The sequence below is a fragment of the Pongo pygmaeus genome, chromosome 7 (assembly GCF_028885625.2).
Source record: "Pongo pygmaeus isolate AG05252 chromosome 7, NHGRI_mPonPyg2-v2.0_pri, whole genome shotgun sequence".
Taxonomy (NCBI): Eukaryota; Metazoa; Chordata; class Mammalia; order Primates; family Hominidae; genus Pongo; species Pongo pygmaeus.
The window spans coordinates 112746776-112890954 of record NC_072380.2 but is presented as its reverse complement, the minus strand read 5'-3'; the positions used below and the strand labels follow the sequence as shown (position 1 = coordinate 112890954).

The 144179-nt window shown below is 42.1% G+C and overlaps 1 long non-coding RNA gene across 1 annotated transcript; it reads right to left on the bottom strand.

Moving 5' to 3' along the window:
* Nucleotides 1-70304: 70304 nt before the first annotated feature.
* LOC129042613 (uncharacterized) lies at nt 70305-120687 on the bottom strand. Its single transcript, XR_008504162.2, has 2 exons — nt 120508-120687; nt 70305-70793 (listed from the first exon to the last, which is right to left on the bottom strand). It is a non-coding gene; the product is annotated as an uncharacterized LOC129042613 (long non-coding RNA).
* Nucleotides 120688-144179: the final 23492 nt, after the last annotated feature.

The following is a 144179-nucleotide window of genomic DNA, read 5'->3' as shown; positions in this document are numbered from 1 at the left end:
GTTAGTGTATTTTATGTGTGGCGCAAGACAATTTTTCTTCCAATGTGGCTCAGGGAAGCCTAAAGATTGAACACCGCTTCCCTAGGCCTTCACATTCACTCACCATTCACTGACTCACCCAGCGCAACTTCCAATCCTGCAAGCTCCATTCATGGTAAGTGCCCTATGCAGGTGTACCATTTTTTATCTTTCATACCATATTTTTACCATACCTTTTTCATGTTTTGATACACAAATACTTACCATTGTGTTACATCTGCCTGCAGTATTGAGCACAGTAACACGCTGTACAGGTTTGCAGCCTAAGAGCAACAGGCTATACCGTATAGCCTAGGTGTGTAGTAGGCTATGCAATCATTTAGGTTGATGTAAGTACACTCTATGATGGTTGCACAATAACAAAACCATCTAATGATACATTTCTCAGAATGTATCCATGTCAGTAAGTGACACATCTATATAATAGTCAGTTCATAAATGTTTGTTTAATAAAGGGATGTTATAAATTTGTCTTTTTGTTTGTTTTTGTATCATGTCCAACTCCTTCAATCTGTTGCTTAGTAGAATGTATCTTTATGCTTATATAGGATTTCTTTCCTTGGTAGCAACATTTTTGATGACAGAGTATCTTTTCAAACTGTGTGTGGTACCATGCATCTTTGTTGATAAAATGAGCATTGTATACATTCAGCTACTTTGCTGAATATTAAACTGGCTAGTCATAATAAGATTCAGTTACAGAATATGCTCTTAATATCATATCAAATAAAATATTAAAGGAATTGGAGAGAAAAAGATCCAATTAAACTAAAATTAGATACTCTCAATAACCTAGAGTGACCAATTCTCTGTAGTATCTGAAAAAACATACTCAACCAACAAATACTCTTTTCAACTTTCAAAGAAGAAAGGGAGATGCTGAACAATTAATCTTGTGTCTTACCATGTGACTCAGATTTTAGAAGTGATGTGATGGAGTGAGAGTAGGACTGCCACTGGAAATCCCCCAAAATGGGTACTTGTGTGTGGTCCAGCCCATTCTGAAACTCTGTGGTGTGGCGTAGACCGGTTACTAGGCAACCCTGATGATGGGACCACGACTCTCTGCTTCAATAAAGCTGTGCTCCAGCCCAAGTAAACAACCCTGCTCTACACAGGCAAAGGGCTGTCAGCACAATATTTTCACTCCTCCCCGAAAACCTATCATTTCCAGCCTTGGAGGGTACACAGTGCCCTTTTGCTAAGAGGAATCGTCTCCTGAAAATAAGAGGAGACGTATTTCAAAGCTAGGACACCACAGACCAGACCACATGACACTCAGGACCAAATATTCAGAAAACAGGATCACCATTTTGTGCTTGAGCAGTTGTTTTTCCCTTGGGCTGAGTGTGGAATACTGAAAGCAGGTGTCCACGTTTTCATATGCACTTCCCACACTGCAATTCTGTTTGCTGGTGGCATTGGCTTGTTGGGTTATTTCTGTTAACCAAGGGAACTCTTTACATTGACTTCACCTAACTAGGATGTTCTGCTCAAATAACCTTGTTTTAACTTAGAGCTGCCCCCAGGGCTTAAAATCCCAATCCTGTGGCATAGCCTTCTTAGGGGAAGACAGAAGTGAAGAGGGTATCATCAGAGCCATTTCATGCCTTCCTCTGCCAATATTCTAAGAGATAGATTTTATTTTATTTATTATTAGTATTTTTTGGAGAGTCTCTCTTTGCCACCCAGGCTGGAGTGCAGTGGTGCCATCTCAGCTCACTGCAACCTCCGCCTCCTGGGTTCAAGCGATTTTCCTGCCTCAGCTTCCTGAGTAACCGGGACTACAGGCACCCACCACTATACCCACCTAATTTTTGTATTTTTAGTAGAGACGGGGTTTCGCCATGTTGGCCAGGCTGGTCTAGAATCCCTGACCTCAGGTGATCCATCCAAGTTGGCCTCCAAAACTGTTGGGATTACAGGTGTGAGCCACCGCCGCCCGGCAGAGATAGATTTTAGGTGGAGCACTCCTTGAGACAGTGAGCTGTTAAATTGTTGGAGTTCCCTTAAGCTGTTTTTGAGTGATTCCCTAAGAAACCAGGAGAATTGGCTGAGAAGATGAAAATCTTTCTTCATCTTCCATCACACACACATATTCTCTACCTTTGACTCTGAACTTTAAAAAAAAAAAAAGCCTTCATGCAGCCAACTCTGTATTTTTTTAAAATAAATTTTTAAATAAAAGAAGACTAATTTTTGTTGCTCAGATTGTGTGAGGGTTCTCTTGGTTTTCTGAAGTAGGTCGGTAAACACCTGTCACAGTGTTATGTGGTGTTGTTAAAATATGTCCACAAATTCTTTGACATGCTTTCCTTCAAAAAGTAGAACCTAATTCCTTCCTTCTTGAGTGTGGCTGGATTTACCGACTCATTGCAAATGAAGAGAATGTGGCAGAAATGTGAAGTTAAGTCATAAAAATGCTAACTCCTGCCTGGTCACTCTTATATTGCATGTTTTGGTGGAAGCCAACTGCCAGGCAGTAGGGACATGTAGCAGCCCTCGGGAGAGGCCCAGGTGTTGAAGGGCTGCACCTCACACCAAGAGTTAACATCTACTTGTCAGTCCTGTGAGTGAACTCTCTTAGAAGTGAATCCTCCACCCCGATCAAGAATTCAGGTGATTGTAATCCCAGCCAACATCTTTTGTTTCATTTCACTTTTTCTTTTCTTACTGCAGCCTTAACCTCCTAGGCTCAAGCAATTCTCCAACCTCAGCCTCCCAAGGAGCTGAGACTACAGTTACATGCCACCACGTCCAGCTAATTTTTTTTTAATGTTAAACAAATTTTTTTATATATTTATTTTTGTTATTCTATTTTATTTTAAATTCAGACAATACATACGAAGGTTTTTTACATGGATATATTATGTAATGGTGAGGTTTGGGCTTCTAGTGAACCCATCATCCAAATAGTAAACATTATACCTAATAGGTAAGTTTTTAACCCTCACGTTCCTCCCACTCTGCCCCTTTTATGAAGTCCCCAGTGTCTATTATTTACATTTTTGGAAATATGTTCATGTGTTTAGCCATTAATAAATCTATTGTTTAGCTCTCACTTATAAGTGAGAACATGAGGTATTTGACTTTCTGTTTCTGAGTTCATTCACTTACGATAATGACCTCCAGCTCCATCCATATTGCTGCAAAGGACATGATTGCATTCTTTTTCTTTTTATGGCTGCATAGCATTTCATGATGTATATATACCACATTCTCTGTATCCAATCATCAATGGATAGACACTTAGGTTGATTCCTTGACTATGCTATTGTAATAATGCTGCAATAAGCATACAAGTGCAGGTGTCTTTTTGATAAAATGATTTCTTTTCCTTTGGTTAGACACCCAGTAGTGAAATTGCTGTCTCCCTACATTGCCCAGGCTGGTCTCAAACTCCTGGGCTCAAGCAATCCTTCCATCTTGGCTTCCCAAAATGTTAGGATTATGGGCATGAGCCACTGCACCCAGCCCCAGCCAACATCTTGACTGTAACTTCATAAGAGACCCTGAACCAAACTCACCCAATCCAACTACTCCCATACTCCTGACCCATAAAAATTGTGAGAGATATTGTTTTAAACCACTAAGTTTTGGGATAATTCATTACACAGCAATAGATAAACACTGGCACTCTACCCTCCTGTGCCATAACCAGTTGTTATGGAACTCTTATCTCCTGAACCTGAACATGGCTTTGTAATCCTTCACACATTGCATTAGGCAGCCACCACCATCAGAGATGAAACCCATTTGCCAGCACAGATCTGGGGGACCAACTAGAAAAGTTGAACATTTAAGCAAACATTTTAGAAAGTGTCCCTTTACTCTTAATTGTAAATGAAGACTAAATTTAGCAACCTTTCCATTATAATGTAGATGCCATTTACAATTGTGCACAAGTAAAATTGTGACCTGTGAAGACTGATTCTTTTGCTTGACTCTGGTCTATTTCCCATGGCCTTTTTAAGTTACTCCACCAAATGCAAGTATCATCCACCACGTTCAAGGATTTGATCAAAGTGGATTCATGTGTGTAATCCAGTTCCCCAGGCCACAGTAGTACACAGGTAAAAAATAAGGTCATATTAAAAGTATAGCTGGGGAATGATGTCAGCAAATGGTGGAGTGGGTAGCTCCAAGCTCTCATCTCCCTACACACACACACACACACACACACACACACACACACACACACACACAAAAGCAGAAATTGTCGGAACCAACTTTGTCAGAACTCTGGAAAATAGCCAAAGGTTTACAGCAACCATATGAATGCTGAATCGAGAAAAAGCAACTTGAAAATGGTAGGAAAGCTTTGTGGCACTTTTTCCTGTCCTTGCCCACCTCCTCCCCAGCATGACAGCAGTCCTGAAGAGGTAGCAGCCTGTGTTTCCAGAGAGGAACTCTGGTCTCAGGTTCCAGAAGAAGCAGAGCAGATCTCACTCACAAATTATCCCATGTGTCTGTTATAACCTGTTTGGGGACCATGTGAAAGACTGACACAGATGCTTGTATTGGTTTCACCTAACTTAGGCCAGAAAAGTGGTGGCCATCACTCAAAAACACAGCAAGGTGAACTGACCATTCACAGAAACCTGGGGAAAGAGCTTATGGTACAGATATTCAACAGTCTGTCTAAGGCCCAGGAAGAAAGGCTGGGGCAAATTCTTTGTAAAATAGGACATTTAAAGGCGCCTGGGTGTATGGGGGAATCTAGAAAACCATGCACATTCTCAGGGCAAGATCTATGCTCAGAAAAGATGTGGGAAGACTCTAAACTCTTGCCTCTAGCTGATAAAGCTGAAGGAGTTTGTTATCACTCCCCAGCCCTAAAGATTGCTAACGGGAGTCCTCCAAGTTGAAATAAGAGGACACGAGGCTGTTGCCGTAATGAAGCCATCATGAGGAAATAGAGATCTCTGGTCACAGTAAATTCATGGGCCAATATAAAAGCCAGTATTTCTGTATTTTAAAGATTGCTAAAGGGAGTCCTCCAGGTTGAAATAAGAGGACTCTAGGCTGTTGCCATAATGAAGCCATTATGAGGAAATAAACATCTCTGGTCATGGTAAATACATGGGCTAGTATAAAAGCCAGTATTTTTGTATTTTTGGTCTGTAACTGCATTTTTAATTTCCTACATGATTTAGAAGACAAATGCATAAAATAATTATAAATCTATGGTATTAGAAATACTATATATAAAGAAATGTCATTTCTAACAACAATGACATACAAGGAGGGGAAGGAGCCATGTGGGGGCAGAGGTTTTACACCCTGTTGAAGGTAAATTAGTATCAACTCAAATTAGATTATTATAAATTTAGGATGCTAAACGCAATCCCCAAGGTAAATACAAAGAAAATATTTAGAGAATATAGACAAAAGGAAATCAAAATCTTTCACTATGCAAAAAAATCAATTAGTCACAAAAGAAGGCAATAATAGAGGGAAAATCTAATATCCTCTTATGATAAGAAAAAACTCTTAGAAAACGAGGAACAGAGGGGAACTTTCTCAATATAATAAAGGGTATTAATTAAAAAAAAAACACAGATAACATTGGACTTAATGGTGAAAGACTAAAAGCTCTCTCGCTAAGATCAGAACCAAGACAAGGATGCCTACTTTCATTGCTGCTATTCAACATTGTACTGGAAGCTCTAGCTACCAGATTGAAAAGAAATTAAAGGCATACAAATTGTAAGGAAGATGTAAAACGATCTCTATTTGTAGATGCCATGATCCTATATATAGAAAATCCCAAAGAATCCACAAGAAATCTACTAGAGCTAATAAAGCCAGCAAAGTTGCGGCACAAGATCAACACACAAAAAAGTTAGACTCTTACCTTATACATACCATTTACAAAAATTAACTCAAAATGGATCAAAGACCTAAACTTAAGAGCTAAAACTATAAAACTTTTAGGAGAAAACACTGGGGAAAACCTTCATGACATTGGATTTGGCAGTGGTTTTGTGGATGAGACACCAAAAACAGGCAACAAAAGAAAAAATAGATAAATTGGGCTTCATCTAAATTAAGAACTTCTGTGCTGCAAAGGACGCTGTTGAGAAAATCAAAAGAGCCTACAGAGGGGAGAAAATATCCACATGTCATATATCTGATAAGAAATTAGTATACAGAATAAATAAAGAACTCCTACAATGCAACAACTGAAAAAAAATTTTTAAATGGAAAAAAGATTAAATAGACACTTTTCCAAAGAAGATACATAAATGGCCAATAAACACATGAAAAGATGCTCAACATCAGTAGTCATTAAGGAAATACAAATCAAAACCCCAACAAGATACCACTTCATATGTACTAGGATGGTTAGAATTTTTTAAAAATAGAAAATAACAAGTGTTGGCAAGAATATGGAGAAGCTGGAACATTCATACATTGCTAGTGGGAATGTAAAATGGTGCAGCCAGTGTGGAAAACAGTTTAGTGGTTCCTCAAAAAGTTACACATAGAATTACCATATGATTCAACAACTTCATTCCTCAGTATATGCCAAAAGGAACTGAAAGGAAGGACTCAAAAAACAGATACGTGTATGCGAATATTCATTGTAGCATTATTCACATTAGCCAAAAAATAGAAACAACACCAGTGTCCATAAATGGATGAACATAATGGATATCCATAAACAAAATGCGCTGTATACATACAATGGAATATTATTCAGCTGTATAAAAGAGTGAAGTCCTAATACATACTACAACATGGATGACCTTGAATACATTGTGCTAATGAAATAAAACACAAAAGAACAAATATTATATGATTCCACTTATATGAAGCATCCAAAATAGGTAAATTCTCAGCAGCAGAAAGTAGATTTAAGGTCACCAGGAGCTAGAGGAAGGGAGAATGGGGAGTTATTCTTTGATGGTTACAGAGATTCTGTTTGGAGTGATGAAAAAGTTTTGGAAATAAAACAGTGATGGTTGTACAACATTGTCAATGTAATTAATGCCAATGAATTGCACATTGAAAAAAATGGTTAAAATGGCAAGTCTTATCAATATTTTACCACAATTAAAAAAAAAAAGTATAGGTGAGATAATGGAAGGGGATCTCTTACTTTTCCTGGGGCACTTTCTTCCTTGTCAACTCACTCCACTCTCTTTTCTTTCCTTTCTTTTTCCCTCCCCTCCCCTCCCCTCCCTTTCTTTCCTTTCCTATGATATCGGGGTCAGGCTAAAGTGCATTGTCTCAATCAGTGCTCACTGCAGCCTCAAACTCCTGGGCTCAAACAATCCTCCTGCTTCAGCCAGGCCTCCACCACTATGACTGGCTAATCTTTTTTATTTTTCATACTGTGTTGCCAGGCTGGTCTCCAACTCCTGGCCTCAAACCATCTTCCTGCCTCCCAAAGTGCTGGGATTATAGGCTGGTCCTTGTCAGCATTTTAAAAGACATCTTGTTAACTCAGACATTATTAAGGCCATTAAGGAAAACCCAATAGAGGAAACTAAGACAGGTTCACTTGTTTACCCACCAGCCAACAGAGCAGGCCCTCAGAAGAATCCACCCCTCTCTGGCCCAGGCCCCCTCAGAAGACCCCACCCCTCCCTGGCCCAGACCCCAGGCTTTCTCTGCCTCAGGTGACCATGAAGTTACACTCTGACTTCTCCAAAAAGATTTTCCTAAATAGATCTGACAACCCTAGAGAGATGTCCCAGGTGTGCTTTGGAAATTCCCTTGGGTACCACGTGGCTGCTGTATTTTCTCCCTACAATAAAAGCTGCCTTGCAGGTTACTGCACTGAGACATCTGAGTTTCTGGTTCCCATACTCCAGACTCCAATAGACACCTCCAGGGATCAGAGAAGAGATACACCCTCTGTCCCCTGACATGTATACTGTGTTAAAAGGTCACAAGCTGGACTGCCTAAAGTCCTGAAAGTATAGAAGAGCTTTTAAGAAATGGCTTTTCAGCTTTGTTACTCCTCCCCTAGAGCTCAGGCAGGAGTCCATGTGAAGAGGGGGTACAGTGAGGAATTAGGGGGACAAATACAGGGCTGTGCTCAGAGGTATTAATACCTGTGCCCTTCAGCTTTTATCCACTGCCCTCCATCAAACTTGGAAACTTTAATTATCTTCCTTTAGCACAAATTCTCTCCTAGAAGGAACCTCAGACCATTGTGCAAATACAGACATGGAAGGCTAGCTTCTCCAGTTCCCCAGACTTGCTTAGACATGCCTGCATCCGGGGGGTGTCCTGCTCATTAATAGTTAAGGTTCGTGTTGGCTTGCTGTGTGCCAGAAATCAAAGCTTTAGATGCACTAATCTCCTTTCTTTTTTCCTTAACTTAAAAAAAAATGTTTTATTGATTTAGTGAGTACAATTGCAGTTGTGCCACATAAACATACTGTGCAGTGGCAAAGTATGGGCTTTGAGTGTATCCGTCATCCCAATAGTATACATTGTACCCAATAGGTAGTATTTCATTCTTCCCCCGCCCCCACCTTCCCTCCTTTCCTTTTTTTAAATTAAAAAAATCAGATGATATTTATGATACCTATATGTTTTAGAAAATTTGTAATATACCAAAAATTACATATGGGTCATTAAAACTTGCCCTCAACTTTGCTTATTATTTCATGTCATCCTCACCACAATCCAGTGAGGGAAGTTTAATTGCTTCTATCGTGCAGTCGAGGGAAGCTCAAAGAGAAGTGAAGGGCCGTGTCTGAGATCACATCTAGGAAACGTATTTGTGTGAGGAAAGCCGAGCTCCTCCCCAGTGGCCACACTGCCTCCTCAAGCTGAGGCTCCAACTACAGAAGCTGGTACAGAGCCTCCTATATGCTCAGAGGCCTCCTTCACAATATTCTATACCCAGCCCCTGCTGCACTGATGATCTCCCCAAAGAAGGAAAGAGACCCAACTGCTGCCAGCCACAGAATCAACTTGGGCAACATGACTTCCTAATCTTAACAATGAGGGTTGAACTAGTCCAAAGACCATTAGAGATAACAGGCCTGAGGAAATACCTGGCACTAATACATTCACAGAAATGAATAAATGGATGTCACTCCCACATCAAACATTCCATCCCTGTCCTGCCTGTTAGTGTTTGAACAGCAGTTATGCCTGGACCACTAATATCAGAGTCAAACTGAAATGGGAAGCCTCTCATACACAGAGTCAGACACCCTGAAAATTACAGGGAACGCACCACCAGGGCTACAGTTAAGGTAGGAGTGTTAGCCCCAAGAAAAGACATTATTTTACTTTTCTTAAATTCTGCAATGGTTCTTGTTTTTGCTATTTTGATGTCTGTCTTACCAAAGTCAATCTTAGGCTTTTTCCAACCCTGCTATACTCAAGGGGCTTGGGAGTTCTCTGCATTGCAGGCATAAAAACTTTCCCAGAAGTCCCTGAGTTATCTTTGGGATAAATTCCTTCCCCCCAACACATTTCAAATCTTCTCTAGGAGGTCCTTAGTAATTGCGTGAACAGCCTGCAAAAGGAGTGCTGTTTCTTCTGTTAGGGGGACATCCTGGCTTTGGGCATATCTGGCCAAGGACGTTGTAAGTTCTCTAAATTGTGTCTTTCTTCCACAACCCTCAGAGCCAACTGCAAGCATTAGAGAAGGAGATATTTCTCCACTTAAAACTCGCCCCCAAAAGCTGACTTGCCTTCTGTGGTTCACAGTGTCTCCAGGAGAGAAAAAATTCAGCCCTCACAGCTTCAGCTTGAGCACACACCCAGCCCACTATTTCCGTAACAATGCAGCCAACCTCTGACTAATCCTCAACTTACGAATGATTCACACATACAAATGAGCTCTGAGCATCCCCACCGCCTCCACCACCACCGAAGTTCTCCCGAACAAGTCCCTGCCACTGCCAGAGCCACTAGCTCCCTATCCCTTGTCTCACGTCCTCCTCCCCACCCTTCTCAAGGCTCAGAGGCTCACTGACGCCGAAAGGCAGTAAAGTTTTCAGAACCAGGGCCTTGGAATCAGGCAGGCCATGCATCGTGTCTGAATTCCTTCACTTATTGGCTACATGGTGCCAGACAAGTTCATTAATTTCTCTAACCCTTGTTTTTCTCATCTGTAAAATGGGAAGACAACCATACTAATCCCTTGGGGGATTGTGAGGATTGAATAACATAAGACATATAAAGCATGTAGCATATAGAAAGTGCCTTATGAGAAGTAGCTATTATTCTCATCCAAAGACATTATTAATGCTCAAAGACTCAGCTCCACTAGGAGGTAATGGTAGTCCCAGCCCACCATGGGCAGCCCCAGACTTGTACCCAGTGATCTGCTCCTGCTGTCTCATACCCAATCCCTTTGCTCACTCTCTCAAGCAAGTTCCCAGAACATGCCATCTTCCTTCCTGCCTTCATACCCTTCTTCCCTTTATTTTATTTTATTTTATTTTATTTTATTTTATTTTTTTGAGATGGAGTCTCGCTCTGTCACTCAAGCTGGAGTGCAGTGGTGCAATCTCAGCTCACTGCAACCTCTGCCTCCTGGGTTCAAGTGATTCTCTTGCCTCAGCCTCCCAGGTAGCTGGGATTACAGGTTGTTAGAAATACCAAAATTGTTAGAAATAGATAATCGGTGCAATTTTGGTATTTCTAACACAGGTGCCCACCACCATGCCTGGCTAATTTTTGTATTTTTAGTAGAGACGGGGTTTCACCATGTTGGCCAGGCTGGTCTCCAACTCCTGACCTCAGGTGACCCGCCCACCTCAGCCTCCCAAAGTGCTGGGATTACAGGCATGAGCCACCATGCCTGGCCCCTTCTTCCCTTTTGTCTGGCTAAATTATCATCCTTTAGGTCTCAGCTCAGATGTCATTCCTCAGGGAAGCCTTGCAGAGCCCTCTTCCCACCAGACCTAATTAGATTCCCCCTTACTGTTGTTAAATGCTGTCCGTCTTTGAAGGGCCATCTACAATTTTAGTTGTACCATTATAAATTTAACCATTGTTACATGTCTGTTCCCCTTCAGACTATAACTTCCATGAGTGTAGGGACTGTATTAACCATGATATCCTTATCACCTAGGAATTGGCTTGGCACATGGTGTGAATAAATGAGTGAAAGAGAGAGAAGAAGGAAGGGAGGAAGGAAAGAAGGAAGGAAGGAGTAGGGAGGGAGAGAAGAAAAGAGGAAAGGAAGGGAGGAAGAGAGGAAGGGAGGAAGAGAGGAAGGGAGGAAGGAAGGAAGGAAGGAAGGAAGGAAGGAAGGAAGGAAGGAAGGAAGGAAGGAAGGAAGTTAGTTAGTTCTTGGGTACATATGAACCATCCAAATCATACTATTCTATTTAGACCCCTGCCATGCTGGCTCAGCTCAGAGTTCTAGGTTTCTGTATCAACTTGCCTACATGGCTTTGAGTCTGTTCCTGGATCTCAGCCAGCTTTGTGGAGCCCAACACCATACCAAGCTCTTCCAGACCTTTCCTTAGAGGATTAATTGCTGCTTCCAAACCCACTAGACAGTGCCTGAGATCTTACTGGGCAAAACAAAACTTTTTTGATTTGTGCCCCAGACACCTGCCTGCCTTCGTTTATTTCCTCCCACCTGGATTCTAACTATTGTGCCCAATCCCACGGATTAGCCGCCTGGCCTTGGTGGTTGCCAAGATGTCAAGGAAGTTCTGTGCTCTGAAGATGTTAGACTCACCCCAGACCCCAGCTAGTGAAGCCTTAGGTCTCCCCTCCACTGCCATGTGACTGAAGCCCAGTAGGCCTCACTCCCTTGGTTCTGGACACCTGGGAATGCAGAGCTCAGGATCACCACTAGCACTAGCACCACTAGCACTAGCACCACTGAGAGTCTAGGAGCCTAACTCAGTGTAGCCCCTCAGGATCCATCCCACCAATTTCTCATGGAATATTGTAGAAATGTGATGACTTTTTAAAATAACCCATTTGAGGCTGGGAGCGGTGGCTCACGCCTGTAATCCCAGCACTTTGGGAGGCCAAGGCAGGCAGATCACCTGAGGTCAGGAGTTCAAGACCAGCCTGGCCAACATGGTGAAACCCTGTCTCTACTAAAAATACAGAAAATTAGCTGTGTGTGGTGGCGGGCACCTGTAGTTCCAGCTACTCAGGAGGCTAACACAGGAGAATCGCTTGAACCCAGGAGGCGGAGGTTGCAGTGAGCCGAGATCGTGCCATTGCACTCCAGCCTGGGTGACAAGAGCAAAACTCAGTCTCAAAAAAAAAAAAAAAAAAAAAAAGAAAAGAAAAGAAAAGAAAAGAAAAAAAATAAATAAAGAAAGAAAACCCATTTGAAAAATATCAATTTTTCGTGAAGTTTCTTACTTGCTTCAGACCTACTTACCACAACTATGTTAAACTAATCAACACACCACCACCCTCAGCCTCACCTCCACCCTCAACACACACGTACTTCAGTCTCACTCCGCCTCTGCTAATCACCACGTACAACTTTGTTTCTGTGGGAAAATGCATGCCCAGATTCAATCAACCAATCTAAATGACAGTCTTTGGAGCCTCAATCCTCAGTAAATGCAGGGTGGGCTGCCTGGCTGTCCACTAGGCCATAGCCTTTCTAAAGTTAGGAAGGAAAGAATTTGAAGGAGGGATGTAGTTCAAGTTCCACTTTAAAGTAATGAGACTGGTTTAGGTATGTGCTTGGGGAAATCCATCACTCATCAGGTGGCCTTCCTTTCTGTTTCCCAGCTTTTACCTCCAAGTCTTTGTTCACACAGATTCTCCTGAATGGGATGCCTGCTCTCTCGACCTCCACTTGGTTAGATTTGGCCCATCCTTCTCAACCTGTCCTTGTAGGTTCCTGAGACTTCTCCAGGCTGCGCCTACCTGCCCTCTTATGAACTCTTTGGGGACTTAGCACGTGGCATGTCCTGCTTGCTCTAGAATTGCCTCATTTCTGTTTCCCCAATCATATTATAAGCTCCTTGAGGGCAATGGCTGTGTCTGATGCATCTCCACAGGGGTGAGCTCACATCGGTTCTCATAAATCTTTGATCTTATGACATTGGAACTGAAGTCCTGGACATCTCCCATTCTCTCCCCACCCCCAGCTCTGTATCATCACTGGGACCAGCCCGACCACTCTGGTGTCCTATATGTCAACACAAGGAGTGGTTGTTTCTATCCACCAAAGGTTTCTGCTTAGATGGGGAACCACATGCTTTCTAGGAAGGAAGAGAATCTTCTCATTCAGCAAACTCAGCTGTTGGGTCCTGTGGGGTGATGGGTAGAGAGGAGAATCAGAGAAACTAAGAGAAGGCAGAGTTACTCTCTGCAAGAGAAGCCAAAGGAGATAACCCGCTAAAAGAATCTTATACAGCGGAAGAGGCTGGAAAGAAGAGGGAGTTAGAAGGAGAGCCTGTGTGGCTACAAGTTCATAAAGAGAGAAGAGGAGGACAGGGAAGCTGAGAACAAGGGGGAGTGATGGAGCAGACATTGTCAGGGCGTGAGACTTTAGGGTAAAAACACATGTTTAAAGACAAGTTTAAAGAAGATCTGGGCGTGGTGGCTCACAATTGTAATCTCAACACTTTGGAAGGCTGAGGTGGGAGGATTGCTTGAGCCCAGGAGTTCAAGACCAGCCTGGGCAAGATCTCAAAACTCTGTCTTTCTTTAAAAAAAAAAAAAAAAGCCTTGTGTGTGTGATGTAGTATATGAACCTACATTGTTCCTTGATGTTTTCTGAATCAGCTGCATGGAGTTTTCAGTTCTTTGTTTCAATAAGGCCACAGGTGCAGTAGTTCTCATGGTGGGTGTGGAGTGAGTGTGCACAGCCCCCAAGGAAGCCCGGCTCAGGTATAAATGGGTAATGTGTACATTTGTTTGTTTAGAAGGTGCCAGAGTCCTTCTTTATTGGTGTAAAGATTAGATAAGGAAAATACAATTTATGAAAATGAAAAAAAGTTACCCTGAGTCCTACCAGGTTAACACTATTTTTCCCTATTTTTTCAAATCCTGATTGAACCTTTGAGGAAGGTATTCTTTATTTGGTTGGTTGGTTGGTTGATTGGGTATTTGGCACAGGGTCTTAGTCCATTGCCCAGGCTGGAGTGCAGTGGCATGATCATGGCTTACTGCAGCCTTGACCTCCCAACGCTCAGGAGACCCTCCCACCTCAGCCTCCCAAGTAGGTGGAACTATAGGCATATGCCACAACACCCATTCAATGTTTGTATTTTTTGTAAAGATGGGGTTTTGTCATGTTGCCTAGGCTCGTCTCGAACTCCTGGGCCCAAGGAATCCTCCAGCCTCAGCCTCCCAAAGTGCTGGGATTACAGGCATAAGCCACTGCGTCCAGCTGAAGGTGTTCTTCAGCTGGGACCTGGAGAACTTCTGAGACATGAGAGAATCCTGGTCTTTGACGACCTATGTTGTACCTATGGACAGTCTACTGCTGCTTACTTGTGGCTCAACTAAGACCAAAAAAAAAAAAAAAAAAAAAAAAATCCAGCAGTTCAGAAGAATGCTTTCCTGTCCCTTCTGGGGATGATCAAGGGGTCAGGGAGCCCTCTGCCTTCGTGGGAGAGTGTTCTTCCAGCAGCCACACCCTGCAAGCTACATAGCATGCTCATACTTATAATTTAGTTCAAGAAACTGGAGCTCCAAGCCAAGAGCAACAGCTTGTGATTTGTGGGTGTTAAATGCGCCAGAAAGTGGTCAGCATGTAGGCGACAGATGGGAGGGGAAGGTATTCCTTAGCTGTGGTGGAGGAAGAAGGCTGAGCGCCTTTTCCATTTTGGAACACGTGGCTTTTCTCTGCTGAGGATGGCTGGCCACCCTGGGGTGGCCTTGACCAGGAAAGTCTGAGTCTGCAGCCTCTGAGCCTGAAGGTCAGGCGTGGTTACTTTAAAAATAAACTCTTGTGACTATAACCCTGGCTCAGCGCGTGCAGTTGTGGCCTTGGACTGAAGACACTGGCCACAGCTATGATTTGCATTCACCAAAAATAGTCATTTCAGCATCTGAGAGTGAAATGGGGAAGGAAGAGCCAAGTTCAGTTTCTTCCTCTTCTGCTGCTGCTTTTCTCCATGGGATTAAGCAGATCAACTCAGTCGGCACTCTTCCCTCTTGCTTCAGTCACCCTGCTCAGGATTAGACACCTTCCTTCAACAAAGGCGTGCCGAGGACCATTTATGCTCCAGGCACTGGGGATTTAACAGTGAACACAACAGACATGGGTCCTGCCCTCCAGGTCCTTAAGGTCTTACTGGGCATGTGTTCATTATGTGGCTGCCATAACTAACTACCACAAACTGGGTGGCTTCAAACACCAGAAATTCTTTTTCTCACTGTGTTGGAGGCCAGAAGTCTGAAGTTGGGTGTTAGCAGGGCCATGCTCCCCATGAAGGCTCTGGGTGGGGGGTCCTCCCTGGCCTTGCTGCTGCTGGCGGCTGCTGTCAACCTTGGCCTTCCTTGGCTTATCGATGCCTCATCCCAGTCTTTGCCTCTGTCTTCACATGGCTTCTGCCCTGTGTGTCTAGGTTTCTGTGTCCAGATCTTTCTTTTCTTCTCCTTTTTCTTCTTTTTTTTTTTTTGAGGCAGTGTCTCTTTCTGTCACCCAGGTTGGAGTACAGTGGAGTGATCTTTGCTCACTGCAACCTCTGCCTCCTGGGTCAAGCGATTCTCCTGCCTCAGCCTCCCAGGTAGCTGGGATTATAGGTGCCAGCTACCTCGCCTGGCTAATTTTTGAATTTTTTAGTAGAGACGGGGTTTCACCATGTTGGCCAGGCTGATCTCAAACTCCTGGCCTCAAGTGATCCACCTGCCTCAGCCTCCCAAAGTGCTGGGATTATAGGTGTGAGCCACTGCCACCTGTCCAGATCTTTCTCTTCTTCTGAGTACACCAGTCATATTGGATTTAGGGCCCACCCTAATTCAGTATGATCTCATCTTAACTATTACATCTGCAAAGACTTCATTTCCTAAAAAGGTCCCATTCTGAGGTTCCAGGTGAATATGAGTTTGAGGGGGAGGGAGGGACACTGTTCAACATGGTACAGGGTGTCAAATGGGAAATAAACAAATACATAGATATGGGGCAGGATTATATGGCAAGTATTAATATTAAGCAGGTGGCTGGATGTGGTGGCTCATGCCTATAATCCCAGTACTTTGGGAGGCCAAGGCGGGCAGATCACTTGAGGTCAGGAGTTTGAGATCAGCCTGGCCAACATAGTGAAACCTCATCTCTACTAAAAATACAAAAATTAGCCAGGCATGGTGGTACACGCCTGTAATCCCAGCTACTAGGGAGGCTGAGGCAGGAGAATTGCTTGGACCCAGGAGGCTAAGGTTGCAGTAAGCCAAGATTGCACCACTGCACTCCAGCCCAGGTGACAAAGCAAGACTCCCTCTCAAAAAAAAAAAAAAAAAAAAAATTAACCAGGTTGTTTTCTGTACATTTTGTTTCTGTCTTCCTTTTCACTGGTACACCAAGTCGACATACACCAATTGGAAGCAGACTCCCCTCAGTGTCGCAGGAAAATTCTGGAATGCATGCAGCCTGCAGAGACTGTTTTCCTCTCTCAGAGACAAGAGAAGAGCAGCCAGGCCTGAAGACAGGAGAGAGTGGGAAGACAGTGTGGCAACAAGAACAGGGGAGGCAGGGGAGGAGGAAGGCGTGCCTCCAGTGGGAGGCACCGGGGAAGGGAGTGGATAGGCTGTCCTTGAGTGTGAGCCCCTCCTCCTACCCCGCAGACACAGCATGTACACAGCTCTCCACCTCGTCATGTGTCCCAGGCACTTGTAAGTCCCTCTGAACCGAGGGCGGGGGATTTGAGCACCTCTGGAGATGGGTTATAGGGTTACAGGCGGAACTGGACAGAACCAACTGGACCGTCCCTCTGAGCTAAAGCCTCATGAACGCCCCTTCCCCTACTGTGCTCTATAATGTCAGGTGGTGACGAACAGAATGGGGCACTACACAGAGTTAGAGGGGGTGACTTTCGACTTAGGGCCAGGAAGGAGCTCTCTGAGGAGGTGACTGGCCAGATGCGACCTACAGGATGGGAGGATGTTTACAGGAAGGCGGGCAGGGAGGGAGGACTTTTCAAGCAGAGGTGGCACCCTGTGTGCAGGTCTTGAGTGGGGAAAGAACGTCTCAGTCTCTGAGCTGGGACAGATAGAGGCACCACATGGGCTGAAGAGGGAGGCGGGGCCAGAGGCTCCCGGCGGGCCACCATCAGGAATCTGGAGGCAAAATCAACAGGACTCAGTGATGATGAAAATCCATTCACTGTAAACATGTTGGAAATTCATACCAGCAATAAGAGGGCAAAAAGAGGAACATTTCCACAAAACAATGAACTGTAAATGTGTCTCCCTGACCGTATGTATCCTACAACAGAGTGTTTCCCAGCTGATGGGGTTTTATTTAAGTTGTTCCTGACACACCCTGTTATGAACAGCACTGAGAAGAACAACCTTGGTTTTGTGTATATCCTTTTATTATTTCTACAAGACAAATGCGCAGAAAAGCAAAAGAGGTTTAATGTTTTCAACGGCTTTTGCTCATTGTTGCCACATTGCCCTTCAAAATGGTTGGACCAAACTAAAAATAGAGCTGCCATCCAGCCATCCTACTGCTGGGTATATCCCCAAAAGAAAGGAAATCAGTATACTGAAGAGGTATCTGCACTCTCAGGTTTTTTGCAGCACTATTTACAATAGCCAAGACTTGGAAGCAACCTAAGTGCCCATCAGCAGATGAATGGATAAAGAAAATGTGGTGCATACACACAATGAAGTACTATTTAGCTGTAAAAAAAGAATAAGATCCTGTCATTTGCAACAACATGAATGGAACTGAAGGCTATTATATTAAGTGAAATAAGCCAAGCACAGAAAGACAAACATCACACGTGCTCACTTATCTGTGGGACCTAAACGTCAAAATAATTGAACTCATGGCAATAGAGAGTAGAAGGATAGTCACCAGAGCCTGGGAAGGACAGTGGAGGTTGTTGGGGAGGGAGAAGTGGGGATGGTTAACGGGTGCAAAATAAAATAGAAAAAAATTAATAAGACCCAGTATTTGATAGCACAACAGGGTGACTATGGTCAGCAATAATTTGATGGTACATTTAAAAATAACTAAAAGAGGACTGGGCATGGTGGCTCACGCCTGTAATCCCAGCACTTTGGGAGGCCGAGGTGGGTGGATCACGAGGTCAGGAGATTGAGACCATCCTGGCTAACACGATGAAACCCCATCTCTACTAGAAATACAAAAAAAAATTAGCCAGGCATGGTGGCAGGGGCCTGTAGTCCCAGCTACTCGGGAGGCTGAGGCAGGAGAATGACGTGAACCTGGGAGGCAGTGAGCCGAGATTGCGCCAGCCTGGGTGACAGAGCAAGACTCCGTCTCAAAAAAACAAACAAACAAACAAATGAAAAACTAAAAGAGTATAATTGGATTGTTTATAACACAAAAGATGAATCTTGAGGTGATGGATACCCTAATTTCCATGATACGATGATTACATATTTCATGACTCTATCAAAATATCTCATGTACCCCATAAATATATATACCTACTGTGTACCCACAAAATTAAAAACTTAAAAAAAATGGTTGGGCCTATTTATGAAGCTATAGGTGTGGTTTGACCAAGAGGAGCACTCAGACAGGGGAGGCTCCCCTCCCCGCTGCAGCCACTACCCCAGGGGCTGGGCAATCCGTGGGTGGGGGTGAGGGGCGGGTTTGGGAAAGACTCAAGTGCACATGTCTGAATGAGGAGATTTCAGGCACTGGAATGTTCCCAAAAGGGGTTATTCTCCTGAGTGCCACGAGTGACGTCAGAAGCAGAGCTGCCCCTCTTAGGGAGGTCAGGGTTCCCAGCTGAGTGGCACTTCTATTATTCCAGCGGGGTGGGTGTTGGTTGTGGTGATGCAGCTAAGACATGCCGGCTGGAATCAGATGTCCAGGGTCAGAGAGACCTACCTTGCTTTAACATGCCACTCTTATGCCACCATTCAGTCTCTTAGCCTCAACTGCCTCTTATTTCAGCCTCTTCCAGGGTGCTGGTGACCAGTACTGAGTGGGGGCCAACCCTGCTGCACCTAGATGCAATCTAACAGCACCTCCCCTTAGCTTCGGAGGCACAGTCAGGGAGGGACCCAGAACCTGCTTGATGCTCGGCAGGTGCAACCTGGAACCTGGAGGAAACACATGCCTAAAGGTTTCCCCTTTCTCACCCCATTGTCTACCCCCAGGCAATGAGCAGTTGGATGCGGCATCTTTGTAACTCTCTCTCTTTCCCTGCTTTGCTCCCCATTTCTCCTGCTCACTGGATCACACTCCCCAATAGAGGACTTGACTTCACACTTTTTTGTTAGGTTCTGCTTTGGGCTAAGACCCAGGCTAAGACAGCCACTTCTAGTTGTGTGACTTTAGGAAAATGCCTAATTTCTCTAAACCTAAATTTTCTCATCTCCAAAGTGGTGACGCACAGGAGCTATCACTGTGGTAAGCAGAATAATGGCCCCCTAAAGATGTTCACATTCTAATCCCTGGAACTTGTAAATATGTTAGGTACCACTACGAAGGGAAATTAAAATTGCATATGGAATTAAGGATGTTAATCTGATCTGAAAATAGAATGATTAATCTGAATAATCCAGGTGGGCCCAATGTAACCAAAGAGTCCTTAAGAGTGGAAGCAGGAGGCAGGCAGAGATGCAATGTTGCTGGCTTGGAAGATGGAGGAGGACACTGTGAACCAGCCTCTAGAAGCTGTAAAGGGCACAAAAATGGATTCTCCCCTAGAGAGCCTTCAGCCCTGCTGACACCCTAATTTTAGCCCAGTAAGACCTGTGTCAGGCTTCTAGCATTCAGAACTATAGTAACGTATTTGTGTTATTTTAAGCATTGTAATTGTTATAGCAGCAAATAGAGAACAAATATACTTACCTCATGGGCTACTGTGACAATCTGATGAGATAATATCTGTAAAGTACTTAGCTCAAGCCCTGGCACATAGAAGATGGGTGGTGATTGCTGTTGCTGTTTGGTAGTAAATAACCCGAGAGTGCCTGGCTGACTTCTTAGTGCAGCCACCTGAGTCCCACCCCTGGCGATTCAGGAGCCTGGACAAGGGAAGGAAAACTGTAGCCTATAGGACTTACACTTGGCCCTGACACACAGCCAGGTGTGACCCTGGAGCCACATCTTGGGGCCCCAAATTATAACCTGTGGCCACCGGCACCATCCCATCCTCTGGCCTCTTGGTACCACTGTCCTTGCCCCATCTCAGGCTGCCCCAGCCACCTGAAAAGCATGCCAGGACCTGAAATAGCAGCCATACTCGTTGGTCTGCAAAATGCTTTTTTCTGCCAATTTGATATTTTTGTCACTGTGAATCCTCATGTTCTGCATTTAAAATATGAAGACACTTATTCAGGTATAATCAATGCACCAGGCAGGCTATGTTCTCCAGGTGGGGGCCCTGGACAGCATCAGCAGCATCCTCCGGAACTTATTAGAAATGTTCCCACTCCCGCCAATCCCAGACCTATTGAATCCAAAACTCTAAGGGTGGGGCCCAGCCATCTGCTTTTTAACAAAGCCTCCAGGTGCACAGTCAAATTTGAGAACCACTGCGCCACTACACAGGGCATTGGACCAGATGTCAAATGCAGGTGGCTTGGCACCTCTCACCAGGGCTTAAGTTTACAATCCTGTCTATTCTTACCACCCTCTGGGGTCAGTCACACAGGATATAAGGCTTATTAATTAATTCAGCAAATATTGAGTGCCTACTGTATGCCAGACACTGAAACAAAAAGTGGGTAACAAGCCAGTTAGGGGCCTGACCTCATAGAGCTAACAGAAAAGAAGACAGACATTCAATAAATCATTGCCTACTAATACCTTACAAGATATGCTTTACAGGGTTTTAAAAATCAGTGCTTCTCAGTGCTTAATTTGCATACAAATCCCCTGGGATCTTGTTTGAATGCAGGCTCTGATTCAGTAGGTCTGCAGCAGGCCTGAGAGTCTAGTATGTCTTTTGAATAAGCTCTCAAATGAGGCTGCTGGCCTGAGGGCCACACTTTGAGTAGCAAAGCTTTAAACCTCTTGAGGTAATTTCATACCTGTTATCCTATTCTAGCCTACAATTTCTTTGATGGGAAAAAGTGACAGGAATCGTTATTACTTTTCTTTCCTCTAGAAAAACCAGGAGAGAGTCAGGAACGGTTATCCTCCTCTCAGGTGAGAAAACCAGGTCCTGGCACTCCGAGTGTCACATCGAGGCTGGGTCCTGGGACCCCAGGAGCTCAGTGCCCTGGGACCCCAGGAGCTCAGCGCACATTGCCTGCATTACCAGGAGGTTCAGGCAGCCGAGACAAAGGACAGAGGTGGCTCCCTGATTAACTTCTGCATTCGAGTTTTATCACAGAGCCACAGAGCTCTCTCCCTGAGCCATCCCTGATGTTGGGGAGACAACTGCTTGGTTCTCCCTCTGGTCCAGGACTTTGATAAGAAAATAGATGTGGATTTGCAATGCCTGTGAGTCAAGTGAGTTCTTTGGGCTGAATGATAAAAAAGGCACATTCCCCACCTCGCTGAAGGGAAGAAAATCCCATAGGATGATGGCAGCCCCTGTCATTTCCCCCAACCCCATAAAAATAAAGGCTTCCCAGTCCCCTACAATGAAGGGAAAATAGGAAGCAGGCTTTTCTTGGCTTGTTTCCAGCCAGGGCAGCTGGAATCTATTGGACACATTCAAACTGTCACTCTCCCTGAGATAGGCTGGCTGGGTAAACACTTCCATTTCATTTAAGGAGGCTACTTCCCCTCTTGAACCTCCCACCTCACCCAGGGCCACCCTTCTGCTCTCACACCCCAGCTACGTTTCTTGTCTACACTAAGCTCTCAGGGTTTGTGAAGTGGATTTGTATGATTTCAAGAATTCGTTTGGAGGCTCCACTCCACATCAGCAAACATATTAAAAAGCATCCAGGGCTGGATGCAGTGGTTCATACCTTGTAATCCCAGCACTTTGGGTTGAGGCTGGAGGATTGCTTGAGGCCAGGAATTTGAGACCAGCCTGGGCAACATAGCCAGACCCCATCTCTTAAAAAAATTCTTCTTAAAAAAAACACTAGCTGGGCATGGTGGTATGAGCCTGTAGTTTCAGTTACTCGGGAGCCTGAGGTGAGAGGCTGAGGCAGGAGGATCATCTGAGCCCAGGAGTTAGAGGCCGCAGTGAGCTATGATTGTGTCACTGCACTCTAGCCTGTGAAACAGAGTGAGACCCTGTCTCAAAAAAAAACCCAACCAATCAACCAACAAACAAAAAAAACCCACACATCTTATGTGTTAAGTATTTGGCCAATGTGAGCAAGTTTTATTTGCTAGCATTTTGACTGTAAAAAAAATGATGCTTTTATAATTCTACTTTTAAAATAATTCGCCTACCAGGAATACATTCGATCTGTGATTGGCTGTGCTTTCTCAACCATCAGTATGCAAGCCAGAAAATCTTTTCAAAGAAAGAAAAGCAAGCCTTATTGTTTTTAAGCATAATGAAGTTTTATGAATTCCCAATTTATTCACGAGATCAGCATGTAATTTTTGTAGGCATTTAATCCAACCTTTAATTTCAGTTTTGCAGTTCTTTTTCTACTTTGGAGTTCCTTACTATTTTTTAGAGGAGGGGGTCTTAAGCATCTTGGTTAGGCCCTTGATGGTACTTAATAGCTAAAATGGCCTTGAGTCAGGAAGGGTGCAGCAGGTGAGGATCTAGGCAATGGTAGATGCCACTCGCCGGGGGAAACCACTCCCCAGCTCTAAGAGTCTTCTCTGCACTTTGCTTTTTTCTTGCATTTTCTTACCTCCAGGGATCCAGTTTCAGCCAAGAATTTGGTTGCCATGGTGACGGAGAAAACTAGGCAGAATCGTCAGGTTCCGGGCTTTGCTCAAATGGACTAAATTTTAATTAGAGAAAGCATGGTGAGCAGCAGGCAAGGAGGGTGGACTTCCTGCATGCCGTGATCTGGATTGAAAAAGGCCACAGAGAGAGAGGGTATGGCAAGAAGGTAGCAGGGTGAAGGGTCTGGGGGCCCAGGCAGCTACGTGAAGGTTACATACAGAGAGGGTAGTCCTGTAGGCCTGGGGTCAGAGATGGCCTTTCAGATCTGGCTCTCCTGCTCCTCATCGTGTGATCCTGAGCAATAACTTGACATCTCTGTGCCTTCCTTCCATTCGTATAACAGGATAATCACAATAACGCCTGCCTCCTACAGCTGCTGTAAGGATTACATGAGCTACTGTGTTTAGCATAGTAGTTGGCTCATATTCAATGATTCAATATTATTGTATTCATATATGTATGTATTGATTTATGTTTATTGAATTCAATCAAAATAATAACTATTATTATTGAAAGCAAACTTCACAGGTCCAAAGAAAGTATTCGATTCACTCTCAGTGTCTCTGCCCTCATAGAGTATGACGAGACTTCAGTCCTAAGGGAAAGGAAAATACTTTCTGTCCAGTGCCTCCAGTGTGTGTTAGGACCCTTAGACACCCATCTTTCTTATCTGTTCAAATGTACAGCCAATAGACCACAACGGCAGAAAGAGTATTTCCTCTGAGAAAAGTTAAAGATGAAAATATCAGTCTGCATTTGTAAGCCACTCAAGAAACATCACCAGCTGAATCTGCTGAATGTAGCAAAGGTAGTGAGCAGTGGTTAAAACAAATGTATGGGGTCGGTGATTCTCAAACTGCAATCCCCCCAGAGTCCTCCACTGGATGCTCAAATCCATCTGGGAGAGGGGAGGAAGGGAAGAAGGATTCAAGAGTGGTGTTATGGGCCAGGCTTGGGGGTGAGCAGCATTACTTCCATCCTCACTCCGTTGGCCAGCCGCAGGCACATACCACCTCTGAGTTTAAGGGACTGAGAAACTGGTCAACTGCATAGCCAGGAGGAAAACCAGGCAGCCGCTGCCACACGGGTGATTTTAATGCACAGCTAAGTTCAAATACTCTTCTCCTGGAGTAAAAGGGAAAGATAATTGAGGTTTCAACAGCTGAAGAAAGAGACAGAAGGAAGCAAACAAAATAACATCTTGCAGTGGAAGAGAAGCTTATATGGTTTACAGAGCACTATCACATACACCCATGTAAATGTTTCAGATAAAGTATCACAGGCTCCAACTTGCCTTCAAAGTCTTTCTACAGCACCCTGGCCAGACTTCCCCTTCCCCACCCAGCACATTCTAGTCTACTACATGCCTGCTTATCTCAATTAGACTGCAGGCAAGGCTTCAACTTATTCATCCTTGAATCCCAAGTGCCTGGCAAGGTGCTTGGCACAGAGTAGTGAGAGCTGGTTGAATTTGGTCTGGGAGATTAATGGAAAAGAAGAAAATAAGCAGAGAAGACCCCCGGTGGTTAAGAGCCCTGTTTTGCCACTTAGTACCTTGGTGACCTTGGACAGGTGACTTTAGCCTTTCAGTGTCTTGGTTTCCTTGTTTGTAAATAGGGTCTATGATTGCATCGACCTCAGATGGTTATTGCGAGGGTTAAATGAGCTAAGAGATCCAAATATGCTTAGAAGAGCATCTGACTCACAGTAAGTCCCTGGTAAGTGTTGTTGCTATTTTTGTTAGTAAGATGATAAGAAGTCCTACCACTGAAAGGATGTGCGGGTAGAAATGAGCAATTGCAACTAGAAGAGCCTGTGTGCCCACAATCAGGGGTGAGGAGGAGTGTCATGGAGCAGGTGAGTTTCCCCACACACCATGGCCAAGAGACGTCAAAGCAAGTAAACATCAGAGGGTGACATTTGACTTTTTGCAGAGCAAATGGAACAATCACTGTGCTAGCCTTGTACAGGCTGGGGCAGGAAATGGGTTAGCCAGAGTGAACAGTTTACAAAGGTGAAAAGGAGTCCATGTGCCAAGCCAAGGCTGAGGTTTTGAAGGGAGAATAAAGATGTATGTGTTGGTGGGGGTGGGGGAGTGTGATTTGGTGGGGAGGAAGGAGGGTAGAAGAGAAAAGAAATTTCTTGGGGCTTCTGAGATCCACCTGATAATATTTGACACTGTCTTCAGGCAACAGGTAATTGCTTTATTGCATTAAAATTTCCAAAATTCAAAAGATGTATTGCAGCAGCTGCCTGATAAGATTTCAAAGATTCAGAGGAGACAAAGATGTATTAGAGAAATATCCTAAAGCCCTGCACGATAAGACTGAGTGGCAAATAATGCAATAGATGTGAGCTCAGTTATTCAAGGTTTACGTTGATTTCTCCTGAAAATGAAACACCACCTCTTATGACATCAAGATTAGGTGTCTAATTTGTGGATAACCTAGACCCCACTGGCTCTTTCTCCACTTATTAGCCCTTCTCAGATGAAAAACATTATGAGATGCCACTTATGCACACCTGATAGAAGTGAAGAAAACCATTTTAGCCTGCCCTTCAGAAGAGCCTGGGTGATGGGTGGGCTGTGGCTCAAAGGAATTCAAGGATCCTTTCTGTTGTTAAGACCCTAGGGTTCTGATCCTGCCCTCTATATGGTGGTGTTTCTGTTGTCCCACCATCAGGAAAACAGGCAAAAGGTGCTTTCTCAGCTTCCTTTGAGACTAAATCTGAACCCTTTGTGAGGTATGTGATGAATTGGGAGAACAGCCCATAATTAAAGAACGTTTCACCAATTCCTCCTGCCTCCTGGTCAACACCTGTAATTCTGTAGTCAGATAATCAACCTTGTTGTTGAGGCTTTGACTGCCATTACAGTGCAAAATCCTGAAGATGTCTTCGGGTGTTTGCCTCTTAAGATTGAAAGTCATTTTAGAAATCTAGGATGTGAGGGCCGGGTGCGGTGGCTCATGCCTGTAATCCCAGCACTTTGGGAGGCTGAGGCAGGCAGACCACTTGAGGTCAGGTGTTCAAGACCAGCCTGGCCAACATGGTGAAACCCCATCTCTACAGAAAATATAAAAATAAAATAAAAATTAGCTAGGAATGGTGGCATGTGCCTGTAGTCCCAGCTACTTGGGAGGCTGAGGAAGGAGAATCACTTGAATCCGGGAGGAAGAGGTTGCAGTGAGCCGAGATCCCACCACTGCACTGCAGCCCAGGCGACAGAGTGAGAGTCCATCTCAGAAAAAAAAAAAAAAAAAAATCTAGGATTTGAGGGCAGCTAAGAACATAGGGGGGCAGGGGTGAGGTAGGTACCTGGAAGGGAGTGAAAGAGAGGCCAGGGTTGCCCAAGTCCAACCTCATGCCTCTGCTCTGCTTAAACTCCTTCTGCAGCTCTCTACTGCCCTGAGAATGACATCCCCACTGTTCACCATGGCCTTAAATCCCCTGCAAATTCCACCTCATCCTCTGCCACTTCCCATCACTGCTCTGAAGATGCCCTGATCTTGTTTCAGTCCCTTGGACATACCCAGCTCTTCTCTATCTTTGCATGTGTCATACCCTTCCTGCTGCTCATCCCAGAACTGACTCTTCATGTATTTACTCTTATTTTGAGAGAAGGGGGCATTTCCACCACCAGAAGGGAACTTGCTATCTTGGTAGCCATTGTCCCCTGACACCTGGCACATCTACTATACAGAGTCACCATTCAAGTGGATGTTGAATGAGTACACTTGTTTCACAGTTTGGTTGGGCAAGCCCCAAAGCTTGGTTCCCGGTAGGATCAGGCTTTATGAGTGGGCTGAGTTTCTATAAAAGTCTCCCTACCAGTTTCCAATCTTGGTGAAACTATCTTTGTGGGCACAAATGAGAAAACTTGCCATCGTATCACCAGTTACCCAGCTGTGGACCATGTGGGCCGGGTCCACAGAAAAGCCTTATCCTACTTTCACTTTTTATTTCCTGCAGTCATGGGGACAGTGGGGCACCACCTTTTCAGAAACTCTAAGAAAGAGTGTTCATGAAAGTGGCCAGAGAGTTTTACAATTTTGCCATTAGGAATGATTAAATATCCATGACTAATGCCTCTGTGATTAAATTGTATTGGGAGTTCCAAAGTTTGCTTTTTGTGCATTAAGAGTAAAATGAGAAGAAAGCAACTGAACTTCTCATTTAGAAAATATTTCTTCTCTCCTTGGCCAGGTGCAGCAGCTCATGCCTGTAATCCCAGCTCTTCGAAAGGCCAGGCGGTGGGCACTTGACGCCAGGAGTTCAAGAGTAGCCTGGCCAACATGGTGAAAACCCATCTCTACTAAAAATACAAAAATTAGCCAGACATGGTGGCACACACCTGTAGTCCCAACTACTCGGGAGGCTGAGGAAGGAGAATTGCTTGAACCTGGGAGGTGGAGGTTGCAGTGAGCAAATATCACGCCACTGCACTCCAGCCTGGACAATAGAGCGAGACTCTATCTCAAAAAAAAAAAAAACATTTCTTCTCTCCTGGACCCAGAAGCACCTTCCAGACATGAATCCAGGAAGTAGGAATGAGAGTTGCCACTGCAGGGTAGAAAATGCAAGTAAACCTTACGTGAGATGTAACACCCAGGCAGGGTGAGCCTCAGGAAACGGAAACGCTCCAATGGCACGGCTCATCTGGACTGGGCCGCTCTGAGTGCCAGAATTTGTATAACGTTTTAGATTTGCATAGATATAGGAATATACAAGAAGGAGAATATATAAGAGGATTTAGCAGTGGTTATTTCTGAGAAACATGGAGTACATGTAGTTTTGGGTTTTTTTCTTAGCTGGATTTTTTTAAGTTTCTAAAATGAACATGATTTACTTTTGGAATTTTTTAAAAAGCATTGAATATTTAAAATTTTTTAAATAATAGGCACTCATTAAGCAAAAAAATTACAAAACAGTGAAGTTACAAAGGAGGAAAAAAACTGTTCAAATCTACTATTTATGTTTGGGTTTTTAAAAATTGTGTTTTTTTTAAAAATAAACTGGTTTGTCTTGTTTAGCATAGCTATAATGATACTGTATATAAAATATTTTTGCTTGCATTCTTCAACTTATTTCATTATAAGTACTTTCCATGTTATTACTTAGTCTTTACAGCACTATTTTAACTTGCAAATAATATTCTGTTGAAATATCACAGTTCGACTTTTACTTCTGTCCTCAACAGGAGACATATATGTTCTTTCCAATGTTTCATGGTTACAAGCTGCCCTTAGCATGTCACGCCATAGAGTTTGGATTCTATTCTTAAGGCAATGGGAAGTCACTGACAGATGCTAAGCAGCCAAGTAATGTCATTGAGTTTTCATTTAAGAAAGTTCTTCTGGGCTTTCTGAGAAGATAAGTTGGCTAGGGTAAGGCTGAAGGTAGGCAGAACAAGAAAGCTGAGACTGATGCTGAAACTTCCCAGACCTCTCATCTCACAGAAATTGATACTCACAGTGCCAGTCTTGCCTTCACTTTATACCAGATTGTAAAAGTTTGAGCATTATGAGAATTTTGGGCTCCAACTTCTTCATTTTACAGTGAAATAAAGCTGAGAGCGTTTAAGTGACTTCTCTAAGGTCACATAAAGATTTAGTGGAGCCTAGAACATAAGGCTTCTGATTTTAGTCTCATGTCCTTCACCACAGCAGGCTGCATCATCATGAAATAATATGAATTAAATGTCATTGGTATACTCAGCACTGTGTTAAGGTGAAGAGAGGTTTATAAGTGTGTAGAAGACAGGGATCCTTTATGATAGTAGAGGTGGTGATAGTGATGATGATGATGATGATAATATTAGTGATGGTGGTGGTGGTGGCGGTGGTAATGGTGGTGGTAATGGTGGTGATGGTGGTAATGGTAGTGGTGATGGTGGTAATGGTGGTGGTGGTGGTGGTAATGGTAGTGGTGGTGGTGGTAATGGTGGTGGTGGTGGTGGTAGTGAGGTGGTGGTGGTGGTAGTGATGGTGGTGGTGGTAATTGGTGGTGGTTAATGATGATGGTGATGGTAGTGGTGATGGTGGTAGTAATTGATGGTGGTAGTGGTGGTAGTGATAGTGTTGCTGGTGGTGGTAGTGATGGTGGTAGTGGTAATTGATGGTGATGGTGGTAATGATGGTGGCAGTGGTGGTGGTGGTGGTGGTGATGGTGGTAATGGTGGTAATGGTGGTGATGGTGGTGGTGGTAGTGGTGGTGGTGGTGGTGGTGGTGATGGTGGTGGTGGTGGTGGTGGTAATGATGGTGGTGGTAATGGTGGTGGTGGTGATGGTGGTGGTGGTGGTGGTGGTGGTAGTGGTGGTGGTGGTAATGATGGTGGTGGTGATGGTGGTGGTGGTGGTGGTGATGGTGGTGGTAGTGGTGGTAGTGGTGGTGGTAGTGGTGGTGGTGGTAATGATGGTGGTGGTGATGGTGGTAATGATGGTGGTGATGGTGGTGGTGGTGGTGGTGGTAATGGTCGTGGTGGTGGTGGTGATAGTGGTGGTGATGGTGGTAGTGGTGGTGGTGGTGGTGGTGGTGGTGGTGATGGTGGTGATGGTGGTGGTGGTGGTGGTGGTAATGATGGTGGTGGTAATGGTGGTGGTGGTGGTGGTGGTGGTAGTGGTGGTGGTGGTAATGATGGTGGTGGTGATGGTGGTAATGGTGGTGGTAGTGGTGGTAATGGTGGTGGTGGTGGTGATGGTGGTGGTAGTGGTGGTGGTGGTAATGATGGTGGTGGTGATGGTGGTAATGGTGGTGGTAGTGGTGGTGATGGTGGTGGTGGTGGTGGTGATGGTGGTGGTGGTGGTGGTAGTGGTGGTGGTGGTGGTAATGATGGTGGTGGTGATGGTGGTGGTGGTGGTGGTAGTGGTGGTAATGATGGTGGTGGTGATGGTGGTGGTGGTGGTGGTAGTGGTGGTGGTGGTGGTGGTGGTGATGGTAATGGTGGTGGTGGTGGTGGTGGTGGTGGTGGTGATGGTAATGGTGGTGGTGATGTGGTAATGGTGGTGGTGGTGGTGGTGATGGTAATGGTGGTGGTGATGTGGTGATGGTGGTGGTAATGGTGGTGGTGATGGTGGTGATGGTGGTGGTGGTATTGGTGATGGTGGTAATGATGGTGGTGGTGATGGTGGTGATGGTGGTGGTGGTAATGACAGTGATGGTGAAGATAGTGGTGGTAATTGGTGGTGGTGATAGTGGTGGTGATTCTTTACAAAGGACAAAGTACTTCCACAGCTATGATCTAATTTGATCTTCAAAATAACTCGAATAATAGTGGCCAGGATTTCTTGCCGTGCTAGGCATCCTGTGAGATGTTTTGTTTATTTGATACCATAGCCCTATAAGATTGGTATGATTGTTCTTCCCATTTTACAAATGAGGAAACTATGGCTCAGAGAGGTGAATGACTCACCCAAATAAACAAAGAAGCTGTAATTAGGACCCATTTTATCTAAGTATGTGAATTTTACTGACTTGTTTTTTCCAGGAATAACAATGCAGACAATACTTTCCTCTGATGGGTAATTTAATCAAACTATTTAAGGGCATGGCTGAATAACAAGGGAGGCGGGCTGGCTGGCCTGGCCAGGTGCCCATGCACCTGGGTTATTGGGAATAGGCTGGCCACTCCTTCCAAAGATGCCCCTCCTGAAGGACATGTAATACAAGGAAGGGCATTCCACACAGCAGCATTCTTCATGTGTAACAGCGGCCTGTGAAACAGGGCTAAATGCTAAGGAGCTAAAAAGCAGGAAAAAACCACTGGGCTGCTTTGCCATGTGAACCTCATTATTAAGAATGCTACCTCAGGGCTGGGCACGGTGGCTCACGCCTAAAATCCCAGCACTTTAGGAGGCGGAGACAGGTGGATCATTTGAGATCAGGAGTTTGAGATCAGCCTGACCAACATGGTGAAACCTCATCTCTACTAAAAATACAAAAATTAGCCAGACATGGTGGCACGCACCTGTAGTCCCAGCTACTTGGGAGGCTGAGGCAGGAGAATTGCTTGAACCTGGGAGGTGGAGGTTGCAGTGAGCAAAGATCACACCACTGCACTCTAGCCTGGACAATAGAGCGAGACTCTGTCTCAAAAAAAAAAAAAAAAAAAAAAGGCACAATATGTGATGGGCATGTGAGTTGCTAGAAGACAGAACTGTTTTTCTTTTTCTTTTTGTCTTTTTTTTTTGAGACAAAGTGTTGCTTTTGTTGTCCAGGCTGGAGTGCAATGGCATGATCCTGGCTCACTGCAACCTCTGCCTCCCAGGTTCAAGCGATTCTCCTGTCTCAGCTTCCCAAGTAGCTGGGATTACAGGCATGCACCACCATGCCTGGCTAATTTTTTGTATTTTTAGTAGAGACGGGGTTTCTCCATGTTGGTCAGGCTGGTCTCGAACTCCCGACCTCAGGTGATCCGCTCACCTCGGCCTCCCAAAGTGCTGGGATTATAGGAGTGAGCCAGCGCGCCTAGCCGAAACTGTTTTTCAATCTTGAAATCCTCTAAAAATTGATCACTTCTTACAGGTTCCTATCAGCCTAAATGTAAACATTTGTTGCTATAGGCAACAGAGTTTGTGAGTGAACAAAACTGCCCAGGGCAAATGTGCTTCTGGAAACATGATAGCAAACAATTATTATTGGGTCATTTCAATATGGACTTATTTGGAACAGCTGTACTTGGTTCAGGCACATAAATGTAGCCCACAATTAATTAACTATCATGATTGATTTACTGGGGAAAATGCAGAACACCAGGAAAGTAAATGTCACATTTGTTTTTATTTTCTGCCCTAAACAAATCATAAGTACCATAAGTTTAGTAGTCTGACACAACTGTGCCAGGGATATTCATCCTCCTATAATGAATGAGATGGAGGGAAAAATGTGATGATTGCCAAAAGCACTGACCAGGGAAACAAAGTAGTTTCTTCATTAAAACACACACACACACAGACACACAATCTAGGCCGGGCGTGGTGGCTCACGCCTATAATCTTAGCACTTTGGGAGGCTGAGGCAGGTGGATCACCTGAGGTCAGGAGCACGAGACCAGCCTGGCCAACATGGTAAAGCCCTCACTCTACTAACAATACAAAAAATTAGCCGGGTGTGATGGCAGACGCCTGTAATCTCAGCTACTTGGGAGGCTGAGGCAGAAGAATCACTTGAACCCGGGAGGCGGAGGTTGCAGTGAGCTGAGATTCCGCCACTGCACTCCAGCCTGGGCAGCAAGAGCAAAACTCCATCTCAAAAAACAAACAAACAAATAAACAAAAAAACACTAATCCTTATTCAATGAAGGAGAAAACCAAAGACCACCGAAAGCACCTGTCTGTATTTCAATTTGATCATGTTACAAACTGGGCTTTCTCAGTGTCATTGGTTTTGCTCACCATGTGGCAATGGGTTTTCTGCTCCTCATCCTCCCCCAGATATCAGCACAGTTCACTTTCTCCTCCTTCAGGCCTTCACTCAGACATCACCTTTTCCTCAGTGCCCTCCCTAGTTCTCTATCTAAAACCACGCACTCCCCTCCCTCCACACTGCCTATGCATCTTTCCTGCTTTTTAGCTCCTTAGCACTTATTACTATTTCAATACTCTATGTTTTAAATATTTATTTGTGATTGCTGTCTCACCCACTAAAATGTAAGCTCTGTGAGAGCAGGGATCTTTGTCCTTTTTGTTTTCCCCTGTTTTTCCAAAGAGCACAGTGCCTGACACACAGTAGGCTCTAAATATATATTTGTTGAACAGGTGAATGAATGAATGAATGAATGAAACAATCAATCAATTTCTTCAATAAAGTTATTGAGAACCTACTAAGAGGTGACACATAGTAGGCTCTAAATACCGATTTGTTGAACAGGTGAATAAATGGGTTGATCAATCAATCAATCCATCAATCAATCAAATTCTTCAATAAAATTATTGAGAACCTAGTAGGAGGTGTGGCTAAGGAGTGATGGAGAAAATATCATTTATTGAGCCTCTTAATAGCATTTATTCAGCCTCTATGATCTATCTTAGACATGGAAAGCTAGGTGATTTTTATGTCTAATACAGAAACCCCAAAATGCTATTTTAAAATATGGCTGCAAGTTGTCACCTTTGCTCTAGGGGATGGGGACAGAATTCATCCTAGAGATAAAACTGCTCTACTGTGTAAGAAAATATTTCATGGCACTTGGCTGTGAAAAATGAGGGGAAGGTGGACTGAGGTTGTTCTTCATAAGTAAAGTAAAATCGACAATGATTTCCTTGGGCAGTATTTTTGGTTGTTTTTGTGAAGGCATTGTCGGCTTGTCCCTAACAAATGTAAAATACAGAAATTCTGGTTTGAGCTGAGCTGGTGAAGAATTCTAGGCTTGAGCATGAAAGCAGATTTGAGAAGGAACTTGGTTCTTAGGGAAGAGACCCCACAATCATGGAGGCCAACTGGTAGCCAAAAAGAGAGACTGTCAGTGAGGGGCTCATTCTAGTGGGGGATGATGACAGACCTTCAGTGATGTTTAAGATCTAATTTTCAGTTGCCCAAGCAATGTGCTCCACCCCTCAGCAAATTGGTTACACAAAACTACTGAGTGAGCACCAACTGTATAGCTGTACTAGGTGTTAAAATATTAAAATATTTCATACTGGTTGGTAGATGGCCGCTGTCCTGAGGCTTTCTCTCCCAGTTATCCCCTAGGACACTGTTACCTTGCGTACCCCAGCCCACCCCAAGCCCCCTTAGCCACCCCGTGATCCGTAACCCTAAAGGGTTATGCCTGACACCACAAGGATCCTTTAGGATGGATTGGCCATACTCTGGGCCACAGCAGTTGTTAAATATTCTGACTGTCATGGCTCATGCCTGTAATCCCAGCACTTTGGGAGGCCAAGGTGGGCAGATTGCTTGATGCCAGGAGTTCAAGACCAGCCTGGGCAACATGGCAAAAGCCTGTCTCTACTAAAAATACAGAAAACAATTAGCTGGGCGTGGTGGCATGTGCCTGTAGTCCCAGCTACTCAGGAGGCTGAGGTGGGAGGATGGCTTGAGCCTGTGGGGGTGAAGGCTGCAGTGAGCCAAGATCATACCACTGCACTCTACCTGGACATTGGAGTTAGACCCTATTTCAGAAAAAAAAAAAAATTCTGACTCAGCCCTGCCTCCACACACATACCAGCCTGGTTTTGTAGGTGAAGTAGAGAATATAGGGGAAGACTGTGTCCACAACCAGGTAGAAGCAGAGCAGAAAGAGGCAATAGTATGAGAAACTGGAGGGCCAGCTACAGCGGAAAGGGGGAAGGTGTCGTGGGGTGGGAGGTAAGGGGTAAGTGACAGGCAACATCCAGGACACGCAGGCACTTGGCAAATACCTTCAGTACTATCTGGACAGCCCTAGTATCCTGCAGTCACACAGAGCAAGGATTCAAGCTATCACTATCTAGTGTTAAAGAAAATGAGCTTGCAGAAGGCTAGGAACTCAGGGACACTGAGATTACATATCAGATGGAGAGAAATACAACATAGCCCTTCCCAACAAGGAACTGCTGATTCTGATATATTCCATTTTATATCAAAGGATAGTTGGTGTCAGCGAAGAACGGGCTGAAAGAAAACAGCATCATTCCCCATGTATGTAATCAGATGTTTAACTGTGCAGGGGGTTGGCAGGGCTGTGGCTGGTGCCCTCATGCCAGCTCCAAATCTGACACATTCCACATTGTGAGCGCCCCAGGAAGGAACGCAGGGCCCCTGCTGTGTTTATTAGACTCTCTGCTCAGCCCCAGCACTCTTTTCTCTTAATATCAGGAAAATTAAAGAGAAACTATGCAGCAGAAGTCAAAGCAATCATCTTCAAAAGACCCAAGCCAACACTTTTGGGGAGGTGGGGACTTGCATTTTCATAGGCCCCTTCATTCCAGTTCTCTCTTCTCCTTTTGTCCTTCCACGTTCAATCTCTGCTTTTCCTCTCACACCTGCACCTTTTCCTTAATGATAAGGATCACACCCCACTCGCCAGCAACATGGCCAGCCCCGTGCCAGGCACTGAGGTGACACTCTGCCTGGGACTTGCTGAAAGCAGACCAACAGCTCCCCTCTCACTGTAGAAAAGCCAGCTTGTGCCCAGGAAGCCAGAGAATGAAAATGGCAATTCACCATGATAACTAGGACTCAAGACAGAGCTATCAGAAAGCCTGGGAGGAAAGAGCCAGTGGTCCCTTCATCCTCCTCCTGTAGGGTGGTGAACACTTCAGAGAAACACTTCATTTGAGACCAAGGAGGTATGTCTGCCATGCTTAGCAATATTCATTCAGGATCTTCTAGAGCAAAATGTTTTCTCTGCTGCCCCTTTGACCTTCTCGCCTACAACTCTCCCATGCTCCACTCCGGTCACACGGACTTCCTTGCTGTTCCAGGGATTTGCCAAGCATGACCCTTCCGCAGAGCTCTGTACCTCCTGTTCTGTGTGTCTGGAACACTCTAGATGTCTCTGCAGCACCTTCCCTCCCTTCCCTCAGGTCCTTGCTCAAATATCACCTTCTCAGAGATCCTCCATGACGACGCTACCAAAAATCACATATACCTCCAGTCACTCTCTCCACCCTTACCCGGCCTTATTTTCCTTTCCAGCACTTTCCCCACCAGACATATCTGATGTTTGTTTATTTTCTGTCTCTTCCATTAGTATGTAAAGTCTCAATATCAGGCGCATGTCTGTTTTGTTTGCTGCAGAGACCTCAGTTCTCAGAAAAGAACTTGGTGCAAAGCAGATGCTCAATAAATAATATTGAATAAATGACCAAATGCACCACCAACTATTTGCACCACCAAATACTGTTTTATTATTAATTTTTCTCCAAAAAATCTTAAGAAATACTTATGACATCACTGAAAGCCAGTCTAAGCTTCTGAAAAGCAGAAACTAACTGATGTAGCCTCACTAACTTGTTATAATCCCAGCCATGGGAGCCTTTTAGTTGACCTTGTTAGCTTCATTCCAGGTAGAAGTGTAATTTACATTAGCCTCTCCAGCCCCCTACAACCCAGGGCACAGATGTGCCCTGGCTGGGAATCGCTGCTTCACGCCTTCGATAAGATCACTTCTTCCCACTAACAGAGTGTCTACCCCCATGCACTGTGTGTATACACTTCTCTACACCCCCATCCAGATGCCCAGGCACTGCACAAGCACTAGACTCAAGAATATCCCATTTGATCACTCAATATCAAACAAATATTTTCCCCGCATCTACAAGATGTTGGTAATACAGCAATAAACAACAGAGCTGTGGAGCTTACGTTGTAGAAACTAAACAATTAAATGTTAACTTGAATTAAAACTGACCTAGAAATGTGGAATATTCAAAGACATAATCTATGTTAAAATTTTTTATTTTCATAGTTCTAGAAATGGATAGTGGTGATGGCTTCACTATATTCTGAATGTACTTAATGCTACTAAATTGTACACAAAAATGCTTAAAATGATAAATTTTATGTTATGTGTGTTTAACCACACACAAAATTTTTTCCATTGTCTTTCCTGGGATATGCTTTAAACATGTGTTTTGTGGTTCAGCAATCTGCACCTTTTCACTTACATTTCTTTGGTTAGGTAGAAAAGGCGTTTATACAAAGGGTATTAGGTGGCTCACAGAATTATCAGGAAGACGAGATACAGGCTTGAGGCTGTGTTTTGAGAAATAACATTCACAGAACTGCTCTATCCACCAGGCACTGGATGCTACGGTTCACAGTGTCGCTACTTAAACCAGGATCTTACTTTACTGCAACTGCTGCTGCCCTCAACACCAGTAGTAGCGCTTCTGAACCAGGAATTTGACTTTTCAGCCACTGTCACTACAAAACATCCCCTCCACCATCTTCACCAGAAAATGGATTCTGTATGGCACTGGCATTCTTACATTGTCCACTTGCAAAGAGAAGTCTCAAGTCTCACATAAGCATCATGTCTGGTGGGTGGAGCCCAGATCACCTGCCAGGGCATTAGCTGCAAGGGAGCCTAGGAACATGTTTTCAGATGAGCTCATAAGGCAGGACTTTCTCCAAATAGTGGAAGGCTTTTCAACAGGTGCTGTGCAGCCAGGAAACATGACATGTGTCCCCTACAGATACCCTCTTATTTTGCTCTTTTCTTTTTTCCCTCCTAACCACATTTTTACTTCTCCAAAGCTTCACTTACACTCTACTTCCTCAGACTCCTATAGAACAGCAGCTAGAATAGTTTGGAACCTCCCCCAAATTTCTCTGTGTACAGATGCACAGTGGGGTGTCAGGCTCTCTGTGGGCCGGAAGAGAATCAGAACACAGAGCAGTTTCTCTGCAAGCCAAACTCCCCTGATGCTTAATCCCTAGATAAAATTTAGACACTTGAGGATGGACCATAGGATGGAGTAGACAGACAGAGGCGGAGTGAGCCAGATAACAATTCTTACCCTGGAAAAATATTGCCAGCCTAGCAGATACTCATGAAGTCCTTTCAATTTATTTTATTTTATTTTATTTTTTGAGACGGAGTCTTGCTCTGTCGCCCAGGCTGGAGTGCAGTGGCACAATCTTGGCTCACTGCAACCTCTGCCTCCCGGGTTCAAGTGACTCTCTTGTCTCAGCCTCCCAAGTAGCTGAGACTACAGGCACGCGCCACTGTGCCTGGCTAATTTTTGTACTTTTTAGTGGAGATGGGGTTTCACCATGTTGGCCAGGCTGGTCTCGAACTCCTGACCAGCATGATCCGCCCACCTCGGCCTCCCAAAGTGCTGGGATTACAGGTGTGAGCCACTGCGCCTGGCCAAAATCCTTTCAATTGATGTTAATTCATTGATTCAACATTTCACAGATGTTTATCAAGGACCTACATTGTTCAATGGGCCAGGCCCTGTTACAGGTGCTGGGGATTCAGTCATTGATAAAATAGATGAAATTCACTGCCTTCATATACAGTCTAGTACATGAGGAGAAGTACTACTCAACCAACTTACCAACCAATTTACTGATGGAATGACCCATAGACAATCCAGTGTGGTGGTTCCTGGCCTTCTTTCTACTGGTAGATGCATGACAAATGACATAGTACCTCCAAAGGGGTGACAGTATAGTAGCACTAGTTACATGCCAGGCACTATGCTAAATGCTCTCCACACATGAACCCACTCGGTCCTCACCACAACTCTCTGAGGTAGGTTCTCTTACCATTCCCATCTACAGATGAGGAAACTGAGGTAAAGAAGGTAAAGTTGCTTGCCCAAGGCCACACAGCTAGTGACCAGCTGAGCCAGGAGTAAAACCCAGTCAGTGTGGCTTCAGTGTTCAGCTCTGCTACAGCACAGCTGGCAAATGTGGGGGATTATTGCGTCATTCCCTGAGAGTCAGCTATAACTAACTAATTTTCCCTACTACTCAGAAAGCAACTTTAAACCCACGCTAATTCAATTATCTTGTTAAATACATAAATCTATGGAAAATGTTTACTCTTTTTGATCAGTAAAGAACTTGCTGCAACATACATTACATTGATCATGACAGGCTGGTTGGAGACTGATTTAAGGAAACTCAGGCAGGATGATTATTTCTGATCAGCTAGTGTTATTCAGTTCCAGGTGGGTTTGGGGCACCTCTGGAATGAATCTGATTGCCAAATAAAAATAGCTATTAGGCCAGGGGTGGTGGCTCACGCCTGTAATACCAGCACTTTGGGAGGCCAAGGTGGGCGGATTGCCTGAGGTCAGGAATTCGAGACCAGTCTGGCCAACATGGTGAAACCCCGTCTCTACTAAAAGTACAAAAAAATTAGCCAGGCTTGGTGGATGCGCCTGTAATCCCAGCTACTCAGGATGCTGAGGCAGGGGAATTGCTTGAACCAGTGAGGTTGAGGTTGAGGTTGCAGTGAGCCAAGATTGCCTGGGTGACAGAGAAAGACGTTGTCTTAAAAAATAAAATAAAATAAAAAGCTATTATTTATTTAGGGCTTATGATGTGCTGGACAATAATCTAAGCTCTTTAAACATATTAACTCTCCTGTCTGCTTCAAGGGCCCTTTTCCCAGCACAGAGCCCAGCCCAAACCCATGCCATCTGAGAGTGTCCTCAAGAGATCCAAGACAGTCCAGGCAAGAAAGTTGTGTTTACCCCAGTTTCTTGAAGGACCTGTCAGTCCAGCCCGGTCCTGCCTTGGCATTGAAGAAGCCAGTGCCAAGGTACACAGTTTCAGGGACCTCTTGGTGAGCTGAGATGGCCTCCAAGAAGGAGACAATGTCATCACCTCTCCCTGAAGCAATTTGCCCTTCCCGTCTCCACCTAGGAGGGCACTCTCTGATTCATTTAATGCTAGGCTGCTTCTGAACAGTGATCTGCTGTTCAGAACTGCTCCATCCTCTGTGACAAATCAAAGAACACAACATCTTAGAGACAAAGCCGACAGGCATACCTTATTCTGACTTGACAGCTTTCATGTCTGTGTCAGCCTGCCTTATTCTATTTAGGAATCATCACATCTCCAGCTTTACTTCTAAATAATACAGTAAACATCCAGCCATGATTCAAGCCAGATATTTGCTGCTGCCCAAACTGCACCTTACCCAGGTTCTCCTGTGGTCCCTGAGTCATTATCCACGCAACAAGCCAGGTGCCAGCTCCACCTAGCAAGGCCTCCCTCCCCTGGCTTCTTGCCAAGGTTGCTCTTAGACTGGATTAATTAGCCCCCTCCACCCCAGCCCCTACCCTCTGCTCTGCCACCCACTCAAGCAGGCTGGAATTGAGAGAGTTCAAGAGCTGTGAAAAATGAGCAAGCCTTGGAAAACAGGAAAAATGCAAACTGGAAGCCCTTCACGCCAATTTTAGGGCAGCCCCTGTTAGGAGAGCAATAAAGAAATAGCAATTTATGCAATTCGGAAGCAAATGGCCCTTTCATCTGGAGTGGCTGTTTAATGAAAAGCACACTCTGCTGCAGAGGGGGAGTGGGCTTCAGCTATAAGTGCACGCCTTCCTGCAGCAGAGGAAAGGCTGCCTTGCTGAGCGGCCGCTCGCTGCTGCTCCTAAAGCAGTTGGAGGCGGGGTGACTGAGCAGAGAATCGCCTGGTGGATGCGAAATTTCATTTTAGGCTATTGTGTCTTGTGAATGTTCTCTTCCAGGGGGTCTAACCTGCGCTCAGGTACAGGAGGCAGGCACCAGTCATGCTGGACTGTGTGACGGAGAAAGAAGGGCAGTAAGAGACAGCAATAGCAGCAGCACTCCATCTCTGGAATAGTCTCCAGGGCTAAAATTGGAGATTTGTTGTCATCAGAAAAACACCACCTTTATCAGTCTAACCACATGAGCCAACTCCTCCTCTCTGCCACAGCATGAGGTAGATGGTTTGGAACCAGCTAGGCCACTCCTGTCCAAGTGTGGTTCGGTGACTGCGTGGGCATTGAGATTACCTGGAGTTTAGTAGAGATGCAGACTGTGAGGTCCCACCACCCAGGAGCTACTGAATCCAAATCTGCATTGGCCCACCATGCCCTGGTGATTCTCCTGCACTCATTCCCTGAGTGGAACTGTTCTAGGCCTTCCTTTTGGTTGTGAGGAGAGAGATGAGGGGGAGGAGATGAGCCCTGAAGGCACAGGCTCTTTCTTGGGTGAGCTTGTGAGTAGACACAGGGAAAGTGGCCTGTGAGTAACATGGCAGCTCTTCCTGCTTGTGGGAAACTTTCAGCACTGAGTCACCATCATTGTCTCCCTGCTAAATTCTACAGCCCCTCCTGTCTCCTGCCAGGTGAGAAACACCAGGGGGCAATGACCTCAGCCCTTTACGTATGCAGAACTGTTTATTTCCTTTTGCCTGTAGGAAATCATGTCCATCAAGTATTCCTGGAGCTTCTGACTGCATCAAAGTGAGAGGGGCTCAGCCCCTTGGGAGGAGCTCTGCCGGTTCAAGACCTTCACCCTCACCCTCTTGTCTGGCCCAGGCCTTATTCTCAGCTATCTGGGGCTAGCAGGCAGGTTGGCCTTCACCACTGAGGTCCCTGGTAAACTTCTACAGATAAACCCCATTTAATTTTTTTTCGTGTTGCCTGCCCCTCCCCTGCCACCGCAAGATGCCAGGAGCAAAGAAAGGTTATATTACAAAATTTATTTGAAAGAAAACCTCCTAAGCATTTTCTTAACCTTGCAAATATTTCAAGAATGTCTGTGTTGTCAAGAGTGTGAAGAATGTCTCCTTGGACATCCGTCAGCATCACTGAAAAAAGAAACCAATCGCTGATGTGGGGAGTGTGAAAAACAGTGTATGAAGGAAAAGCAGGGCTTTTCTTTTTGTAATAAGCAACGCTGGCATGCACATGTTTTCTCATGTTACATTAGAACACGATCTGGCCTCCGTCCCTTCTGCCTCCATCTGCCCTTCTCTTTTTGCTTCAAGAAGGCCTTCAAGATAGGAATGTTCATTTATTTGAGCAAAGATGTGTCAAAATTTGGTTTTAAAAAATTGCTGATGAGAAAGCTACGTGAACTTGATCTTTGAGCCAGCTAATTACTCACAAGCTAGGGCCATTTTCAAGTATTAACAGAGTTTGACAAAACATCAAGTATGATATTGAGGACCTTATTATGTTTGTGCTGTATTCCCAAGCCCAGCACAGTTCCTGCCACATTGTAGGCACTTGGAAAGTGTCTGTGGCTGAAGCAGTGAAGGAATCAGAAGAACAGAGGGCCAGAGAGCAGGCAGTGCATCTCAGAGTGCCTCACCGCTTTCCTCCACAGGGTCATGTCAAGCACCCAGAGACCCTGAATATTTACATATAAATTGAGGATGAAAACGGAACAATAAAGATTTGGGGGAGAGTGAACCCTAACAATCCTCAGGCCTCCTGGTCTGTAGGACCCTACCATAAGTATCTTTTCCTATTGCTTGGGGACCCTGTCTTAGGCTGAATTCTGTTAATAGCAGAACTGGAGACAGGGATTCTCATGCAAGTGATTTATCAAAGAGTGCTCCCAGAACAATGGGAGTGAGGACAGCAGGATAAGGTAGGGGAAAACTAGCAAGGATAATGCTCAGGGAGTGAAACTACACCACCAGGTTGGCCCCACCTTGAGACAGGTGCCCATCAGTCTCAGTCATTGAGTCACATCCTTTCACAGGATGTGAAAGGAGCAGGGTGAGGAGAGAGGTTAGAAGTGAAGTTATATCAGAGTTGTATCAGCCCTAAAGGGGATTGGGCAGTGCTCCAGAAGCATCTACCACATTCCCGAGGTTTACTTCAAGATGCAATTGGGCCTGCTTGTCAAGCCTTTGCAATAAACATGTAGGTTGATTTTTGTGGATGCATATAATTTAGGAGACATTTTAACAACCCTCCATCTTGACCCCACCTTCCTTACTCTATTTACATGCTACATAGTTCATCCATCTTTATGTTAATTAACAGCTTATTTATTATCTCTGTTTCCATACACTAGAATGGGAGCTCCAAGAGGGCAGGCATTTGTCATGCTTTTGACTGATGTATCCCGAGGATAGTGCCTGACATGTAGAAAGTACTGGGTAAATATTTGTTGAATGATATTCTGACAAACATATTCTGCCTGGTTGTGGTTTAGGGATTTTTGTAATGATTCTTTGGGTCCAAGCAATCAACTTCTGACCTGCATGAATAAGCAGGGAATGCTAACATACTGGAAGAAGGATTAGAGAGCCCTGTGATTCTCAGATTTTAGCACATTTAAGAATCACCTGGCCGGGTGCAGTGGCTCACGCCTGTAATCCCAGCTCTCAGGGAGGCAGAGGCAGGAGAATAGCTTGAGCCCAGGAGTTTGAGACCTGCCTGGGCAATATAGCGAGACCCCGTTCTCCACAAAAAAGAAGAAAAAAAAAGACAAAAAAAAAAAGTGTAAGAATCACGTGGGGATCGTGTTAAAAATGTGATTCTTGGTTCCCCAGCCCAGAAATTCTGATTCAGTAGTTCTGATGGAGCCCAAGAATATGTATTTTACAAAAGCATAACTATCAATTTTGATGTGGGTGACCTGAGCACACATTTTGAAAAACACTGGTAGAGTCTGAGACAGTGGATCAGTTATAAATAGCTACCCTGGCCCACCCAGCTGATCAGCCACAGAGCTGGGGCTAGACCTGGCTCTTCCCAGTTCAGTGCAGCATGTTTTCCACTCACAGTCTTTCTTAAGATATGTTTATAAGCTTTGCACATATGTTGGTTACCATGGGAACATAAAAGCCTGCTAAAATCCTACAACTGTAGTTGGGCTTTGAGGCATAGGTTGATAGCTATCTTTAGCAAAATTTGGCATCACAGTTTATTATGGCTTGTATTGCCCCTATTTTCCTGTAGATTCTTTTAAAATTGTAAATGTGCTTTTGTGGTGTGCCGATGTCATAATCGTTTGTCAGGAGGGAATCCGGTGTGAGCCAGGAACTGGGGCAAAGATGCACGAATTGATTTGGGGGGTGTACTAAAAAGACATGCGGAAGTTGTACGGAAAACTTTGGAATGAAGTGGTGTGATTTAATGCATGGTGAGGAGATTTGGGGCAGGAATACATTCGCTGATTAGGAGTCAGTAAGCTAAAAAAAAAAAAAAAAAAAAAAAAGCCGTGAGGAGGAATTTCTCTGGGCCTAAATGAATGAATGAATGAGGGTTGGCTTAAAGATATTGCAATGAAGCAAATTTCATTCACCATAAATCTTCTGGTTGAGAGCACTGACCATCCTTAAAAGGTGTGTGCTGGGGGTGGGGGTTAGATCCCAAAGAAGGTGTTCAGTGGACAAAGGTGGTTGATAAGCTGTCTCCTAAGAACAAATCCTTAAAGTAAGCACTGTATTACTTGTGCATGACACTTAGTGTGCCAGGCCCGGCTTTAAGTTTTATATATCATCTCATTTGACTTCATAAAAATACTCTAAGGTAATAATTATTTTTTAAGTTTGAGATTGGGTCTCACTGTGTCACCCAGGCTGGAGGAATGTAGTTGTGCAATCACAGCTCACTGCAGCCTCCAACTCCCAGGCTCATGTGAACCTCCTGCCTCAGCCTCCTGAGTAGTACAGTAGATACTATTATCTTCATTTTACAGATGAGGAACCACAGAAGTTCCATCAGTTGTCTAAATTCATACAATATTTGAGCTAGGATTTGATCCAGGCAATCTGGGCCCAGAACCTTTGCTTTTAACCAACCACTACTCTCCAGTGCATCTGAAATGTAACAGATGGGACTTTGTCTTCTGGAGCATTGACAGTAGGGTTGAAGAACGATTTAATAAAGAGAGCTGGGACAAAACTGAATGTCTTCGCATGTTGGTAGGGGGAGGGCATCAGGAAGGGGAGAAACAGCACTGAAAATGGTCTTGGAAGATGCATTTCAAATCATTTCTCTGGAGTTACATGACCTAGATTCTCTCTTCCTTGCCTCTTCGACCTACACAGAAAGTGTACCATATTCATTATTGCATTTGTCAAGTGGATTCTTTTCTGGGGGAGGAGCTCAAAGAGGAGGAAGAGGGGACAGTTGACATCAGTTCCACAGAGGACAGGAGGCACTGGGTTGAAGAACACAGGGAGTCTCTCTTGACCATTGTCTTGAGTTGTGTGCCCTGACCCAGGATTCAGTAAATGAGGGGCCCAAGGAGAGAAGAGCAGTAGGACTGGGGAGGAACGTGGTCTAGATCCTAAATGCTTCCAGGCTGTGGCTGGGAAGCTGTAGGAGAAACCCCGTTGCCTTGGCAATAGAGGCTGCCCAGAGGAAAAGAGAGCCTGAGACACTGGCCTGAGGGAGGAAACCACCGGAGGCTGGAAACAAAAACCAGAGCTGGTGGCAAAAGTTTGCACTAACCCTCAAACCAGAGAACTTTCTTTTCATATATGTGCCATCAGAGAGAGGCCCTGTGAGTGGGGATTTTTCTGGAATCCATCTTAAATGCAAAGAAGCTAGAGGTGGAAGGGAAAGAGAACGTCTTGAAAGAGAAGTTGGTTTCACTCAGAGTGGTGTGTAGCTCCTCCCTGATCCTACATCCTCTGTCCCTCTTTTCCTCCTCCTTCTCCTCTTTCTCCTCTTCTTTCTCTAGTTCTGCTACTTCCTGTCTTCCTCCTCTGTGGTCAGCTAAGGTGTGATGAAAGCAAATGAGATAGAAATATACAGAAAGGTTTGTAGACTTAACCCTTCACCCAGGAAGTGTATTTACACTCTAAATAAAGTGCAGCTTGTTAGCCCTACAGAATTTCTAATGATGAATTTCAAACAGGTGACTGTGGGTGTACAGGGCTGGAGGAAGCCAGGCAGTGGTAGTGGATATTTGTGAATGAGACACCTACTGTTGTTCCTTTCTTATGCAGGAAACCCTATGCAACACACACACACACACACACACCCCATCCTCTTCACATGCACACCTGCACTACAGTTGGGTCATACTTTGGGGAAGGCTGCCCAAAGACTCTGCAGTCTGGAGGAGGAGGAGAGTTAGCCAGGTGAAGTGGCGCTCCAGGAATAATGCCTTGGACCTGGTAAAGCTAGTGGGGAAGGAGCCACAGTTGCCGAAGCAGTAACATGAGCATCTCATCAAGTAACCCTATAGGATCCCTCTTATATAAGCCTTTTCTAAGTACCAGTACTTTAGTGTGGTCTGATACCAGTATTCAATGTACCAGCATCAGTATATCCTTGGAAGACTGGCTCAATGTAGCCAACGCCCTCCACCTCCCAGCCACTCTCTCCCAGAGCCTATCAATGTTCAAAGTCTCATGTGACTGTGGCCTCTTTGGTACCCACAGGCTAGCAAGGTCTGGGGATATTTGAGTTACAGAGCAAAAATAGAAAAATATGTTTTTGCCTTATTATATGCAATTCAAAGCATGTCCCCTGATCTTTTTCAGTCCATGTATCTCTAATGAGTGACACAAACACAGCTTGGTGAGTAGTCCCCTCCCTGTCCCTCAGCCCTCACATGTGTATTCACAGATATGACCCCCTCTGCCCCGGGAGCCTCATAGCCTGGCCTGCCCCATTCCATGTATCATCATTACAGTTCATTACTTACAACCATCTACGATTTCATGGTGAGTAGGCAACAGAGATCCATACAACGGCTGTATTTTGGGTACAAATAGTATGGTTGATTTTTTTTTTCCAAGTTCTCAGTTTATTTTTGAAGAGTGAGATAGATTTTCCCACACAGAATGACACTGAGGTTTTGGAAAGGTTTCTGGTCTGGGAAATCCATGACTGTGATAAAAGGGTTTATCAAAGCTGGTTGTTTCCAAAGCAGGCATCACACACTGGTGTGAACAGTGCTGACGTGGGTCCTAGGAGGGTTAGGCTCGGAGGGCAGGTGAAACCACCTGATGCCAGACAAGAGCCAGAGATACTCAGGAATCAGGGCTGTGGCTGGCGACGCTCAGAAGAGACTCCAAGATAGGAATCAAGCAAGGGGCCACCCCCAGGTTCCCAGGAACTCCCTCAGAGGATGACACAGGGTTGTGACAAGAAAGGCAAGAGTGGGAGGTTGGCACATCCTGCCAAAGAGCTCCAGCTGCTCCAGCCCCACAAACGTGCTTTGCCTTGCCCTTTGATTACCGACCTGCCAGCCCTCACGTGGCTCTGCACTGAGACCTCTGGGCTCTGTAGATGCCTGGTTTCTGTTACTTTATTTCTCACATTCTAAAGAAGTGTGACCTCTTCTGCAGAAGTTAGGGGCTCAAGTCTATGGTTCATGGGAAATTGCTCAGACAGAAAGCCTGAGCTGATATTTGATGAGTGCAAATGAGTCTGACAGTGCCGATTGTTCAACATTTTGACTATCATCCCCGTGACCCTTGAATCACATTCAGCCCAGAGAGAAGCTCATACTGTGAGAGGCCAGATAAGGGACCAGTCACACACATATGGCACCCTCTAAATTCTTTCCAGGACCACTCTGCTTATGGCTGGTATCATCATCACCTGCATTATTTCTATTGTTATTTTCTCTCTCTCTCTCTCTGTCTCCCGCTTCCTTGACTACACTATTGAATACAAAGTAAATTAAGTGTGCTTTTATGTGTCTTGATCTTTGTCTTCCTCTGCATGTCTAGGTCTGGGCCTCCTGCTCATTCTTGGCTCAGCTCAGGCCCCTCACCCACCCTAGTCCTCAGCACTGTCAACATGAATGTGTGACACCCTGTTTTGGAAACAATGCTGGAAGCAACCTCCTCAGGCTTTGTGGTTCTGCAGCATCTGGGCCCAGCCAAGGACTCTCCCATTCACCCAAACAACAGATGCTCTTGTGAACACTGTGTTGCCATCCATCACTAATACATTTTGGTTACAAGAAGGGTTGCTGATTTAGCAAATAAAAATACAGGACACCCTGTTAAATTTCAATTTCAGATGAGTAATGAATAAAATTTTACTGTATGTCCCATGCAATATTTGGAACATACATATAACAAAAATTAGTTATTGTTTCTTTGAATTTCAAATTTGACTGGGTGTCCTGTGTTTTATCTGGTAAACCTAGTGACAAGTCATACAACAATAACAATAAGGAACTAGAACTTAACTGATGTAGACACCTGAGATATCTAAAGGCTGGACTGGCTGCAGCACACCTGACACTGGGGCCTAAATTATGTCACGAAGAACAGGAAATCCTCTTTCTCTACCTTCTAGGTCAGCCTCCGTGAGTTGGCTCCATTCTTAGATAAAGTTCTGTCCTTGTGGTGGCAAGATAGTTGCAGTTTTCCAGTCTCCTGTTCTAAGATTCTGAGATGGTAAAAAATGAAAAGTTGTTTGTCCAAAGGCTCCCACAAAACTTTTAAGATTCATTCCAGGCCAGGGGTGCAAGGGCTCACACCTGTAATCCCAGCACTTTGGGAGGCCAAGGCAAGAGAATCACCTGAGGCCAGGAGTTCAAGACCAGCCTGAGTAACATAGGGAGACCTCCCCACCCCCAGCCCCTGTCTCTACAAAATATTTTTAAAAATAAATTAGCCAGGTGTGGAGGTGCACACCCATGGTCCCAGCTACTTGGGAGGCTAAGGTGGGAGGATTGCTGGAGCTGAGAGATCAAGGCTGCAGTGAACTGAGATCGTGCCACTGCACTCTAGCCTGGGCGACAGAGTGAGACCCTGTTTCAAAAAAATGAAAGGATTCACTCCAGTTAGATCAGCTTAGGTCACCTTTCCACCACTTGGGTTTGGGTTCCACAAACCCAAGCTTTGTGGCCAAGGAAATGAAATCCACTGATTGGCTTAGGCTGTTGCCAGAGAATGGGAAAGGGACGCTTGGGAGGCCAACAATACCTATTCACTACTCACACCAAATTAGTATATGGGTGGGCAATGCTCTTTGGCTTCTACAGCAGCTTACCAAGCCCCAGAGAGAGGAAATGTAGAGGTCAGCATAAGGCAGTGTGGGAGGCAAGTCTGCCCCTTTCAAACAGTCCAGAATGTGCCATTAAATTGCTGTCCTGGATACTTCTCACAAAGTGCCTCGTTTGTAGCAATACGTGAGATTGTTTATGAGTGTGGCTGAATCTCAGAAGTGCAACTTCATTATCAGAAACACTACTGATAGGAAAGGTTTTCAGGATGTTGAATGACCCAGGCACATATGATCTGCTAGATGGCTTTTCTGTGTATCTGTTTGCAAGGGTGATTGGCTTAGAATATTGTGAATGTTTAATCTGAATTTATTTACATCTTAAGGAATTGCCTCAGCTTTGGTAAGTATTTATTAATAATACTATTTAAAGAATTGCTTCTTTTAAAATCAAGTATGGAAAACTAGGGATTGCTACAATCCTACAAAGATTCTATGAGCAGAACTAAATGGGGAAATGAACCATTAATCAGTGGCCTAATTAATATTTTTCTTTATATGAAAAAAAGTTGAAAGGCTAAAGTCCTAAGAAATAAGATAGAAGCTTCTTTCTCTCTCATGTAAAAGAAGTCTGGAGGGAGGTAGCCCAGAGCTGATGGAGTGTCTTCACAGTCATCGGGAACCCAGCCTTCTAACTGCCCTTTCATTCTTGGCATATTTTACCTCATGGTCCATGATAGCTGCTTGAGCTCCAGCCATCATATCTGCATTATAGCCAACAGGAAGGAAGAATAGGTCAAAGAGCATGCTCATGCCCTTCAAGGACATTTTCTTAAATTTATACATAACATATTATATTTCATTGGCCAGAACGTAATCACATGGCCACATATATCAGCAAAAAAGCAGGGGAAAGTAATTTTTATTACAGGTGGCCTTTTGCCCAGTTGAAAACTGGGAGTTCTATCAGTAAGAAAGAAAGAATGGATATTAGGTGCAAGTAGGAATCTTGGAGCCACGGACAACCGGAAAACTTTTAATAATATAATGACAGTGAAATATTGGAATATTTTTATTTTTAATTTAATTTAATTTAATTTATTTTTTTCATTATACTTTAAGTTCTAGGGTACATGTGGACAACATGCAGGTTTGTTACATATGTAGACATGTGCCATGTTGGTGTGCTGCACCCATTAACTCGTCATTTACATTAGGTATATCTCCTAATGCTATCTCTCCCCCTTCTACCCACCCCACAACAGGCCCTGGTGTGTGATGTCCCCCTTCCTGTGTCCATGTGTTCTCATTGTTCTGTTCCCACCTATGAGTGAGAACATGCAGTGTTTGGTTTTTTATCCTTGCGATAGCTTGCTGAGAATGATGGTTTCCAGCTTCATCCATGTCCCTACAAAGGACATAAACTCATCATTTTTTATGGCTGCATAGTATTCCATAGTGTATATGTGCCACATTTTCTTAATCCAGTCATCATTGTTGGACACTTGGGTTGGTTCCAGGTCTTTGCTATTGTGAATAGTGCCACAATAAACATACGTGTGCATGTGTCTTTATAGCAGCATGATTTATAATCCTTTGGGTATATACCCAGTAATGGGATGACTGGGTCAAATGGTATTTCTAATTCTAGATCCCTGAGGAATCGCCACACTGTCTTCCACAATGGTTGAACTAGTTTACAGTCCCACAAACAGTGTAAAAGTGTTCCTATTTCTCCACATCCTCTCCAGCACCTGTTGTTTCCTGACTTTTTAATGATTGCCATTCTAACTGGTGTGAGATGGTATCTCATTGTGGTTTTGATTTGCATTTCTCTGATGGCCAGTGATGATGAGCATTTTTTCATGTGTCTGTTGGCTGCATAAATGTCTTCTTTTGAGAAGTGTCTGTTCATATCCTTCACCCACTTTTTGATGGGGTTGTTTGTTTTTTTCTTGTAAATTTGTTTGATTTCTTTGTAGATTCTGGATATTATCCCTTTGCCAGATGAGTAGATTGCAAAAATTTTCTCCCATTCTGTAGGTTGCCTGTTCACCCTGATGGTAGTTTCTTTTGCTGTGCAGAAGCTCTTTAGTTTAGTTAGATCCCACTTGTCAATTTTGGCTTTTGTTGCCATTGCTTTTGGTGTTTTAGACATGAAGATCTTGCCAATGCCTATGTCCTGAATGGTATTGCCTAGGTTTTCTTCTAGGGTTTTTATGGTTTTAGGTCTAACATTTAAGTCTTTAATCCATCTTGAATTAATTTTTGTATAAGGTGTAAGGAAGGGATACAGTTTCAGCTTTCTACATATGGCTAGCCAATTTTCCCAGCACCATTTATTAAATAGGGAATCCTTTCCCCATTCCCCATTGCTTGTTTTTGTCAGGTTTGTCAAAGATCAGATAGTTGTAGATGTGTGGTATTATTTCTGAGGGCTCTGTTCTGTTCCATTGGTCTATATCTCTGTTTTGGTACCAGTACCATGCTGTTTTGGTTACTATAGCCTTGTAGTATAGTTTGAAGTCAGGTAGCATGATGCCTCCAGCTTTGTTCTTTTGGCTTAGGATTGACTTGGCAATACAGGCTCTTTTTTGGTTCCATATGAACTTTAAAGTAGTTTTTTTCCAATTCTGTGAAGAAAGTCATTGGAAGCTTGATGGGGATGGCATTGAATCTATAAATTACCTTGGGCAGTATGGCCATTTTCATGATATTGATTCTTCCTATCCATGAGCATGGAATGTTCTTCCATTTGTTTGTATCCTCTTTTAATTTCACTGAGCAGTGGTTTGTAGTTCTCCTTGAAGAGGTCCTTCACATCCCTTGTAAGTTGGATTCCTAGGTATTTTATTCTCTTTGAAGCAATTGTGAATGGGAGTTCACTCATGATTTGGCTCTCTGTTTGTCTGTTATTGGTGTATAAGAATGTCTGTGATTTTTGCACATTGATTTTGTATCCTGAGACTTTGCTGAAGTTGCTTATCAGCTTAAGGAGATTTTGGGCTGAGACGATGGGGTTTTCTAGATATACAATCATGTCATCTGCAAAGAGGGACAATTTGACTTCCTCTTTTCCTAATTGAATACCCTTTCTTTCTTTCTCCTGCCTGATTGCCCTGGCCAGAACTTCCAGCACTATGTTGAATAGGAGTGGTGAGAGAGGGCATCCCTGTCTTGTGCCAGTTTTCAAAGGGAATGCTTCCAGTTTTTGCCCATTCAGTATGATATTGGCTGTGGGTTTGTCATAAATAGCTCTTATTATTTTGAGATATGTCCCATCAATACCTAATTTATTGAGAGTTTTTAGCATGAAGGGCTGCTGAATTTTGTCAAAGGCCTTTTCTGCATCTATTGAGATAATCATGTGGTTTTTGTTGTTGGTTCTGTTTATATGCTGGATTACATTTATTGATTTGCATATGTTGAACCAGCCTTGCATCCCAGGGATGAAGGCCACTTGATCATGGTGGATGAGCTTTTTGATGTGCTGCTGGATTCGGTTTGCCAGTATTTTATTGAGGATTGTTGCATCGATGTTCATCAGGGATATTGGTCTAAAATTCTCTTTTTTTGTTGTGTCTCTGCCAGGCTTTGGTATCAGGATGATGGTGGCCTCATAAAATGAGTTAAGGAGGATTCCCTCTTTTTCTATTGATTGGAATAGTTTCAGAAGGAATGGTACCAGCTCCTCCTTGTACCTCTGGTAGAATTCAGCTGTGAATCCGTCTGGTCCTGGACTTTTTTTGGTTGGTAAGCTATTAATTATTGCCTCAATTTCAGAGCCTGTTATTGGTCTATTCAGAGATTCAACTTCTTCCTGGTTTAGTCTTGGGAGATTGTATGTGTTGAGGAATTTATCAATTTCTTCTAGATTTTCTAGTTTATTTGCATAGAGGTGTTTATAGTATTCTCTGATGGTAGTTTGTATTTCTGTGGGATCGGTGGTGATATCCCCTTTATCATTTTTTATTGCGTCTATTTGAGTCTTCTCTCTTTTCTTCTTTGTTAGTCTTGCTAACAGTCTGTCAATTTTGTTGATCTTTTCAAAAAACCAGCTCCTGGATTCATTGATTTTTTTGAAGGGTTTTTTGTGTCTCTATCTCCTTCAGTTCTGCTCTGATCTTAGTTATTTCTTGCCTTCTGCTAGCTTTTGAAGGTGCTTGCTCTTGCTTCTCTAGTTCTTTTAATTGTGATGTTAGGGTGTCAATTTTAGATCTTTCCTGCTTTCTCTTGTAGGCATTTAGTGCTATAAATTTCCCTCTACACACTGCTTTAAATATGTCCCAGAGATTCTGGTATGTTGTGTCTTTGTTCTCATTGGTTTCAAAGAACATCTTTATTTCTGCCTTCATTTCGTTATGCACCCAGTAGTCATTCAGGAGCAGGTTGTTCAGTTTCCACGTAGTTGAGCAGATTTGAGTGAGTTTCTTAATCCTGAGTTCTAGTTTGATTGCACTGTGGTCTGAGAGACAGTTTGTTATAATTTCTGTTCTTTTACATTTGCTGAGGAGTGCTTTACTTCCAAGTATGTGGTCAATTTTGGCGTAAGTGTGGTGTGGTGCTGAGAAGAATGTATATTCTGTTGATTTGGGGTGGAGAGTTCTGTAGATGTCTATTAGGTCGGCTTGGTCCAGAGCTGAGTTCAATTCCTGGATATCCTTGTTAACTTTCTGTCTCGTTGATCTGTCTAATGTTGACAGTAGGGTGTTAAAGTCTCCCATTATTATTGTGTGGGAGTCTAAGTCTCTTTGTAGGTCTCTAAGAACTTGCTTTATGAATCTGGGTACTCCTGTATTGGGTGCATATATATTTAAGATAGCTCTTCTTGTTGAATTGATCCCTTTATCATTATGTAATGGCTTTCTTTGTCTCTTTTGATCTTTGTTGGTTTAAAGTCTGTTTTATCAGAGACTAGGATTGCAACCCCTGCCTTTTTTTTGTTTTCCATTTGCTTGGTAGATCTTCCTCCATCCCTTTATTTTGAGTCTATGTGTGTCTCTGCACATGAGATGGGTTTCCTGAATACAGCACACTGATGGGTCTTTACTCTTTATCCAATTTGCCAGTCTGTATCTTTTAATTGGAGCATTTAGCCCATTTACATTTAAGGTTAATATTGCTATGTGTGAATTTGATCCTGTCATTATGATGTTAGCTGGTTATTTTGCTCATTAGTTGATGCAGATTCTTCCTAGCCTCAATGGTCTTTACAATTTGGCATGTTTTTGCAGTGGCTGGTACCGGTTGTTCCTTTCCATGTTTAGTGCTTCCTTCAGGAGCTCTTGTAGGGCAGGCCTGGTGGTGACAAAATCTCTCAGCATTTGCTTGTCTGTAAAGGATTTTATTTCTCCTTCACTTATGAAGCTTAGTTTGGCTGGATATGAAATTCTGGGTTGAAAATGCTTTTCTTTAAGAATGTTGAATATTGACCCCCACTCTCTTCTGGCTCGTAGAGTTTCTGCCAAGAGATCAGCTGTTAGTCTGATGGGCTTCCCTTTGTGGGTAACCCGACCTTTCTCTCTGGCTGCCCTTAACATTTTTTCCTTCATTTCAACTTTGGTGAATCTGACAATTATGTGTCTTGGAGTCACTCTTCTCGAGGAGTATCTTTGTGGTGTTCTCTGTATTTCCTGAATTTGAATGTTTGGCCTGCCCTTCTAGGTTGGGGAAGTTCTCCTGGATAATATCCTGCAGAGTGTTTTCCAACTTGGTTCCATTCTCCCCATCACTTTCAGGTCCACCAATCAGACGTAGATTTGGTCTTTTCACATAGTCCCATATTTCTTGGAGGCTATGTTCGTTTCTTTTTATTCTTTTTTATCTAAACTTCTCTTCTTGCTTCATTTCATTCATTTGATCTTCCATCACTGATACCCTTTCTTCCAGTTGATCGAATCAGCTACTGAAGCTTGTGTGTTCGTCACGTAGTTCTCATGCCATGGTTTTCAGCTCCATCAGGTCCTTTAAGGACTTCTCTGCATTGGTTATTCTAGTTAGCCATTTGTCTAATCTTTTTTCAAGGTTTTAAAATTCTTTGCTTTGGGTTCAAACTTCCTTCTTTAGCTCGGAGAAGTTTGATTATCTGAAGCCTTCTTCTCTCAACTCTTCAAAGTCATTCTCCGTCCAGTTTTATTCCATTGCTGGTGAGGAGCTGCGTTTCTTTGGAGGAGGAGAGATGCTCTGATTTTTAGAATTTTCAGTTTTTCTTCTCTGTTTTTTCCCCGTCTTTGTGGTTTTATCTGCCTTTGGTCTTTGATGATGGTGATGTACAGAAGGTGTTTTGATGTGGATGTCCTTTCTGTTTGTTAGTTTTCCTTCTAACAGTCAGGACCCTCAGCTGTAGGTCTGTTGGAGTTTGCTGGAGGTCCACTCCAGACCCTGTTTTCCTGGGTATCAGCAGCAGAGGCTGCAGAAAAGCAAATATTGGTGAACAGCAAATGTTGCTGCCTGATCGTTCCTCTGTAAGTTTTGTTTCAGAGGGGTACCCGGCCGTGTGAGGTGTCAGTCTGCCCCTACTGGGTGGTGCCTCCCAGTTAGGCTACTCGGGGGTCAGGGACCCACTTGAGGAGGCAGTCTGTCTGTTCTCAGATCTCAAGCTCTGTGCTGGGAGAACCACTACTCTCTTCCAAGCTGTCAGACAGCGACGTTTAAGTCTGCAGAGGTTTCTGCTGCCTTTTGTTCGGCTATGCCCTGCCCCCAGAGGTGGAATCTACAGAGGCAGGAAGGCCTCCTTGAGCTGTGGTGGGCTCCACCTAATTCGAGCTTCCCGGCTGCTTTGTTTACCTACTCAAGCCTCAGCAATGGCGGGTGCCCCTCCCCCACCCTTGCTGCTGCGTTGCAGTTCCATCTCAGACTGCTGTGCTAGCAATCAGCGTGGCTCTGTGGGCATAGGACCCGCCGAGCCAGGCGTGGGATATAATCTCCTGGTGTGCCGTTTGCTAAGACCATCGGAAAAGCACGGTATTAGGGTAGGAGTGACCTGATTTTCCAGGTGCCATTTGTCTCCCCTTCCCTTGGCTAGGAAACGGAATTCCCTGACCCCTTGTGCTTCCTGGGTGAGGCGATGCCTTGCCCTGCTTCGGCTCATGCTCGGTGAACTGCATGCACTGTCCTGCACCCACTGTCCGACAATCCCCAGTGAGGTGAACCCAGTACCTCAGTTGGAAATGCAGAAATCACCCATCTTCTGCATCGCTCACGCTGGGAGCTGTAGACTGGAGCTGTTCCTATTTGGCCATCTTGGAACCTATAGGAATGTTTTTATAAGTGGGATTTTAAAACAAAACTGAACAAAGATACCAGACATGAGCAAATAAACATTAAACCCTGGGCTGGGCTCCGTGGCTCATGCCTGTAATCCCAGCACTTTGGGAGGCCGGGGCAGGAGGATCGCTTGAGCCCAGGAGTTCAAGACCAGTTTGGGCAACATAATGAGGCCTCATCTCTACTGGAAAAAAAAAAAAATTAGCTGGGCATGCTGGTGCACGTCTATAGTCCTAGCTACCCAAGAGGCTGAGGTAAAAGGATTGCTTCAGCCCAGAAGTTCAAGACTGCTGTGAGCAGTGATCGCACCACTGTGCTCCAGCTGGGCAACAGAGTAAGACCCTGTCTCAAAAAACAAAACAAAATATTAAACCCTGAACAATCTGTAATATTCTAAATTTTTTTCCCACATGTTAAATGTATCATTTTACATAGATTTAATCAATGTATACTTGGTTTTTCAGTGGTTGTAATTAAATGTTACTTCCAATAAACATTGCCATATTTGGTCATAATTCACATATTTGTAGTTTTTAATATCCACTTGATATTCTACCACATTAGCATAGTTTTAAAGCATGGAAGGGGAGAGAGACGATGCAAGAGTGGCATAATGTTCATAATGGTTGAAGTTGCTTGATGAATACAGAGGATTTATTATTCTGTTGTCTCTACTATGCATGTTTGAATATGTCTCTCATAAAAATTTTTATATGTATATCATCATTTCCTTAGAGATAGGTAAATGTTTAAAGAGGAGGACCAACTGCTGAGTTTTCTTTTTATAGTCGGAATACCTGGAGGGTGGAGAGAAGATGGAGAAGAACTCTCTTGAGGCTTCTTCCATCTCCCCTCTAAGCAAAACAGATTTCATTCAGAAGACTGATCTCAATCTAAGAAAGCAAATTACAAGACTTCTTTGTTCAAGAATAGCAATGCTGTGTTGTGCTTTAAAAGGGTTGGTTTCAGCAGAGAACTTCAATCGTTCATAAAGTTTTCCTTGTTAGAAAAAATCTGTAGGCCAGGCATAGTGGCTCACACTTGTAATCCTAGCACTCTGGGAGGCTGAGGAGGGTGGATTACTTGAGTTCAGGAGTTCAAGACCAGCCTGAGCAACATGGTAAAATCCTGTTTCTTCAAAAAATTAGCTGAGCATGCTGGCATGCACCTGTAGTTCCAGCTACTTACCAGGCTGAGGCAGGAGGATCGCTTGAGCCCGGGAGGTTGAGGCTGCAGTGAGCCGAGAGACAGGGAGAAAGAAGGAAGGAAGGGAGGGAGGGAGGGAGGAAGGAAGGAAGGAAGGAAAGAAGGGGATCTGTAGAGGTGTTGTACATGATTCCTTTTCCATCTCCCACCCCATTCTCCCCAGTCCCCAATATTTATTGAAAACCTGTTCTGAGCTGTTCAGAGATGCAGAGATGAGTAAGACACTGTCACTAACCTCAAGCAGTTTGTATTCTGCAAGGAGAAAAAGACATGGAAAAAGATAGTTGTGAAATAATGTGGTCAGTATACTGACAGGGCTATACACCGCATATCACGACTATACAACGCACATTCATGTAACAGGATGGGTACAAAGTATGAACCCAGGAAGATAAAGCCCAGAAAAACATGATTTCTTTTGAAAATGTTGCCTTCATTGAAAGAAACTTAATACTGAGTGGCATTATAGTTAGATGAAGGCCAACTATGACACTAACATAAACTGCAAAGAAGTTTTAAAAATGAATGGAATTTGCAAATGTTAATATATTCCACAAATTTTAAATGGTAATATGACTTTACCACAAATTCCTCAGTTGCAGTCAGAAAAAATGTGATATTTAATGAGGAAAGTCCTTTAAATAAGCCAGTGAAAGATAAGTTATTATGTAACATGATGCACAGGTTAGTGGAAAATATCTTTTTAAGCCGATGTGACTTATTTAAGTTGTTAAGTAAGTCTTTTCAGATACAGCAATTAGCGCTTTGCTGGAACAGGAAATATTTGTGGATAAATGAATGAACAAGCAAAACGAGTGAGAACACTTGGGCTCTAGACTTGGCTCTACCACAGAGTGCCTAGGTAGGTCAGTTAACCTCCCTGGGATTTTATTTCTTAACCAGTGAAATTAAGGGCAGGATTTATTGGGGGTTTCAAACTTTATTTAGCCACATCACCCTTTGTTCAAATGAGTTATTACTTGGAGTCTCGACAGATAGGATGGAGCTAAGTGGAGGTACCCGTGTGTGTGTGTGTGTGTGTGTGTGTGTGTGTGTGTGTTGTGTCAGGGGTGCATTCTTTTTGCTTTGTTTGTTTAATACAGGGTTCCACTCTGTTACCCAGGCTGGAGTGCAGTGGCATGATCTCAGCTCACCGCAACCTCCGCCTCTGGGGTTCAAGCAATTCTTCTGCCTCAGCCTCCCAAGTAACTGGGATTACAGGCACATGCTGCCATGCCTGGCTAACTTTTGTATTTTCTGTAGAGACAGGGTTTTGCCATGTTGCCCAGGCTGGTCTCAAACTCCTGGACTCAAGTGATCTACCCACCTCAGCCTCCCAAAGTGCTGGGATTACAGGCATGAGCCACTGCACCCGGCCAGGGGCGCACTCTTGGTTCATTCTCATGTTCCCCTCCTCTGGTTATCCCAGAGTCACCTCCTCCAAAGAACCAAGTCTGACAGTTAGTGGTCTAGAGGATCTCTGAGGTCATTTCCAGCTCTGACATTGGATGATGCTGTTCTTGGAAGCCATTTAGCTGTAGAATACTAGCTCAGGAAATATCAAAGAAAACTTAGTCCCATCTGTGGAGAGAGATTGTGGAAAAAGGGGGAGGTTTTGAATTGCTCAAACTTGGTGCATATCTGAAGCCAGGAACAAAAGATGGAGTAGATTTTTATTCTGATCCACTTTTAGACTAGGTTCCTAAAATGGAGAGAATTTAAAGGAGCTTACACCCAGAGTCAGGCCTCCCAGAAGAATCCAAGGGGCAGTATCACCAGGCACAGAAAGTTGGCTTTTCTTGGCCTTTTCTGTTTAATGCTTTCAGCCAAAACATCATGGAAGAGAACTCCAGGCTTATGAAAGTCATGCCTGTTAATACATAGCCTGGCCTACTGATAACAGATGTGGTTATAATAGGAGCTGAATGAACAAAAACACATTTCCCCAACATTAAACCTCAAGTACATTTTCCATCATTTGTAACAGACAGAAATGCTGGCTCAGGGCAGATTTTCTTTGCTCATTTGTGGAAATTGCTGTGAGCACTTGTTGGGAAAGGAAGATCTGAAGTCTCCTTTGGCCGGTGTCTGAAGGAGACGGCAGGACAGAAGCAAATTCCTCTCCTTTTCTTGTAGGAACTGCTTTTGGGCTATTGCTAAAAAAGGCTTTTTGTTGATACAAACCCTCCCTGAGATAACACTAAGTACACATTTCTCAGAGAAAGGCTCCAGAAAGCTGAGCATTGCTGAGCTAAACCGTAACAGTCTTATGACTTATGCCTTGGCCAAAACCACCTCCATATTGCCCAGCCATGAACTTCATCTGTCAAGCTCTTGTGTTAGTGCAAAACCACATACCATCTGGAAACAGTCTTGAAGAATTCATGCAATAAGAGATGGAGCCCCCAAACTTCACCTTCCTAAAGCCAAGCCACCCACAATTGGTCACTTTAGCAGCCCTTACAGCTTTCCTGGGAAGGGCATTGAGAAATGACCAGGTGAGACTTGATAATAATCAGCCTGATTCTCAGGCTGCTTTGAGCTTCTGGCTTCCAATCTTACACTTAATAAACTAGACCAACTACTTCTTTGTACAAATTTATTTCTGTAGACTGTGGGGAGAAACCATTGTCAACAGTGTGCATTTTATAGACACAAGTTCCAAACCACATAACATTTAATTTTTCTCAACACAGCCCTGAGTGCTAAAAGACTAAATCTGTCTCTCAGAAGAGCATTTGCAGCCTTCATTTGAGCGTCTGGCAGGAAGGAATCTGATTTTCCAGTGGATCAGTATTAGCTAAAATGTTTGTCATTATATATTCCCTGGAGTTCTCTATGCTTTGCTGGGTCAGCTCCTGCCCTTCTGATAGTAGCTTGAAATCATTGTCAGGGAGCTTGAGTTACACCATAAATGTGAAGTCACCCAGGAAAGCTCTTGTTTAGACTGGAATTAAAGCCCTTGACTGCATGCTTAAGCTTTCCCTTCTCTTTGTCCAAGTGCCCAAGGATCAAGCTCCCCAGCTAATACTGTAGCATATCTGTATTATGTCTGCTGCAGATGAGCTTCAGTTACCCAGAGCAGCATCCTTGAAATATTGTGTCATCTGACTGCAAGGCAATGTCGACAGTATAATCCATATTTCATTTTAATATGTATGCAAACACTGAAAGGAAATTCCTTAACTGATAACAGTATCTGTCTCAGGATGGTAAAAATCTGGATGATTTCTTTTTCTTCCTAATACTATATTTTCCAAAATTTTGCAATGAACAGCTATTGCTCTTACAGTAGGGAAACAAAGAATGTGTGTGTGTGTGTGTGTGTGTGTGTGTGTGTGTGTATGTGTGTGTGGTTATCATGCCATAATCAATATAGAGTTCGTACTCTAGAGATCTCAGGCTCCAAAACCTAGACTCTTCACTGAACATTCTGGAAGAGGTTCTTAGCCTCCATATTCCTGTTATACAGAAAATTTGATCAACCTCCTACTTCACTTCAATTGTGGAGGCAACTTAGGAAACACTGGCAAAATTTTCAAGTGCTCAAATGTCCTCACTACTTGATGGAAACAGCTGATGGGAGCCCAAATTAATAACTTAATTTTTTTAATTTTATTTTTATAAATGTTTATGTTTAGTTGGTTACAAACTATGCTTAGTATCAAAAGGATGACCATTGCTAACACTTTGGTCTATTTCTCTTCTTCCACTGAGTCAACGTCAAAAGTTGCCACCCTGGGCATCCATTGCAGGGTGGGAAGAGGAAAGACCCAGGACTGTGACTCTGGAACCCTGGGCCCAGAAGATTTATTTTCCAGTTGTCTGGGCAGGACCTTCAATGATGCTGTTTCTCAGTGCATCCGCAGGGAGAGGAATGGGGCTGCATGATTTTGTTCTCCAGCCTTATTCTTTTAACTCAAAGGAAAAATTTATTTGTATAAGCTCTCCAAATAACTCTGATAATGTGCCTAGATTCTGGTTGTCCAAAGATCAATAAGATGGTTTTGAGACAAAATACAACAAATAATAAAAATACAACAGCGGAGTACTTCGATAGACACAAGCTGAGGACTACAGCAAAGAGTGCAGCAGAGGGAAACCCTGGGGACAGGATTCCCTCTCGGATTCCTCCAGCTGTTCAGTTGAGTGCTGACTCCTGGAAGCAGCTGGCTCAGGCCTGGAAACTAGTTCTGCCATTATTTTCCATAGGCAGTAAAAGAATTACCAAAGTTTTCTGAGTCACAGGGGACTGACCCCGCCTTCCTCATAGGGTTCTTGAGAGAATGACTTGAGATAAGGTCAGCATGCCCTTAGCCAAGCTTGGGAGGCACAGTGAGCACTCCCGAGATTCTGGGGAACAAACCCCGGGCTCCCCTTCCTGCAGGTTTGTCCCATCAGCTTCCTCCACAGAGCCTGAACCAGCACCAGCTCCACTCTGCAGGAAAGAGGATGTGGAAATGAAGAGGGAGGCTCTGATGACTCAACACAGCCACCCAAACAGGTTAGGTGAAGGATACAGTGGACATGTCTCAGAATTCTGAACTGCTTTTCCAACCGTGCTCAGTCTGGGTGGGAGAAAGAGGCTGGGGCAGAGGGGAATACAGTTTTGAACCATCCATAGCCTCTTGTAGTTCAGAAAGGGACATTCTGCCTGGCTTTTGCCTCTGTTGTAAACTTAGCAAAAGCAGGGAATTCACTGAGTACTGGCATGGGTGTTATTAACGCCAGTTTAACCCTTTGGTGAATCAGCATTATTCCATCTGGACTCCAAACGTAACATACTTGCAGGTGGAATAAGGTGGGCTACAGGACTGACACGTGGTGTGCGTGCCTCACACAGTGTCTCATGGATCCACACAACTAACCTGTGAGGCTTGTAGGTACAAACTCATCATTCTGAGTGCACAGAAGAGGACACTGCAATTGCTGATGTGAAAAAACTTGCTCCAACTCACACAGTCAGCAAAGTCTGAAAAGCAGTTGAACCTTTATCTAACCACCACCAAAGGCTACATGTGCAGCACTTACACAGTAGTTTGAATGACCTGGAGTAGTGCCAAGAATCAGGAAATCCTTTAAAGGGCGGCTAAAGGACACAGCATTGACTTTACAAACTAAAGTGAGAATATTTTATTCATAGGCAATCTCCCTGGGACTTGCTCAGGGGATTTTCTCCCCCCTACATGAAGCAGAGAAATAGTGAGTTTCCTCCAAGATGTAAGCAAATCTCATTGACTCCCAGTAGTGCTTCCTGAAAACTATAGTTCAGTTCAGACACGCCTATTGGACAACTTTGACCTATTTGGTCATTGGTCCTCCTACCTCAGTCTCCCCAACACATCACCGCACCTTGCCATCAGGGTTTAGGATCTTATTGAGAGAAGATAATCTTTGAGCTCCAGCTTTAAGGATAACAGGAAAGAAAAGTTTCTCTTGCTTCTCAGCTCTAGAAATGAAGAAATAGGTTTGTTAAGTCCAAGTAGAAGAAAGACCAAGTCTAGCTAAAATTACATTTGAATAGAGAATCCCTTTGTGAGTGAAGTCAACAACTATTTACTGGGAAAAAGTTCTTTGAAAAGAATCCACAAACATGATTCAAAAGTAAAAATATATTCTTTTATTTTCTATTCCTAAAATGATTTATGACAATTCACTTTTGGCATGAGATCAGCAACACATGAAGGATATTTTAAACTTTGGATCTGATGCTTACCTTATCTGTAGAGCCCTGTGTGTTGCTCTACATAAAAGCAAATGCTCACTCACGCTTACTGACCAATGCATTGGAATCAATTTGGGACACTATCATGAGGAGTTCTGCTGGATCCTGCAAGTGCTTTTTTTTTTTTTTTTTTTTTTTTTGAGACAGTCTCACTCTGTTGCCAGGCTGGAGTGCAGTGGTGCAAACTCGGCTCACTGCAACCTCTTCCGCCAGGATTCAAGCAATTCTCCTGCCTCAGCCTCCCGAGTAGCTGGGACAACAGGTGCACACCACCACACCTGGCAAATTTTTGTATTTTTAGTAGAGACGAAGTATCGCTATGTTGGCCAGGCTGGTCTCAAACTCCTGACCTCAGGTGATCTGTCCTGCCTCGGCCTCCCAAAGTGCTGGGATTACAGGCGTGAGCCACCGCGCCTGGCTGCAAGTGCTTTTTAATGCATTTTAAAGAAATGGAGAAATTCCCACTGATATCCATTAGGGCATTTCAGAGAAGATGGATTTTGGCACTTTAGTAAATCCGGTCCCATCATGATGGTGCAGAGTAAATCATACTGCAATACAACAAAGAGCCTACAAGGAGGTTGGGCAAACAATCACAGAGGCACAGCCCTGGAAACCAAACCAAGACTGGGGAGCTAAAAGATTTCAAGAAGCAGTGATGGAGCATCCCTGCTCTCATAATGCCCTTATAAGAGTATAAATAGGGAGAAAAAAAATTCAAAGCCAAAGACTCATGGGTTAAGATTTAATAACATAGGCACCTAGCAAAGGAACTTTGTTAGACTCAAAATTGGCATTAATCGGAATTTTTCATTAGAGTTACTTTCTTTTATATACAATATTTGAAATGCTTAGCTATTACCAGCTGTTATGTGGACTGTGGGTTATTATTTTATACCATTAAATTTCAGACTGTGGAATTATTTTCACAATAAAATTTTAGGAGTTTATTGTTGCTGATAACAATTCAGCCCTGCCAAATTTTGATATGTCTTGCTTCAGAACCACCCTCACCTGCCCAGCAGATTTCTTTATTAGGATAATTTGCTATAATGACATTTTATGCAGGAGGAAGTTTTTTCATAAGACATAATTTTGGAAACAGAGGCAGGGATACTCCAATGTGCTATCTTTTGAGTTCCTAAACCCATTCCTGGTTTAACTCCACTGGATTCTAATGGTTATTAAGTAACCTTGGAACAAGCACCAGCGTCTTCCTTTGCACTTCATAAATCACAGACACAAATGCCACGTTCCAAAAACAAAAATTATGATAGAGTGGCATGCACAGAAAAATGAAATTACAGAGAACCAGAAGATGATGTGGTGGAGCAGATCTTACTGAAACCCTTCTTCCTAAGCAGGGGTGAAGGTCAGGAAAGGGAGGTCCACTTATTACTATAATAATGGTATTCTTGGCCGGGTGCTGTGGCTCACGGCTGTAATCTCAGCACTTTGGGAAGTCGAGGTGGACAGATCTCTTGAGCCCAGGAGTTCAAGACGAGCCTGGGCAACATGGTGAAACCCCATCTCTTCAAAAACTACAAAAATTAGCCAGGCGCGGCAGCATATGCCTTTGGTCCCAGCTACTCAGGAGGCTGAGGTAGGAGGATTGCTTGAGCCTGGGAAGTCAAGGTTGCAGTGAGCCAAGATTGCAACACTGCACTCCAGCTTGGGTGCCAGAGTAAGACCTTGTCTCAATAATAATAATAATAATAATAATAATAACATGGTATTCTTTGTCCATAATAATGTCTCCATTGCTGATGAGTCTGAATGGAGCCATGCACATGCTACCATATCTTTTGCAACTAAGGGATATGTTTTGTGAGACGGCTGCCTGGAACAGGGATGGAGGCAGAGAGGAGCAGGGAAAAAGGCAGAGTCTGGAGCTCCGGAACAGGAAAACAAGAGGTATATGTCATCTTGACCTTGGCCATCTGACTTTGCCAGATACACGCCGACCAGAATAACCACTAGTCCTGGTGCCCCTGCTGTTGCAATATGCTGTGACATGTTGTTGGGTTTATAGAACATGTGAGAGAAAAGTCATTCTCCCTGAGCAAGCATCTGCCTTTTGTTTCTTGAAGGGGCCTGAAAATTTGCATTATTTGCATTTTGTAGTCACTGGGGCACAGATGAACGTTAGAAAGAAAACATGTATTAGAAGAATACAAGTACAAATGATTAGGAACACAAAGTCTTGGGCCAGTTGGCATGGATTCAAATCCTGACTTCCACTGAAGCCCACATGACCTTGAGCATACTTCTTTAACCCTTTTGTGGCTTAGTTTCCTCATCTGTACAATGGGGATCATAACCTTACCTTCCTTACTGAGTTCTCATGAGAATTAAATAAATTGATATATGTGAAGGGCTAAGTCTATAGGTAGCACTATGTGTGAGTTGTTATTTATTGAGTACCTAATGTGCCAGATCCCATGTAAGGTGCTTTCATATAAAGTTTTGGTTAATCTTTATAATATAATAGCAAACTTAGGAGGCGGCAATATTATTTCCATTTTACAGACAAAGACATTGAGGCTCAGAAAGGTTAAGAAAATTGCTCAGGTGTATGGAAATAAGTGGTCCAACTGCAAGGTATCAAATCCAGGTGTGTCTGCTCCAGCATGACAGCAAACACCACTGGTGTCCCAAGCTCTCAATGGCTGCCATTTTATAAACACTTGCATTGTGGTTTAGACTATTACATTTCTAATCAATTTTATTATGAGAAAATTATTCCTCTTCTCCATCATCATTTGTCTAAAGCATTTGAAATTAACAAACACCATTAGATCAATGCATTTGACACCTGAAGTTGAGTCACTCTGGACTTCAGGGGAAAGTCCTGCATGTCATGGGCTCTGGTGCTATTGGAGGGAAAGAGAACAATTGCTCCTTCCTTCCTTCCTTCCTTCTTTCTCCCTTCACCAGACAGGAAGGACCAGCAAACGTACAGCTGCCTCTCAGCAGAGTGATGAGGCCCTGAGCAGCCTTCTTTCCTGAGCCAGAGGAGCATCTGGGAGATCAATTACCAGGCGGTGTTTTTCACACAGGCTCTCCTTTGGGGGCGCCACAGCACTCAGGAACTGGGAACAAGTCTTTCCTCCCTGCCAGCACTTGAGACAGGAAGAAGGCCTTCCTTCAGGTTGCCGGACTCAGCTTCCTGCTCACACAACAGAGTGAAGGAAGAACAGGCGTCGGAAAAACATTAATTAGGAAAAGAAAAAAAAACAAACAAGAACTAGTGTGGAAATAGCACAATGATGTAAAGTTTTAGTTCATAAGAATGTAGTCCTGGCTGACACTGATCATTTTTTCATCCACCAAATGTTGGCCAAGTCCTTCAGAAGCTTTGCCCAATGGGGTGGGAGGGTTATTGCTGGAGCCTAGAAGGGTGATACCTAGAAGACCCATCAGACAGGACACTATGACACCACCATCAGAAACAGGTCTGTGAGGGCTTGGTCTCTGAAGGGTACCTGGGTTTGGCATGGCCAGAGAAGCAACATGGCTCACTGGGTGATATTGACCTCATAGGTCCCTATGCCCTATAGATGTTAACTAAAGCATTGCTTTAACACACCTGAACGGGTATTTAAGATGGAAATAATGAACAGGCAAATTAATACTGTTGAAGAAATGCTCCTAAACAGTTTCTTCTATTTTGTCTTTTGTTCCTTATGCTCTAGGTGACAGATCTAAGAACCCATTGGCAATCCAAGGTTAAGGGATTTTATGCCTATGTTTTCTTCAAAGACTTATAATTTTAGATTATACATTTAGGGGTTTGATTCATTTTCTTTAGTTAAGTTTTGTATATGGTATAAGGTAGGAGTCCAACCTCACTCTTTTGCATGTGGTTATCCAGTTGTCCCAGGGATATTGGTAGAAAAGACCATTTTTCTCCCATTGAATTGTCATGGCACCCTTGTCAAAAATCAATTGACTGTGAATGTCAGAGTTTATTTCTAGACTCTCGGGTCTATTCCAATGATCTGTGCATCTGTTCTTAGGCCAATACCACACTATCATGAGTACTATAGTTTTGTAGTAAGTTATGAAATAGGAAAGTAGGAATCCTCCAACCCTGTTCTTTTCCAAGATCATATTGGCCATTCTGGGTCCCTTGAATTATCGTGTGAATTTTAGGATCAGCTTGTTCATATCTGCAAAAAGGCAGCTAGGATTTAGATAGGGATTACATTGAACCTGTAGATCAATTTGGCAATATAGAAAAAATATTTTTAGGTTAGTGAAGAAATAAGGTTAGCACCTCCCAAACTCTGGCACTTGAAGTCAGAGTAACTTTGGGACTCTTTGAATCTGACTCTCACATCTACTAGAGAAAAATAAAGCCTACCCCAGAGGTGACCAAATAAATGACACAATCTACATGAAAGCATTGTGAAAACTATATTGTGAAAATCAGAGGTGTTGTTGAATCTATTTTTGTAGGAAGTCATTAATTCATTCTTTCAATTGAATTTTTATGGAATTTAGATGCTGTGCTTATAAACTGATACACTTATAAGTGACTTAGAATTCACACATTAAAACAAATATTTATTGTCCCTTTCAAGCTGGTCATCTTGCAAAATTATATATTTATTCTAACAATGCTACATTTGCTTGAAATATTTTCAAGTTATTTTTTCACATTTCTTCTCTTTAAATTTAATAATTAACTGAATTGAACACACATATTTCAAAATTAATAAAAGCATAAAAGTTACATTCATAAGGATCAAACTTGTATACTAAAATGTGTCTGTGTTTACATACTTGTTTGGGAAACAAGAAACTGATGAAAAATAAAAATAATGGTATTATTCTTGCCATAGTAATACAAATGCTTTCCTGATCTAACCAAGCTCATTGAATTAAAGTTATTGTAATTTTATGTTAGCCATTCATACTTAAATTGAAGATTGCATTATAAAATGCATCACATTACTTTGAAGATCCTCAGTAATGGCAAATTATTGCAAATTGTTTTTGAAAGTAAACTTGATTTCTTGGAATGATCAGAAGTCATTTAGAGCCAAGTCGGATGGCTCAGTGAAGGCAGTGATCAGCCTGAGTAATGTGTTTCTTGAGACTGCAGTGTTATTACTAAGTAATAGTTAATTTTTTCTTTAATTAAACTGTCACTTATGTGTTTTAATTAGTTAACTTATTTAGTAGAGATAGGGTCTCGCTATGTTTCCTGGGCTGGTCTTGAACTCCCAGCCTCAAATGATCCTTTTGCCTCTGCCTCCCAAAGTGCTGGGGTTATAGGTGTGAGTCACTGCACTCAGCCATGAATTTATGTGTTCAAATAATAGCAGTCCTACAAAGATGTGCCTGGCCCAGGCAGTGATGTACTTGTCATCTGATAAACTGAGAAAAAAATGAGGTTCTCCCACCAGGTCTCTCCCTCAACACCTGGGGATTACAATTCAAGATGAGATTTGGGTGGGAACACAAAGCCTAACCATATCATTTGGCATATTGATTACTTCGAGCTGAAAGCACTTGAGAAACAGTAGTTGCAGAAAAGGCTACAGACTTGCCCTTTCCTATAGGTAGCTAGCCATAAAAACTCCTTTGTGAAAGATGCTTTCCCTGTACCAGGACAAAAAAAACAACCCTTAGCACCAGAGACTGGGAATTGACACTGAGATGGATCTGTAGAAATAAACTTACTAAAATAGCTATCTTCCAATATTTTATACTCCCCCCTAAAACATATCTCCTAACAATTCCCCATGATTCACTGCCCTTTCTCATTTCTTCACAAATGTATCAATTTTTTGTTTTTATCTAAAAGGCATAAAAGCTTTCTGTTTTGTCCATTTCTTCAGGTCTTCAGCGTCTTGTGAGAGCCCTCATATACATGTAAAAATTAATGAAATGTGTATGCTTTTCTCCTGTTAATCTGTCTTGGATCAATTTAATTCTTAGACCCAGCCAAAGATCAAGGAGGCGAAGGAGAATTTATCCCTTTCCCCCACAATAGCTACCAGTAAGAACCAATCATTGTGAATACCCAAAGTGGCTTCAGTCAGTTCAGCACACCTGCCAATGCTAGTAGATGGGAGAGGAGTCAGATTTCACTTGATTTTGAAAATTAAAAGAACATGACATTTCTTTCTCGCAGGACCAAGGATCAAATGCGTGACTGTTACACCTTTATTCTGTCAATACTGCCAGTGCCCACATGTGGAAGTCCTCTTTTTCAATCATTGTTGGAGAAAAGGCAGTCTTTTTAATAGTCACACCTGGCATGTTACAGCTGCGCCTTGTTGGAATCATGTATCTATAATCTCAGCAAAAGATGCTGAGAGCACCTGCCTAGAAGTGGGGAGAGAAGTCTCAGATTTTCTTCGATGTTTCAGGCGGTTCTCCATGCTTTACCATGAGATACTCACTTATCCCTTCATTTCTATTCAGTTAACACACATGAAGCACCTACTATGGGCCACTTCTCTATTAGGCCTTGTAAGGATTAGAGATGTGAATTAAATGTAAATCTTCAAACCACTGACTTCATAATCGGTGAGAAAGAAAGAAAGATGTGCAAACATCCTATAGTAAAAACCAGAATATGACCATTTAAAAGTGAGATGAACATCATGCTAGGGGACGTGTGGCTGCAGGGATGATTAGGCTTTGGAGAGAAGGTTTAAGTGAGCCTTGAAGAGAGAATGGAGGAGGATGCTCCATGTGTAAGGAAAGCCCTAGAAGTAGGCAAACCCTAGCGTGTACAGAGAAGAGTGGTAGAAGGACACAGCAGAAGGTAAGACCAGAAAGTGGGCTTGGGACCATCTCAACTACAGTTTGTAACTGGCTCCAAGGAATCCTGCCACACGGTCTGTGGGGGAGTGAAACTCAACCCTCCCTCAGCTCATCAGCCATGCTCCAACCACCCAGAGAAAGGGGCATCTTTTCAAATTTACACAGAGACACAATAGGGGCTAGTGGAGCCTTATTTTTTTTGAGACAAGATCTCGTTCTGTAGCCCAGACTGGAGTGCAGTGGCATGATCATGGCTCACTGCAGCCTTGACCTGTGGGGCTTAAGTGATCCTCCCACCTCAGCCTCCCAAGTAGCTGGGACTATAGGTGCATGCCTCCACACCTGGCTAATTTTAAAAAAATTTTTGTAGAGCCGGGGTTTCACTATGTTGCCCAGGCTGGTCTTGAACTCCTGGCCTCAAGCAATTCTCCAAACTCAGCCTCCCAAAGTGTTGGAATTACAGGTGTGAGCCCCCACACTCGCCCTGGAGCCTCATTCTTGATGGTCCTTAATAGCATGCCAAGGAGTCTGGGCTTTGTTGTGTAGGCGACGGGAAGCCCTTGAGGATTGTTGTGGAGGTTAGAAGAGTCTTTAAAAAATAATGTGAATAATGAGAATAGTAGCCAGATCGGTATTAGGCATACTTTCCTTTGTTGCTTGCTCTGTTTCAATTATATTCTTACATATTCACAAAGGCCTCTGAATGGTAAATTTTTCTAACATATGAGCAAATGAATTACATAACAGACGAATTTAAGAGCCCATGTTGAATGCAAATCTAAAGCCCAGTTCTTTAGACTTTCAGCCTAAAAAAGTCAAAGTCAGTGAGACAGAAAGTTGAATTGTGGTTGCCAGGGGCTGGAGGGAGGGAAGAATGGGGAGTTATTGTTTAATGGGTACAGAGCTTTAATTTTGTAAGAAGAAAAGAGATATGGAGATGGATGGTAGAGATGGCTACGCAACGTTATGAAGGTATTTAATACCTTCTTATTGTTTGGGGCTTTTTAATGTTGGACCCATGTAATGATCACTAATGCAGTACTCAAGTGGAAGAAAGTACAAAATAAAACACACGCAGACACACACACACACACAAAATCTAAGAGTGAAAAATAAATTATTTCCCCTTCTTTTTTTTTTTTAGACGTTCTACATTTTTCCACTTATAACCAAAAACCCTTTAGACCTTCTAGTAAGATAAAGCTAAAACTGTAAAACATTAGTAGGTAGTTTACTCAAATAAGTTCAAGATTATAAGCAAAAATGTCAGCCACTTTCACCACCTTACAGAGGCTGACGTATTTCCATTTGTCTCAATGCTAAATAATGTAGCATTTGTCCAATTGTCATTAAAAGCTGTATGCCCTCAAGAAGCAACATCTTGGGCCTTTCTGGGTACAGACCAAGTTTCCACTGCAGTAAACGCTTAAAGGAGCACCAGTTCCCATGCTAGCACTGTCCTGGTGGAGGTTCTCCCACCTCCGGCTGCGATGCTTCATCACTGTTTGTGTAGGTCTCGGCACAGATGAAGGCAAGGGTCACAGATCCAAGGTCAGCTAGCATGGCATTGCGGGCAGGGCAGAGGAGGCCCTAGAGGGAAATATTGAAATCATCAGATACAGAAAGTGGAAGGAAACTTAGTGTTTCTTTTTTTTTTTTTTTTTTTTTTTTAACTTTTATTCTAGGTATGGGGTACATGTGCAGGCTTGTTATATAGGTAAACTCATGTCATGGAGGTTTGTTGTACAGACTATTTTGTCACCCAGGAACTAAGCCTCATACCCAGTAGTTTTTTTTCTGCTCCTCTCCCTCCTCCCACCTTCCACCCTCAAGGAAATCCCAGAGTCTGTTGTTTCCTTCTTTGTGAATATGGAAACTTAGTGTTTCTTTACAGAAACCCTTAGGTTACCTTTTGGTTTCTGTAATGAGGTAGGAGAGGCTAAAGTGCCTTTTTAAGTCATTAGGTTCCTGTTTTCAGTCCACTAGTTTTTCTCCCACCCTATTCAGCCTCACTAAATATGTGCTGATCTATCTCATTTTCGGATTTGTGTATTTATTATTTATTTTTCAATGATTATCCTCCCATATATGAGTATTTTGAAAGCATTTTTATTGAGAGATATGTCGCATGGTGTGAAATCCACCACGTTAAAGTGTACACTTCAGTGGGTTTTAGAACATTCACTGTATTGTACAACTATTACCACTTTCTAATTCCAGAACATTTTCTTCACCCCAAAAAGAAACCAGTATGCTAAGTGAAATAAGCCAGCCACAAAAGGATAAATATATACCATAGGATTCTCCTTATATGAGGAGAGTTGTCAAAGTCAGTGAGACAGAAAGTTGAATTGTGGTTGCCAGGGGCTGTGGGGAGGGAAGAATGGGGAGTTACTGTTTAATGGATACAGAATTTCAATTTCTAAGAAGAAAAGAGACAGGGAGATGGCAGGTGGAGATGGCTACATACATTATAAAGGTATTTAATACCACTGAAGTGTATACTTAAATGGTTAAGTTAGTAAATTGTATGTTATGTGTATTTTACAACAACAAAAATAATTTTGGTAAATACCACAATGAAAAAAATTGGGAAAGGAATCCCTGTAGGTACCTTGTAAATAGCAAAATATTATTGAATCATTTGTGCTAATAATTTTCATTTATTAAATGTAAACATTCAAAATACACCAAGTATTAAGAAAAAAAAAAGGAGCCCATAGCTATTAGCAGTTATTCTCCATTCTCACCTTCCTCCAGTTCCTGGCAGCCACTAATCCACTTTCTGTTCGATTTGCTTACTGAGGGCATTTCATACAAATGGAATCATACAATAACATGACCTTGTGTGTCTGGCTTCTGTCACTTAGCATAGTGTTTTCAACATTCATCCATATTGTAGCATATACCAGTACTTCATCCCCTTTTATGGTGACATATGTGGGCTTTTTAAAGTAGATTCCAGGCTGAGAGATAAGAGTCTTTCCCTCCAAAGGTTTCCTCCTGGAAGTAGAGCTTTGGCATATCTGAGCTGGGGAGCACACAGGTCTAAGAGGCTTCATTGTACGCAACTCACCACGTGGCCCAAATGTTTTGCCCCTGTACAGGCTCCCTTTTCCCTCTTTGGGTGAGAGGCCCCATAACAGGGGGCCCTGCTTTCAGACTCAGCTGGGATACTATGACCCCTGGTGAGGTCTTTAGTAGTGATATAACTCAGAGATGTCATGGTACCAGTGGCCACTCTGTAACTGGTGCTTTTGTTTAAATATAAACACGTATCACAGAGGAGAAATTCTGCTAGACATTCTGCTAATTGCAACTGAATGTAGCCTGTGATAACCAAACCCACTCTTCTGAAGCACGGTTCACTTTGGAGCATACCCTGTTGCACATGCCACTTGGAATCAGAGGTAAACCAGACCCATTTAAGCTATGGCTAAATATAATGTGCTGCTTTGCTGCAGAGCCTGGGGAAGCTTGGCGGTGGGTCATGCGGGGAGGGTGGGCCACTGCTGTATTTCAGCAAGAAGTTGCTGTGCTTTCCTTGTTTTATAAAATGTCCCCAAATATGGAGGCTCTATAACGGGTAAAGCAGTGATGCAGCTGGACTCAGTCTAGATATGATTTATCACAGTATAAAGAGGTAAGAAAGATCACTTCATGTTTCAAAGCACAAATCTCTTTTAGGAAGTTACACTGGGCATTCAAAATTTTGGTGTAATTTTATCTCTTGCTTTTTTTTTTTTTTTTTTAGATGTGGGTTCTCTCTCTGTCACCCAGGCTGGAGTGCTGTGGCACAATCATAGCTCACTGTAACTTCAAACTCCTGGCCCCAAGTGATCCTCTCACCTCAGCCTCCCAAGTAGCTAGGACTACCAGGGCATGTCACCACGCACAGCTAAGTTTTGGTTTTTCAAAAAAATGTTCACAGCAACAGGATCTCATTATGTTGCCCAGGCTGGTCTGGAACTCCTGGCCTCAAGTGATCCTCCCACCTTGGCCTCCACCAGCATTGGAATTACAGGAGTGAGACACTGTGCCTGATCAATTTTCTTTTTTATATGTGTTACTTTCTACAATTTCTTTGCTAGCTCACTTTGAAGATTCTTCTTTGGAATAGATGTGATGTTCAGGAACCAAGAGGATTTTCCTCATCCAAGTTCATGGGTAATTTGGTGGGTTTTCTTGGAGAGTTTAAGTAGAATTTAATTGTAAATATATGAGTGTTTGAGATAGGGAGGGAGGAGATGGCCTGAAGGATAGTCACTGCTTGCTTGATGGCAAGACATAATTAACGGGAATGTTCAGCATTATTTTCCTCTAAAACATGGAGTTCTACATGATTCTTATATGAACATGGGCTGAGAAAGCACGCTGTGTTGTGTAGCATTATCTGGATTCAAGAATTCATTATAATGAGATCAACAAAGCATGAGAACTGCCAGCCATGCACTCAGTGGCACCCACTGTTGTTGGGCTGATACACCTTCTCATTACCACTTGCCTACCTCCAATTCTAAAATGCTTTTTTCAGCCTCCCTTGCAGCTAGGAAAAACATATGACATAGTTACACGTACAAAGCTTTTGCTTTTCTGATAAAAGGGGGAAATATTCCCAGTGTGACCCCCTTCTTCTCCTCTTCCTTGAAAGTGGCGTGATGCCTAGAGCCACAGCAGCCTTCTTGAGGCAGTCATCTTGTTATGATAAGGAAAGGCCAAGAGAACTGTCAAACTGTTAGCTCTGGCATCACATCACTGAGCTGGTGAATCAGCACCATTGTTATACTTTTAACCTTCCTGTTGTTTGAGAAACATAAACCCCTATTTGTGGAATTTACTTTTAGTCAGAGTTTTGCTAACAGATATAATTCATGGAAAGAATTTTGCTTTACTAGTATTTACTCTAATACGTCTACCTAAATATCCACCATGTCCTTTTTGTCTCTTTCCCGTATGTTTCAGCACTGCCTAAAGTCTGTATTTATTGTTCCCATGGTTTTTTATTTATTTATTTATTTTCTGAGATGGAGTCTCACTCTGTCTCCCAGGCTGGAGTGCAGTGGCGTGATCTCGGCTCACTGTAACCTCCACCTCCCAGGTTCAAACAATTCTCCTGCCTCAGCCTCCTGAGTAGCTGGGATTACAGGCATGCACCATTAGATTTTGAAAATGAAACTTACTCATAAATATATTTCTCTCAAAATGAATTTTATAACTCTTTTCCCTCCAAATTTAAAACTTAAACCTCTACTAAGTTCCCACGGGTTCTTTTCATGGAAACTTAGTAGAGGTTTAAGTTTTAAATTTGAAAGGAAAAGATTTACAAAATTCATTTTGAAAGAAATATATTTATGAGTAAGTTTCATTTTCAAAATCTAATGTGTGATCACTTCATTTAGATTAAATTGTTGCCTGGTGCACTTGCAACCCACACATGGCAGAATTAGCTGGTGTGGGAGAAGGAAAGGGAAACTCTGACTGCATAGGGTCCAAAGCTGTTTGATGGCAGGTCCGTTTGTGCATAAGGACAATACTTTTAGAAACCCATAACCTTAGCAACCTCAAATGCCAAAAGCAGAGTGTGAAATAACCAAACTAGAAAAAAAAATGGAGACCTTATTGATCTTCATCGCACTAATATACCCTTACCATTTTAAAGAAAAGTATACTTTTTAGAAGAAAAAAGAAATCTATGTTTTTAAAATTTTTTAATTACTCCCTGGAACATGTGTGTGGTTCCTTCAGGAGAGTCTCGGTAGTTGACATTGTTTTGTCTATTAAGGATATGAGTCTATTGTATCACATAGTTTCCTGTTTATTAGGACCCTTGGGGAAAAATTTCTGTCTGATCATGGGAGCCCAAATATTTGTAACTGAGCAACAGGTTTATTTTAATCTCATGAATATTGTAGGTGATTTAATTGTCAATGGGCTGCTTATTTTTGTTTTCTTGGTTGCTTTTTTAAAGAGTTATTTAAAAAGGTACACAAGTCACATGGCATTAGTTCCTATTAAAAAAGATTGAGTTAATTCGGTCAGATTTTTATGCAACATCCAAGAGTGACTCTGTCCCATAATACGCCCTCTGCTTCACTTGATGTTTTCTAGCATTGACTCAGGATATGCAGTAGTAACTAACATCATATGAATTTTCAAAATCGCATTTTTTTTAGCACCAACTTTAAGGATTTTTATTATGACAATAGAGGTTAATGAGCATTTTCACAAGATAAACAAAAAATCCCCCCAAATATGTAAGTGTTTTAACATCATGATTGCAGTTTATTTTTCACTCAGGTCATATCCAAGATGGGTGTTCCTGATCTGCCTGTAGCTCTCCTCCAACCCAGACTCCTTTCAAACTGTGGCTCCACCATCTTCAATATGGAGCTTCCAAGATTGCCCCACTGCCCTGCACCAAGCCTGCAAAAGAGGATAGGGGTCAGGCCACTCATATTTCACTGGACCAAATTCAGTCACATGGCCACACTCACTGCAAGGGAAGCTGGGAAATGGAATCTAGCTCTGTGCCCAAGAAGCAGAGAAAAACAGATTTGATGAAGACTTAGTCAATCTCTGCAACAATGAAACAGAGAAGAAGGCAAAAGAAAAAGAATTTTACAACGCGAGGAGGGAGAGAAAATTCAGTTAACAAAAAGATAGACTACACCCCAAGGTAGTCTGCAGAATTCTACCTACCCAAATCATGTGTTAAATTGTGAAAGAAGTTATGATAAAAATAGGGTAAGGGTGAAATTTGATAAATGCTCTGGGGACACATAGCACACTCCTTCCCTGGTGACGCAGTAGGCAGAACCAAGCCAACTATAAAAGGAAGCTCAGTGTGTTTAATCTGTTGCTCAAATAAAACCATCCTGGAAAAACTCCCAGTTTTACAATCTAACTGATCATCAGTATCTCAGTTATACAAATAACTCCAGCCTGCATGAAATACCTTCTTGCTCCCCTTGACTGGTAAAAATAACTTTGTTTCAACGGAAAAGGTGTAGAAAATGGATGTTGAAGCCAACCAAACTCATAGTATCAATACTTTGTGTTAAGCTTTAGGCGTAAGTTTTGTAATCATTGCAATCAGCTTGTTTTTGTTATTTAAGAAGCTTAAAATGATTAAGATAATCTGACATATTAGCCTTACGATTTTATTTTGGAATGATAAACTAATACTCAATTTGTAATTTTCACTTGAAAGTTGCAGAATAATTGAATATGTTCTTTAAAAGTGTTTGAATATTCAGAAGAATCTAATTTACTACAAGTATAAACTAGTATTATTACAAAAGTTAATTGAGATATTGAAAGATTTTTCTTGCTTTGTTTGTAAATGTTGCCCCATCAGGCATTTGAAGTGTTTGAGAAAGTCAAAGTTATTAAATTTGTAAAGATAGTTAAAAATATTTTAGGAAATCTTTTTACACGTATAAAGATGGTCAGTTTGAAGAAATTTAATGTTTTTAAGTTTGTAAGTTGATTGAACACTAATCAAACAAGAAAAGCAATTGTTCTCATTTTTATATAAAAATCACTATATTTACAAATAAAATAACCAGGTTTATAGATTAAGCTTGAAGACCTAAAACACATTTTAAGTGTAAGGGCCAGAGGTAGGGGGGCAACAAAGAGCAAGAAGCTAAGAGGAGCTAAGAAACTGGAACCTGAGCTGCGGTCCCCAGAGGAAGGGACTTGCTTGGAAGTCTACTTCCTCCCAGGGGTAAGCTGTTGAGTCATATGGGAAAGAGGTAGTGAGACTAATGGGCAGAATCAGGGTCACTCCTGGATTTCTGTCTAAAACAGGGCAAAGGGGAACAGGGGTAGGGCCCAGCAACAGGATATGGGTCTGACCGAGATTCAAGATGGGTAGCAGGGCCCTGTGTGGACAGAGAGTGCACATAAGAAGACATAAGAGGACAATGGAGAGGCTACACCATAATGGAGATGTCTGGCCACTTGGTGCTGAGATAGAGAGCAGAACAGACACTAAATAAGGCCAGTGTCCCCACCACCAAGGGACAGGAGAAGGAACAGAGAGGCCCTTGGGGAAGTGGATGCTCTTGAAGAACAGGTGGAACAGACACTTGGTGTCTTGGTGCCTATCACGTGATAATCATCTTAACTATGAACCCGGTGAAGAAGGACAGGAGCAGCTTATATCAAGTTCTGAGGTGTGGGGGTGGGGATACAGTGCTCCAGTATGGGGTGTGGAAAAGTGGGGCTACATTGACAGCATCACAGGACTCTACTATCTAGATGACAGTAATGCCCCTCCCCAACTCATGAAAATCAAAACTATCTCCAGAAATTGCCACATTTCCCCCCAGCCCCCAGGGGGGACAAAATCGTCTATGGATAAGACCCACTGCTCTAGAATGTAAATGCCGTGAAAACTGGAACATTTTCTAACGTATCTTCAGCAACCATAAGTGACACTGAATAAGTATTTGTTGAATAAATGAATGAATGAGTGGCTTATGAATCATAACAGCAATGGAAGAGCAGTGAGAACACGACAATCAAATTCCAAAGCCTTCCTGGATTAAAATAAGTGAGAATCAATTGGCATAAGATGGAATCAAGATAGCTTTATCCTTAATAAAGTTAAGAAAGAAATAATGATTTGTTTATACTTAAAATTTAAAATTTTTCTGGTTGGGACATTGATTTATTTCCTCATGCTAGTAGTGAGTATATACTTATCATTATAAATATAATTTCATACATTTAAACACAGGCATGTTTCTTCTCTGGGGTTCTTAGCATTCCAGTTGGAAATCCATCTCTCTTTTAAGCACAAAGCTCCATATGTCACTTAAGTGAATGGACCGCCAATCAACTAGTGATAGCAACAAGAGGCAAAGGGCACAGAGTGAAGGAGGAAGAGTACAAAATGCCTTCCTATTTTCCCCAAAATCCCAGAATGCAATCGCCATATCTGAGGAACATCTGGTTGAATTGGGAGGGTGGGTAAGATTTTGGAGGATCTGGGAGGCCAGGCCAATGAGTTGTTTTAAGGTAGTGAGCATTTGAGAGCCATGAGAACATGTGGAGCACAGTCAGATGTTGTCAATCGTGCCTTAAGAAGATTCTGCAGGCAGTGGCGGTCAGGGAAGAAAGTAGAGGAGAGAGATGCACCAGGCTGCCTATGATGAGATGTGCACCAAGGAAGCTGGCTGCTTGACTTCAGAGCCAAGGAAATGGAGTGTAGCCATTACTGCAAAGCTGGATTTCTGTTAAAGACAGAGCTTTCACAATGCTTACGCATTGTTGGTTTACAATTCCCTGAATTTAGCAATGCTTGATGATAATGGAATTTACTTTCCTATTAAAACAACTAAGGCAGGGTCATAAAGACCTGGACAAACTGACCCTCTCACCGCCTTGGATAGCCTTGGTCACTTGAGTCAAATCCAGTGTTATCTGGGAGTGAGGGATTATTTTGTCTCAAGGGTAATCAGCTTTAAGGCAAGATTCTAGGAAGCAACCTTCACTTAAAATTTTCTTTTCATTAAGATCCAAAGAATAATTTTCAGTGATTATGAAGTTATAGTCTCTTATCTTTGTTTCTTTGATTTTTATAACATTATGGCAGAAAATGCCAGCAAATCCCTTATATCCATTCTTCCTTTCTCCCTCATAACAGAATCCCTGGTTTATTAGCTGGGAATATGGAAATCCAGACAGCAAATCTCATTTTCCAGATTCCCTTGCTAGCTAGGTGTGGCCCTGTTGCTAACTTCTTCTTCTTCTTCTTCTTTTTTTTTTTTGAGACAGAGTCTCACTCTGCCACCCAGGCACAATCTTGTCTCACTGCAACCTCCAGCTCCTGGGTTCAAGCAATTCTCATGTCTCAGCCTCCCAAGTAGCTGGAATTACAGGCGTGCACCACCAGGCCCAGCTAATTTTTATATTTTTAGTAGAGACAGCGTTTCACCATATTGGCTAAGCTGGTCTCAAACTCCTGACCTCAAGTGATCTGCCTGCCTTGGCCTCCCAAACTGCTGGGATTACAGGCATGAGCCACCGCACCTGACCTGTTGCTACCTTCTGACTAATGACATGGGGGCAGAAGTATCACATGGAAGTTTTTGGGAACCTTCCTTTAAAGACACCCTGTGTCTGCCCTTTGCCCTCCTCCATCTTGCTGATATGGCCTCCCGGGCCATGGGAAGCAGGCTGTCCTAAGGATGGCGGTGGGGTAGTGGGGTGGGGGACCTGGCAAGTCTGCCACACCAGTCCTTCACATGAGACAGAAATAATGCCATATTTTGTGTAGGCTTCTCTTTGGGATGTTTTCCATTACTTGCAGACAAACTCATCCTTAGTAATACAAAAAATAAAATTATATTCTATAGTATGATCTCTCACCTACCCTATTAAAAATGTTTTGCAACTTCTCCTTACTCATTCTTTCTTCCTCACAATTTGTCCCACATGTAGTTGATAAATGATCTCTGAAAGTCCCGGCTGAATCATGTCACCCACACCCTGCCACCCATGTTTGAGAATCTTCATTGCCTTCCCATTTCCCTCAAACCAAGTGACACTTCCTTGGCCCAGTATAGAAGGTCTCCATGAGCCACGCCCACCCTGCCTCTCCAGCCTTCTCTCTACTACTCCCTCTGCTTGGTTGGGACTGCCCTTCTCCTTAAAAAGGAAGCTGTCCCCACTTCTGCCTGTCAATGTTCTCTACATCTTTCAAGATCCATCTCATTAGCCAGGCATGGTAGCTAGTGCTTGTATTCGCAGCTACTTAGGAGGCTGAGGTGGGAGGATCACTGGGAGGTTGAGTCTTCAGTGAGCTATGATCATGCCACTACACTCCAGCCCAGGTGACGGAGCAAGACCCTGTGTCTTACAAAAAATAAAATAAAATAAATAAATAAGTAAATAAACCTGTGAAAGGTTGTATTTGCTTTGTTTCCCCACCCCTCAAACTTCCCGGGCTTTACTCATCTTTGACTCAGAGGGTGTCTGTAGCTCTCCCCTGGGAGGGGGAATCCACCCAGGAGTCAACATTACTACTTCTCTAATTGGACCATATCCACAGTATTTCCTTTCCTCTAGTGGCTTTTCGCTGAAGGTGTCCTTTTTCTGATCTGTCATCTGCCATTAGCACTCACCAGGTCATATGTCTTTCCTGTTAACCTAACTTTGGGTTACCTATACCTACTACCCTATAAAAGTTTCCCTCTTCTTTTTGATTTTGAGTTCTATTACAAAGCCTCCTTCTATGAACTTAGCCTGAGGTGGCACCATGCCTGACTTCTTCTTCCTGACCTTCCCACTCAACTGCAGAATTCTGTGGGTTGGGATGGGGGAATCCAAGACAGTCTCTCCAAACTAGAACTGACAGGAAAATGTTAACAATTCTTGGGCCAGATTATCATGACACATGGTAATCACCTTACATCTATCATCTCATCTCTCCCAAAAACCATAAGGTCACATAACTAGTAAATGGTAGAACCAGAACTCAAACCCAGGCAGCCTGCCCCCAGCACCCTTGCACTGTAACGTGTTATCTACTCTGCAAACTCAAGGCAGTATGCCAATGTCACATATGGACAGTTTAGTCCCAGAAGGAATCACTTCTTCCCGAACCTCTTTTGCGTATTTCTATTTTTATAGGAGGTGTTTCCTAAAGCCACAGAGAATGTGCAAAAAATGAAATCAGATTCTTTTTAAAGAAGCTCACGAGGAACAAATGACTCTCGTTCAGGCTGTTTCTCTCTTTGATCAACATCCTGGCAGGAAACATTGCCTGCAACAAGCACAAGAGACTTGAGAAGCAAGGAGTGTTTGCCCTTGCATATAACTGGGTTTCCTGTTTTGCTTTCCAAAATTTTCATAGAATTTTTTAAGTGCTTTTAGGAAAAGTTTTTTTGTATTGTTTTGTTTTGTTCTTTGTGTTTTTTCCATGAGACAAGATTTATGTTGGTGAGTGATCAGCCACAGAAATTGTGCAGGATCAGCTTGACTTACCTAGATACAAACTCTGTTACCTCCTCACTGAAGCCTATTCCATGCCTCTCATCCATCCACTGAGAAGTACCCAGTCCTTCTTTTGTGCTTTCACTGTGACCCCACATATTCCTGTGGCACTTTGTCAAGCTTCGTTGTATATATGCCTGTTACTCTGCTAGACTGTCAGCTCCTTGGAGGCAGGAACTATGACTCATCTGTTTATCTCAACGTGCCTGGCACATAATAGCCACTCGACAGATGCTAATAGCATGAATGAGAAAACAATGACTGCTTGAAGGGTGTCAGCATTGATTGAGTACCTCCTTTGTGACAAGCACCATGCAGGTGGCTTGCACCCACATTTCATTTAATTCTCACAACCCAGCTGGGCAGTTACTCTTATTCTTCATTTTTCGGATGAGGAAACAGCCTCATGGAGTTAAATGCATCACCCAAGGTCAAGGTCACACAGGTAGTAAACAGGAAGTCAAGCTCAAGTGCTCTTTCCCATTCTATGTCTTTTGCCTCCTTCCTTAAAGTAACACATGAAGGAAGTCAGCAGCTTAGAAGAACTGCTGATCCTTACAGCTACTGGGCAACTTTGAAAAGCTGTTTCCTATTTGGAATGGTGAAGCTTACTTTTGGGTGGTCCTGGCAGAATGAGATTATAGAGACAGTAACTGCCTTGATTTTCTGTGATCTTTCCTAGAAATAGCAATATGGAGCAGGGAAAGGAAGGCAACTAGGGGGTATGCTAGGCCAGGGTTCAAATCCTACTTCTACCACTTACCGGCTATGTGACTCTGGCAAGGTATTCTACAGCTCTATAACCCTTATAGATGGACAATCACACTTACTGGATAAGAGAGTGAAGAGGAAATCAGAAATTTCAAGGAAAGTAGCTAGCACACAGTGAATGCTTCATAAAAAATAGTGTTTTAATTTATTTATTTTTATTTTTATTTTTGAGACAGAGTCTCACTCTGTCACCCAGGCTGGAGTGCCATGGTGCAGTCTCGGCTCACTGCAACCTCCGCCTCCCAGATTAAAGCGATCCTCCCGCCTCAACCTCCTGAGTAGCTGGGACTGCAGGCGCGTACCTCCACACCCAGCTAATTTTTGTATTTTTAGTAGAGAGAGGGTTTCACTATGTTGGCCAGGCTGGTCTCGAACTCCTGACCTCGTGATCTGCCCACCTCGGCCTCCCAGTGTTGGGATTACAGGCATGAGCCACCGTGCCTGGCCAAAGGTAGTGTTTTTAATAGGAGGGTGCCCATGAGTTGCTGTGTTCCTGTGTCAGTGGCCCCAGCTGACACCCTCTAGCCTTACCAGGCCCAAGGCATGTGGCACAGCTCTGTCCCTTCATGCCAGGGTTCTCTCTGTCCGGAGAGGGAATCTTTATCTACGCAAGTGACAAAATCCTCTATAAGACACCCTCCCTGAACTCCTTTAACCACTTTAACCCTGCTGCATTGTTTGTTTGTTGTTAGTTTGGTAGTTGGTTGATTGGTTGGTATAAGAAGGATCTTGAACTCTTGGCACAGGCCAGGGGTCCACAAACTAGAACCTACAGGCCAGCCACGTTCATCCCTCCCCCGGTTTTGTGTGGTTCATGAAATAAGAATGGCGTTTACATTTTTGAACAAAAAAATCAAAGGAAGAATATTATTTCATGACACACAAACAACTGTATGAAATTCAAACTTCAGTGTCCATAAATAAAGTTTTATTGGAACACAACCGTGCTCATTTATTTACGTAGTGTCTATGCCTGCTTTCCTGCTACAATGGCCATGCTGAGTAGTTGCAACAGAGACCGTATGGCCCGCCAGCCTAAAATAGTTCCCATCTGGCCCTTCACGGAATAAGTTTGCCAGGCCCTGGTATAAGCAAATCACAGCAGAAGCCTCCTCACTTAGAAATACTCAACCAGGCCGAGCGTGGTGGCTCACGCCTGTAATCCCAGCACTTTGGGAAGCCAAGATGGGCGGATCACGAGGTCAGAAGATTGAGACAATCCTGGCTAACACGGTGAAACTCCATCTCTACTAAAAATACAAAAAATTAGCTGGGCGTGGTGGCGGGCGCCTGTAATCCCAGCTACTCGGGAGTCTGAGGCAGGAGAATCGCTTGAACCCGGGAGGCAGAGGTTGCAGTGAGCCAAGATTGTGCCACTGCACTCCAGCCTGAGCAACAGAGAAGATTCAGTCTCAAAAAAAAAAAAAAAAAAAAGAACCAAAGAGAATGAGGGAGGCAGTGAAAAGGCTAAGGCTAAGCAACGTCATAAAGAAGTTTGTTCCAGACAGGAGAATCCATCAAAAGCCAGAAAGGGAAACATTTAACAGAAATTTATAAATACTCCCACTTTTTCTGCAACTGACATAAGCATATCATCTCCTCCTCAAGAAAGCTTTAACAGTTTTGACAAGATGGCAGCAAGAGGCAATAACATCAGCTAGGGAAGAGGATTGATCAAGCAACTATTGTTGAAAAAGTTTAATATTTACTCAGTTTAGGAACTAACCAGTTGACAGGGATGAGCTCAAAACTCTTGGCAAGATTTGACTGTCTGGCAACAAAGCTACAGAGTTAGAGTTATCTAAAAGAAGTCATTGAATCCCTTAAAAAAGAAAGAAACAGCAATTTTTTTGGCATTACAATTGTAATGTTGAAAGACTATAAAAATCAACAAGGACAGCCCTGGTAGAAAAAAGGCAAGGACATTATTTAAATATTTTTAAAAGCCTGCATCTTCACTTGATTAACATGTCTTATTTGATCAATAGAAAGACAAGCCTTTGTAATGTTAATACCAGAGAAGAGCTGCAAAACCTTGGTACCTAAGGACCTCATAGCAAGATTTCGAAGCTCAGAAATAGGGATTGCTAAAAGACCAGAATAAGCCTAGCAAAGCATTTCTCCATTTTAAGACAGAGCAGAGATGAAGACCCCAAGAGCACAAGTGTTTGCCAAAGTCAAGTCCCACTGGGCTTTGATACAGAGGGGAGATTGAATCTAAACAGGACTCACAGGGCGATGTGAGAAGCTGAAAAATCTCATTTCCCAAGATAAAAGAGAAAAATCACAAAAGCAAAAAGCAAAGCAGTACAAGCAAAAAGAAGAGTAAAGCCAGGCATAGTGGATCACACCTGTAATCCCAGCACTTTGGGAGGCTGAGGCGGGCAGATCACTTGAGGCCAGGAGCTCAAGACCAGTCTGGCCAATGTAGTGAAACCCTGCCTCTACTAAAAATACAAAAAAAAATAAAAAATAAAAAAAATTAGCTGGGCATGGTGGCATATGCCTGTAATGCTAGCTACTTGGGAGGCTGAGGCATGAGAATCGCTTGAATCCAGGAGATGGAGGTTGCAGTGAGCTGAGATTGCACCACTGCACACTAGCCTGGGCGACGGAGTGACATCCTGTCTCAAAAAACAAAAAAACAAACAAAACAAACCAACAAACAAAAAGAGTAAAGCACTTGTAACGCTGTCTACACTCTGGTCCATTTAGTGTTGGCTTATGCTCTTGGCTCTCCCAATTCAGGGGTTCTACATTTCACATTTGTAGGAGTTTGTTTACAAGTCTACTCACAATCTGAGAAGCATATCCCAGTGGTTTATTGTCAATTATTAATTGCCACAAATCAAATAACAAAAGGGGCAAAAGGAAAAAATTAAAACGAATCATTCTAACCAGTACTCCTCAAAACTGTCAAGATCACAAAAAACAAAGCAAGTCTGAGAAACACAATCACAGCCAAGAGGAGTTTAAGGAGACATGATGAGGAAATGTAATGTGGGATCTCGGATGGGATCCTGGGACAGGAAAAGGATATTAGGTAAACACTAAAGAGATCCGAATAAAACATTGACCTTGGTTAATAATAATGTATCAATATTGATTAATTGTGACAAATCTACCATTACTAACAAAAGATGCTAACGCAGGGGAAACTGGAAGAGCAGAGGGTGGTAATATAAGAACTCTGTACTAACTTTATAGCTTTTCTGTAAATTTAAAACTATTCCAAAGAGAGAGGGGGAAATGGGGAGATGTTGGTCAAAGTTGCAGCTCTGTAGGATAAACAGCTCTACAGCTCTAATGTACAGCATGAAGACTGGAGTTAATAATATTGTATTGCATACTGGAAATTTGCTAAGAGAGTAGATTTCAGGTGCTTTTACCACCATCACCACCGAAAAAAAGAAAAGTATGTAAGGAGATGTATATGTTAGTCTGTTTGACTGTAGTAATCATTTCACTATGCACATGTATATCAAAATATCATGTCATACACTTTAAATATGTGCAATAAAAATCAAGAACTTTTTTAATTAAAAAAACTTAAAAGAAAAAATTATTTACTTAGTGAACATTTCATGAGTGCCTACATATCCATCAACCACTGTGCCAGGAGTCTCACTTGAAATCTGGAGTTTTGGTGAGTTTGCCTGTCAAAACTAGCCAGTGGCGCACTACAGATAGGCTATGGGAACAAAGTGTCCCCTTGACCTTGCAATGGCCTAGGTCAGTGTTTTCCAAAGTGAAACTTACTGTAAGATGTAACACGTCTTAATTTAAAAGAAAAAAAAAGAAACAAAAAAAAAAAAGAGGGTGGTCTTTGATTTTAAAAAATTTTAGAAAAATTTAGATTAAAACAAATTAAACATACGTCTTTACTACTGCACCTCTCAGAGCCCTTATTATGCTTTTGCACATTGCAACTACATTGAACTGTACAATGTAGCATTTCCCAAATTTATTTGATTATAAAACTCATTCATTGCAGAACACCTCTTGGGACAAGCTTCCCCCAAAGATACTTTGGAAACCACTAATTTATGCAGCCTGAAAAGAGGACTAAGATGCTGAAAACTGCTAAAAGAAGAGCCTGATACAGTAAAGTTAAAAGAAACACAATGAAAACAATCTAATTAGCCATTACTGGTTTTTCACTGGTTGCTTCAGAGATCTCAAAAGCAAGAAATTTCGCCAAACTAATTTCTGAAAACTTATCATATGATGCCCACAGCCTGGAACAAGAGCCGAATGGACTGTGTATCTTGTTATATGTAACTGGATGGGGAAACTATTAACATTAAACTCAGTCGAATTCTTCACCCTAAACAAAAGGCATTTGTATCTCAGCCTTTTGAAAAGTTACACAAATTTGGGGGTGGACAACGAATATTTGGTTGAGATTAGTTAATGCAGCAATGAATAAAACCTTCTTATCCTGAAGAACAAAGACAATTCAGTTTGCAAATAACTGCAGACACCCAAATGTATCTTGCACAGCTGGAATATTTAGAACCCATATATGATAAATTGTATATTTTCTTCCTTTCCACATGCAACTTTCTCAAGTCTAAACTGCATTTTAATTTAATCAGTTTGGGCAGTTGTATCTCTTCAGCTGAAATTAAAATAAAAATAGGTTCAGACCAGGCAGGGTTCTTTTGCAAATTTGTTTCAAAATATAGCAGATGATACGGATAAAACTTGAATCTTGACAACACAGCTTTGTTATGGGACACAGTAGTAGCATTTTTATCATCCTGTGACTGCGTTTAGCACAGTCCTTGAAGAATTGAAAAATTCTTGCTTGGGATGCATTTAAAGTAGCAGAAAAATAATTGTCGAGGAAACAGAAGACCTAAGACAGCAGAATAGAGTAAGGAATCAGAACTTAGTAGAAAAAGTACAAGCTTTTTGGAGTGTGACAGATGTTGGTTTGAATCCAAATCCTTCCTTTCAAAGCTGAGTAATCTTGGGCAAGTCACTTTTGGAAACTCAGCTTTCTCCTCAGTAAAATAGGGATACTCTCATCTCCTTTGCAAGGCCATTGTAAGTAATAGAGTTAATGTATGCAAAGTGTGCCTTTAACAGTACCAGACACAGATAACATAGTACTAGTACTAACATAATACTAGTATATCTCAGTAAATGGTTATTATAACAAGAAAGTAGCATCACCCATCTTAAACAGCAGAGTTTGGCAAGGATACAAGAAAATAATGGAATACAAACACAAAATAACTGAAAGCCAGGTTAAAAAAGAAATGCAGGCCAACTAAAGTGAAGGCTGTATGGAAAGAACAACTTTATTTGTATCAGAAGAGTTTTTTGGAAGGGAAGCAAGACTAGTAAACTTTTGGCTGTTTGACAAAATCGAACTCAGTTACAGTGGTTCTGCTTCAGTCAAGTTTATAAGATGGGCTAATCTGTGATCTCCAGAGCAAAGTCTCTTAAAACTAGTACATTCCTAGACTAAAGCAAGAAAACTATTGGATCTTCAATAATGATACAATGAAAGTGAACCAAGGAAATGTTTCCCAAAGTATATTCTGGGTGTTATTCAGAAAAAAAAAAATTATGGAATTATATAATGTAAGAGCTGATGGGTTAAACAAAGTTAAACCAGTTTCTAGGATTTTTTCCTAAAGTAATGCATATACTTGATAAAAATTTAGGGAAGAACATTGGATGAAAAGTAAGATTTCTGCTCACTTCAGCTTCTATCCTCCAGTTCTTCACAGAATCAGCAATTGTTACTAGTTTCTTGTATATCCTTCCAGAACCATTGCATGTATGTATGAGGAGACCTCAAAAAGTTTATGAAAAAAAATGAAATTAAAAGATAAAAGTAAAAACATAAACTTTATTTTTCAGAATAAGCTCTATCAAGGTCTAGATACTTTTGTAAGTGATGATACCAACCATTTAGTTTATCTCTAGAGAACTGAGAGTCCTGGGAATAACCATGTCATGTAGTTTCATATATATATATACACACAAAACTTTGTATATATATATAAAGTTTTATATGCCTTTTATAGTTTTTTTTAGATTAGGAAACAAAAAGAAGTCAGAAGGAGCTAAATCAGGACTGAAAGTTGGATTCTTAATGATATTCCGTGGAAACCTCCACAAAATTGCCTTTGTTTGATGAGGGGAACTAACAGGAGCATTGTCATGATGAAGAAGGACTCTCTGGTGAAGGTTTCCTAGGCATTTTTCTGCTAAAGCTTTGGCTAGCTTTCTCAAAACACTCTCATAATAAGCAGATGTTATCATTCTTTGGCCCTCCAGAAAGTCAACCAGCAAAATGCCTTGTGCATCCCCAAAAAGCTGTTCCCATGACCTTTGCTCTTAACCAGTCCCTTTTTGCTTTGACTGGACCACTTACGCCTCTTGGTAGCCATTGCTTTGATTATGCTTTGTCTTCAGGATTGTAGTGGTGAAACCAAGTTCCATCTCTTGCTATAATTTTTCAAAGAAATACTTCAGGATATTGATCTCACTTGTTTAAAATTTCCACCGAAAGCTCTGCTCTTGTCTGCAGTTGATCTGGCTTAATGGTTTTAGCACTCATGAAGGGGAAAATTTGTTCACTGTAATTTCTCAGTCAGAATTGTGTAAGCAGAACCAATTGAAATGTCTATGGTGTTGGCTATTATTTCTGCTGTTACTCATCAGTCCTCTTCAATTACAGCATGGACAAGATGGTTAATTTTTCTCTCAAAAATTGATGTGGATGGTCTGCCACTATGGGGTATATCTAGCACATCATCTTGTCTTTTCTTAAAATGAGTTATCCATTTGTAAACTACAAATTTGTTTGGAACATTGTTCCCATAAAGTTTTCATAAAACATCAGTGGTTTCACCATTCTTCCACCCAGACTTCATCCTAAATTTCATGTCTGTTGTTGCTTCATTTTAGCAGAATTCATGTTGCTCTAAAAGGGGTTCTACTCAAACTGATGTCGTATTCTTTCTACTGCCTCAAACTAGATTCTGTTCAGACATGTTATAAAGAATTAGTGCAAGTTAATTTTGGTACAAAAATTTTTTAAATCTATGCATAGTTTTTTTCATAATATGCATTTTCCAAGAACTTTTTGAAGACCCTTCATATAAACATTTTAGTTAATCAATGTATAGCTAGATATGGATAAATACATTACAAAATGGTAGCAAACTATAAATATTTCTGCAACTTCCTTTGTTCACTTAATATACCTTGGGAGAATGTCAGTTCATTTAGATCAGTGATTCTCTCAGTTGGATACATTAAATATAACAAAAAAATAGATTAGTGGTTCTCAACCTGGGATAATTAGTCTACAGATTTTTTAATTGTCACAACTGGGAGAGTGACAGAGCAGGTTGCTACTGGCAACTAGTGGGCAGAATTTAGCAGCATCCCAAACTCCCTACCCATTAAATACCCTTCAAATAATGGGTAGAGTTTAGAGATGCTGCAAAACATCCTACAATGCACAGGACAGCCCCCACAACAAAGATTTATTAGGCCCCAAATGGCACTGTTAAGAAACCCTGATTTCTGTCTAGTCACTTTTAAATGACTATCCAGTCATTTCAGTGTATAGATTAATCATAATTTATACAACCAGTATAATATTGGTGGTCATTTAGGTTACTTCAAGTCCTTTACCAGGAAAAAAATAAAAGCTGAAATAAATACCCTTGTGCAAATGCGAGATAACATCTGTAAGTGGAATGCGGAGGGGGTGTCAAACTGTGTGTGCATTTTTATCTTTTATAAATAGTGTCAGTTGTCCTCCAAAGACAATATAGCAATTTACACTGCCTTCAATAATGCATGCAAATTCCTGTTTCCTGATAACCTACCCCAAACAGTGTAGTAACATACTTTTCGATATTTGCCAATCTAATTGGTTAAAATAGTGTTGTCTAAATTTGCACTTACTTAATTATAAGCAAAGTTGAACTTTTAAAGCTATTTGTTACTTTTATCAACTATCTGATTAATTTTACTTGACACTGGACTTCTCAGAGCCTTTAATATGTTTGTCTATATATGGCACTCCAAGAGACAGCATTCAGCATTTCCCAGTCTTTTATCTTTGTAACCTAATTTTTTTCATAGGTCATTTAAGTAAATATCGTTCTGTAAAACAGTCTTTGAGAATTACTGAATATAAGACATCAGGATGAGATTGATATATAGAAAGAATTTATACAATTTCAGTGAACGTGTAACAGTGACTTATCAATTATTTGGTGCACTTCTAGGAGATAGGGACACTGCTAACCCATGGTTGCAAGTAAGAGCAATCAAACTTGAATCTTATAGACCTCTAACACTCCTTTACCAAATGTATTAATCAAGATTATTTTCCTTGCGGGTGAATTAAATTCACGGGAACAATTAAAATTGATTTATTTTTTAAAAAAGAACTTATTTGCTCATAAAAATAAACTTTGGGAAGGGCTTCTATGCAGCTATGCCTCAAGTATAACTGGTGCCCAGAACTCGAACTCTGTGAGTTTTCTCTCCTGACCCTTCAGTTTTATTCTCTCAACTGAGCCACCAGTTAGTTGTCTACATCTGGTGTTTCACTGTTTCACCACCAGAGAGAGACTGAAACACTTGCTGTCATACCCCAGGTTCAGAAGTACCAGGAAAGAGCTGGATTATTGCCTATCCCCGTGCCAAACAGCAATGCCAAGACCAGTAGCCATGAGAAGACTGAGTACTCATTAGTGTCACATGATAGGAGTAGAAGGGGTTTAGCCCAGAATAAAGACAAAGGGAGGTCTCTCTCACCAACACATGACATGACATTCTTTGCTTCCATGTTAACAAGAGACCAAGAAACATCCCTAGAGAACACAGTCATCTTGAACCAAGTGGCACTTGGCAAATAAATTTAAAAGAATTTAATATCCAGTGTCCTTGTGCAGTTTACACAGACTTGCCAATGTTTAAAGCCACTTTAGACACTGGAGAAAAGCTCTCAGTTGAGTGGATTTGGACAGGTGAAGAAATAAATATCAGAAGGATTGGCAGCTGTAGTTCTGGGACAGAATATAGATTCATCAGCTTAGTAAGATATCCACATTCAAACAGCTACAATGGTATCGAATGAGAAAACTGGGCTACTCAGTAGCATTGTGCCAACATTTCAAATCTTATTAGTTTTCTATTTGCTGCCGTAACAAACTACCACAAACATAGTGTCTTAAACAATACAAATGTATTATCTTACAGTTCTGGAGGTCCAAAATGGGTCTTACTGGGTGGAAATCAAGGTGTTGGCAGGCCTGCATTCTCTTCTGGAGGCTCTAGGAAAGGATCTATTTCCTTGCCTTTTCCAGCTCCTAGAGGCTGCTCACATTCCTTGGTTCATGGTCCCTTTCTCCAGCTTCAAAACCAGCAACAGTAGGTCTAGTCCTCACATCCTATCACTCTGACCTCACTGCAGTTATCATATCTCTTTCTTTGTGACTTGTCTTCTGCCTCCCTCTTTCACCTTTAAGGACCCTCGTGATTACATTGAGCCCACAAGGAGTATCCAGTATAATTTCCCAATCTTGAAGTCAGCCGATTAGCAACCTTTATTTCATCTTCTATCTTAATTTTCCTTTGCCACGTACGTACCACATTCACTGGTTCTGGGCATTAGGACATGGGCTTTCCTGGGGGAGGTATTATTCTGCCTACCACAAATTAAGAACTTAGGAGGCAGGCATGACAGCGTACATCTGTAGTCCCAGCTACTTGGGAGGCTGGGGCAGAAACATTCCTTCAAGTCCAGCCTGGGCAAGACAGTGAGATCCTATCTCTAAAAAGAAGAACTTAGGCTGGGCATGTTGGCTCACCACCTGTAATCCCAGCACTTCAGGAGGCCAAGGTGAATGGATCACTTGAAGCCAGGAGTTTGAGACCAGCCTGGCCAACATGGTGAAACCCTATCTCTACTAAAAATACAAAAATTAGCTGGGCATAATGGCTCATGCCTGTAATCCCAGCTACTTGAGTGACCGAGGCATGAGAATCACCTGAATCCGGTGGGGCAGAGGTTGCCGTGAGCCGAGATGGCACCATTGCACCCAAGCCTGGGTGACAAAGTGAGACTGTCTCAAAGAAAAAAAAAAGGACTTAAAGACAGAATCACTATTTTCTCCTGAACTACTAAAGGACAACTGGCATTTGAAATACTGATTATCAATGATACTAAATACTCCAAATGTATAAGGTAAATGTCCAAAATGTAAATGTTTAAAATGTTCAGGGGACCCAGCTTACGTGGAAAGGTAAGTCTCTCTGTAAACTAACTCCTAAGAGTCAAGGAGTTTGATTTCTTAAAAATTCAGGTTAACATTTTTCAAACTGGTTACTTATTTTTTAATAATTCAGGAAATTGTTCACATTGCTTAATTTCCATTATATCTCCCAGCAATAGTAGCAATCATATATACAACATAAATCATAGCATCCCATAGAATGCAGACATTAAAATTTGAAAAATAAAATACCCATAATGTAAAACCAGAGGGCAAAAGTTCTTATAAATTGTATTAAAATTATTAAAGAATTGTCCTTTTCTTAGTGGATATGGGAAGCTTCTTCATAATAATGCTGACATTATTCCCTCTTTTCCTGAATGCAAAGCTTATGCTTAAAGCAGTCTAAATATGTAAAGACAATATTGATAGAGTTTCCTGCAGATACAACATGAAATGAGAAAAATAAATTAGTTCACCCATGACCCCATTAAAAACTTGTCTATCTAAGAGTATAAGGAAAGATGTACCCTCATACTCTGTTAGTGGGAGTATATATTGGTATAATCTTTTTGGAGGGCAATTTGGCATATCTATAAAAATATTTCTAGATACATATCTTTCAACTGTACAATTATGCTGCTAGAAATCTATCCTATAGAAAAGCACAAACACTTGAGAATATATGTACTATAACATTTGTTGTAGCATTATTTATAACTGCAGGAAAAATAGAGATAATCATCCACAGATGAATGGTTCAATTATGTGCACCTGTTTCTTGGAATATTATATTTTTAATTAGAAATAGAGTTATAATAGACAAATTATAAGGAAATGTATAAAGAATTGTAGTGGAGGCTGGGTGAGGTTGCTCACGCCTGTAATCCCAGCACTTTGGGAGGCTGAGGCGGGCAGATCACCTGACGTCAGGAGTTTGAGACCAGCCTGGCCAACATGATGAAACCCTGTCTCTACTAAAAATACAAAAATTAGCTGTGCGTGGTGGTGTGCGCCTGTAATCCCGGACTCAGGAAGCTGAGGCAAAAGAATTGCTTGAACCTGAGAGGCGGAGGTTTCAGTGAGCCGAGATCGCGACACTGCACTTCAACCTGGGCAACAGAGTGAGACTCCATCTCAAAAAAAAAAAAAAAAAAAAAGAATTATAGTGGAAATTCAGTGGATTAAAAGAAGTTAGACCCAATTTTTAAATGTGCAAAGGATTTAATAGATATTTCTTCAAAGAAGATACACAAATGGCCAATAAACACATGAAAAAATGCTCGACGTTACTAGTCATTAGAAAAATTTAAATCAAAACCTCAAGGAGATGCTACTTTACACCAAGTAGGATGGCTAAAATAAGAAAGACAAATAGTAACAAGTGTTAATCAGCATCTGGAGAAAATGGAATCCTCATTCATTGCTGGTGGGAATGTAAAATAATTCAGCCATTACTAATGGGTCCAGATTTCTAGTTTCTTTGGGGACAATGAAAATGTTTTAAAACTAGATTGTAATGATAGTTGCAGAACTCTGTGAATACACTAAAAACCACTGAATTGTGCGCTTTAAGAAGATGCATTTTGTGGCATGTAAATTGTATCTTAATAGACGTGTTATACCAAGAAAGAGTTCAGAGAATCACGTGGTGGATCTGCCCCAGGATCATTAAGTAAAACCAAGCCGTTCAACAATAATTTACATTTACTGAGTGCTTATTAAGGACTAGACTTTCTCTAAGTATTTTATATGTATTAACTCATTTGATCCTTACAAGACCTTATAAGATAAGATTCCTTGTCCCTGTATATAAAGAAACTGACATGCCCATGATCACATAATAGTAAACGGCAGAATTGGGATCTGAACTCAGGCTATCTAACTCCCAGCTCGTATGTCTTAACCACTCACTATTTGTTCTCTTAACCACTACACTATAACATACTGCTTCTTTGAACATATGGTGTCCATTACTAGAACACAACAATCTGGAAACCCAATTAAAATACTACAAGGTATTTTAAGCAAAGAATTATGGTGCAAAAGGAACTTGATATTTTACTTTTAAATAGCTGTGTATTTTGGCAGAACTAAACATTATAACCAAGAAGAGTCAGCCTACTGTCAAAGCCTGGTTTGCCAAAATATGAGAAGTGATAAAACAGAACAAGTCACCACAGATTAAAGCCCCGTCCTACCCAAGTCCAATAGACATTTGTTTGTCTGTTGTATGCCCTTTCAAAATTTTATCTATAAGCAGAACAATGCAACCAGAAAAGACCAGATACTACACATGCCATAACATTGACTTCTGTAGGATAAACAGTGATTTGACATCAAGAAGAAATATAAATATCTTCATCATCTACTTTGATGTGTAAGCCATTAGTATTCCTATGTCATTTTCTAAAAATTTACCTTTTTCTTTTGTTACTAGTGCCATTAAGCTAATCTGGTGGGGAAAATTGAAGTATGTATGACAGGTTAGAGAAGATTTCAAAAGCATTTCTTTTCTTCACAAAATAAAAGGCAACAAATATCTGTTAAACAGATTGCAAAAGGATAAGATGGTAACAATTAGTGCTTTATAATAGAAGTGACATTTCTTTGCTCTTTTGTTTTAAAATTAAACTACAGGGTCTTGCTTGGCTGACATTCGAAAACCGAATGTTTTGTGACTTATTGGCTGCACAAAGTACTATATTTTCAAAAAATGATGTTGATGTTGACTCTAAAATTTTCCTACATACAAGGACACATTCTCATCTCTCTCACCCTGCGGCAAGATTTTCATGGGATAAGAGGGCAGGGAATTGGAGTAAAAATTCATCACGGGAGCCTGGTTAATTGGCTTGGAGGTGTACCTGAATTAGAATTTAGGTATAATTGCAAACAACAGTCATCATAATCTTAGTCCTGAACAAGATGTGTGTCTGTCAGAGATGTGGAAAAGAAGAAAAGTGGTAACTAGCTGGTTACTGATCTCTCCTCACTCTCTTCCATGTCTCACTTACCCCAGCCCCAGGCCTCATTTCCACCATGCTGCCTTCTGATGCCTTCCTACATCTGTTCTACACTCCACCACCTCTGAGCGTTGGTCCATGTTGCCCACATTCCTGGAGACACCTTCCTTTTTCTGCTGAACCCTGCCTCCCTCGCCATCAACACTCCCAACATATATATTCTAGGCCTTTTATTTAAGTCCCCACCAAACCCACTTAATTCCAGGATATTTCCATTAACTGTCTTTCATTCATTTGATAATCTTATTCAACTGGCATCCACTCATTTAGAGGAAAAACTACATGCCAAAACAACCTTTAAATGACTATTGATTTCCTCCAAGCACTTTTGTAATGATAATAGTGATTGTGTATATTTGTATCATGACTCTGCCTCACTCTGTGTTCCGTTACTCGATGGGACTTTCCTGCTCTTTGTACCTTAAGCACTCTGGACTCAGGTATACAACTGATACTCAGTAAATTCTTGTTAACCTACTGAGAGACTGAGCTGCTGCCAAGAATGACTATTCTAGCTACGGTCCATGGTAAGAGAAAGTGAATGTCCTTTGTCTCACATTTATGAGCCACATGAATCCAAATAACTTTTGGCTCATCCTCCCCCCTCCTTCAACCTCCTCACCAAAACAGATATGGAATATTTATCTCCAAGAAGTAACCACATATCCCATTCAATTTTGGCCAAAAGCAGGAACCCTCAGACCCCAAATTCTAGTGCATTGCCTAAAAGGCTGCTTATTAACTGTGAGCTGAAATGAAATTTCAGAATGGTGGACAAGAAGACAGGATTTGAGTCCCAATGCTGCCACAGATCAGCTATGACATGCTGAACAAGTCATAACTTCTTGGAAGTTTAATGTCCTCATCTGTAATATGGAAATGCTGGTGCCTTCAGAAGTCTCTTGTGAGGATGAAATAGGGACTGTATAAGAAAGTGCATTGAGGTGAGCAGATCACCTGAAGTTAGAAGTTCGAGACCAGCCTGGCTAACATGGTGAAACCCCATCTCTACTAAAAATACAAAAATTAGCTGGGAGTGGTGGTGAGTGCCTGTAATCCCAGTTACTCAGGAGGCTGAGGCAGGAGAATCGCTTCAACCTGGGAGGTGGAGGTTGCTGTGAGCCAAGACTGCACCACTGCCCTTCAGCATGGGCAACAAAGCGAGACTCTGTCCAGAAAAAAACAAAACAAAACAAACTACAAAGGCTTACAAAAAAATATTGAGGAGGCTCTTCTGCCTTTCTCTAGTTCACTTATCACTTTGCAAAAATCCCCAAAGAGCCTTCCTAAAACTAATTCCACATCAATGACTCGGACCTTTAATCTTTGCCTTTTGCCACTACAATTTAAAATCAAACTTTACAAAAGAAAATAATCACTGACTTTCTATGCATTCAGTCATACCTCAACCCCCTGCAATCCAGCTTCTGTTCTCAGAAGTCTAATGAAGCTGTATTATCCTGAAAGATCACCTGTGAACTTAATTTGCCAAGTCCAGGGACTTTTTTCTCTCACCAGCCTACTGGTCATGGGAGGCATTTTTCTCTCTCCACTTCTGTAATATAGCAATAGTGTGATTTTTCTCCCACTTCTCATGCCCACTTCCTCAACACCCTTTGCCTACACTCCTTCCTTCTTCCACCTCCTAACTGTGGTATTCTCTGATCTTCTCACCTACAGTCTCCTCTTGCACGGCCTAGTACCCCTCATGGTCTCACTGTCTCTCACAACTTCAGTGACCAGTTTCTAAGCAGAATGACCCTCATATGTAGCTCAGTCTCCATCTCTCCCCAGGTCTGCAGGGTGCTCCCACATATATAGGCTAGCATCAGCTTGACTGTGTCATGCCTAACACAAACCTTATTTTTTTCCCCTAAATGGCTCTTCTTCCTGCTTTCTCCCTCCCTCAACCCCCATACATAGTTAGTTACCCAACTCCAGTAGTTCTCTTTTGCAACATCTTGTCCAAGTCCTTGTGACTTCATGGAGAACTGTAATAATAGCCCTGCATCTATCTTGCATCCCTAGTGGGCTTTCCTTATTGATAAAAGTGGGAGAATACAAGTTTTCATCTGTTGTTTAGTTACACAATAGCTTTTAAAATTATTTTAAAAATTTTCTTTCTTTTTTTTTTTTTTGAAACGGAGTCTCACTCTGTCGTCCAGGCTGGAGTGCAGTGGTGCGATCCCAGGTCATTGCAACCTGCACCTCCCAGGTTCAAGTGATTCTCCTGCCTCAGCCTCCCAAGTAGCTGGGATTATAGGCATGTGCCACCATGCCCTGCTAATTTTGTATTTTTAGTAGAGAGAGGGTTTCTCCATGTTGGTCAGGCTGGTTTTGAAGGCCCAACCTCAGGTGATCCGCCCACCTTGGCCTCCCAAAGTGCTGGGATTACAGATGTGAGCCACTGTGCTCAGCATTCGCAGCTGATTTTTTTATTTTTAGTAGAGACGAGGTTTTGCCATGTTGGTCAGGCTGGTCTCGAACTCCTGGCCTCAAGTGATCCGACCACCTCACCTCCCAAAGTTCTGGGGTTACAGGCATGAGCCACCAGGCCAGGCCAAAAATTTTTCTTTATTTTTTTCTTCTTCTTTTCTTCTCTTTCTTTCTTTCTTTATTTTTTCTGGAGATAAGGTCTCAATCCGTTGTCCAGCCCAGAGTGCCGTGGCACGACCATAGTTCACTGCAGCCTCAAACTCCTGGGCTCAAGCAATCCTCCCACCTCAGCCTCCCAAGTAGCTGGGACCACAGGTGTGCACCACAACACCAGGTTAACTTTTTAATTTTTTGTATAGAGACAGGATCTCACTATGTTTCCTAGGCTGGTCTCAAACTTCTGGCCTCAAGCAATCCTCCTGTCTCAACCTTCCAAAGCACTGAAATTACAGGCATGAGCCACCTGGCTTGGCCCTTGATGGAAATTTTTTCTAAGTAACACATTTCTGCTAAGCATTTTGTACATATTGTCTTAGGAGGAAGGTTTGAGTTTTTTATTCTTATTTGGTAGTACAAAGATACAGTAAAAGATTACATAATAAGTGTTTTTCAGATCAACAAACTGGGAATGATATGGTTTCCCAAAAATATTACTAGCACAGTTTTTCTAACTTTGCAAACTTCTGCCCTATCCAAATTGGCCCTTGCGTCAACATGAGGTTCCAGATGCCCAGGACTTGCAGATGGAATCTACTTTATTTCTAAGTGCTTAGGGATCCAGTACCTTCCTTGACAATTGATGCCTCACCTCCCTTCCTACCCCTCCTACCGTAATGCCCCTGCCTCATGCACACACCAACCCCAGTGAATCCTTTCTTAATTTTCTGCTGTGCATGACCTGATTTTCTCTGCTGCATTGCTGGAACACTTTTCAGTTGTCACCAATGCCAAGCCCTTGCCTTCTGCCCTGTGAGAAGGTTCATGCCTGTAGTTCCACTCAGGGACTAGAGCCTATGATGCCCCCTAAAAGTACATGATGTTTCGATATGATCATTTTGAATCTGTCTTTTGAGTCTATTCATACTTTAACATTTATCTCTCTTATAACCCTAAAAGGCAAATCATATATAGGACTTCTTTTTATTACTAAATCGTGTGTCCAACAGATGATGTAATCCTATCTCTATTCCCCTCAACCCTGACGCCCCACACTGACCTCAGAATGCCATGCCATTCTTCTGGGGAAGTCCGGGCCACAACTTACAGCCCCACTTGAACTGAGGGGAGGCTTCCTCTCACAGCCATAGTATTTGGTCCTGTGCACCCTGCCTTTTCCCCCCTCAAAGGGAGAAGCTTGACCCCCACCCACACCACAGAATCAACTCCAAGACTCTACCATCTGCCGCTCCCTTCTCTCCTTGCAGCTGCTTCATCTGTTCCCCCAGAGTGCAGAGAATCTTCCCAAGCTCAGTGAACAGACTCAGCTCTGGTACATTCACTCCCCAACCTTTTACAGTCTCTAATCACAGTTGTCCTTTGCCTAAAGTCACACAACAAAATTTTGGCCAAAAAATGCCAAGATACTCCAATCTCTAATTCACGTGTTGCCAGGAGTTCGCTCCAGCAAGCTGAGTCTGTTGAATTGACTGAGAACGGCTGTCTGTCTGTGATGTACATTCTTAGATTATTGCTCCCTCACAGTCAACACCCTTGTGCTAGCTTTTTATTTAAAATTGCAGGCATAGCGGCTAAAGACCACCAACAACATTGAGACATAATTTACTACCCAGCACCAAAGGGGGCTCGTAGAAAGGGAGTATGAAAAATCAGGAAGAGGCCAGGTGAGGTGGCTCACGCCTGTAATCCCAGCACTTTGGGAGGCTGAGGCAGGCGGATCACCTGAGGTCAGGAGTTCAAGACCAGCCTGGCCAACATGGCAAAACCCTGTCTTTACTAAAAATATAAAAATTAGCCAGGCATGCTGGCAGGTGCCTGTAATCCCAGCTTCTTGGGAGGCTGAAGCAGGAGAATCGCCTGAACCTGGGAGACGGAGGTTGCAGTGAGCTGAGATTGCACCACTGAACTCCAGCCTGGGCAACAAGAGTGAAACGCCATCTCAAAAAAAAGAAAAGAAAAAAATCAAGAAGAAGCAAGGCCTGTGGATAGAATTGCCCCCACTTCAAGAACCGTCTGCGTCAGAACAGACAATCACAACAGCACAAACTAGGACAGCGACAGGATGAGTCTCCTTCCATACTAATTCACAAAGATGCTTATGCCCCAGTTCCCATTTAAAACATTTTCTTATTTTGGGGGGGGCTTTGAGGTCTATGACCTAGTTTTTAGTTTACCTTTTCTACCTAGGCTACCGCCTCCACATTCAAAAGGACAAAGCTGTTCTATTTTATTCCAGGTAGAAGTGATCTTTCAGGACTACTCCTGAATGAGAATCCAGAGCAGTGGAAAGACTTCTCCTTTCCTGCCCCCGACTCCCCTTCTTAACCTCCCCACATAGCCTCTAGCTCCTACTCACTGGCCTGGAATTCTCCTATCAGCTCATCATCCTGAAGCATAATCAAATGGTTTCGGCACTAAGTTAAAATGGAAATATCACAAAAAGAAATACACATTTTCCTTCCTTCCTTCCTTCCTTCCTTCCTTCCTTCCTTCATTCATTCCTCCCTCCCTCCCTCCCTCCCTTCCTCTCTTCCTTCCTTCTGACCTTCCCTTTTAGAGATGGGGTCTCACTCTGTTGCCCAGGCTGGTATCAAACTCCTGGTCTCAGGCATTCTACCCACCTTGGCCTCCCAAAATGCTGGGATTACAGGCGTGAGCCACCTTGGCCCACATTAAGTCTGATTGGTCATTTGCATTTTGATAAAAAGTAGTTGATTGTTTCTCTTTTTCACTTTCCACAGAGCAATTATTGAGAAAGAAAAAAATGAGTCTCAGACAATGAGGAGGATATAAAGGTCATGGAAAAATTTAAGAGTCCAGATGCCTACATCGCAATCTAGCCAAAAGCAGGGTCATAGGTGTTCCTATTTCCATTTCTGCCATATTCCCTCTGCCTCATGTGGTATCTAAGAGACAAACAGCTCACCACTCCCATCACTGCCTGAGAAATGAGAGAAAGAAAAAGTAGATGGATCACAAGTCGGGAGCCAAAGCATGCCAAAAGAGATCAAGTCAATGGTTTGGGGAGGTTTCTATTCCTCGAGTGTAGCTATACTTTATTATTAGTCAATGATCAATGCAAGTTCATGACTTCAGTGATCTTTACTGTCAGAGATACAAGAACCCATTGATGCACAGCAAAAACACCCAATTCCTAGAGCGAGAAGGGGAAGGAGGAAGTAACCCTGCAGCCATCACCTTGGGACCTTGAATGATTTTTTTTATAGGAACTTGGACAAAAGATCTCTGAAATCTTGATAGAAAAATAGCCATTTAAGACCACAAACAGTTTCAGCCTTACAAACAAGGAGATCTAAAGGGCCAGTTAGGACCAGCTACATAATTTGCAGGACCCAGTACAAAGTGAAAACCTAGAACTGTTCTTCATAAATTCATAAGAATTCCAAAGTGATGGCAGCGGAGCATTAAAACAAACACCCTTTCTAAGCACAGGGCCCTGTGGAACATCCCAGGTTGTAAGACCATGAAGCCCACCTTAGGGCCACTTAATCACTCAAATACTGAGCACAGACCCAGTGTTGGAGACATGACTCCAAGGATCTAAACTGTTCTGTTTAAGAATTTGACTTTCATGAGAACAGGGATTTGTACTGTTTGACTTAGCACTGTTCAAACAGTGCTAAGTCTAGCCAGGGCCTAGAGTAGGTGCTCAATGTTTGCGTTCAATTTTTCTATGTAGGAAACTGGCCTGTAAATAAATGCAGATAAACTATTGCCTGCGCTTATGGAAACATGAATACTCTTTTTTTTCTTCTTTTCTAGAAACAGAGTCTCTGTTGCCCAGGCTGGAGTGCAGTGGTGCAATTATAGCTCACTGTAGCCTTGAACTCCTGGGCTCAAGTGATCCTCCCCGCTTAGCCTCCCAAAGCACTGGGATTACAGGCATGAGCCACTGCACCCAGCCATGAATACCCTTTAGAAAGCATTTATTCGAGAACTTAAGGAGATTTTACATTGAAGGTTTTGAGAGAATCTGAGCACAGATGGTTCCCTGGAGTCAAGAGGACCAAGAGCAGCCCCAAGGTGGGAAAAAGCCCTTTTTCTTACATACGAAAGGAACCCAGTACCATTTTTTCATCTCATCTATTGGAAGCATCAGGAGCATATCTTGGAACACTAGCAGTCAGCAGTGTGCTGAAGACCATCAACTCTGACATCGCTACTTTCGTTATTACTTGCTACTTGACCTTGAGCAATTACTTAGCCTCTCTGTTACTCAGCTTCCTCATCCATAAAACAGAAGGGTAATGCAGTATCTACCTCACAGGGCTGTTTAAAGGATCAAATGAGTTCTATGTGCAAAGCCCTTAGAGCACTGTCTGTGCTTTACAAGTACTTGCTATTTACTGTAACACTGTTTGGAAGGACATCACTGTCCATGGTGATCTTGAGGGCCCTTGGAGCAGCTTCCCAAACCGTGGATATTGATGAAGGGAATGAGAACAGAAGAGAGAAACAGGCTGGGTGCCGCCAACAGGCAGGTGTGTGAGCACTTCCATCTCCTCACCTGCTCCCTGGAGAATTCCCAGAAATAGCCCAGGAAGAAGTGTTCTTTACTTGGTCAGGGGCACGAAGTTGATGGAGTGGCAGAACTGCAAGCACAGGACCTTCCAGGCACAAATGCTGTTCCGTGATTTGACTTGTATGTTTAGACTAGAGAGGCAGAATTGCACAATGGGAGCCAACACACCTTGGTTGTTAGGAGCAAGGGCTCTGGAGTCAGACTGTCCAAAGTCAAATTCTGCCTCTATCATAGCATCAAAGCTAATCTAATGGTGTAACTAGAACCCAGATGATATAGTTTGGATATCATCTCAAACTATACATCTTGTGTAGTTACATCTCATGTGGAAATGTAATCCCCAGTGTTGGAGATGGGGCCTGGTGGGAGGTGATTGGATCATGGGGGCAGGTTTCTCATGAATGGTTTAGCACCATCCCCTTGGGCTACCTTCACAATAGTGAGTGAGTTCTCATGAGATCTAGTTCTTTACAAGTATGTGGCACCCTCTTCCTTTTGCTCCTGTTCTTATCATGTGAGACCCCTACTCCTGTTTCACCTTCCATCATGAGTTAAAGCTCCCTGAGGCCTCCCCAGGAGCCGAGTAGATGCCAGCACCATGCTTCCTGTACAGCCAACAGAACTGTAAGCCAATGAAACTTCCTTTCATTATAAATTACCCAGTCTCAGGTATTCTTTTATAGCACTCCAAGAGTGGCCTAACACACCAGCACTGAGTAATAATCCTTCTTGTAAAAGCCCAAAGTTGAACTGGAATTGGTTTTCTAAGTTTTACTGAGTTCCCACAGAAGACCAAACCCATGTTTGGGTAACCTAAAGGACTGCAGCTAGCCCAGTTAGCATCTAAGTGTCACCAGGAAAGGGCTTCCTTTTCTGAGACTGAGAAAGTTCAGGCTGGACTCCACTCCCAATTCATACCCTTGCCTGGGAGCCCTGTGCTGGTCATAACCTTAACACATATACCCAGAGCACAGTAATTAACATAGTTACTATTTTAGTCTTGAAGAAAAAACTTGGAGGAAAAATGTCATTTAATTAAAAAATTACAAAGTCCATGAGTTTTATAGAAATTTTTGCCACCAATCGGCCGGGCGCAGTGGCTCACACCTGTAATCCTAGCACTTTGGGAGGCTGAGGTGGGTGGATCACGAGGTCAGGAGATCGAGACCATCCTGGCTAACATGGTGAAACCCCGTCTCTACTAAAAATACAAAAAATTAGCTGAGCGTGGTGGCGGGCACCTGTAGTCCCAGCTACTCAGGAGGCTGAGGCAGGAGAATGGCGTGAACCCGGGAGGCAGTTATAAAGCGAGGAGTACTGGACTGAGGCAGGATACAGGGGTTTTACTTTGTACCCAGCCACCAACCGGCTGTAGTGCCTGGAATGATCTTCCATTCTCTATCTGGCAAACTCCTACTCATCTTTTAAGAATCAGCTCAAATGCTGCCTCCCCTGAGAAACCTTCAAGGACTACCTCCAGGAAAATCTCTGGGTTCTCATACATTTTGCTCATATCTCTTTTAAAGTATTTTTTCTGTTTCATAATTTTGGTTTTCCTATATGCTTTTCTAACCAAAACATAACTTTCTTGAAGACAGGCAATGTGGTCTAGTATGTTGACTTCCTTGGCACCTAGAACACTAGTTGACTTAATGAATGATTAAATAAATGAAGGAGCTGTATGACCCTAGACAATTCACAGAACTTCTCTAGCACTGCACTTTATTCATTTGTAAAATGAAGGTATCTGTATTAGTTAGGGTTCTTCAGAGAAACAGAATCAAGAGAGAGTAAGACAGAGATAGAGAGAGACTTATTATGGGAATTGGCTCACATGATTATGGAGGCTGAGAAGTCTCATCTGCCATCTGCAAGCTGGAGAACCAGGAAAGCCAGTGATGGAATTCAGTCCTAATCTGAAGGCCTGAGGCCTGCGGGTGAGCAGGTGGAGTTCTGCGAGAGTCCCAAGAGCCAGAAGCTCCAGTGTCTGAGGGTAGGAGAAGACGGATATCCCAGCTCAAGAAGAGAAAGGGACAATTTGCCTTTCCTCTCTTTTTTGTTCTATTCAAACCCTTGGTGGATTGGATGATGTCCACTCACATCGGTGAGGGTGGATCTTCTTTATTCACTCTATCAATCCAAATGCTAATCTCTTCTGAAAACACTGTCATGGACACATCCAGAAATAACATTTTTACCAGGTATCTGGGCATCCCTTTGCCCAGTCAAGGTGACATATAAAATCAGCCATCACAGCATCTGTCTATTTTTTCCAAGTCCTGGCCTGCTCAAATACTCCTTGAATGCATAATATTCAGTTACAAATATTCCATCTTGGCCTCTCCAGGGGTAGGACAGACAGAATTGCCTTTGGAGTTCTGCCATCTCCCCTTTGCACCCTCTCCATTCATCTGATTCCCCTTCATGTCCTGGTTAGGAGTGTTTTCCATAGACCCTTGCACTCAGTTACTTGACAATAGTGTCAAGGTTATGAGCACAGAGCCTGGGGACAGATTGAGTTCAAATACTGGCTCTAGTACTTATTAGCTATGTGACCTTGCATATGTGACTTTGAGAGTTATTTAATCTCTCAATTTTCTAATTTTAAAATAGAGATGATATTAATAAAAATACCCACCTCATAGAACTGTCTAACATAGACTCCAATCAAAAAGAATGGATGTCAGCCTTAAACAACTAGCATAGTCTCTACTGGACATCGGAGTCCTCTCACCTCACCTCCCTCCAGTGCTGAGTCTGTTGCAGTTGTTGACTCTTATTTTTGAGAATGGGTAAAATAAAGGTTTAGTAGAAGATGTATGCACACACGTCCTAGATATTTTAAATAAGACAGAGGAGGTGGGGCAATTCAGGTAATAAGTCTAGGCCCTTAAAGGCTCACCTCAAGGCGGATACCTAAACTTGGTTGATTTCACTTAAACAATGAATAATGAGATTAGGGCTGTAGAATTCACTCTTCCTGGTTTGTGAACAGAATATACGTCTCCTTGTTATCAAAGAGTAATATTATATGCCTTCCCAAGATTTATATTTCTTTTATCATACCTATTATTATATATTATTTTTAATAATACCTAATATTAGAATAACACTTTATTCATTTTCCTGTAAGTATTTCATAAGCTTCTTACAAGCTTGTGAAGTGAGTAGAACAGATATTATCAGCCCCATTAAAAGAACAATTACTAATTTATTTTATTTGGGAGTGTCTAACACATAACAATTTTGACGATTCTCTGGAAACTTACATAGATATTTATGAACCAGGAGCATTCTCTGAGAAGGTAAGAGGGTAACTTAGATTGTATTCATCAATTTACTGGAATCTAACTGTAAATCTTGGATAACTTTAGAGTCTAAGTATAATATTAATAGATGTGTAGCTTAGAAATGGTTGCTATTGCAAATAATATATTACTTCACTTATTCCAAAAATATAAGGTAAGTGGCTTTTGTGATTCACAGAGTAAAGTAGAAATAGAAACATAGCAAAAACATGGATTAGGTATAAATTGACATAGCAACATCCCTGCAAGACGCAAAGCTATAAGGAACTAAATAGACCATTGCTCCTACATAGAAATGAGTATGGTTATTTGGTCACAGATTCTAATTCCACTTGACTTTGCAGAATATATGGTGCAGAATGAATAACCTTTACTCTGACAATTCACCATTATGTTCCCAAATTATACTCACAATCTTCTTTCATTGTTCATTATATTAATGTAGCCATGACTTTATGAATTTATGGAAAAGATATTAACATATAATAGCTGAATCTTCTGCCTTGAATTCTAGGTAAGTATTTGTTTGCTGGTAATCTTATTTGATAAGTCCAGAGTAAATGAATTGTATCAGTTCATCACTAAATGCAATTCCTGTAAGGCTTTATTCCTGAGAGCAAGTAAGGAAACACTATTTATTGAAGAGAATGATGGAATCACATTTTGGCAAAATTATGGGGAGTAAGCAGATGGGAAATGGGAGAAAAGCCACATGGGTAATAAAAATCATGAGTTTTCACCACATAACTAAAATATAAAGGAAAATTCTCCTGGGAACCCCATAGGTCATTTGATTCAACAACAGTGATTTATTTTCCATTCAGCAAGGGTTCTACACTATGGGGCAGAGGGAGTCTTATGACATACGGTTCTCAGCTCCAGCTGTGACACGGAAAAAGGGCTGTTGATAGAATAATCCTGACCCAGATAATGAGATCCTTAGCTACCTGCATCTAATAGCTTCACAGGACATCTTAGCATGGAAGTCAGCCAAGAAAGCCATCTTCGTTTGCCCTTTACTTTAATTTGGCACAAACAGTGGACACTTATTTCTCTAAAAAATAAATTATTAAAAAAAATTGAGCCGGGCATGGTGGCTGAGACCTGTAATCCCAGCACTTTGGGAGGCCGAGGTGGGTGGATCACAAGGTCAGTAGTTCAAGACCAGCCTGACCAACATGGTGAAACCCCGACTCTACTAAAAATGCAAAAATTAGCTGGGCGTGGTGGCATGCACCTGTCATCCCAGCTACTCAGGGGGTTAAGGCAGGAGAATTGCTTGAACCCAGGAGGCAGAGGTTGTAGTGAGCCGAGATCGCACCACTGCATTCCAGCCTGGGCTATAGAGTGAGACTCCGTATCAAAAAATATATATACATATATTAACGGGGTCATTTCACTTGATAGAACAGCCTATATCTCAAACTAGGTACAAAGCTTTAAAAGTGCTACCTAACTTCCTGGCTTATTTCATTCCATCCTTCATCTTTCATTCATCCCTGTCCTTGTGATGTCACACTGGGTGTTATGTCACAACTACTGAGGGTGGAGGGACCGATCAATAACTAGAGCAATTTGGAATGTGAATGCAGGAGGGAAATGGCCACTAAAGAACTCTGAGACTCAGTGGGGTGGCTCATGCCTGTAATCCTAGCACTCTGGGAGGCTGAGGTGGGAGAATCTCTTGAGCCCAGGAGTTCAAGACCAGCCTGGGCAACACTGTGAGACCCCTATCTCTACAATTCTTTTTTTAAATTAGCTGGGCAAGGTGGTGCATGCCTATGAGCCCAGCTACTTGGGAGGCTAAGGTGGGAGGATTGTTTGAGCCCAGGAAGTTTAGGCTGCAGTGAGTCATGATCACACCACTGCATTCTAGCCTGGGCAACAGAGCAAGACCCTGTCTCAAAACAAACAAACAAACAAATACACAGACAGACAGACAAATAAAAGGAATTCTGGAGCTACTTCTGGTTTGCCAGACTAGGATTGAGCAGTAGCAAGCCAAAAATGTTTTTTTTTTTTTTTTTGACACAAAAGAGGTGATTTATTTCATAAATAAAGGGCTCTTATAAATCAAATAAAAGCAGTCATAAAATCAAAGTGGGACAAGGGGATAAGGGGGCCATTTCCATTACCTGTTATCCATTCTTTGATAAGAACAACGAACAATAGACCTTTTCTCAATCTTATGTAAACTATGGCACAATCACAATTTTAAGGCAAAGTCCTTAGCTTTACCGTTTCCAACAAGGTTGCTTATCTTAAGCTCTTTCTATACAGAAATTCCGGTGTTGCCACTAAAAAGAAGACATTCAATTCAACAGAATAGTGCGCAAAGAACATAAGTAGGCAATATAAAACAACCACATAAAGATATATTCAACCCCAGTCATCGTTACAGAAAGTTATATTAAGATAATAATGTGATATCATTTCCCATCTATCAAATGAGTAAAGATTTAAAAGACTGAAGTTACCCTGTGTTAGAGAAAGTTAGGCAAATGGGCAGTCTTATTTATTATTGGTGGGAGTGTAAACTGGTACAACTTTAGGGCTGCATTTAATATATATATATACAAAAATATATACGGGTGTGTGTGTGTGAGTGTGTGTGTGTGTGTGTGTATATATATATATATATATCTCCTTTACCCAGCAATTCCACTTTAAGAAATTTATCTTATAGATATACTTGTATATACATACTATAGTATATATACATACTATAATGTATCTTATAGATATACTTGCATATACAAGTACACAAAGACTACATATGTATGTATACATTATATGTGTGTGTGTATGTGTATATTTTTTTGATATAAACAGCTGTTTATTAATGAGTATTTGAGTTGTTTTCTTTTTTATTTTTTTAAAGTATTTATTGATCATTCTTGGGTGTTTCTCGGAGAGGGGGATATGGCAGGGTCATAGGATAATAGTGGAGAGAAGGTCAGCAGATAAACACATGAACAAAGGTCTCTGGTTTTCCTAGGCAGAGGTCCCTGCGCCCTTCCGCAGTATTTGTGTCCCTGGGTACTTGAGATTAGGGAGTGGTGATGACTCTTAACGAGCACGCTGCCTTCAAGCATCTGTTTAACAAAGCACATCTTGCACCGACCTTAATCCATTTAACCCTGAGTTGACTTAGCACATGTTTCAGAGAGCAGGGGGCTGGGGGCAAGGCCATAGATCAACAGCATCCCAAGGCAGGAGAATTTCTCCTCCCAGACGGGGCGGCCGGGCAGAGACGCTCCTCACCTCCCAGACGGGGCGGCCAGGCAGAGGCGCTCCTCACTTCCCAGACGATGGGCGGCCAGGCAGAGGTGCTCCTCACCTCCCAGAGGGGGCGGCTGGGTAGAGGCGTTCCTCACTTCCCAGACAGGGCAGCCGGGCAGAGGTGCTCCTCACTTCCCAGACGGGGCGCTCACCTCCCAGACGGGGCAGCCGGGTAGAGGCGCTCCTCACCTCCCAGACGGGGCAGCCGGGCAGTGGCGCTCCTCACTTCCCAGACGGGGCGGCTGGGTAGAGGCGCTCCTCACCTCCCAGACGGGGCAGCCGGGCAGTGGCGCTCCTCACCTCCCAGACGGGGCGGCTAGGTAGAGGCGCTCCTCACTTCCCAGACGGGGCGGCCGGGCAGAGGCGCTCCTCACTTCCTCCCAGATGGGGTGGCGGCCGGGCAGAGGCGCTCCTCACCTCCCAGATGATGGGCGGCCGGGCAGAGGCGCTCCTCACCTCCCAGACGGGGCGGCCGGGCAGAGGGGCTCCTCATATCCCAGACGATGGGCGGCCAGGCAGAGACGCTCCTCACTTCCTAGACGGGGTGGCGGCCGGGCAGAGGCTGTAATCTTAGCACTCTGGGAGGCCAAGGCAGGCGGCTGGGAGGTGGAGGCTGTAGCTAGCGGAGATCAGGCCACTGCACTCCAGCCTGAGCAACATTGAGCATTGAGTGAGCGAGACTCCGTCTGCAATCCCAGCACCTCGGGAGGCCGAGGCGGGCAGATCACTCGAGGCCAGGAGCTGGAGACCAGCCCGGTCAACACAGCGAAACCCCGTCTCCACCAAAAATACAAAAACCAGTCAGGCGTGGCGGCGCGCGCCTGCAATCCCAGGCACTCGGTAGGCCGAGGCAGGAGAATCACAGGAGCCCGAGGCAGGGAGGTTGCAGCGAGCTGAGATCACGGCAGTACAGTCCAGCCTCGGCAACAGAGGCAGACCCAAGAAAGAAGGAGAGGAAGAGGGAGACCAAAGAAAGAGGGCGAGGGCGAGGGCGAGGGCGAGGGCGAGGGCCAAAAATGTTTTCTAATTAGGAGTAGGGCATGATCAGATAAAGAAGTCACAGTAGTGATCATATGGAGGACAGACTGGAAGAGAAAGACAATGGACTTCGCACTATCACTTGTAAAGTTCTAGAAATACACTAAGGAGAGAAATGCAAAAGACTAAGACAGTGGTTTTGGGGATAGAACGAAGAAAACAGTCAACAGCCAGGTCCTGTCCATTCTCTCTCTGAAATTTCTTTACCAGTTTAGTCAAGTGTCTCAATAATGTCCTTTATGGCATTTTGTTTTCCTCCAGTCCAGGATCTTGTCCAGGGTCACATATTGTGTTTAATTGTTGTGTCTCTTTAGTCTCCTTTAATCTGAAACAGTTCATCAGCTTTTCATTATCTTTCATGACACTGACATGTTTGAAAAGTATGGGTCAGTTATTTCATAGGTTGTTTCTTAATTTTTGTTTGTCTGATGTTTTCTTAAGATTTGATTTGAGTTATGCATTTCCAGTGGGAATACCACATAAGCAATGTTGTGTCCTTCTGACAATCACATTTGGAGACCACATGATGTCCACCTGCTCTTCATTGGTTATGTCCATCTTGATTATCTGGTCAGGATATTGTCTGGTTTTCCCACTGTATAGTTACTATTTTCCTTCTTGTTACCAATTTGTGATTAGTGGGAAAATACTTTAAGACCACAGAAATATTCTGCTCTTCAACAAATTTTCTTGCCTAGATTTAGCACTCTCTGATGATTCTTGTCCAAATCAATCTTTACCATGATGTTTGCAAAATTGCAATTTTCCAAATCTTCCATACCGTACACCAGAACTTCCATTTTTAACCAGACACATTACTACCTGAAAGAAAGGACCACATACCACAGTTTGGTCATGGTTTATTAAGTAAATCCTAACAAGTGTTCTGTGGGACTTCCAAGAAGTCTTCTTAAAAGTGCAAGGGTGAGGTAAAAGTGGGGACGGGTGTCTTCCTCCTCCTTCCTAGGAAGAACATGGTGTAAGAAGAGAAAAGAACAAAATATTAGGGCCCCGAGGGACATGGAAAGTTTCTGGGTAACTAAAAAAAAAAAAAAGAGTAACCTGTGTAGAGGTCTGGAGAAATCAAACATCAGAACTGAGTGGTGCCTCCAGAATCAAGGGAAGGAAGATGTTTAAGGAGAGTAGAATGAACAGTTCAAATATCATAAGGAGGTCAAACGAAATAAGGACTGAAAAGTCTCTATTGAATTCAGCCATTTGGAGGTCTTTGATAGCCTAATAAGAGGAATTTTATTAAAATGGATGGGAAACCTGGACTGCAGCAAGTTAAGGACCAAACAAAAAACAAAATATTAGCATTAAGTTTAGATGTTTCTTCCACAAAATTTGCTTCAAAAGAAAAGGAATAGGATCAGGCAAAAACTAACCCTCAGACTATATATTGAGAGGAAAAACACTATCTTGTTCCATTTTGACTTTCCAGTCAAGATGTATGCTTGCATGTAGTAAACAATGAATAAATATTAGCTGAATACAAACTAGACAGAAAAAGGCTCCTCCCTTAGAGAACTCACACTCAAGTAAGTAAATAAATAAATGGGACAGGATGCATGGTTGAGGTTTTTTTTTCAGGATAAAAGATACTGATTTTTCAAGTTTATGATATTATGCATACAGCTCTATGAGTTTTGACAAACAAATGCAGTCATACAGCAACCGTGACAAATTATTGATTATTTCTATCACCCTCACCCCCCAAATTCCCTCATGTCCCTCACCCACACACCCTAGTCTGTGGCAACCACTGATCTAATTTCTCTCCCCATAGTTTTGACTGTTTCAGAATGTCATGTAAATGGCATTCAAACAGGAGTCTATTTGTTTACTAGATAATCAAACCAGAGCCTTTTGCATCTGGTTTATTTCATTTAGTATAATGCTTTTAAGATTCATCCATGTTGTTGCTTGTGTAGTTCATTCCTTTTGATTAGTGAGTGCTATTACAATTTGTCTTTCTCTCAGTTGATGGACATTTGAATTGCTTCCAATTTGGGCCAATTATAAATAAAAATGCTATAAACCTTTGCATACAGGTCTTTGTGTAGGCGTACATCTTCATTTCTCTTGGTCCTTGGGAGAGGGTTACTGAGTATAAATTAACTTTTTAAGAAAACTGCCAAACTTTTCCCAAGTGATTATACCATTTTGCATGCCAACAATGTATGAGTTCCTGTTGCTTTGCATCTTCCTCAGAACTTGATATTGTCAGTTTTTAAAAGTTTGGCTGTTTTAATGCATGTACAGTGATATCTCACTGTGGTTTTAATTTCCATTTCCTACTGCATTTGCACTCTTAATTATGTTGAATATCTCTTCATGTGTTTATTTGTCATTTGTACCTCTTCCTTGGTGAATTCAAATCTGTTGCTCATTTTAATTATTGGGTTGTCTGTTTTCTTATTATTGAGTTGTGAAAGTCTTTACATACTCTGACTTCAAATCCTTTATCAGATAGGTGTTTTTCAAACATTTTCTCCAAGTCTGTGGCTTGTTTTTCCACTTTCTTAACAATGTTTTTTAAAAAGCAGATGTTTAAATTTTTGATGAAATCCAATTTATCAAGTTTTCATGGTTCATACTTTCGTGTTCTATCTCAGAAATCTTTGTCTAATTCAAAGTCCTATGTTTTCTTCTAAACAGTTCATAGTTTAGATTTTAGGTCTATAATCCATTTTGAGTTAGGTTTTGTATGTGGAGAAAATAAGAGATTTGAACATAGTTACCGTTAGAGAAAAAGAGTGATTGAAGATATATAATATAAAAAATTACTAAAGAGTCAAAAGCAGATTGGAACAGGAGTTCATGAGGACACAAATGAATCCCTTTTCCCACTAAAACAAAAAGGAAAGAAATTAAAGCAAAATTTGTAAGTGGGTGGGGTTGGGGGTGTTAAGTGGTATCACCTCTTGGTCTCCATTTTCTCTGGAAGGAGACAAGATCATCTGATAAAAGAAGGGAGACAAGGCTAGAGAACAGTATGTTGGAGAAGAGTAACTAAGATCTGGCATAGATACCATGGAGAATGGGGAAGAGAGGTAACCAGTAACAAATAAAAGGGAAGCTAAATGATGGTAAGGGCCCAGGTGAGTCTGGGAACCTTGAAATTGCAATTGCTTTTGTTAGGCAATTGTCCTTGGTTGTATTGCTGAACATGATCAGCATAAGAGTGATGAGGCCAATGCGGGAGAGGCTTGGCAGAGGACAAAGGAGTGAATTCACTGAGACTGATGAGAAGTGACGCTCCTGTTTGGATGGAAGAGGAAATTAGTCCAGGAGAAATAGATAGGAGGAGACTATAAGAAGTGACTGCAGGAATGAGAGGAATAGGTGAGGCTGCAAAGCAAACTCCAAATCCAGTGGTTATTCTGTGCTTTTTGCCTCATGGGATCAAATTACATATTTGAGCTATACATCAGTTAGGATGCATTTGAGCTATACATCAGTTAGGATGCATTTGGCTGCAAGTAAAAAAAATTTGGTTTAACCAGATAAAAGTGATGTAAACAACACAGGTTTGTTTTAGTTTTGTTTTTTCTCCATTTTGTTTCTCTTCCATAACAAGAAGCCTGGAAGTAGGAAGCTCTGGGAATGGTGAAATAAGTGACATGACAGTGTCAGGACTCTGGGGCAATCTCTCTGCTATTGGCCTGGTTTGCTGTCATAATTACAAAATGGCCACCAGAACACCAAGCCTTACATCTTTTCATGGCCATATTCCTTTCTTTTCTTTTTTTTTTTTTTTTTGGCATTTTAAGACACTTTTATTGTGGACAGTTTAAAGCATAAAGAAAAGTGACAAAATAGCAAAGTGAACCTCATGTACTCATCACTCAGCTTTAACAGTGATCATCTATGGGCAAACTTGCTTATCTTCCACCACCACCTACGTGCCTCCTCCTGGGTTATTCTGGACATTCCATGCTGGAACTCATCCTTGACTTCTTTCCCCAGTCCCACACATCTAATCCGTCAGCATGTTCCACTGTTTCTGTTTTGTTTTGTTTTGTTTATCTCCAAAATATACCCTGATGGTGTCCTGCCCTCCATCTCCATTGGTGTTACTCTAGTGCAGGTACCATCATCTCTCACCTGGACCACTCCAAGAGCCTCCTAATTGGTTTTCCTGCTTCTTCTCTTGTCATGGCCATATTTCATAGGTAAGAAGGGGGAAAAGGGTTTATACTCATGGTCTGTCTTTTCACATGGAGGAAAATTTTCCCAGAAGTCCTTTCCCCCCTAGATTTCTCTCCATTCCCATTGGTTGGTATACAACCCCCCACTGGTAAATTTGACTGGCTTAAAAATTAATTAATTAATTTCAGCCTTAGGCCTTCCATTTAACTGACTTATTTGATGTTAGTCCACAGTCACATATTAGATAATGCCACTAAAGTGTCTTCATATGCTGAACTTGGATTTTTTGTGTTTAAGCTAAAAACGGATATTTGAGGTAGGTAGAGGGAGCTACCTGGTAGGCAACAGGTTGATTTCAAATATATTGCCATCTTTCTCTGCCTCAGTGTTTCAACAATTATTCAAATAGTTATTGTATTTTACCTTCGTTTTACTAAAAGTATAAAATATAAAATGAAATTGTTAATAATGGGAATTAGAAGCATTGGTCTTATGAACAATCATGACAGTCAGAAAGATGGGAATCCTCAGCCTCCTCAGATGCTTTTTTAGACATAAGCTGATTAATTTTTGTTCAGTTGTAATGGAAAAATACAAAATTGATAATATGAGTAAAATGCTAGAACCGTATTGCAAAGTTTATGCCTAAAGTTTCATATAGGTATACACAATTATTTATACTCTGGACTAAAATCCTCCTTGTAACATATAATTCTAATGTTCAGCTTTGACACATTTGATTTAAATCCACATTTTCACAAACTCGTGTGTGAAAAGGGGACTGTCTTCCTTTCTTTATATTCAAAATTCTCCAATCCTATGATTTTGTTGAATCAACTTCTCTCATTCCTTCCCAATACCCCCACCAATCCTTTTACTCTTAACAGAACTCTAATATTGCTGTTCCTCTTATGTTTACCTCTGACTTTTCGTCTCTGTGCTGAACCACAGCTCTCCCCTCTCAGCCCTTTTCGTTGTAGTCATACTCTTTTTCCTTATCCCTACATTGCTGGCCAAACATCTTGATTATTCTTCCCAGAGTGATTCTAAATGCCTTTAGGCAAAGGGATTAGAAATATAGTCAACATAAAGAATTAGAAATTAAAATAACTCATCTGTTGATGAGTGCCCTCTGTTTCTTAGTATGTTATTGCATGTAGATTATTTCTTGCTCATCCTCTCTAGGCCATAAGAACTATTCCTCTGCTCATCACAGCTGTGACTATTCTGTTATAAGCACTAAGTGTAACTCTAACAAACAAAATGTAGTGAACAGTGCACACAGAAGACCTAAATTCCAATCCAATGTCAGTCTTTCATATCATAATAAATACAGCAAAATCCTACTCATTTACACGTAGTAGAGAGAAAACTCTAAAGTTGTGAAAAGTCTGAATTAGAGACTTTAAATAACCAAATCATTCAAAAACAAGCAATGGGGAAAGGATTCCCTGTTTAATAAATGGTGTTGGGAAAACTGGCTAACTATATGCAGAAAACTGAAACTGAACTCCTTCCTTATACCTTATACAAAAATTAACTCAAGATGGATTAAAGACTTAAGTGTTTAAGACCCAAAACCATAAAAACCCTAAAGAAAACCTAGGCAATACCATTCAGAACATAGGCATGGGCAAAGACTTCATCACTAAAACACCAAAAGTATTGACAACAAAAGCCAAAATTGGGAAATGGGATCTAATTAAACTAAAGAGCTTCTGCACAGCAAAAGAAACTATCATCAGAGGGAACAGGCAACCTACAGAATGGGAGAAAATTTTTGCAATCTATCCATCTGACAAAGGGCTAATATCCAGAATCTACAAGGAACTTAAAGGCAGGCGGATCACAAGGTCAGGAGATTGAGACCATCCTGGCTAACACAGTGAAACCCCGTCTCTACTAAAAATACAAAAAAATTAGCTGGGTGTGGTGGCAGGTGCCTGTAGTCCCAGCTACTCTGGAGGCTGAGGCAGGAGAATGGCGTGAACCTGGGAGGCGGAGCTTACAGTGAGCTGAGATTGTGCCACTGCACTCCAGCCTGGGCGACAGAAGGAGACTCCATCTCAAAAAAAAAAAAAAAAAAAAAAAAAAAGGAAAAAAGAAAAAAACAAACAACCCCATCAAAAAGTGGGCAAAGGATATGAACAGACACTTCTCAAAAGAAGACATTTATATGGCCAACAAACATATGAAAAAAAGCTCATCATCACTGGTCATTAGAGAAATGCAAATCAAAACCAAAATGAGATACCACCTCACGCCAATTAGAATGGTGATCATTAAAAATGTCAGGAAACAACAGATGCTCAAGAGGATGTGGAGAAATAGGAACACTTTTACACTGTTGGTGGGAGTGTAAATTAGTTCAACCATTGTGGAAGACAGTGTGGAGATTCCTCAGGGATCTAGAACCAGAAATACCATTTGACCCAGCAATCCCATTACTGGGTATATACCCAAAGGATTATAAATCATTCTACTATAAAGACACATGCACACATATGTTTATTGCAGGACTATTCAAAATAGCAAAGACTTGGAACCAACCCAAAAGCCCATCAATTATATATTGGATAAAGAAAATATGGCACATATACACCATGGAATACTATGCACCCGTAAAAAAGGATGAGTTCATGTCCTTTGCAAGGGCATGGATGAAGCTGGAAACCATCATTCCCAGCAAACTAACACAGAAACAGAAAACAAACACTGCATGTTCTCACTCATAAGTGGTAGTTGAACAATGAGATCACGTGGACACAGGCAGGGGAACATCACACACTGGGGCCTGTCAGCGTGGGTGGGGAGCTAGGAGAGGGATAGCATTAGGAGAAATACCTAATGTAGATGACGGGTTGATGGGTGCAGCAAACCACCATGGCACGTGTATACCTATGTAACAAACCTGCATGTTCTACACATGTATCCCAGAACTGAAAGTATAATAATAATTTTTAAAAACGCTAAATCATTGTATTCCTTTTGGAAACATACAGTAACTTGAACTAGTAAGAAGGGGTTTCTAAGTAGAAGCTCTAGTTGCCTACTTTAGTGATGGAATAACGCTTTGGGTAGTTAGCTGTATCTATTTACATATAAATAGCAAATGCATCTATCTCCTTTGCTTTTAAGTAGGCTAACTTCCTAACCACCACAACCACACAATCACAGTCTCACTTAGGGGACTAATTTGCTTTCTTTAGATAGCAGTAAAAGTTATTCCTTCCAAGAATGGTTTCGTTAGCGATTTACATTTTACATTATTTTAATCTCTATAGAGTTATATGCATGACAAATTTAGAAAGGGTTAGAAAGGGATACACTGAATTAAAATAGTGTATATGATTTCAACTGCAAGGGGCAGATTCAAACATTGCCTTAGGCTGTGGTGACCCTCAGTTTATCACTCAATTTATCATAAATAATTAGGCAGTCATTTGTTATATCATAATATGTATGGGTCTTGAGGTTAGAGAAACAAAACAAGATTATACTGAAAGTTTGTACTGAGAATTTGCAGGCTTTGATAACCCTAAGATACAGCACTTAACTAATGCCCTACCTCCACCTCTCAAATTTATTTTAAGGATAAGAAAAAGGGAGAGTAAGTGCCATTCAAACCCCATAAGATTTAGAGTAAGACCACTTTAGTTTTTACCCAGTGCACGTGGCACTGTGACCCTGAACAAGTCACATAACCTCTGTAAGCCTGTTTTCCAGCTACAAAATGACATTACCAACCTCAGAACATTATTATTGTTAATTATTATTATTTTGAGACAGGGTCTTGCTCTGTTGCTCAGGCTGGAGGGCAGTGGTGCTATCACAGCTCACTGCAGCCTCAACCTTCTGGGCTCAAGTGATTCTCCCACCTTAGCCTCCTGAGTAGCTAGGACTACAGGCACGTGGCACCACACCAGGCTATTTTTTTTTTCTTTTTAAGAGACAGGATTTCACCATGTTGGCCAGGCTGGTCTCGAACTCCTGAGCTCAAGTGATCCTCCTGTCTCGGCCTCCCAAAGTGCTGGAATTACAGGCATGAGTCACTGCACCTGGCCAGAACATTATTTTGATTATTAACTTTAATCATGCACAAGAAAATGTTTTGTAAACTGTTTAGTACCATTCAAATGCTAGAATAAAAATGGAGAAACATTTACTTTGTATTTTGTTGTTTTTTAAATAGAACTCTTCTGGTTTTGGCTTAGAGGAAATGTTTTCTCTAACACCTGGCACCTTTTGAAAAACTACTAATAAACTCTTTCACCTGTGGTTGACTTGTAATTATTTCATACTTCTGTGAAGAGAAGGAAGTATGATAGAAAGTAGTGATTTTAGACAAATTCTCAAATCACCCCTACATTCCTGAAGACTTTTTGGTCAGGAAAGCATCCCTGTGTAGATGAAATGTGGAGTTTAAATTGATTTTACAAAAACATCAAAAACTTTTAGTTACGTTGTTAAAAATTAAATCTCCACTATGTTTTGTTTGAACAAGAATTAGTTTTATAGTTGGGCGTGGTGGCTCACGCCTGTAATCCCAGCACTTTGGGAGGCCGAGGTTTGGGGGATCACTTAAGGCCAGGAGTTTGAGACCAGCCTGGCCAACATGGAGAAGCCTCATGTCTACTAAAAATACAAAAATTATCCGGGCGTGGTAGTGGGTGCCTGTAGTCCCAGCTACTTGGGAGGCTGAGGCAGGAGAATCACTTGAACCCAGGAGGCGGAGGTTGCAGTGAGCCGAGACCGTGCTACTGTACTCCAGCCTGGGTGACAGAGTGATATTCTGTCTCAAAGAAACAAATGAAACCACAAGACTAGTTTTACAAGGATAATTTAGTAGTAGAGTCCCGAGAAATGACAGAAAAGAGCTGAAGGGAAGAATTGTCTTTAACATTTTTGTAGTTTTACATAAATAAAAACCAAAATAGCAATTATTTACTAGACTAGATAATCTAACTCCAGGTGCTGATAGGTAATATCACCAACAAACAATTTGTTTATTGTTAGTAGGACTTTAAGTGCTGAATAAAGAGCAAAAAAGAAGAGGAAAAGTAAATATGTAATAATACATTACCTATCACAGCTCAGAAATTCAGAAATTTCGCTCAGGTCAAAATGCCAGTCATTTCACCCCTGCCAAAATCTCCTTGGAGAGCCTATCCGCCTGCAGACTGGAAGGACATACCTTAAATAATAGGGGCTGTGCTCTGCTCTCTGACCAGCTACTTTGACTAGGGGCAGTCACTTGGCCCAAACTGAGTAAATCATATTCTGAGAGACACAGAAGCTGACGTGGATGGTGTTGACACTGAAGATGCAAGGTCATGAAGAGTTGTTGCCAAAATTGGCAGCATGGCAGCTCAAAACCATATGTAAGCCAGTGTTATCAGGGTAAAGTAACTAAAAAAACTTACAGAGATGCAAAATAACTAGTCTGCCAAAAGGAAAATGGAGCAGATGTGAAACAAGGACAAAGAGATTGGAAAACCAAGCAAAGGGAGGAACAGAAAGAGGGAGAGAAGCTGCCTGATCACACATGATTTCTTCAGTTGGGTTCTGTATAATACCTTAAAATAAATCTCCTTCCCATTACTTGTGCTGGCTCCAGTATGTTTTGATTCCTCAGAACCAGAGATTACTTTAGTAAGATATGTGCCAACTGGACTAGAGCCAAAAGTAAAAAAGTAAACAAGAAATGCATCTGAATAGCCAAACTGCATTTTCAAAATACTATATACAAAAGATCTTGTGATACTAAAAATCCTTTATTACTTTTTAAATTTGTATAACAACTGTATTAAAATTTAACATACATCCTATAAAATTCACGCTTGTTTCATTGCTTGTTTACTTTCAACTTTCTAATTCCATCAAGCTTCCAGATCTAGTGTCCAAGTCTATGAGTAGCTTTATTAACAGAGAGAATGGCCAGGAGAAGCAAGCACACTATAGCAACAAAAAGTGACAGTTGACAGCCTAGCAGCAAAGGAGGAAACAGAAAAACTATAAATAGGAGTACAATAATTCCAAAGAAGAAGAAAAAAAAAACCAATCTGGGGCCATTTAGAGTGTTTTCGTCAGGCTCTTTTGGTTCCGAGGAACAGCTCAAGTTACATCTAATACTAGGGGAAGGAGTTATAAGGAATGAAGAAAACAGGGATCTTAGCCCCAAAAGGCCTCGTGGGAACCAAGGAGAGGCCAAATCACCAAGCCTCTGGAAGAACAGGAGCTTCAAGAGCCAGAAGTCTCATGAAGACCGGAGCCAGGACGTCATCGGGAATCCAAGGTTACCTCAGGACTTCAGCATCGGGAGTTCACCTCAGCGATGAGTTATTTTTGTGAATCTGCTCTCCCTTGCTTCTGTGCTTGTCAGTGTCGTTCGGTTTCTGGGCTTGCCCCTAACTGACTTCCTCGTCCTTTCTTTGGAATTTGCAAACTGGCAGCTCCTGATCTATTTCAGCCTGCAGACTCATTGTGTTTGGCCAGCATGACGCCTTTGCATTGTTGAGAATTCCGAAGTCTCTGGGCGTGGCATGAGCTTGGCAGTCCCGGAATCTTTACGTGCGGGATCACCTTCGCTGCGCCCTCTTCTCTCATTGGCACTGCGTGTCTACTGCCGAGGGCGTCTGAGTGTGGGACCCATGCCCTGCATTTCTTCGCTACCCCACAGCTTCTGCTCATCGTAATACCTGGTTTCTTATCAGTGTTGCTTGTTCTATCCCATGGACTCTGTCTGTACTGTATATCCCTTTAGCTCCCACTGCCAACCAGTCATTCAAATTCTCCAAAGGGAGAATCTGGACCATCTCACCCATTTTTGGCTAAACTTGTCCCATTGGTTCATAGTATAGAAAGCGGCCAGCCTATAGGATAGCTGCTTTGGGTCACCTGTCGGCTCTTTGCCCAATCAGCCGTGGCTGAGGGGCAGCCTGGCCCACTTAGACCAGAGCACTGCTGTCTAGGGCCCGCACCTCCGCAGGGACTGTGGGCAGAGCAGTTACCTTTAGAAAGCACCTAGGGACAGGCGGCCACCGTCACTGTCCAGTGCACTGGGTAAGAGTGACCCAACTCTTCAAACAATAAAAAGCCCCAGAGAATCAGGCTCCATCTAGCCTCCCCAGATAATTAAAGTCTATGACAGTAACAGGAAGTCTTTAAGAAAAGGTTAAATTGTGTTCAGTTTCTTCTATTTAAGGAAGCAGTGATGTATACAGTAGACTTCGGAGTAATTTCCATTAAAAGTTATTAAAGTAAAAATAAGAAAAGGTATTTAATATGTACTCATATTTGGGACAGCTTGGGTTTCTTTTTTCTCAATTCAATCTCATTTTCCTTTGAAATAGAAACTAGGAAGTTGTTGAGTAGATATCTCTGAACATTTTCTAATCTTGGCTCTGCCACTTACCAGCTAGCAAATTCTTTTGTAATACAGTGCCTCAATTTCCTCATAGATAAAATGAGGATAATAATAGTACATCTTTCACAGGGTTGGCACTTTAAATGAGAAAAATCCAAATTAAACATTTAGGATGGGTACCTGGTTTACAGTAAGTGTTAAAAATTGTTAACTATTAGTATTATTGCTGCTGTTGTTGTTTTGTTGTTCTTATATAAATAGGGGAGCTATGTACTAACATATTAGTAGAGTTTTTATAATGGTTGATAATAGTTGAGGTTTCCCTATTTGTATATATGTAATTACTTTTCCTTGACACTGAGTTCTAGCTCTGTCATAAAAATTGTGTATTGCATTTCTAATTAAAACAAATTGCTTCAATCAGATTGCTTAACTGTGTAACAACAGGGTATTGTTTGGGGAGATCTGAGCTTATTTTAACCCTAGTGCTGGTCTATCTACCCATTAGCTTATCTTGATGCCTAGACTGAAAGGCAACCTTCAGAGCAGGCCCCAGTGCAGACAGTTGTCAATTTGAAGGTAAACACCTTTGAAATACAACAAAGGCTATAGCTGATGTCAAAGGACTTATCTAAAGACCGTCTCTTTGGAGCCTCTGGCCAGTTCTAGGGTGACTTCCTGCCTGGAAACCAGACAGGAAAGTGCTGAATGGGTGCACGCCAGCGGGGCTGGGTCTTGAAAGGAGTGGGACTCAATGAAACCGTTAGAATCAACAAGGGAGCTTTAGAAAACATACCAATGCTGGTCCCATCTTAGACCAATAAAATTCTGGAGCTCAGAGGTGGGGCACAGGAAAGGGAGAAGGTGAGCAGCCATATTTTTTAAAGCTCCCCAGATGCTTATAATGTGCAGCCAGGGCTCAGAACCCCAATGTTCTAGGGCTTCAACTAATTTGCCTCTGCTACTGAGCACTACTCAGAAGAGGCTAGCAGGTAAGAACAGAGGAAAGGAGGAAAGAAGACATTGCCCAAGAATTTGGTCATCATATCAGCCTTGTCAGCAGTTTACCAAGCCTTACCTTCTGCTCAGCACTGTGTGGAAACTGAGCAGAGGGTGAAAAGAAGATAATGATTAATACTGCCTGCCTTCACAGAGCTTTCAAAATAGTTGAAGAGTCATAATTAGCACACAAGAAATGGTGGCAGAACCATGAAGCATTATGTTGTGGCTATGATGAAAAGAACATGCTCTGAGAGTTTGGCAAAGGGCAAGGTGAAAGTCAAAATGGAGGAGGTGGAATCTTCTGAAGATGAGAAGGATTTGGGCACAAAGGGAGCATGAGGAAGTGCATTACAAGCACAGTGAACAGAATGAGCAAAATCAAGAAAAGGCATGGTGTGGGCTCAAACAGTGACAGACCAGTCCAACTAGGGTGAAGGATGTTTATTGGGCAGTAGTAGTAAATACACTTGAATAATTTCAGTAGAGTGGGACCAAATTTAGAATATCGGGGTACTAGACTGAATAATTTAAACATCATGCATTAGGGAACAGGGAGTAATTATGGGGTCATAAATAAAGATAAACAATGTGTTTTGAGTTTTTGTTGTTATTGTTTACAGACAGGGTGTCACTCTATTGCCCAGGCTGGAGTGCAGTGGTATAATCATAGCTGGCTACACCGTTGAACTCCTGGGCTCAAGTGATCCTCCCATCTCAGCCTCCTAAGTAGCTAGGACTACAGGAGACACCACCATGCCCAGCTATTGTTTTAAAAAAATTTTTAGAGATGGGCTCTTGCTATGTTGCCCAGGCAACACACAGAAAAGTAAAAGGAACCAGAAAAATATTATGCATAATCTCTAAACACAGGTAACTGCTGCTTTGACATATTTCTTTCTGATTTTAATATACTTTTATATAGTACTGATCTTGCTGTATAAGCAATCTTGAATCTTGCCTCTAATATAATAGTGTGAGCATTTTCTCATGTCATTAATAGCTTTAAGCTTTGTTTTTGTAGCTATGTGACCTTCCTTGGTATAGATGCACTGTGATTTACTTATAAGACAACAGCTGTCTTAGTCCATTTTGTGCTGCTATAATATAATACCTCAGACTGAGTAATTGTTAAACAATAGAAGTGTATTTGGCTCATTGTTCTGGATCTGGGAAGTCCAAGGTTGAGTGGGCACATCTGATGAGGGCCATCTTGCTACATCATTACGTGGCAGAAAGCATCACATGGACAAAAGGAAGAGCAAGACAGGACCAAACACACTTTTGTGACAAACCCACTCCCATGTTAACCCACCCCATTTATGAAGGCAGAACCTAGGTTTGTTCTTTTTTTTTTTCCATACTAGAAATAGTAAGAAGGAACAAATTTTAAGAGTTAGCAATATACTAAGGGTGAAAAAGAGAAGAGTCAAAGCTGTCATGTTCTTGGCAAATGTAAATAAGACAAAGCAAAAAGAGAACCCATAGACAAAATGAAAGATTAAACAGCAATATAGAAAAAAATTGAAACACATATGCTAGAAAAGAGGCTAATTTCCATAAAATATAAACAGCTTGTACCAATCAATAATGGTCAACAACCTAATAGGAAAATGGGCAAAGGACATGAACAAATGGTTCTAGAAAAGGAAAAACAAATGGGTTTTAAAAACAAAAGATAATCAACTTCACTCACAATTAAGTGTGCAAGTTAAAATGAAAATGAGAGAACATTTTAACAGATTTGCAAAGACCAAAATGTTTAATAATACACTTTGTTAAAGAGGATGTTGGAAAATAGGCAATGCATACATTGCTGATAAGACCATTTGTCTTATCAAGGTGATTTATGTGATCACTTGTAGGATAATTGGACAATAGATATTGTATTAGTCTGTTTTCACACTGCTATAAAGAACTTCCCTGAAACAGTAATTTATAAAGGAAAGAGATTTAATTGACTCACAGTTCTGCATGGCCAAGGAGGCCTCAGGAAACTTACAGTCATGGTGGAAGGAGAAGCAGCATGCTCTTCACGAGGTGGCAGGACAGAAAGAAGTGCAAACACGGGAAATGCCAGACACTTGTAAAACCATCAGATTACGTGAGAACTCACTCACTATCATGAGAAAAACATGGGGGAAACTGCCACCATGACCCAATCACTTCCTACCACATCCCTCCCTCGACACTTGGGGATTATGGGGATTACAATTCGAGATAAGATTTACGTGGGGACACAGAGCCAAACCAAATCAGATATCAATATGGAAAGTGGGCATATCCTTTAACCCAGCAATTCCACTTTTAGGAATTTATCCTACAGATAATTCACAATATGTGTAAAATAATATATAACCCAGATAATTCTTGCAAGTGTGTTTGTGGGAGCATAATATTGGAAACAACATAAGGTATACCAATAGGAAATTATTTAGGTAATATATGGTGTATCTGTAAAGTTAAATATCATGCAGCCATTAAAAAGAACCATGTGAGTTTGTAGGTACTGATACATTAATAGTAATTCTCCAAGATACATTCTTGAGTAAAAAAGCAGGGTGCAAAGGTTAGTACTGTGTAAGAGAGGTAGGTAGGGCTGGGGAGGATATATATATAGATTTATTTGTATGTGCACAGACTTGCTTTTGATCAATACATGTGAAACTGATAATAGTTGCCTGCAGGAGAGGCACTGAAGAGGTGGAAATTAAAGAATAGAATTTTAAAAGAGACTTTCTCTCTACCCTTTTATTCCTTTCAAATTTTGCACCGTATATCTGGTTTTTGTTTTGTTTTGTTTATTGAGACAGGGTCTCTCTCTGTTACCCAGGCTGGAGTGCAGTGGCACAATCATGACTCACTGCAGCTTTGACATCCTGGGCTCAAGCAATCCTCCTGCCTCAGCCTCCCGAGTAGCTGGGACTGCTGGTGCATGCCACCATACCCAGCTACTTTTTAAAATATTTTGTAGAGATGGAGTTTCACCATGTTGTCCCGGCTGGTCCCAAACTCCTGGGCTCAAGCAATCCTCTCACCTTGACCTCCCGAAGTACTGGGATTACAGGCAGGAGCCACCAGACCTGGCCTATATCTGTTTTTCTATTCTAAATAAGATGTCTTGAAAGGAGTTGCAATGGGAATATCTCAAGAGGACGATGGCTTTTCTACATTATGTGAAATCAAGGTTCAAAAGGAGAGCCACTTGGATTCTCTCCAAACTGAAATTCAGATACAGCTGTGTCAAGTGTTCTTTCCTTTAAACCCACGATGATCAGGCTGTGAATGTTGTCTTTCTTATTGAATTGCCCAGCACCTGACCCATACGGGATGTGCTTAATAAATATGTTAGATAGTAGATTAGGATTCTAACCTAAAGAGTAGAAAAGTGGAGGAGCCATAGATAGAAATGGACGTATCAATGTGAAAGGAAGACTCAGAGACAAAAAGCATTTAGAAGTGAAAAGCAGATTCCCTGCAAAAATGTTACAAGGGAGTCAGATTTCAGAAAGACCAGCTCAGAGCCTTGGAGCCAGTCTGCACTTTTTGCATTAATGCTATATACACAACAAGAGTCTCAAGAGGGTTGTGGAGAGAGATGAAGTTGGAGAGGTGGGCAGGGCCAAGTTTTCTTGGGCCTTAGAAGCCATGGGAAGGAGAGAGAAGGAGAGAAGTTAGAAACTGAAAAGACAAACATATTGTTCAGACTACTTTGGCTTCAAGAGATGGAGAGCTAAATAAAATAGGTAATTTATTGCCTTGGGTAACTGGAAAGTCCAGAGACTCAACAATATCATCAGGATATTCATTCTCTTTCTCCACCCTCCCCAACACCCACTTTTCTGTGTTGGCTTTATTCTCTTGCAGACTCTTTCCACATGTTGGCTTCTGGCAACTCCAGCTTTGCAATTAACACATAAGTGTCCCCAACAGTTCCTAATAGTTCCAGTAAAAATCTCATCACTAATTCATATTGGACAACTGTGTCACATGCCCATCCCTAAAATAGTCACTATGCCAAACACTGGTAGGCCAGGCAAAGATCATAACCCTTACAGGTCATGACTTTAATATTATGAACCAAGAGTGAGGGAGGGATGGGTCTCCAAATAAATCAGGATGCTGTTTCCAAACACAAAGATGCTGAACAGTCGAAAATAATAAAAATAATAACAGCCCACTATGGGCAAAAACAAGATCAAATGACAGTTGTTCCCTTCCTTAACAAAAATTAGAAAGAGCCTTTGGAGAGAGAAAAAGTTAAGATGCTAGAGAAGGTTGGGGAGATTGTGGGAGCAAACTCTGGAAGAAATGGAAGGGATGGTGTTTGGATGGAAACGTCAGTAGAGAATAATTATGAACTCTAAGAGCCAAGAAGGATCCTGGCAGCCCTCTAATCCAACTGCCCCCACCTCTCCTATAAGCCTCCTTCCACAGCCTCCCCTACAAAAAAACAAATTAGGATCCCTTACATGACCATCTAAGCTCTACTTGAACATATTCAGTAATAGATAGTTCATGATTTTGGAAAGTATTTAATTTTTTTCATTTGTGCAAATGTATGGGATACATGAGAAAATATTTAATTTTATTGTCATATGGGTCTGATTCTTTAAAATGTCTGCTTTTCATTGAGCTGAAATCTAGTACTCAGTTTGCCCTCTGGATTAACAAACCATGAGGCTACTCCTTCTTTCATCAGACGATCTTTTAAGTGTTGGAAGACACTTCCTTTCTGCTCCAGTCTTTTCTCTCTTAGCCAAGTACAACCAGTTCTTTTGACCACATATCAGGTGACATGGTTTCCAGACTTCTCTTAACCTAGTTGTCTGTCTTTGGACTCATGCTAGTTTGCATGTGTCTCTCTTTAAAATGTGCTTAAATATAAGCCTCCAGATGAGGCCTGACCATTGCTGAGTTCAGTGGGACCATTGACTTCCTTTATTTGGACACTATACATGCTAATGCAACCTAAGATTCACTGGCTTTTTTTTTTTTTTTTTTTTCAGCACTGTATCACAACTCACTCATTTTGAACATATGACCATTAAAATCCCCAAGTCTTTTTTTTTCCCTCATGAATGGCTGCCAAGTCAGGCCTTTTGTAACTATGTAGGTGGTATTTTTTGAGCCAAAAGAATAGAACGTCCTAATGTGTGTGTGTGTGTACGTGTATGTGTGTATATGTGCATGTGTGAGATGAGCTTTGACCTGTGGTTTCAAGTCAGCCACTGCCAACCTTTGCACCCACTTTTGCTTTGTGCCAGCAGTTCTGGATGAACGAACACTTTGACGTCTGTAAGCTGCACCACCCGTCTCCCTCTCCTATATCAAATTAAAGGGTAGCAGCCAGGACAGCTCTGGAGGCACCTGGAATTAGTCACATCTGGCCTGTGCTTTGGAGAAGAGTCATCACCATGTAGCCACACTGATAAACCTTCTGCCCAAGTCCCAGATTCCTAGATCCACCCCGGTATCCTTAGTGGAACTGAAGCCCTTTGTGCTCTAGCTGTGTCATCTGGGGGCCCTATTCCCTTATGACCTCCTCACCTGGTTTATAGAAGACCCTTTGCACAAGGCTATAACCTGCTTCTTCTATTTGGAAAGATCTCCCTGATCTACGATTTGCACAACCATTGCTGTCTTAAAACATTAACACAGGCCAGGCGTGGTGTCTCACGCCTGTAGTGCCAGCACTTTGGGAGGCTGGGGTGGGGGTTGGGGGGGGTGGATCACGAGGTCAGGAGTTCGAGACTAGCCTGACCAACATGGTGAAACCCCGTCTCTACTAAAAATGCAAAAATTAGCTGGGTGTGGTGGCGTGTGCCTGTAATCCCAGCTACACAGGGAGCTGAGGCGAGAGAATTGCCTGAACCCGGGAGGTGGAGGTTGCAGTGAGCCGAGATTGTGCCACTGCACTCCAGCCTACGTGACAGAGCGAGACTCTGTCTCAAAAACAAACAAGCAAACAGACAAAAAACAAAAACATTAATGCCTAGAAGTCCTCTCCTATTCTCTGTCCCAGGCCCCTTAGACTAGAACCTGTGCATGTAGACAGACCACATAATGAACTAAAGTTCACTTTGTCTCTTGGATTTGATAATTTCCACTGCTGACCTCTCCCTGGCAGAGGCGAGATCTTTTGACTCAATGAGTCTCAGCCCCAACACTGCCACGAGGTCCTAAGTACCTTGAGGCTCTGGGAAAGTGCCAATTACAATAATTAAGGAGAATGGGCAACTGGGACACTGAGGATGTGGCAGAAGGTGGAGTCTTCCCTGACTCAAAGAAAGGGAGATGCATTCTGTGAGGAGTGGGTGGAGAGTGGGGGGATGTAGATACCACCTAACCTTTCATGCCGCCTCCCATAATGCATGCATTCAAGAGCAAAGACAGCTACTCTTATAAAAGAACTGAGTTCTCAGACTCATCATGATGCGAGACTCTTACCTCAAGCACTTGAAGAGCCTACCTGTTTGCTAGGATTTATTTATCAGTTTTCTCACAAATCTCTGCAATAGCTGTCAGATTGTGTCAGCAGCAATAAAGAAATGATATATTTGTGCTTCTTGCTCACATATTCTGAGTCCCTGGAGAAGAAATGGTGCCTTGAAGAACAATGGTGAAGCGGAACCATCCATGATGCTCTCATCACCTTTCCAAACTTGTTTTGTGTGATGCCCTTTTTGTGTTATTTTCAAAAGAGGAACTGGATGTTTTCCTAAAGGGAAATTTATAACACCCTCTTTCTGAAAAATAAGACACTGGAACTGAGGGACCATCCACTCAGGATTTCCCAGGTTATGACCACAATAAAGTCATGGATGACATCACCTATAGGAGAGAGTTTTTCAAGAACTGATGCAGTAAGTAGCATATAAGAAGTAATTGTGGCCAGGCACAGTGGCTCACGCCTGTAATCCCAGCAGTTTGGGAGGCCGAGGCGGGAACATCACTTGAGTCGGGAGTTTGAGACCAGCCTGGCCAACACGGTGAAACCCCATCTCTACTAAAAATACAAAAATTAGCTGGGCATGGTGGCACACGCCTGTAATCCCAGCTACTCGGGAGGCTGAGGCATGAGAATCACTTGAACCCAGGAGGCAGAGGCTGCAGTGAGCCAAGATCATGCCACTGCACTCCAGCCTGGGTGACAGAGTGAGACTCTGTCTCAAAAAAAAAAAAAGAAGTAATTGCTAAATTTTATAAGAATTCCTAGATACTCAAACACTCTTCCTTACCAACCCAAAATTAGTAAGCCAGAAAATGAGAATAATTTTTCTTTACATTTGTTAGCGAGGCTAAGATTAAAAATGGAAAAACCAAACCAGAGATGTGTGGGACTTTTTTCATAGCAAAATAAAAAGTACCTGGAAGATAATCCACATAAAATCATTTCAAGAGAAGTAATGCTGACACAACTGCTGAGAAACTGTTAATCAGAACGTTTAGACCAGATCCAAGGATGTCAACCCATTGGCTCCTCTGCTGATTATTTTGGGACAGAACCAAATTTCAAAAGGAAAAGAAATATAACACTTAAATAAACCTTGCCAATTCTGAGTTAGAAACTATTAGCAAATATGCTCAGCACTTCTTTCATCAAAGAGAGTCAAACAGTTTTGTGTTTGATACAGACTGTTTAAAGGGTTTAAGATAAGTATCACTTCTTTCAGAATAAAAAATATTAAGGCCCATAAGAAGTAAGGTCTTGGAAGAGGGAAGAAGGGAATGAATTCAAGAGCTCATGGGAAGGAAATAAGATAGAGAAACTTGAAGGGAAGGCAGGGAGAGATGGCATGGGACGAAGGTGGATAAGGGGGTCAAGTGCTTTCCCCTTTATTGAATGTTATCAGTAAAGCAGGAAAGGGGGAGGGGCTACCTCAGTTCCCCTCACTAGACTGCAAGATCTGTTAGGGCAGGGGCTGGCTCTGTTCTGTCTCTAGTATAATACCCTCTGCCCAGCACAGTATATAGCATATTTTTGATTCTTGATTAGAATTTGCTAAATAAAAGGAATGAAAGAATGTGGGCATTAGGGACTTAGAAGAATGGAAAATGCTGGGAATCGCTGTGTTACGAACTGTGCTCTGGAATCAACAAGAAATGAATAATGAGGTTGCTAAACTGAGGTTAGGTGGTATGCATTTAAAGAGAATTGAATCAGCATTTTCCTGAAGTTCAGAAGAAAGAACAGAAAAAACAGGCAGATGGGAATTGGCATGACCAGCAGAGTGGAATGGAAACAGGGTAAGAGAGATTCGTATGCATGTGAGGGTGATGAAAGCCAGGCTGGAAATGAGGTCAAGGGTGGAGACAGACTGAAAACGGCAATAGACTGACAAGGTCATGAGATTACAGGCACTTCTGAAGGCTTTAGACAAAGAACATAGAACACCAGGATAGCAGATAGCATATAGCTTTGTAGCACATAGATTTGTAGTAGGATAAATGTCCAACTCAAATATATACCCTGAATTCTGTGAGTGTTCAGACATGGACTGTGTCTGATGTGTTTTCTCTAGTAGCTCAGTTTGTTAATTAAATAAATTTTAAAAAGAGGAGAGAAGGAAGAAAATGAGTTAAAGTCTTGCTTGACGTGTTATAGCTATTGAAATTATGAGCTTAGATTTTATGGATATAAATGTGTGTGTGTGTGTGTGTGTGTGTGTGTGTAATACATACTCACACACAAATACATATACCATCCATAAACGTCCACAGATATTTTCTGCAATATTGGGGTTGATAACAATGACTAGAAAATCCATCTGTTAAGTTGTGTTTAATCTTCCCTACTGTGGGATGGGGCCAAGATATGGCAAATATAGGCTGGGCTTGAGGACCCAGGGAGTAGGCTAGAGGTGTGGTGCTGCTGAGGGCAGAGAACTAGATCCAAATTCCTGGGTATACATAAAGTTGAAACGTCTTGTTCAGAGGTCACTTACTGAAAAGAGGAGACCTAGATAGAGGTGACAAGGTGTGGTCTCACCAGCATCAGAGACCATGAAACTGGCCAGGTTAAACAGAGGGGCAAATTAGCAGACACCATATAGGCAGATCCAGAATTACTTTGTAATTTTATAAATTAAATTTACACAGTTACATTGTAACTACTTTTTGGAAGACTCAGAAACCAAACCCTCTGCAAAAACCCTTCAGGCTCTTAAGTTCTCTGCCTTCAGTATCAAACGTGTTTCTTCTTCTAGGATTTTCTATTAAAAATCGATGCTTTTAAGCTGGGTGCAGTGGCTCATGCCTATAATCCCAGCACTTTGGGAGGCCAGGGCAGGTGGATCACCCGAGGTCAGAAGTTCAAGACCAGCCTGACCAACATGGTGGAACCCCATCTCTACTAAAAATACAAAAAATTAGCCGGATGTGGTGGTAGGCACCTGTAATTCCAGCTACTCGAGAGGCTGAGGCAGGAGAATGGGTTGAACCTGGGAGGCAGAGGTTGCAGTAAGCTGAGGTCGTGCCATTGCACTCCAGCCTGAGTGACAGAGTGAGACTGTCAAGAAAAGAAAGAAAGAAACAGAGAAAGAGAGAGAGAGAGAGAGAAAAGAGAAAGAGAGAAAGGAAGGAGGGAGGGAGGAAGAAGGAGGAAGGATGGAAGGAAGGAAGCAAGTGGAAAGAGAAAGAAAGAAAAAAGATCAATACCTTTCATCAATTTTCCTATAATCTCTTGTAAAAATGTCTTGTCATGAGGTTCTGTTTATTTATTTTGAATTTTCTTGAAGCAAACACGTAGATTCATATTTAGGTTTCTCAGGTTGGAAATTCTTTGTTTGTGAAAAATCAATGCAAATGTATGTTAGAAGCCTAATTAAAAGAAAACAGTGATTCATTACTAGATGGGGGTAAAGTGGGAATAGGATTTGGACAGAGGAGAGAATGAAAGGAACTTCTACTCTCCTCCAGATTTCCTTAGCCTTTAAAATGTAGAATTTCAAGAGAATCCATTGTTTGTTTTAAAGGAAAACAAAAATTCCACATTTGTTTTCCTGTTGGGTCTATAAATCAGTAAATATTAAGGTGGAAACAAAAGAAATACTTCTTTGTGATTAATCATCAACTTTAGTCATCCAAACTCTTGAACTTGATTGTGTTGCAGATTGTACTTCTGAAAATAGTCTCAAGTATTGTTTCTATACCCCAAAATGCTTGCCACTAAATTATTCCTGTTCTACTCAACACTGAAATACAGAGAAGATCATTTAAAAGGGCTCATGTGATCTATGGAACTAACTTTATAAATCTAGATTGGGCTTCCTCCTCTGTAAAAAATAAATTATAGCAGCAACTTCAGTGTGTGGGAATTTTATTTGAACAAAGTCATCTCAAAATCACAGCTCTGTAGTAATTGTTCAGTTTTTCCCTCATGTCCTTGGGATACATTGTACAAAGTTTTGCTTTTATCACAGGATACTAAACCCTTAGAAACAATTTGAAATTGAATACAGATCTCTGGCCCCCAGACCTCAGATAAATTTTTCTCCCTTGCTGAGTTATCCAACCATTTAAAAATCTTACTTTCTTTGATCGTTGACAGGAATGTTGGCTTGGCACAGCCATTTTACAAACAACTTGTGATGTTTATTGAAAACTCCCAAGTATGAATTTCAACAAGTTAACACAGGGCCCTAAATTTTCCCTTCCAGCCCTAAATATCAGCTGATATGTTCAAGTTATTATATGTCATCTCTTGCCTATCTTTTTATATCACACAAACTTTCAATTAGCCATTTTGGGTTCTGACCACATTTGCTAGGAAATTACTATTTAAATATGTCTTCCCCTAACGCATTTCTAATGGGATTCCCCTGGCAAAGGTAGATGGGATTTTAAAAACTGGAGCTGTACTAGAAACAGAATTGTTTTTGGTAATTCCTGATGAGTTTCTTGGCTAGCATACGTGCAGTTAATGCGACAATTCTAAGAATGGACGGCAGAAAAGAAGGGTGAAAGGTGGTCGTCCTGCAAAAACAGGCTGTCCAGCTTCAGCAGGAGTTATTTTCTACTTAGTTGCCTTTCTCTACTGTTTTCTTCTTACTGTTTCAGTGCTGAGATTCTGCCAAGAATATGAATTAAATACAATGTGAAAGGAAAAGGAAAATATTCAGATAAAACTTCCAAAAATGATATTACAGAGAAGAATAAAGTTTTCTTTCTTCCTTAAAAACTTTCTATGAAATACTACCTTAAAATAAAAACCATTGAGTCCTATATCCCATCATCTTAAAATAACACTCTGGGTGACAGCTAATATTTATGGGCTTACCTCATTTTATTGTGCTTTGCTTTATTGCACTTCACAGTTTCTTTTTGTTTTTTTGTTTTTGTTTACAAATGGAAGGTTTGTGGCAACCCTGCATCCAGCGAGTCTATTGGCAACATTTTTTGTTAGCCTGTGCTCATTTCATGCCTCTGTGTCATATTTTGGTAATTCTCACAATATTTCAAACTTTTAAGTTATTATTATATCTGTTATGGTGATCTGTAATCAGTGATCTTTGATGTTAATATTGTAATTGTTTTGAAGTGCCATGAACCACTCCCACCGAAGACAGTGAACCTAACCAATAAATGTGTGTGTGTGTTCTGACTACTCCACTGACCAGCCATTCCCCTATCTCTCTTCCTCTTCTTGGGCCTCCCTATTCTTGGAAACACAATCTTGAAATTAGGCCAGTTAGTAACCCTACAATGACATCTAAGTGTTCAGGTGAAAGAAAGAGTCGCATGCCTCTCACTTTAAATCAAAAACAAGAAATGATTAAGCTTAATGAGGAAGGCAGGTCAAAAGCTGAGATAGACTGAAAGCTAGGCCTCTTACGCCAGTTAGCCAAGTTGTAAATGCAAAGGAAAAGTTCTTGAAGGATGTTAAAAGTGCCACTCCAGTGACCTCATAAATGAAACAGCCTTATTGCTAATTTGGAGAAAGTTTAAGTGGTCTGAATAGAAGATTAAACCTTAAGCCAAAGCCTAATCCAGGGCAAGGCCCTAACTCCCTTCAATTTTATGAAAGCTGAGAGAGGTAAGGAAGCTTCAGAAGAAAAGTTTGAAGCTAGCAGAGGTTGGATCATGAGGTATAAGGAAAGAGTTTGTTTTGTGCCATGAAAGTACAAGGTGAAGCAGCAAGTGCTGATGTAGAAGCGGCAGCAAGTTATCCAGAAGATCTAGCTAAGATCATTAATAAAAGGGACTATACTAAACAACACATTTTCAATATAGACTAAACAGACTCATATAGGAAGAAGATGCCATTTGGACTTCATAGAGAGGAGAAGTCAATGCTTGGCTTCAAAGCTTCAAAGGAGAGGCTGACTCTCTCCTTAGGGGCTAATGCAGGGGTGACTTTACATTGAAGCAAGTGTTCATTTACCATTCCACAAATGCTAGGGCTTTTAAGAATTAAGCTAAATTCTGTCAGGGTATTGATAAAGAAAAAAAAAGAATTTTGTTAAACCTACTTTACATGTGCTCTAGAAACGGAACAACAAAGCCTGAATGATCGCATATCTGTTCACAGCATGGTTTACTGAATATTTTAAGCCACTGTTAAGAACTACTGCTCAGAAAAAAGATGTCTTTCAAAATATTATGTCTCACTGACAATTCACCTAGTCACCCAAGAACTCTGATGTATAAGGAGATTAATATAGTTTTCATACCTGTTAACCCAACATCCATCTGCAGCCCGTGGATGAAAGAGTAATTTCAACTTTCAAGTCTTATTATTTAAGAAATACATTTTGTAAGGCTATAGCTTCCATAGATAGTGATTCCTCTGATGGATCTGGGTGAACTGAAAACTTTCTGTAAAAATTCACCAATCTGGAAGCTATTTGTCATTCATGGGAAGCGTTCAAAATATCAACATTAACAGCAGCTTGAAAGAAGTTGACTCCAACTCTCATGCATGACTTTGAGGGGTTCAAGACTTCAGGGGAGGAAACACAGATGTGGCAGAAATAGCAAGAGAACTAGAATTGGAAGTGGAGCCTAAGATGTGACTGAATTGCTGTAGTCTCATGATAAAACTTGAACAGGTGAGTAGTTGATCCCTTATGGAAGAGGAAAGAAAGTAGTTTCTTTAGGTGGAATCTACTCTTGGAGAAGATGCTGGAAACATTGTTGAAATGGCAATAAAGGATTTAGAAGATTTCATAATCTTAGTTGATAAAGCAGCAGCAGAGTTTGAGAGGATTGATTCCAATTTTGAAAGAACTTCTACTGTGGGTAAAATGCTGTCAAGCAGCAGTGCATGCTACAGAGAAATCTTTTGTGGAAGGAGGAGTCAATCGATGTGGCAAACTTCATTGTTATCTTATTTTAAGAAACTGCCACAGCTACCCTAACTCTCAGCAACCACCACCCTGATCATTCGGCCACCATCAACATCGAGGAAAGACTCTCCACCAGCAAAAAGACTATGTCTTTGACTTGCTGAAGGCTTAGATGATCATTAGTATTTTTTAGCAATAAAGTGTTTTTAAATTAAGGTAAATACATTTTTACGCATAATGCTATGGCACACTTAATAGCCCATGGTATAATGTTAATATAACTTTTATATAATTGGAAACCATAAATTTGTGTGACTCGTTTTATTGCAAAATTTTTTATTTTGGTGGTCTGGAACTGAACCCACAATATCTTCAAGGTATGCCTGTATTGAGCTATTACTAAGTGCCAGACACTGTGCTAAATGGTTTATGTGTATTATTTTATCTAATCCACATAGAAACCCTGTGAAGAAGGTATTTTTATTACCTTCATTATAAAAATGAGAAAACAGGCCTAAAGGACCTTGATGTATGGGCATTCATCACCCTGATTTAGTCATTTTAGACCTTGTACTGGAAGGGCTCTGAGAATCCGAATGCACCTGTTATTTTTCCACCCAGTGAATATTAGCACCTACAAGTATAATCAGTATGGGGATGGAGGTTGGTTATAGTATTTTTCAACTTTTAAAAGGGTTTCTTCAGTAATTCTGCTTCTAGGCATATACCCTAGAGAAACTCTCCTGCATGAGCAAGAAGATACATGTATGAAAATGTGTATTTACATTGCAGTCGAAATGAATAAACTAAATTTCCATGTATCAACATGGATAGATCTTGAAAATAGTGTTTTGTTGTTGTTGTTTTTTAAAAACAAAGGCTATAAAATGATACATTCAGTATAAAATCATTTATGTAAACTTTTGCTTAGTAAAAACTATTTAAAATATAAAACAATAGAATATGTTATTTGTGAATTTGTACTTACGTTGTAAAAGTATAAAAATGTGAACCAGATAGACTAGGCACAGTGGCTCACGCCTGTAATCCCAGCACTTTGGGAGGCTGAGGTAGTTGGGTCACCTGAGGTCAGGAGTTTGAGACCAGCCTGGCCAACATGGTGAAACCCCATCTCTACTAAAAATACAAAAAGTAGCCAGGCATGGTGGCGGGCATCTGTAATCCCAGCTACTTGGGAGGCTGAGGGAGGAGAATTGCTTGAACCCGGGAGGCAGAGGTTGCAGTGAGCCAAGACCCTATCATTGCACTCCATCCTGGGCAACAAGAGCGAAACTCCATCTCAAAAAAAAAAGGCTGGACGCGGTGGCTTGTGCCTGTAATCCCAGCACTTTGGGAGGCTGAGGTAGATGGGCCACCTGAGGTCAGGAGATGGAGACCAGCCTGGTCAACATGGTGAAACCTCATCTCTACTAAAAATACAAAAATTAGCCGGGCATGGTGGTGTGTGCCTGTAATCCCAGCTACTCAGGAGTCTGAGGCAGGAGAATCACTTGAACCTGGGAGGGGGAGGTTGCAATGAGCCGAGATTGTGCCACTGCACTCCAGCCTGGATGACAGAGTGAGACTCTGTCTCAAAAAAAAAAAAAAAAAAAAAAGTGAACCAGATAGGTAAAACTTCAGGATAGCAGCTAGTTACTTGAGGGAAGAAAGGAATGGTGCACTAGGGGAAGGTACAAAGTAGGCCTCAACTCCATTTCTATGTTTCATTTATCTTGTTTTAAATAATAATACAAATATGAGAAAAGTTAACATTTATTCTTACAGGGTCTACATGAATTTATTACCTTATTTTCTGAAAGCTTTTGTATTAAAAAAAAAGACTTCCATCCTAAGAAAAATTTATATTCTTGCTGGAAAAGAGCAGGAATCACCATATAAAACATAATCTCTCTAAAATTTTAGCTTACAAATATTTTTTGAAGCAGGTTTAACTACAAGCTCAATTTATCCATAAAATAACTTAGTAAACCATCCATAGAGTGTCTATCTTTGAGTCTTGGAAACTCAATGTATCCTCCAAAATGAACTAGTTGTAAAATACATTCCTCAGTAATTTGATTACGGTGAATTTCTTTATTCAGCTTTACATTAGCTGCAAACCACAAGGTACCAGTCCCTACAACCTCTCACAGCATTATCCAGGGCAACAGGAAGAACAGTTGCCTGGGGATTGCTCTGGGCCATGTGCTTCTGGCCATAATTCCTTCTTGTGGGTCAGTGTTATCATCTGGACTGTGCATTCCCAAATCTGATTCCCCCAACCACCATTCTTCCTCTCCCTTTCTTCATTTCCAATAGCATAGGATTTCACTCTGAGGGTAAACAACCATGCATGCTATCAAATTAGGCTACGTAAATCCGGTAGTGAGTGTTCTTTGTTGCATTATTTGGTATCAAGGTTCTGGGTCATATCTAAAAGTGTTCCAGCTTGAAAATTAATTTAATCTCTTGTTTATTTGCTTTTGTTTGGAATCATTTCACTCTTTAGATAATAATGTAGTTGAGGAATGCTGAAGCCAGCATTATTTGAAGTGCTACTCATTGCTTACAATTATATTTCATAAGTGTGGAAATTATTCTGTGTATACATTTAAATATAATCCTTTTCAGTTATATAACAATCAGCACCTGTTTTTTTGTGTGCATGTATTCATACACTTTTTTTATATTTGTCTTGTTTCAAAATTGATAAAAGGGCTACAAATATACAGAAAATATAGCACCAGAAAAATTCAGTCTGAAGGCAGTGAAGGAATGGGAACAGAGAATTTAAGCCAAGAGTAAGTTAATTATATAAAATACATCCTGTTAAATCTTATACACAGACCGGAAGGAGACCACATATAAGGCTGTAAGCTTTCTCACAGCCAAGGGAAATACTGTCAGTTCCACAATTAGGTTTCCAGAAGGCAAAAACAAATGGGGATAATAAACAAGGGAAACACAACTATACCAGGTGCTAAAACCAAAGAAAAATATTTTCTAGATATTGTCAGAGAGAGTAAATATAGCAACAAGTTTCATGGCTCCTATAAATCCCTTAATGTAGGCCCGAAGTATTATACCACAGGGGATTCTTTAAGGAAATCTGAGGCGAGGAAGGAGCCATGGCATGGGGTCAGGGGCTGGAGAGGGTGGGGAGGGGGTGGTCTAGGCCCTATCCAGGTGCTAAAATGTCACAGTTGGCCTTGACATGAAGCTCATTACCAGGGTGACCATGTAATTGATTGTCTAACCCAGGACCCTTTGAGAATGGAAGAGGGTACTATTAATAATCAGGCCCCCACAATAGGTGTAAGCCATGAGTGTCCTGGGCAAGCTGCCACATATGGTCACTCTAAGTCATTGCTCATCACCTGCTGACATCCTGTCCCAGTGCATCCTGCCACTCTAGACCTAGTGAGCCAACCTCATCCTGTCAAACATGGAGTTTGTCTAACCAGCTCAATTTGTAGTAGCCTCTGGAGGATTCTGGTCCAGGTCACCAGCACAGTGTGGGCTTGCCTGTGAGTCAGTCAAACAGGGAAGGGAACCAAGAAAGACTGAAGTAGGCAAATGGGAACAGTTGCCTGAGAATCCATCAAGAAGAGTTTTGGGGCTATGTCAGAAGAATGGGTGGGAGGGGAAATAAAGAAGATTCTAAGTAATTGCACGGGTCCCATGAAGAGGAAAGAAACAATTTCCTTTCCCCTGGCACTCTCTGAAGGGCCCAGTGAGAGATCTAGTGAGAGAAAACTTCCTGAAGTTGGGATATTATCATAATGACTGAAACACTTATGCTGTGGTTCTCAAACATGTGATATGAATTACCTGGAGAGCTTGTGGAAAACTAGATTCTAGCACCCCAACCCCATAGATAATGAGTCTGTTAGTCTGAGATGAAACTCAGAAATCTATTTTAAGAAGCAAGATTAGCCAGGCATGGTGGCACACACCTGTAGTCCCAGCTACTCAGGAGGCTGAGGTGGGAGGATCGCTTGAGTCCAAGAGGTCAAGGTGATTGCACTGCACCACTGCACTCCCACCTGAGCAACAGAGTGAGACCTTGTCTCAAAAAAAAAAAAAAAAAAAAAGAAGAAGACGAAGAAGAAGAAAAATTTCTATGACTCTGCCGGGAAAGAAACTGAATCAATTTGGAAATCTGTATATTTAGTCACATACGGACGGGTAAGGAGGAGAGTCAAGAAGTAGTACATTCCAATGATCAATTGTACCAAATGAGAATCTCTTTCTCCCTGGACAAGGCCCAAGACTGCCTCCCTAAGCCAGGTGAAATGATGGTGGAGAATAAAGCCCCCAAGCTCCTATTCATTCCTGGTTGCATTCCCCCTCCACCCACCCCAGTGAAACAAACATAAGGCCAAGCTTCTTGCCTTTGATGTCCTGAAGCAGAATTAATGGTACCCTGTCCTGTGTTTATATCATATGTACTTTATTGGCTCTTATATTAGAGTGAGTATACATATCTGGACACAGGGTCTTGCTCTGTCATCCAGGCTGGAGTGCAGTGGTGTGATCTTGGCTCACTGCAGCCTACAACTCCCAGGCTTAAGTGATCCTTTCACCTTAGCCTCCTGAGTAGCTGGGACTACAGATGTGTGCCACCATGCTGGGGCACACGACAAAACTCCTAGAGATGGGTTTTGTTATGTTGCCTAGGCTCAAATCATCTGCCTGCCTCAGCCTCCCAAAGCGCTGGGATTACAGGCATGTGCCACCACACTGGCCTAGAGTGATTTTCTCCATGTCAGTTTCCCTGGCAAGTTTACAAGCTGCTCATGGGGAGGGACAATACTTTACCATATTGGTGTCTCGCAGCACCTAGGGAAGGCATGTCATGTGCATAGCTAAGCTTCTTTGCCTGCTTCCTTCTCTCACTAGGTGTCAGGCATTAAGCTCTCTGCCTTCAAAGTTTAGTGGGAAAGGCCTACAAATAATGACAATGAAGTGCTTTATACAGAAAAATTATAGAGGTAAGCATGGTTGTTGTGGAGCCAGGGAATGTGAGCTTGATTTAGCCTGTCAGGACCAGTGAGAGTTGATAGAAATGAGCCAGGCAGAGGAGAGGGGAGGGGGCATTTTAGGCATAGTAGCATCTGCAAAGCTAGGTAGTACCTACAAAGAGAAAGAAAGTTAGCAGGGTGTGTGAGAAAGAGAAGAGAAGGAAGAGAGGAAAGGATGGGGGATTTGTGGTACTGCTAGTAGCCTACTGTAGCTAAAGAAATGTTCACTTAGGCTGTGACACCAGCGAAGGGGCCAGGGGTAGGGTTAAGAGAAGAGCATGAGCTCTGGAGCCAGCCTGCTGGGTGGTCCAAATCCCAGCTCTGCCACTTAGCTATGTAACTTTCAGCAAATTACTTAAACTCTTGTGCCTCAGATCCTAATTTGGGAGCTTTAGGGACTCTTTATGATAAACTAAGTGGCTTAATACTTATAAAGCAATCAGAATAGTGCCTGTCATATAGTATATGTACTCAATGAAAAGTATATATAGTATGTGTACTCAATAAAGATATGTACTCAATAAAGAGAACATATAGTGTACTATATATAGTATATATAGTATGTACTCAATAAAGAATAGTTCTCGGCTGGGCACGTGGCTCATGCCTGCAATCCCAGCGCTTTGGAAGGCTGAGCTGGGCAGATTACTTAAGCCCAGGAGCTCAAGACCCGCCTGAGCGACATGGTGAAACCTCGTCTCTACAAAAAATACAAAAATTAGCCAGGCATGGTGGCATGTGCCTGAAGTCCCAGCTACTCATAAGGCTGAGGGTGGAAGACTGCTTAAGCCCAGGAGGTGGAGGTTGCAATGAGCCAATATTGAGCCACTGGGTGACAGAGTAAGACCCTGTCTCAAAAAAAAAAAAAAAAAAAAAGTAGTTCTCTTTCTCTTTACTTGCCACTTTTATTCCATTCCATGCAAGTTTGACTGATTATACCTCTAAAACCAAAACCAAAACCAAAACCATCCACTTCTGTCCCACAGTCTCCACCTTGATTCAAAGAACTATGACATCTTTATTGGATTCCTGGAATAGCCTCTTAACTGGTCTCCCTACTTCCACTCTTGCTCTGCCTTAATCTGATCCACAGAACAGCCTGAGTGATCCTTTTCAAAGACAAATCAGATGTCACGCTGCTTAAACATCTATTGTCTCATCACACTTCATACCAATCATTTAGAATTCTCCTTACCATACCTAAAAAGGTATTAAATCATCTGGCTGCCTCCTACTTTTCTGACCACCCCACGTCCCCCGGCCCATGTCATACTCCCCTCCCTTTTACTATGTTCAGCCTCTAGCTGCCTTGAATTTGACAAGTGTTTCTGGCTAAGACCTTTGCATCTGCTGTTCCTCTGTCTTCCCCACCTCCTAACTAGTTTGCCTTCTTCTTGTCTTATAGAATCCAGCTCAAATGTCAGAAGAATTGACGTTAGTTTGAGAGACCAAACTAAGTTACAGCCTCTCTGGTTTCTGTTACGCTGGTAAGTGTATTTCCTTTTCATTATTTTTCCTTCTTTATTCCTCATCCCCCAATGTAAGCACCATGCAAACGGATATGTAGGCTTTTTCATTACAGTCTCAGTGCCTGTAATGGCAAACACCCCATCCCCACCATAGTAAGCATTCAAATGTTTATCGAATTGATGTTAAATGAATTAGAAGAGAGGAGGGAAACAAAAGAGAATACTGCTAAAAATTAAGGTACCTGGGGCCAGTTAGGCTTTTGCAGTATTTCAGTGAGAAATGATGAGGCCCTAGCAGTGGTTTCCAACCTTGGTTGTACATTGGCATTACCTGGGAAGAGGTTATTTATTTTTGTTGTTGTTGTTTTTGTTTTGTTTTGTTTGAGACGGAGTCTCGCTCTAGTGCCCAGGCTGGAGTGCAGTGGCACAATCTCGGCTTGCTGCAACCTCTGCCTCCCAGGTTCAAGCGACTCATGCCTCAGTCTCCTGAGGAGCTGGGATTACAGGAGTGTGCCATCATGCCCAGCCAATTTTTGTATTTTTTATAGAGATGAGGTTTCATCATGTTGTCCAGGCTGGTATCAAACTCCTGGCCTCAAGTGATCCACTCACCTATGCCTCCCAAAGTGCTGGGATTACAGGCGTAAGCCACTGCGCCCGGTTTTCTTTCTTTCTCTCCCCCTCTCCTTCCCTTCTTTCATTCGTTCTTGAGACAGGGTCTCACTCTGTTGCCCAGGCTGGAGGGCAGTGGTGTGACCAGGGCTCACTGCTGCCTTGACCTCCTAAGGCTATGGAAATGATCCTCCTGCCTCAGGCCCCTGGAGTAGCTGCGACTACAGACGTGGGCCACCATGCCAGGCTAATTTTTGTATTTTCACCATCTTGCTCAGGCTGGTCTTGGACCCCTGGACTCAAGTGATCCAACCAACTCTGCTTCTCAAAGTGCTAGGACTACAGGTGTGAGCCACCATGCCCAGCACACTTGGGGAGTTTTAAAAACTACTGATGCCTGAACACCACCCTCAGTGATTCTGATTTAATTGTTGGGTGCAACGTGGACATAAGAATATGCAGCCAAAGTTGAAAACACTGCTCTAAAAGCAGAGGGAGATATAGGAGAGCACAGGGATATTTCCGGGGTATAATAAACAGGACTTGGTGGTTAGTTATGAATTGGAAGGGACAAAAAGAATGGGGCCTGGGAAGAATCCTAGGTTTCTGGCTTGTGTCTGGGTGAATGAAAGAAGCACGCTTTGAGGAAAGGACAAACTACATCTTAGCCTGAGTCTGAGGTGCCTCTAGGAATTCAAGTTGGGGATGTTCAATAGGTATTTGTTTTTTAATAGATTTATTTGGCCTAGTGAAGAATAGAAAGTCCTTCTAATTTTTAGGAAGACAAGAAAGCCAGAAGCAGTATCTCTGGAAAATATGACAGTTGTACAGAGTGTAAGACTATTTTCATTCCGCACAGCTTCTTTATTCAAAATCTCCTTTCAAGCCAGTGCCCCATCTGTGCTGAAATGTTGTTTAACATGTTGATATATTTTCTTTCTTTTTTTTTATTTTTTTGAGACGGAGTCTCGCTCTGTCGCCCAGGCTGGAGTGCAGTGGCGCGATCTCGGCTTACTACAAGCTCTGCCGCCCGGGTCACGCCATTCTCCTGCCTCAGCCTCCCAAGTAGCTGGGACTACAGGCGCCCACCACCACGCCCAGACAATTTTTTGTATTTTTAGTAGAGACGGGGTTTCACCATGTTAGCCAGGATGGTCTCGATCTCCTGACCTCGTGATCCGCCCGCCTCGGCCTCCCAAAGTGCTGGGATTAC